The sequence below is a fragment of the Leiobunum rupestre genome, chromosome 11 (assembly GCF_980474605.1).
Source record: "Leiobunum rupestre chromosome 11, qqLeiRupe1.1.hap1, whole genome shotgun sequence".
In the NCBI taxonomy this organism is placed as follows: Eukaryota; Metazoa; Arthropoda; class Arachnida; order Opiliones; family Sclerosomatidae; genus Leiobunum; species Leiobunum rupestre.
This window is the reverse complement of record NC_143394.1, coordinates 36,243,735-36,387,913: the sequence shown is the minus strand read 5'-3', so window position 1 is coordinate 36,387,913 and position 144,179 is coordinate 36,243,735. Positions and strand designations below refer to the sequence as shown.

The 144,179-nt window shown below is 37.5% G+C and overlaps 5 protein-coding genes and 1 long non-coding RNA gene across 7 annotated transcripts; 4 read left to right on the top strand and 2 right to left on the bottom strand.

Annotated features, from left to right (window-relative positions):
• Positions 1–25,250: 25,250 nt before the first annotated feature.
• On the top strand, positions 25,251–36,234 carry LOC149922436 (cytochrome c oxidase associated subunit FA4L3-like). Its single transcript, XM_090163493.1, has 5 exons — positions 25,251–25,401; positions 28,011–28,085; positions 34,903–34,991; positions 35,196–35,253; positions 35,989–36,234. The coding sequence occupies exons 2-5, from the start codon at positions 28,029–28,031 to the stop codon at positions 36,076–36,078; spliced, it is 294 nt and encodes a 97-aa protein (XP_090019619.1). The 5' UTR covers positions 25,251–25,401; positions 28,011–28,028; the 3' UTR covers positions 36,079–36,234.
• A 2,157-nt stretch (positions 36,235–38,391) lies between these two features.
• LOC149922435 (uncharacterized) lies at positions 38,392–45,817 on the top strand. The gene is made up of 3 exons (XM_090163294.1): positions 38,392–38,763; positions 45,334–45,466; positions 45,528–45,817. The coding sequence occupies exons 1-3, from the start codon at positions 38,759–38,761 to the stop codon at positions 45,768–45,770; spliced, it is 381 nt and encodes a 126-aa protein (XP_090019420.1). The 5' UTR covers positions 38,392–38,758; the 3' UTR covers positions 45,771–45,817.
• Positions 45,818–46,931: 1,114 nt separating this feature from the next.
• LOC149922433 (ras suppressor protein 1-like) lies at positions 46,932–51,334 on the top strand. Its single transcript, XM_090163240.1, has 9 exons — positions 46,932–47,178; positions 47,778–47,828; positions 47,899–47,966; positions 48,040–48,092; positions 48,162–48,280; positions 48,358–48,440; positions 49,086–49,200; positions 49,271–49,403; positions 49,476–51,334. The coding sequence occupies exons 1-9, from the start codon at positions 47,022–47,024 to the stop codon at positions 49,552–49,554; spliced, it is 858 nt and encodes a 285-aa protein (XP_090019366.1). The 5' UTR covers positions 46,932–47,021; the 3' UTR covers positions 49,555–51,334.
• On the bottom strand, positions 48,280–49,322 carry LOC149922434 (uncharacterized). Its single transcript, XR_016477242.1, has 3 exons — positions 49,239–49,322; positions 48,697–48,797; positions 48,280–48,408 (listed from the first exon to the last, which is right to left on the bottom strand). It is a non-coding gene; the product is annotated as an uncharacterized LOC149922434 (long non-coding RNA).
• Positions 51,335–54,994: 3,660 nt separating the features above from the next.
• On the bottom strand, positions 54,995–126,536 carry LOC149922432 (uncharacterized). 2 transcript variants are annotated; one of them, XM_090162931.1, is made up of 7 exons: positions 126,029–126,536; positions 100,237–100,377; positions 62,220–62,366; positions 60,109–60,241; positions 59,841–60,022; positions 57,210–57,391; positions 54,995–55,447 (listed from the first exon to the last, which is right to left on the bottom strand). In XM_090162931.1, exons 1-7 carry the CDS (start codon positions 126,162–126,164, stop codon positions 55,292–55,294), a joined length of 1,077 nt encoding a protein of 358 aa, XP_090019057.1. In that variant the 5' UTR covers positions 126,165–126,536; the 3' UTR covers positions 54,995–55,291. The 2 variants fall into 2 exon arrangements, with proteins under 2 accessions (XP_090019057.1, XP_090019058.1); XM_090162932.1 differs by lacking the exon at positions 62,220–62,366.
• Positions 126,537–126,866: 330 nt separating this feature from the next.
• On the top strand, positions 126,867–129,971 carry LOC149922431 (fas apoptotic inhibitory molecule 1). The gene is made up of 5 exons (XM_090162933.1): positions 126,867–127,078; positions 127,159–127,270; positions 128,151–128,373; positions 128,437–128,486; positions 129,726–129,971. The coding sequence occupies exons 2-5, from the start codon at positions 127,160–127,162 to the stop codon at positions 129,873–129,875; spliced, it is 534 nt and encodes a 177-aa protein (XP_090019059.1). The 5' UTR covers positions 126,867–127,078; position 127,159; the 3' UTR covers positions 129,876–129,971.
• Positions 129,972–144,179: the final 14,208 nt, after the last annotated feature.

Below are 144,179 nucleotides of genomic sequence, written 5' to 3'. Positions count from 1 at the left end.
TATAAAATATTATAAAATTTATTTAAGCCTTTAAATTCAAAACTATATATCGAGGTATAAATATGGAATCGGTGGTTCTCAAATTTGCAATTTTATATTAGGAATCGGAAACCATCGGGCAAAAATTCTAATGGCATGATAATCGGCACTTTATCACGGAAACGTCCGAAGAAAGAAGCAAGCTCGCCTTCCATCCTCGCCATTAGATCCTGGGTTGACCATAAATAACTACCCCCTTTCTCCACCCCCCCCCCCCGCTTAAAAACGCCGCCGCGTGATTTAGACCTTTTTTCTCTTATTTCTTCCCGCCCCCCATCGCCCCCCCATCACTACCGTCGGTAGGGGCACTCGCCCCACCAAGAAAGTAAGAGACGGTGGATAAACCAAAAATATATGGAAATAACTTTTGAGATAGGAGAGAGAGCCAGATTTGGGGGTCGAATTCGGGGGCATTATCCCCACTCGATTTATTCGCAAATAAAAGCTAGCTTTCGGCCCAGACAAGAACAAATCCTCCCTGCCCAAAATTTCGCATCGCGTTGCGAGCTACTCCGTACGTAGACTAAATACTCAACGCATCACGGAGGGCGTGTTTACGTTATGGAGTCGGGAAAAACCACTAACTTAAGTCCACTGGAAATACACACACGCCGAACGGCTATCGTCTCTGAGCCATTTCCTCTGGCTCTCCCAACTTTTAAAATTTACGAGTTGAATCGCCAAAAAGCCACGATAAATTTTCGAAACCATAAATATAAGGAAGGGGGGCAAGTTCGCTTTCCCGATGTCTAGTCTCCCCCCTCCCTTGCCTTGCCTTTCGCTCTCTCTCTCTCCCAAACTCTCTCTCTCTCGCTCGGAAACTAGACTTTAAATTAGAGTTTCGAATGTCGATTTTAAAAGCCTTTTCCAGTTGCAAACGGAGGAACTCTGTGGCGAGACAAACGACGCTACTGGAGCAAATAGCTTTAAATAATAGAGGAGAGAGAAATCGAACGATCAAATTAATGAATGGACGCTTTTAATCGAGCTGTACTTTCAAATTACCAGTCATTTAATTTTTCACACTCTTTCTTCATTTTTATCTATAGCTAAGATATTGTTGAACAGACGGAAGCTTTGGCAAGTGTTAGACTAAATGCTATAAACATGTTTTGAACAAATGTTTAAAACGTGTTTTGAACAAAATGTTTAAAACGTATTTTGAAAAAAAAAAGTTTAAATCGAGTTTTGAACAAAAAGTTTAAAACGTGTTTTGAACAAAATTATTAAATCGAGTTTTGAACAAAAAGTGTAAAACGTGTTTTGAACAAAATGTTTAAAACGTGTTTTGAACAAAATGTTTAAAACGTGTTTTGAACAAAAAGTTTAAATCAAGTTTTGAACAAAATGTTTAAATCGAGTTTTGAACAAAATGTTTAAAACGTGTTTTGAACAAAAAACGTGTTTTGAACAAAAAGTTTGAAACGTGTTTTGAACCAAATTTTTAAACCTTGTTTTGAATAAAATGTTTAAAACATGTGCTAAGAAAAAAGTACTAAGCAAAAAGTGTAAGACATGTGCTAAGAAAAAGGCTTAAAAGATGTGCTAAGCCAATGAAATAAAACATGTTTGACCAAAAGGTTAAAACCTGTTTGAATAAAAGGTTTAAAACATGTTTGGAAAAAATGTTTAAGACATGTTTTGAACAAAAAATTTTTAAAATATGTTTTGAAGAAAACTTTTAAAAAGTTTTAAACATAATGTGAAAATAATGATTTAATATACATCTGAGTTGCCCGATATGTTTTAACTATTCAAAATAAGCAATTTGTTTAAAGCGCTATAAACTATTTTAAACGCATTATAAAAGTAAATTTTACATTGATTTTTGAAGGAGTTTTTTTTTAAATAATCAGCTAGGCTAATACCCAAGGCACCACCTTGTGACCTTAGGCCTAAGTCATCCAGCGACATTTGAAGCCATTAATTCAGGTGGCCGAGTTACGATGCGTAGGAGGGTGGTGGAAATATTCATAATATTAAGGAAAATAAAACCAAAGTGTCCAGGAGTACACTATAGGCCTACTTATTGGGTCAAAAAAGGTATAAGACCCTGATAATGAAAGGATTGATTCTAAGGCTCGCTAAGGGCGGTTGCAATGAGCCCTGGTTTATAGCCTTTAGTTGCAATTGAACACCGGAGATTGTGGTTTTTGCTTCTATAGAATTTCTGAAGTCAGGTCTTACATAATATTGTGTGCTATACGTTTGAAGGTAAGGCAATCTTGTTTATAAATATCATATCCAAAGTTATATTATAGAATTAGCCGATTTCAGATTGTAGACAAAACTAAAATAACTCCGAAAATAATATAACAAAAAAAACTTATTTAGAATTCTCGTTAGATTTCAAATGAAATTATGACTTGCTCCAACCTGAATTCAAAAATAAACTTCGAAAATTCAAAAGTTCAAAAAAATTCCTCCAACTGTACATTGGGCTTCAGTCCGAACAGCAAAGCGCCGAGGTTGAGATACTTCTACAGGCGCCAGTAGTCCAATTTGATCTATTTTCGTTAAAGAGCTTATTAAGAGCGGGGAATTAAAAGCTGACTCTATATAGTAATAGACTTATTGCCTTAACGGGACGAGCGGGAGAGGGATGAACAAAGACCCCTATTATTAGCGCGGGTTATCTCTCGCTTCTAAGCGTTTAAATAACGCTCGGTCAGCGATATTTCGGGAATCTGTCGCAAAATGAGAAAGCTTAAGGCCCGACTCGTTCCTGCATAGCAAACAGGCTTAAGCCAATATTACGCCCCAATTGCTAAAGGTAAAAGGCCACCCTATTTCGTCCGACTAAGTTGAAAGTTTCCACCCTCCTACGACAGGGGGCGCTAGCCAAGGCCGAACCCGAATGAACAGCATCGGAACAGTAGCGCAGCGTGTTTACCAAACTGATAAGACAGTTCGACAAAACTGCGCGGGGGTATAGCATTTCTGGAAACATCGACGGACGCGTTCGAGGTCCGTCGCCATTCCGTAAAACGTCCATAGCGATCGCCGTTACGAAGCGGCGATCAACGGCTGACGTTAACTCCGTTTGGAAACTCTCCGCGCGTCTCGTGACAGACTCTACAGCCTTATCTGGAGGACTCAACTTCTATTTGATACGGGCCGATGGACTAAACCCGAAGTCAAAGTCGTCGTCTTGCCTATAGGCGGCCTTCATTATGCGACGCCAGTTCATACGAGAAAAGAGGAGAATCCTTTGTTTAGCCGTCGTCAGCCGCCGTCGCACCAACTCCCCGGAATTCTTATCTGGAACAGCTAGCCCATCAGAGAGAGCGCGGTAATGCGGTATACCTAAATAACCGCATTATCCGTCCGGTAGAGGGCAGCGCCAACGCGAAATTGTCGGACGCGACTCTGGTCCTTTTAATAAGAGAGTACGCGTACTTAGCCGGAGCCAGTCCACCCGATATGAATAGTCTCCGATAAGGTCGAAAGACTGAAAAGGTCTCCCATGTCATTTCGAAGGAGACTTTATTAATGCTACCCGATTAAATATGGGACGCGATTGCTTGAGAAACGTCGTTACGCCGACCAAATCCGTCTTTCGGTAATTGCCTATTAAACAACGACGTATTTTACCATTTCTAAAGCTTGGTTTCCACCAAGCTGAAGAACATTTGCACGTTTCAAAGCTGAGTGTCTCTTTTTGACGCGCGCTGGTGGAAACCAAGCTTAAGAACATTTGCATGTTTCAAAGCTGAGTGTCGCTTTTTGACGCGCGCTGGTGGGAACCAAGCTTAAGAACATTTGTACGTTTCAAAGCTCAGTGTCGCTTTTTGACGCGGTCTGGTGAAAACCAAGCTTAAGAACATTTGCACGTTTCAAAGCTGAGTGTCGCTTTTTGACGCGCGCTGGTGGAAACCAAGCTTAAGAACATTTGCACGTTTCAAAGCTCAGTGTCGCTTTTTGACGCGCGCTGGTGGGAACCAAGCTTAAGAACATTTGCACGTTTCAAAGCTCAGTGTCGCTTTTTGACGCGCGCTGGTGAAAACCAAGCTTAAGAACATTTGCACGTTTCAAAGCTCAGTGTCGCTTTTTGACGCGCGCTGGTGGGAACCAAGCTTAAGAACATTTGTACGTTTCAAAGCTGAGTGTCGCTTTTTGACGCGTGCTGGGGAAAACCAAGCTTAAGGACATTTGCACGTTTCAAAGCTGAGTGTCGCTTTTTGACGCGCGCTGGTGGGAACCAAGCTTAAGAACATTTGCACGTTTCAAAGCTCAGTGTCGCTTTTTGACGCGCGCTGGTGAAAACCAAGCTTAAGAACATTTGCACGTTTTAAAGCTGAGTGTCGCTTTTTGACGCGCTCTGGTGGAAACCATGCTTAAGAACATTTGTACGTTTCAAAGCTCAGTGTCGCTTTTTGACGCGGTCTGGTGAAAACCAAGCTTAAGGACATTTGCACGTTTCAAAGCTGAGTGTCGCTTTTTGACGCGCGCTGGTGAAAACCAAGCTTAAGGACATTTGCACGTTTCAAAGCTGAGTGTCGCTTTTTGACGCGCGCTGGTGGGAACCAAGCTTAAGAACATTTGTACGTTTCAAAGCTCAGTGTCGCTTTTTGACGCGCGCTGGTGGGAACCAAGCTTAAGAACATTTGTACGTTTCAAAGCTCAGTGTCGCTTTTTGACGCGCGCTGGTGAAAACCAAGCTTAAGAACATTTGCACGTTTCAAAGCTGAGTGTCGCTTTTTGACGCGCGCTGGTGGAAACCAAGCTTAAGAACATTTGCACGTTTCAAAGCTCAGTGTCGCTTTTTGACGCGCGCTGGTGGGAACCAAGCTTAAGAATATTTGCACGTTTCAAAGCTCAGTGTCGCTTTTTGACGCGCGCTGGTGAAAACCAAGCTTAAGAACATTTGCACGTTTCAAAGCTCAGTGTCGCTTTTTGACGCACGCTGGTGGGAACCAAGCTTAAGAACATTTGCACGTTTCAAAGCTGAGTGTCGCTTTTTGACGCGCGCTGGTGGAAACCAAGCTTAAGATCATTTGCACGTTTCAAAGCTCAGTGTCGCTTTTTGACGCGCGCTGGTGGGAACCAAGCTTAAGAACATTTGCACGTTTCAAAGCTCAGTGTCGCTTTTTGACGCGCGCTGGTGAAAACCAAGCTTAAGAACATTTGCACGTTTCAAAGCTCAGTGTCGCTTTTTGACGCGCGCTGGTGGGAACCAAGCTTAAGAACATTTGCACGTTTCAAAGCTCAGTGTCGCTTTTTGACGCGCGCTGGTGGAAACCAAGCTTAAGAACATTTGTACGTTTCAAAGCTCAGTGTCGCTTTTTGACGCGCCCTGGTGGGAACCAAGCTTAAGAACATTTGTACGTTTCAAAGCTCAGTGTCGCTTTTTGACGCGCGCTGGTGAAAACCAAGCTTAAGAACATTTGCACGTTTCAAAGCTGAGTGTCGCTTTTTGACGCGCGCTGGTGGAAACCAAGCTTAAGAACATTTGCACGTTTCAAAGCTCAGTGTCGCTTTTTGACGCGCGCTGGTGGGAACCAAGCTTAAGAACATTTGCACGTTTCAAAGCTCAGTGTCGCTTTTTGACGCGCGCTGGTGAAAACCAAGCTTAAGAACATTTGCACGTTTTAAAGCTGAGTGTCGCTTTTTGACGCGCTCTGGTGGAAACCAAGCTGAAGAACATTTGCACGTTTCAAAGCTGAGTGTCGCCTTTTGACGCGCGCTGGTGGAAACCAAGCTTAAGAACATTTGCACGTTTCAAAGCTCAGTGTCGCTTTTTGAAGCGCGCTGGTGGAAACCAAGCTGAAGAACATTTGCACGTTTCAAAGCTGAGTGTCGCTTTTTGACGCGCTCTGGTGGAAACCATGCTTAAGAACATTTGTACGTTTCAAAGCTCAGTGTCGCTTTTTGACGCGCGCTGGTGGAATTCAAGCTTAAGAACATTTGCACGTTTCAAAGCTGAGTGTCGCTTTTTGACGTGCGCTGGTGGAAACCAAGCTTAAGAACATTTGCACGTTTCAAAGCTCAGTGTCGCTTTTTGACGCGCGCTGGTGGAATTCAAGCTTAAGAACATTTGCACGTTTCAAAGCTGAGTGTCGCTTTTTGACGTGCGCTGGTGGAAACCAAGCTTAAGAACATTTGCATGTTTCAAAGCTGAGTGTCGCTTTTTGAGGCGCGCTGGTGGAAACCAAGCTTAAGAACATTTGTACGTTTCAAAGCTCAGTGTCGCTTTTTGACGCGCGCTGGTGGGAACCAAGCTTAAGAACATTTGTACGTTTCAAAGCTCAGTGTCGCTTTTTGACGCGCGCTGGTGAAAACCAAGCTTAAGAACATTTGCACGTTTCAAAGCTCAGTGTCGCTTTTTGACGCGCGCTGGTGGAATTCAAGCTTAAGAACATTTGCACGTTTCAAAGCTGAGTGTCGCTTTTTGACGTGCGCTGGTGGAAACCAAGCTTAAGAACATTTGCATGTTTCAAAGCTGAGTGTCGCTTTTTGAGGCGCGCTGGTGGAAACCAAGCTTAAGAACATTTGTACGTTTCAAAGCTCAGTGTCGCTTTTTGACGCGCGCTGGTGGGAACCAAGCTTAAGAACATTTGTACGTTTCAAAGCTCAGTGTCGCTTTTTGACGCGCGCTGGTGGAATTCAAGCTTAAGAACATTTGCACGTTTCAAAGCTGAGTGTCGCTTTTTGACGTGCGCTGGTGGAAACCAAGCTTAAGAACATTTGCATGTTTCAAAGCTGAGTGTCGCTTTTTGAGGCGCGCTGGTGGAAACCAAGCTTAAGAACATTTGTACGTTTCAAAGCTCAGTGTCGCTTTTTGACGCGCGCTGGTGGGAACCAAGCTTAAGAACATTTGTACGTTTCAAAGCTCAGTGTCGCTTTTTGACGCGCGCTGGTGAAAACCAAGCTTAAGAACATTTGCACGTTTCAAAGCTCAGTGTCGCTTTTTGACGCGCGCTGGTGGAATTCAAGCTTAAGAACATTTGCACGTTTCAAAGCTGAGTGTCGCTTTTTGACGTGCGCTGGTGGAAACCAAGCTTAAGAACATTTGCATGTTTCAAAGCTGAGTGTCGCTTTTTGAGGCGCGCTGGTGGAAACCAAGCTTAAGAACATTTGTACGTTTCAAAGCTCAGTGTCGCTTTTTGACGCGCGCTGGTGGGAACCAAGCTTAAGAACATTTGTACGTTTCAAAGCTCAGTGTCGCTTTTTGACGCGCGCTGGTGAAAACCAAGCTTAAGAACATTTGCACGTTTCAAAGCTCAGTGTCGCTTTTTGACGCGCGCTGGTGGAATTCAAGCTTAAGAACATTTGCACGTTTCAAAGCTGAGTGTCGCTTTTTGACGTGCGCTGGTGGAAACCAAGCTTAAGAACATTTGCATGTTTCAAAGCTGAGTGTCGCTTTTTGAGGCGCGCTGGTGGAAACCAAGCTTAAGAACATTTGTACGTTTCAAAGCTCAGTGTCGCTTTTTGACGCGCGCTGGTGGGAACCAAGCTTAAGAACATTTGTACGTTTCAAAGCTCAGTGTCGCTTTTTGACGCGCGCTGGTGAAAACCAAGCTTAAGAACATTTGCACGTTTCAAAGCTCAGTGTCGCTTTTTGACGCGCGCTGGTGGAATTCAAGCTTAAGAACATTTGCACGTTTCAAAGCTGAGTGTCGCTTTTTAACGCGCGCTGGTGGAAACCAAGCTCTACAGCCGAAATAAGAAAAACTACACCAATGCTGAAGAATGATGTGGTTTGATTAATTAGATACTTTTTGCTTTAAATGATACCCACTAAAGTATATTATCATTTAATTGGCTTTCCATGACATGAAATTCCCAATATATACGAATTCACTGATTTCCATTGTCCTAATACCATTCGGATGATAAGGTTACTTGTTAAAATATTCAGGGTTGTTGATATTTTGATTTTTGTTAAATCGAAAAAAACAATTAATTTGATTTTTTTTTATTTAAATCGGATTTTTAATGATAAATAATTTGAATGCAGCGATAACGTAATGTATATTTTAAATTTATCTTTATTAAATTGAATTATCAATTAATAATGAAATTTAATGGCATTTTCTCTGAATTGAAATTTATTTCGTACATTTTCATAAATACATTGAAGTATAATCAATAATGTTTTTTTTTAATTTACTTGATTTAAATCAGACAATCCTGTCTGTAATCGAACGAAATGGTACACAAAACGCTAATAAATTAGTATTATAGACCAAGCCACGCAATAAACTGGACAATATTTCTGCAACACGAAGAATCCTTGGCCTTTGAACTTGAAGGAAGGTCATTCGGAAGTTTAGCGCGAACCCATAAAATCCGGAATTCTCCTCAAATAAAACTCAAGTATACGACACCATTTATTTAAACCTATAAAATATCTACTGCAACAGACCCTAAAAGAGCGTTATCTGTTGTTTCTCCTTTCGTATTCCGCAGTGGAATTTCCAGGGTAATTCATACAGCCTTAAGAAAGCAAAACGTGAAACGCGCCGGGAAAAAACAAGTTGCCAAAAGACAAAACAAAGTGTGGCGCTTTAAATTGGACCTACGTTAAGTATAAAATTAATTTATTGAACATAAAAAAACGTTTAAAATAAACTTATACTTAGAAGGAATGACTAGCACCAAAACAGGTGGCCGGGTTACAACGCGTAGGGAAGTGGTGGCATGCCCTTCATGCCACGCGAGCCAACAGGATGAAAAATTGGTGAATAAGTAGATAAGTCCATAATGAAAAGGGATAATAAAGCTAAACCCTAAACAAATTTGAAGAAATTTAAAAACTTACTAATAGCTCGTACCGATAGGTCTTCGAGCGGATGAAAACGCGAAACTCGGACCAAATAGATCTTCGAGTGAATAATTAAATTAAATAAAATAAAATAAAATAAAATAGCCAGAAAATCCAACGGTAGACCGGTTTCGTCCTATTTGGGACTCGTCAGTACCGTGCGGGAAATCTGGCTTGCGACTATAACACCGAATAGAGAAACTAAGCCTAAATATTAAAAATTTCAAAACGAGTTGCGTAGCAACGGAAAGCCGAATAGGGGGAGAGTGGTGGAGATTATTATATACGTAATGTTAAGTTAAAAGGAACCACCTATGGACTGCATTGTACAGGATGAAAAATTGGTGAATAAGTAGATAAGTCCATAATGAAAAGGGATAATAGCTAAACCCTAAACAAATTTGAAGAAATTTAAAAACTTACTAATAGCTCGTACCGATAGGTCTTCGAGCGGATGAAAACGCTTACTATTATACCCTTAACCTCTAAAAGTTTTAACTAAAGGGTAAACCGAACCTCCCGGAGGAACTCAACGCGGAAGAAGTAGTTCCAAGTCTTCACCCAGTGCCACAAACTGGTATCGAACCCGGCACCTACCACTACGTGGCTAGAGCGCTAACCACATCGCCACTCCACGTACAGAATTTAGCCTCTTCATCTAAAACGATTCCTTCATTATCAGTCTTGTATCATAGGTAAAATTTGGGTTTAAAAATAAACATTAAAGAAATGTTTTTCAAACGAAAAATGTTTGACAACACTGGTTTGACGAGGAAGGAAATAAACCCGAATAAACGAACGATTACGTTACTTCAGTTCTTAAGATTAAAGTTTTGAAGATACTGCTTAAAAAGGAAATGACATACTAAGCGTTTTTCTTTTCTAATAACAGATGGCGCTGCCATGTTTTTCTCAATCTGTAGGGTAGACTGTCATCGACTAATTCCTTTGCTAGCGTTATCAGGTAAACATTGAAATGAGCCTATGTAAACTCACAAAGGAGACTACCCGAAGTGTTTTTCTCCGATTTTGTTCAAACTCGGGTGGTAATTAAGTAGACCTTTGTCTAACTTGAAAATTCCTAAAAGGGTGGACAAGAATGGGCTTTTGTTTTGCCAATGCAACCGAAAATGTTTTTGACAACTAAAACCGGACTTTATCTATGTAAATTATCGAATTTAAAGCAATTTACTCATATTTAAACAAATTTACTCAATTTACTCATATTTAAACCAATTTACCCAATTTACTCATATTTAAACCAATTTACCCAATTTACTCATATTTAAACCAATTTACCCAATTTACTCATATTTAAACCAATTTACCCAATTTACTAATATTTAAACCAATTTACCCAATTTACTAATATTTAAACTTTTACTTACCTAATTTACTTTCGCCTCGCAGCAAGAGGAGCCGGGTTCGATCCCAACTTGTGGCACTGGGTGAAAGCTCGGAACAACTCCTTCCGCGTTGAGTTTGCAAGTTCTCTCCCCGCTGGTTTAAGGGGTTTTCCCCCGAGCTCTTCGGTTTCCCCTTCCATAAAAACTTGTTAAGGTTAACGGTAATAGTTAGTGTAGGGAGCTGTTGGCTCGGTCGCGTGGCATGCAGGGCTTGCCACCACCCTCCTACGCATTGTAACCCGGCCCCCTAAATTAAAAGGCTTCAAAAGTCGCTTGATGACTTAGGCCTAAGGTGGTGCCTTGGGTATTAGCCTAGCTGATTATTTATTATTATTATTATTATTACCCAAATTTACCCATAATTTATAAATATAAATTTTATAAGTTAAAACACAAAAATAAAACAGTTCAGCTTGAAATAGCGCGAAACTAGACAATGGCCACTGTAGTCTTCCCCCTTAATGTGTTTTTACCCAATTTACCCATTTAATATGTATTTACCCAATTTACCCATTTAATATGTATTTACCCAATTTACCCATTTAATATGTATTTACCCAATTTACCCATTTAATATGTATTTACCCAATTTACCCATTTAATATGTATTTACCCAATTTACCCATTTAATATGTATTTACCCAATTTACCCATTTAATATGTATTTACCCAATTTACCCATTTAATATGTATTTACCCAATTTACCCATTTAATATGTATTTACCCAATTTACCCATTTAATATGTATTTACCCAATTTACCCATTTAATATGTATTTACCCAATTTACCCATTTAATATGTATTTACCCAATTTACCCATTTAATATGTATTTACCCAATTTACCCATTTAATATGTATTTACCCAATTTACCCATTTAATATGTATTTACCCAATTTACCCATTTAATATGTATTTACCCAATTTTACACATGAGAATTTAGAGAAATATGTAACGGTGAACCCTCAAAATCTTCAATTTTCGCGTGTTAATTTCCGTAGAGAAAATCAGGTTTTAAGTTGTCCAAAACATTTTCAGTTGCCATGGAAAAACGAAAGGCGATTCTTGTCCACCCTTTTATGGATTTTCTAGTTACACGAAGGTCTACCTACCACCCGAATTTGAACGAAATCGGAGATAAACAACTCGGTGTATTAGTCCGACGCCATACCCAGATGGCGTTAAGCGGCGAACTAAAAAAAAGGGCCAAAGGAAACAAAAGTCAATCGCGGAAGAAAGATACAGCGAGGCCTTCTTTTCTTATCTCAATGCGTGGGCGATTTCTTTCCTCTATCTCTCATGTTTCATCAATCCCGCGAATGGCATATATCACCCCGAAATACATCTCGTGAAACCAGCGGAAACCAGAATTTGCACCACGAACAAGAAAAAGAAGAGTTTCGGACCACTCGCTACGTCGTATAAACGTTAAAAGCCACCGCGGTACTAGGTAACGCCGGGGGTACATTCTGTATATCCATCATTTACGAAAGGGTACCACTTGGTATTCGATGCCTAGTCGCAACAGGGTAATATTCTATAGTGATTTCTATAAATCGTTTTCTTTGTGGCAAACCCGGCGTATGAATACTACGAAGTATATCAAGCGAGGGTTTATTCCGAATACTGGATTGCGGGGAAGTACTGTAGTATGAAGTGGGGGCGGTTCGTAATATCGGTTGCTGGATGAGACGCGTATAATATCTAGAAGGGTAGGCGCCGACTGGGAGAGAGGGAGAAGAAAAGATGAATGATGCTTGGTAAGAAAAGCCGCGCCTATGATTTATTCTTTTGCCACCCCTTCGCCGATATTGAGACCCCCGCACTCGGAGCAGAAAACACAAATACAGTATACCCCTTGCCTGATGATGTAGAACTCGATATGCAAGGCTCAATGGATATATATCTCGCTTGATTTCGTAGGACTTGAATGCTACGTTTGCCACTGTTTCATTATGAAACGCAGAACCAAACTCAATATTAAGTAAGCGATATTTATTAGGGTTATACGTTTCTTATCAAATAAGTGTGTTCGTTCTCTATCTTCGGCGTGTTACATTTTTACTAAAAGCCATTCTTTGGCTTGTCGTCGTGGTGAGCGCATACCGGAAGCGATATCAAGGCGAAGAAGCGACTTACCGTACCAACGGTACCCAATTTCATTGGGTACGGATTACCAGGGTTGTCCAAAATGCCTTTTTTTTCCAAAATGCCAAATGTTGAAATACTTTCTCCATAACTAAAAATGCAAAATGCGAAATACTTTCTCCATTACAAAAAATGCAAATTGCAAAATACTTTCTCCATAACTAAAAATGCAAATTGCGAAATACTTTCTCCATTACAAAAAATGCAAATTGCAAAATACTTTCTCCATAACTAAAAATGCAAAATGCGAAATACTTTCTCCATTACAAAAAATGCAAAATGCGAAATACTTTCTCCATTACAAAAATTGCAAATCGCAAAATACTTTCTCCATAACTAAAAATGCAAAATGCGAAATACTTTCTCCATTACAAAAAATGCAAATCGCGAAATACTTTCTCCATTACAAAAAATTGCAAATCGCAAAATACTTTATCCATAACTAAAACTGAAAAATGCAAAATACTTTATCCATTACAAAAAATGCAAATTGCAAAATACTTTCTCCATAACTAAAAATGCAAAATGCAAAATTCTTTCTCCATGACAAAAAATGCAAATTGCAAAATACTTTCTCCATAACTAAAAATGGAAAATGCAAAATACTTTCTCCATAACTAAAAATGCAAAATGCAAAATGCATTTTGAAAATGTAAGATGTAAAATGGTTTTTGTAACTCAAAATAAAAATACAAAATACATTTTGAAGATGGTTTTTCAGAATCCAAAATTCCAAAAGTGGTGCCACTGTTCGTCTGCTTCTGAGTAAGTGAGTAATTGAGTATCGTCATCTATAATTATTTGGGAGTAAATAGCAGACAAACTTTCTCTACAATAGCTTCGATGATGGTACCAGAGTAAAAACATTTTTAAAAAGCATTTTGAAAATGTTTTTCCACATATCAAACCCACAAAATGTAAAATTCAAAACGTTTCCTAGAAACCTAAAATGCAAAATAATTTTTCAAAATGCATTTTGAACAACCCTGTGAATTTTTAAAAAAAACATGAACTTCGTTTAAGTTAAGGTTGAGTTAATTTATTTTACTTTATTAATACATGAAGTCATTTACTTAAAAAAGTACTGAGCATTTCTAGAGGAATTTTGAACCGTTGTAGTACAGGCGTGTTCTAAATTGGGAATTTTGTGGTTCATTTTCTTCGGGTGTAACGTCAATTCTGCGTAGCGATAGTTTTCGGTCGCGAATACGAATCCATACCCGAAATGTATTATTACCTCTTACAACTATCCAAGGCTAGAAGAACCTCTTATTCATCGCTCTTAGTCTCAGGTAATATTGATCTATGATATACAGGGTCGAGAAATGAAGCAGAAACGACGAGACTGTCGCCATCTATGATCATAATCGCGAACTATTCCACATGAAAAAAAAAACCGTACGTAATTTTTCATTCCTAGCTACAACGCCTACGTTTATATATTCAGATTCGTAATTTCCGAAACAAATTTGCTTCAATCGCTTTCCTATAAAATATTCCCTCTTTCCAAACGCATCTGAATGATCTGATCGAGAAAGGGACGAAATATAAGTAATTCCAGAAGCGTATATAGGTAAATTCGCATCGCATGCAAATAGAGAAGCTGAAAAATAGGCGTAAAAGGAGAGAGAACACTAACAAAAGTAAGGGCAAAAATAACGACGTCTGCAGTTTGTAAAAGCAAATAAAACGAAAAAAAAAGAATATATCTGCAGAAAGAAGAAGCAATTTTGGGGAAATCGTTCGGGGAAAAGGATTGGGAAGAGGGCTTTATCCAAACAAAGGAGTTACGGAATAAAAGATTAAGAAATCTCCCCTCTCTCCCCAGCAAGAAGAAGACGCGTTTCTGGCCTGAGGCCGCGACCTCGCCTCCATTAGACGAAGCGAAAGGGTTATTAGGGTTCGCCGCCTTCCTTGGCCCCTGCACGCGGCCCCTGCACGCGGCACCTACGCGCGGGGGCCGATCTGAAAAAGGGAAAATACTTTGCGAGGAAAGTGCCGGCAGCGCGGATCCACTTTGGCTCCGCTAATCTTTTAAACTTATTAAATGAACGCAATTTGCCAAAGCAGCCTCTCCGTTCCACGCGATCTTAGTTAATGGGCCAAACGTCGCGTCTTCATCTCCTCCAGCGAGTTTGGAGAAATTCCCAACGATGAAATGCTATCGCCGTAACCCTAATTCGCGCGTTTCTTAAAAAAAAATAAGGAAAAAATGGGCGGGGGGGGGGGGAGAAATAAATATCGAAAGACGATTTCCATCCACCAGGGCGCGCGCTTTTCCAATCAATCACGAGCGAGGATCCATTTTTCGCCTTTCTTCATAAACACGGTGCGCCAAGAATGAAAGGAGAAGCAATATTGAAGGGCCGGACCATGGACTAAAAGAGATTCCTCTCTCTGTCACTCCCTCTTTCGGTCAGTTTCGCGCGGGGAATCCCCGAGAGTGACCATGATGGATTACCTTCCCACTACTCCTAATACTTGAACGCGCAACCTCTATTCTTCATCAAGGTATATCGTCTTCCACCTCTTCGCCCAAAATTCTTATCTACACCCACTTGTGATTCTATATTATTCATTGAAACCTATTTGAGTGTGGAGTGTATCATAACGGTACTGTTTTTCAAAAATGGCGCCTTAAAGGTCAATCTTTACCATGATGTCCAGTACAGAAATTTTTCCTTTTTTCTTTTATCGTCAATTTCCGTGGAGCTTTTAAAAGCGGAAAACATAAAATACTGCTCGTGTGAACAAACCATTACGCGCGATAGATAAAAACCAGGAACATATTTAGGTTACTAAGAACGTAGGCGTTTACCTCTCTCAAACGAAAACTCCCAATTATACAACATTTACTTTCGTGAAAATATGTATAATCATAAATATCAAAACAATTCAGTTTTATTATTTAACAAACCCGGGTGTAGAAAACCTATTATGTATAATCATTTATGGAAATTTTTATTTAATAGTTGATTTTATAAAATGTCTTTACGCTTGCCCAACTTGTTGAAATGTTGCCCTGGAATAGTTCAGCCAATGCCTAAGAATGAGTTCATAAGCTCTTTAGTGGGACAGAAAACGGATCCACAGCTGAAGCGGGGAGGCAACATTTAAACAAGATGGCCAAGGTTATTTTATAAAAAGAACTATTCTTAAGTTAACGACAAATTTTATTGAAACTTAATTTAAAGATTGAATTAATTTAATTATCATAAATAGGATAATATTTCTTAGATTATCAATTATTGTGTATTATGAAAAATAAAAACGTCGTTACATTTGCATACATTTTTTTAAATAATATTATGATCGATAAATCATGTAAATATTATAAAGACATTTTTAAATATATATATATATATATGCCAATGTAACGACGTTTTTATTTTTCATAATACATACTAACAATGCATATAGTAACTGTACCATATCACTTAAGCCTTTATTATCAATTATTGTGCCAGCAAAATATTTTAAAACAAAAGTTCGACAGATGTCGGCACTGTTTCAATTTGAATTGTTATTTTCAGTCAGAGCTCGCTAGTACTCGCTTCCGTAACCGGGTCGACTCTTACGTTTTCCTTATCCATAAATGCGTTCTTCGTACAGGTTTCTGTAGCCTGCAGTAAGGAGTCGAAATGAGGTGGAAGTTTAGCGCTGTCAAGGCTACGATAGCGAGCCACTGACAGACTTATTTAGGGGGAGGGAGGGAGGCATGCCAAAATAGAAAAACAGAAGCGTATCGATCCGTTGGGATCTCGTCTATCACTTTAAGATAGTCAATAAAGAAAAGGGCTAATTTATGCCCGTCAAATATAATTTTCTATCGCGGTCCCCGACTTTTTTCGCCGGAGGAAAGTGACAACAAGTTGGTTTCAATCGATATAAATGTTCCGCAGCTGTAAATTACCAGGAACGTATTGAAATTGTAGAGAACGTACGCGTCAGCTAGATTTACATAAGCAAGAAGTACTATCATAAGTCAGAATCATTTTATTATTTAGTGAAAAAAGTTGTTACATTACGGTAATAATAATAAGCTAGGCTAATACCCTTTGCACCACCTTAGGCCCAAGTCATCAAGCGACTTTTAAAGAAATTAATTCAGGCCGGGTTACAATGCGTAGGTGGGTGGTGGCAAGCCCTTCATGCCACGCGAGTCAACAGATCCCTACACTTACCTTTAACCGCCACAAATTTCTATGGAAGGGGAAACAGAAGAACTCGGGGGAAAACCCCTTATACCAGTGGGGAGAGAACTCAACGCAGAAGGAGTTGTTCCGAGTTTTCACCCAGTGCCACAAGTTGGGATCGAACCCGGCTCCTCTTGCGGTGAGGCGAAAGTGCTAACAACTCCGCTACCCCACTATTCGGGCCAAGTCCAAAAATGACTTGTGAGCCCTTTACAAATTTGAAACATTGAGTTATACAGTAGTGAAGTAATCTTTATCAAAAACAGTATATTAAAAAATTTAATATATCACCAGAAAAAAAAATCTCCCACTAGCGAGACGCTGTCAAAGGCTACGTTTGACGCGTTAGCAAGCGGACGCAAAACGTTGACGAAGCCCGTAATGCAGTCTGTCTTGTGAATATCTCTCAGTAAAACTTTTGCATGTGAAGATTAAGAAGTGTCACGTTTATGTTCCAATATTATACACTTATGGTACTACGCAGGCCAAACTATCAATAGAAATTCAAATTGAAAAAATCACGCCATCTTTCGGAGACTCCTTTTTGAAATATTTTTTCCGGACACAATAATCAAAGATAATATAATCCTCGTACCCTAAATTCTAAATCACAGCCTGGCGCGTAGTCCAAATTATTTCCATAGTTACCATGGCAACTAACTATAGATAAGACTACGGTGAAATTTAATGACGAAATAGTGGGTAAACGCTTTGTTACAATACCGTCAATCAGAAAGCTCCCAGAATTCGAATCTAGTGTACGGAGTTCTATATCATATTTGCAATAATCCTTCAATCATTTTAATATTTATGATTAATTAAACTAATTAAATCGTTAAGCTAAGATTTTATTAAAGATGGAAGAACCAAATTAAGATTTAATTCGAACTTTTCAATATTTAATTATTCACATATATAAACGGAAAAAGTTCTTACGACCGTTACTAGATGGAGCTATACAATTGGGGAAAATAGAGTTCTTAGGTTTGAAAGAGGAATTTTGGTGGTAGATCATGTTTATTTATCATGAACAATTTATTTTGCAGAATAACAATATCATCTTAATGCCATATAGTTGCGTTGTCTAGAAAATGGATCTTAGGTAGTAGATCATGTTAGCGTACCTAGAGGGTAGTATAGCACGTTCTCAGTATCATAAATATGTTCTTGAAATTACCCACGGACGGCTAACGGTGGGAAAATTTCATCAGTTTCACGGTTTAATATCACGGTTGGAACTAGGAGCAAGAAAGTCTCGCAAATTGTGTCATTGAGACGATGCTACAGATGGCCTCTTTTCCTTGATACGTCGTCGCCCCCCCCCCCCTCACGGTCTGCCACAGCCTCTCCGAATCCTCCTCCTCCTGAATTTGGTCATTCTCTTCTCTTCCATCTTCTCCATTTCGATGCTACTCTTCAGAAATGTGGCGCCAACGAAATGTCCAGTCTTTTTTATATCTTGCCGTTCGCGATATTATATTGGAGAGCTAAATAACTATCGACTCTGGGGTCTCTGTTTTCTCGGTTCGTTTGGTTAGCATTTTCTTTGGAAGGTTGGATATTTAGGCTACATTAAATCGAGAGGTTAAGCTCGTTTAAAAAAACTCGTAAGGAGAAAGTGATGGAATTAATTTTGCATCAATTGGTGTTTAATGTGAATTGTTCCCTTAATTAGATTTTAATGGGTTTAGGGGTCAATATGGTCTATTTAAGATCAGGGGCGCCCGCAGAAGTTTTTCAAAGGGGGGCTATCTTCATACTTAGCCAAAAGGGGGAAGGAACTTCATACCTATATTAGTGCATTTATAGCTCATAAAAGGGGGTCATTTGCCCCGTTTGCCCCCCCCCCGCTGGTGCCCATGTTTAATATATATATATAATATGTTTAATATAAATGTTATTAATAAATTTTGAACTATATTTGAAAGATATGTGTAAAATAAGTCTTCAAAATATTCTGTATAAATGTTATTAATAAATTTTGAACTATATTTGAAAAATATGTGTAAAATAATTCTCCATAATATTCTGTATAAATGTTATTATGCACCGTTTGAATTATTACGTAATTATAACTTTTATGAAACTTATTTGGATGTATCAGTTTCACTTGAGCAGTGCTAATTTTGGTGATTTTGCGATATCTTACATAACAATGAAATGAATGAATTTATTTCATTAACGAATATTGAAATGGTGGTGGAATGCGAAATATATTAAAAACGTAAAACACTGTGATTGGCTGTTAAGAGATAATGAAAAGTATATTTCTTATTATTGTAATTGGCTGTTAAGGTATAATTAAAACTGTAAAGTTGTTAATTTTCCGGAAAAATAAAATGCAGAAAAATTTCCAAAAAATCGGAAAAATAAACAATTTAAACATAAATTACTTTTTAAGGGTTTTTAATGTTTTTTAAGATAAAACTAACTAGTCTGGATATTTAGTTTTACTTTTATATTCGAAAAATGAGGCGAAATTGCCGCTTTATTTAAATTTGCAAACAATATTAGACTAATTATGGAATTCAAACTTTTTTATATTATTTTTTTCGGAAAAATACGGAAAATATTCCGAGAAAAACGCATCGGTCATTTTCCGGAAACTTTTCCGACTTACAACTCTATTTAAAAGCCTGTAGAACCTATTTCTATCGATTTCTTATTTACGAATTAGAACGAAAATTATTCTTTATCAATTCAAATTTGAATTGAATTTGACAGTTATCAAGCTGATTTCCACCGTATTTAACCTTTCAATAAAATGCAGGACGGAAAAATTATCCATACTTTGAATGTGTTCATTTCACTGCCCAATATCAACCGATTTCACAAATTAGTATTTTATCAATTTTCCCTTTATTTTCTTGAAAATTATATTAATGGTTGTGCCTTGACAATTTTAAATTTCGTTTTTTTGCAAATATTAGCCCAGATATTTGTTCATTCAATATATTTCTATGTCGACCTGGAACTACATTACCCCTTTTTGTGATTTATCAATTTTCGCCTAGAAACATTTCTTAAGTTAATTTTAATTTTAGTTTTAATTTTTTTAACCAACGGACAGGGTTATTGATAAAGCTTTTTTATGTTAAAGGACTGCAAAATTGAAATATTATTCTTGGTGAACAGGGTGAATGAAAATGAGACCCCTTGAGTTCCAAAATAACTCTTAAACTGCTATAGTACGTTTATTTCGTTAATATACAGAGTTATTTAAAAAAAATCAAAATTTAACTTCAAATATGCGAAATAAATTTAACAATAAATATTAAAGACTTTAAGATGCATTTCAATAAAATAATTAAATACTTTAAAAGAAGTAGCACATCGATTGCCAAATTAAAATTTAGCCCTTGTCAATCTCAGAAATAAATTTTTAAATTCAAATCTTAAATAAATTTTAATTTGACAATACATGTACCATCTCATTTTAAAGTACTATATAAACCTAAGAAATCAGTGGTCTGTGTTCATTCAACTGATTTAGAATATTAAATTAACAAATTACCGAAGCCTTTTTTCTAGACAATTTTCCATATTTTTCCAAAAAAATTCAATTCAATTCAATTTATTTTTAGACATTTGTTTGTTTTACATCAATAGGTTTTGGGCTAAGTCATTAATGACTTGTAAAAGGTTTTTATTCCATGATTAGCCTAATATTGTTCGCGAGGGGTCGGACATTTGGCCAAATCCCGTACAAAATTTGTAAAAAAATCCACAAATCCAAAATCCAAGAATTTTGCTCCCATAGACTTTGTATGACAAATCCACAATAAAAAAATCCTGGATTTTTATAAAATCCAAAATCCCGTACACAAAACAGGCAAATGTCCGACCCCTCGATTGTTCGCCAATTTAAAATTCGCAGAATTTTCACCTCATTTTTTCGAATCCGAAAGAAAAACTAAACCTCTAGACAATAAAAACCCTTAAAAAGTAATTTATGTTTCAATTTTTTGTTTTTCCGATTTTCGGAAGATTATCCGGCAATTTTTCTGCATTATATTTTTCCGGGAAATAACAACTCTAGTTTGAAGTGAATCCCGAAGATCTCAAGGCTAATAGAGTCGTCCTTGCTAGAAGTACGAACATTCTTGGTAAGGCGTAATCGGATTATGGAAACAAGGAAAAGGGGGAAAAACGCTCAAAATCCAAAAATTGAAATTTCATCCGACAGAAAATTGTCGACTGCGCATATTCAGTTGATGAAACTTGACAGTATCCCCTTCCCCGAGCTTGTTCCAACGCAACACCCGCGTCTTTCGAAGTATGTCACTCCGATTTCACGGCCTGTTGTGTTTAAATTATTAGGAAGTTTGTCGTCTTGCTACAAAATCAAATTTTGCTCGATAAATCATATTTCGCCTTTAAAAAGTCAGAAAGCTCTTTGAAAGGTAGGAGACCCCCCAGGATTGGCAGTTAGGTATCGAACAGGCGAAGGGGAAGACCTTTGCTCTTTAAGCTCGCTCCAAGAAACTCTATTATATTCGATTACGCGGCTGCTTCCCCTCCCCCGTTTCTCCCCCCCCCCCCCTAGCAAGGACACTTTCTTACCAAAAGAAAATGGTTGGGTGGCCTTTATTCTACACAGCTAGCGAGGACTACTTTTATCCCGCACTAAAGACAAAGGAGGAAAGAGTGTTAAGTCGCTTTGGTGTAGTCGTGGGGTAAAGTGTCAGGTGACTGAGGTGGAAAGTAGCGCGGAAGAATTGGTCACCTGATGCGCCATCTTCCGACGTGTCTGTCCGAATTATGGATAACGTTTATCTCGGGGCAGAATGGAAAAGAGCAGAAAACGGTTCCGACTTTTTTGCACGCTGCGTTGTTTTTTCTTTTTCTTCCTTTTTTGTTTCACTTTTCAGGATTTGGTAAAGGTAAAACAAAATGTTCTCTCTCTTGAGAAGGTAAATTTTTTTTTTTAAAAATAAGGCGGATAGCCAGTGTTGCCATACGTACGATAATTATTCTACATGTCGGTAATTTTGTACGATACGATAATTTCGATATTTCAACTTGAGCGCATTACAATTAGTTTTTGAAATTAATTTTCCTTTTGATACAGTAAATATTTTTTAATATTCCGAACTTGATTTAAGCGATATTAAAGTTTTTTACTTGACATAATTATAACTTCGATGCAGATAAATATCAATATTTCAACAAAATTGAAATTAAAAAATATTTTGACTTGAAATTTACCGCCAATTTTCAGGTGTACATTTTTTTTTAAATCGATAATTTTCTGAAATTGGAACGAAATTTTTTTAAATCGATAATTTTCTGAAATTGGTACGATAATTTTTATTTAAATCGATAACTTTCTAAAATTCGTACGATCAATGTTTTTAATTCGATAATTTTCAGAAATTTGCCACGATATTTTTTAAATCGATAATTTTCTGAAATTAGTACGATAATTGTTTTTTAAATCGATAAATTTCTAAAATTCGTACGGTCAATGTTTTTAAATCGATAATTTTCAGAAATTTGCCACGATATTTTTTTAAATCGATAATTTTCTGAAATTGGTACGATAATTTTTTTTAATTGATAAATTTCTGAAATTGTTACGATCATATTTTAAATCGATAACTTTCTAAAATTCGTACGATAATGGTTTTTAAATCGATAATTTTCTGAAATTGGTACGATAATTTTTTTTAATTGATAAATTTCTGAAATTGTTACGATAATATTTTGAATCGATAACTTTCTAAAATTCGTACGATAATGGTTTTTAAATCGATAATTGGTATGACGGATTATTATCACCAGTGGCGGCGGAATAAGGGGTACATGGGTACATTGTACCCACCCCAGGTTTCACTCATAGGTAAAAGTTATGCATTTGTAACCCCCAAATTTGACACTTTTTTAAACCAGTCGTAGCTGGCAGCAAAGAAATTAATTTAAAATCATTTTTCACTACCAACGTGAAGTGGGAATAGCTTGTGAAAACAAATTAGTTAGATTCCGAATTACATTTACTATTTGCTCAAATGTACACTATTTTCGTGAAAATTATTAAAATATACCTACAATACAAATTTTTAAGAAAAAAACCTATAAATGACCAAAATCTTCAAAATTTTTGGCTTGTAAAAATACTCCATATGCACCTCATACTCCAAATGCACCCCATACTCCTAATGCACCTCATACTCCAAATGCACCTCATACTCCAAATGCACCTCATACTCCAAATGCACCTCATACTCCAAATGCACCTCATACTCCAAATGCACATCATACTCCAAATGCACCTCATACTCCAAATGCACCTCATACTCCAAATGCACCTCATACTGAAAATGCACCTCATACTCCAAATGCACCTCATACTCCAAATGCACCTCATACTCCAAATGCACCTCATACTCCAAATGCACCTCATACTCCAAATGCACCTCATACTCCAAATGCACCTCATACTGAAAATGCACCTCATACTCCAAATGCACCTCATACTCCAAATGCACATCATACTCCAAATGCACCTCATACTCCAAATGCACCTCATACTCCAAATGCACCTCATACTCCAAATGCACCTCATACTCCAAATGCACCTCATACTCCAAATGCACCTCATACTGAAAATGCACCTCATACTCCAAATGCACCTCATACCCCAAATGCACCTCATACTCCAAATGCACCTCATACTCCAAATGCACCTCATACTCCAAATGCACCTCATACTCCAAATGCACATAATACTCCAAATGCACCTCATACTCCAAATGCACCTCATACTCCAAATGCACCTCATACTGAAAATGCACCTCATACTCCAAATGCACCTCATACTCCAAATGCACCTCATACTCCAAATGCACCTCATACTCCAAATGCACCTCATACTCCAAATGCACCTCATACTCCAAATGCACCTCATACTCCAAATGCACCTCATACTCCAAATGCACCTCATACTGAAAATGCACCTCATACTCCAAATGCACCTCATACCCCAAATGCACCTCATACTCCAAATGCACCTCATACTCCAAATGCACCTCATACTCCAAATGCACCTCATACTCCAAATGTACCTCATACTCCAAATGCACATAATACTCCAAATGCACCTCATACTCCAAATGCACATCATACTCCAAATGCACCTCATACTCCAAATGCACATCATACTCCAAATGCACCTCATACTCCAAATGCACCTCATACTCCAAATGCACCTCATACTCCAAATGCACCTCATACTCCAAATGCACCCCATACTCCAAATGCACCTCATACTCCAAATGCACCTCATACTAATTACCCCTAAAATTAAATCAGTAGGGTATCTCATTGGTTCCCTGAAACCTGTCAACTATGAACTTTTGACCCTGGTTATTAATTCATTATTCCTAGTGTTCCCTTGAAAGTAATTTAAGCTCGTGAGATTTTTAGTACTTTATACGCGTATAAAACCTTTGTATTGTATTTTACTATTTCCCCTTCCCCCAGATTGTCCCTCTGGCCACGATTACAAGAACTGCTAGCGTGGGAGTCGTAGCCTACTGTGTTTATGGTTTCGTGCACAAATCGGAGGTAGTGATAATTATTTTTTTAAATCGATTAAATATATAATTAATTAATTTCACGATTAATTAATTGTTAAATTCAGAATCGTGCGGAAAAACGTCCGGAGGTAATTTTAAATTGGACGTAGGCGTGAGTCACGTGACCCGAATTTTTCAAATGATTATGTGAGCCTTTAAGAATAAAATGTCAACTCGAAGACTAAAACGAATGTTATCATTTATTATTAAAATATGCAAATCAATTTTGGAAAAACAAGCAAAAGACCAAAATATTCCGTGTTTTGAGCTTGAAAAAAATATTTTCCGAGGGAACTATTGTCTGAAATTTACATCTTCTTCAAGCCAAAACCGATTTAAACCAGGTCGCATTTAATACCCTAGGCTAAGAGGAATTGGCGCCCTTGGCGATAAGTAGCAGCATTTGAAGGATTAGAATAAGCGAAATTTTGGCGCCCCTTCGAAATTTGGCGCCCTAGGCCTGGGTCCGGTTGGCCTAATCGTTAAATTTAATTGGACGATGTTAGACTATTCGCAAAATGCTGTATTGCTAAATTGCAAGAAATACCTCTGAAATGTACGTAATGTACCATTCAATAATTGCATAATTTGTATTTTACATTTACAGTAATCTTTATGAATTTTTATTAAATTTTACAAAGAAATAAATATATTTTCAGATTTTAATTTACTCACTTAACTTTATTGTTGGATTTTCGTCTGCTAACCAGAAAGCTACGTGTTTTTAAAATCCAGCATATATTGAACTTTCCATGTTGTGGTTTCCATATTATTTGCAGCCACAGGCCAAATAGTAATAAAGTAAAGTAATTCGCCCGTGTATAAATCATCCTAGTAAGAATATCGAGCGATAGTCATTTTTAAGCTTTAGTGACTAAAGGGTCAACGATGTTGCGACATCTATGGTTTATTAAAGAATTTAAAATCATAAGGTTAATTCTAGTAATTACGCGCACAAATTAACCGGAGAATCCTGCGATAATAGTTAAATAATATCGTATACTATTTTAAAATGAAATGTCACCGTTATTTCTATTCCGAAATAAATACGGTGCCGCTATCTCGTGGCGGGAAATGGAAAGTAAACACAAAACGCGTCGATGGCTAGTGCGCATGCTCTCGCGATCCCGTTATAGCGCAGGGAATGAGAAATATCAACCTCCCAGGATCGTTTAGAGGGCAAGCCTAACCAAGTTACAAAATAGAGTTAAACTACTCTCGTTAAACCATCTTAAATTCAACTGAATTACTGCGAATTTCACCCAGGTAATTTCACAAATATTGCTTTATGTAAAAATATTAGAGTGTAGTGTTTTTAACGTATATTTAAAGAGCGCTACCAAATCGATAAAATCCGGCATAGGTACAAACGTAAGCTCCCATTGCACGGTACTAAAAATAGATTTTGTCTCACCAGCGCAGAAAACAGCTAATGTTTGACGAATAATTCTTAAAATAATCCTCGTACTTTAAACGTAAACAAATATCTTCAGAATAAACAATTCCTTGAAAATAACCATTTTGTTAATTTTAAAACAAATATGGCGGTTAAATTGAATCCCTTAAAGGTTATACAAAGGCTTACTCAACGTTATCAAAATGTATTCTTAATCCCCCTCTTACAATGTATCGATATCCAGCCGCTAAAAAGATGCTGTGTAATAATAGCAAAGGGAATGTATATAGAGATTAGGAGTGATAAAAATCGTACGCCTGATCTACTACGATATCGACTGATTTGTTTTTACGGGAATTCCAGATAATTACGTACAGCTGATTAGATTTAAAAAGTTACTACCCCCTCGAAGGCTCGAATTTGAGCTACAAAATACGGGGAATTTCCTGATTTTTAGTCGTATTGGAAATAAACTCACGTCGTCAGTGACCTAACAGAAATATTATTCCCAATTTTATCGGTTTTCCTTCCTATCTAATTTTTCCAATTTTTGGTTTATTTAGATTAGGTTCAGGTCAGGTTTGGTTAGGTTAGGATTAGGTTATTTTAAGGTTAGTCTAAGGCTAGGTTATTTAACTTATTTTAAAGTTAGCTTAGATTAAGTTTAAACTTAGTTAGTCTTAGGTTAGGTTATTTTAAGGTTAGCTTAGATTAAGTTTAAACTTAGGTTAGCTTAGATTAAGTTTAAACTTAGGTTAGCTTAGATTAAGTTTAAACTTAGCTTAGTCTTAGACTAGGTTATTTTAAGGTTAGCTTGGATTAAGTTTAAACTTAGGTTAGTCTTAGGCTAGGTTATTTTAAGGTTAGCTTGGATTAAGTTTAAACTTAGGTTAGTCTTAGGCTAGGTTATTTTTAGGTTAGCTTGGATTAAGTTTAAACTTAGGTTAGTCTTAGGCTAGGTTATTTTAAGGTTAGCTTGGATTAAGTTTAAACTTAGGTTAGTCTTAGGCTAGGTTATTTTAAGGTTAGCTTGGATTAAGTTTAAACCTAGGTTAGTCTTAGGCTAGGTTATTTTAAGGTTATCTTGGATTAAGTTTAAACTTAGGTTAGTCTTAGGCTAGGTTATTTTAAGGTTATCTTGGATTAAGTTTAAACTTAGGTTAGTCTTAGGCTAGGTTATTTTAAGGTTAGCTTAGATTAACTTTAGGCTTAGGTGAATTTTAGTTTAATTTAAGTTTAGCTTAGATTATATAGTTTAATTTTAACTTAGATTGAGTTAGTTGAAGGTTATCTTAGGTTAAGGTTAGTTTATTTTAAGTTTAGGCTTAGATCAAGCAAATGCTTAGGTTAGTCTTAGATTTGGTTGAGGCTAAGTTAGTTTAGGGTTAGTTTAATCTTAGGCTATGATAGGTTATATTAAATTAAGTAACGATAATACCAAAAGTAGCATAAGACCGAAAAGTGTGTCAGAACGGTGTAGTAGTTAATGAGAGTTTGTCGCATAGTAAAACAGGGAAACGAAGGGGGGTCAGAAATACGTCATCAAAATCGAAGTACTCCAGCGCCGCCGAGTGAGGCGTTTTAGAACGTATGTCTACGGGCGAGTAAATCGAAGAGAGATAAACGCGCCAGACTATAGATGAAATATAATGTTGCTAGTACTATTCCAAGTAGTAGGTTATGTAGTCTATAGTGCGACTAGGTCTCACTAAAAATGTTAATAGGCGCGAAGGTACAGCTGACACACTTTTGGGTTCTATGCTACTTTTGATAATACCGTTTGTTTTGGAAATTGATACGTTTAGTCACACGTTTAGACGATGCTTATAAAACACAGTTTAATTACCGTTTAGTTAAGCAAAGTTAAGTTTTTTAAAAAGAAAAAATTAACTTTGTTTTACTAAACCATAGACTTACAAGGAGACTACCCGAGGTGGTTATCACCGATTTTGTTGAAACTCGGGGGTTAGGTAGACCTTATGGTAGTATGAAAATTGCCAAAGGGAAAAGTTGCAATGGGCTTTTGTTTTCCTATGGCAACCGAAAATGTTTTGACCTCTTCATTTAAAAATGCATGGGATTTTCTCGGTTACCCAAATTTTGTTAAAATTTAACCAAAATTGATAAATTTTACCCAAAATCCTTGATCAATTTTACCCAAAATAGGTCAAATTCATCTTTTTGGGTAAGTTTCGAAAATTTAATTTTTTCAAATTTTTAACTAAGTAAGTACTCTGTGAAACCGAGAAAATCCCATGCTTTTTTAAATGGAGATTTTTTGGTTTTGAGAGATCAAAAACATTTTCGGTTGCCATGGGAAAACTAAAGCCCATTGCAACTTTTCCCTTTGGCAATTTTCATACTACCATATGGTCTACCTAACCCCTGAGTTTCAACAAAATCGGTGATAACCACCTCGGGTAGTCTCCTTGTTAGTCTGAAAAAGGTATCTTTCATTTTGATAATTTTTTTTAAATAGATTCAACGACAGTGCACCATGAATGAGCCTAAGTCCTTCGGATTTGGACTGCAGACGTTGAAGAAACGACCAGAGGTAACTAAATATAGCATTTTTTTGCCACTGTTTGAAACAATCGTGGTAGGCTTGACTACTATTTTTTTGTGTAAATTGGTGCTAACTGCTATTAATAATAATAATAATAATAATAATAATAATAATTAGGTGCAAATATTGCGGTAAAACCCACTATCTCAAAGAAGGCATTTTTATATCAAATACTCTGACTTATTTAGAGTTCAAAAGTTTGTTATATCTATGTAAACCTTTCTTAGGCAATTCTTATATCCATATTGTATATATTTATATTTATCCACTGACGTTTAATTAAAAATTTAAGAACACGCCAGTGATGCATGGTGATCACACTTATTATAATTTTCCCTACATTTCGATTGCCGTCCTATAAATTCCTATAATTGATCAATTTTCCTATTTTTCGTACTTCGCGCTTTGCTTTCAATATAGTTTTAAAGTTTGATAGAAGGCGCTCAAAAGCAACCAGCCTTGTACTAAAGCATTAATTTCATATGCTTTTGCTGCTGTTTTGAAATGGAAATGTAATATTACTTTAATACATTTATCTAGTCACAAAGTCTGTGATGTTTTCATATTAAATGTAGTATTACTATAGTCACAAAGTCTGTGATGTTTTCATATTAAATGTAGTATTACTTTAATACATTTATCTAGTCACAAAGTCTGTGATGTTTTCATATTAAATGTAATATTACTATAGTCACAAAGTCTGTGATGTTTTCATATTAAATGTAATATTACTATAGTCACAAAGTCTGTGATGTTTTCATATTAAATGTAGTATTACTATATTACATTTATCTAGTCACAAAGTCTGTGATGTTTTCATATTAAATGTAATATTACTTTAATTGTCACAAAGTCTGTGATGTTTTCATCTTAAATGTAATATTACTTTAATGGTCACAAAGTCTGTGATGTTTTCATATTAAATGTAATATTACTTTAATAGTCACAAAGTCTGTGATGTTTTCATCTTAAATGTAATATTACTTTAATAGTCACAAAGTCTGTGATGTTTTCATCTTAAATGTAATATTACTTTAATAGTCACAAAGTCTGTGATGTTTTCATCTTAAATGTAATTTTACTTTAATTGTCACAAAGTCTGTGATGTTTTCATATTAAATGTAATGTTACTTTAATACTAACAAAGTGTGATGTTTTCATATTAAATGTAATATTACTTTAATAGTCACAAAGTCTGTGATGTTTTCATATTAAATGTAATGTTACTTTAATACTAACAAAGTGTGATGTTTTCATATTAAATGTAATATTACTTTAATAGTCACAAAGTCTGTGATGTTTTTATATTAAACCAAAGTTCCTTTAAAAGCATTGGTTTTATCAAGAATGTATTTATTTATACATAAGGAGAATGTCTATGTCGAGACGGTTTTTAGCCTTTCTCTCTATCCACCCGTTGGTCCCCCCAGTACGCTCAGAGAGCTATTTTTGGGCTCGCCCTCTTGTACTAAAAGAGAAAAGCGCGAGCGCGGGCTAGCCCTCTTGTACTAAAAGAGATGAGCGCGAGCGTGGGCTCACCCTCTTGTACTAAAAGAGATGAGCGCGAGCGTGGGCTCACCCTCTTGTACTAAAAGAGATGAGCGCGAGCGTGAGCTCGCCCTCTTGTACTAAAAGAGATGAGCGCGAGCGTGAGCTCGCCCTCTTGTACTAAAAGAGATGAGCGCGAGCGTGGGCTCACCCTCTTGTACTAAAAGAGATGAGCGCGAGCGTGGGCTCACCCTCTTGTACTAAAAGAGATGAGCGCGAGCGTGGGCTCACCCTCTTGTACTAAAAGAGATGAGCGCGAGCGTGGGCTCGCTCTCTTGTACTAAAAGAGATGAGCGCGAGCGTGGGCTCGCTCTCTTGTACTAAAAGAGATGAGCGCGAGCGTGGGCTCACCCTCTTGTACTAAAAGAGATGAGCGTGAGCGTGGGCTCACCATCTTGTACTAAAAGAGATGAGCGCGAGCGTGGGCTCACCCGCTTGTACTAAAAGAGATGAGCGCGAGCGTGGGCTCGCTCTCTTGTACTAAAAGAGATGAGCGCGAGCGTGGGCTCACCCTCTTGTACTAAAAGAGATGAGCGCGAGCGTGGGCTCACCCTCTTGTACTAAAAGAGATGAGCGCGAGCGTGGGCTCGCTCTCTTGTACTAAAAGAGATGAGCGCGAGCGTGGGCTCGCTCTCTTGTACTAAAAGAGATGAGCGCGAGCGTGGGCTCGCTCTCTTGTACTAAAAGAGATGAGCGCGAGCGTGGGCTCACCCTCTTGTACTAAAAGAGATGAGCGTGAGCGTGGGCTCACCATCTTGTACTAAAAGAGATGAGCGCGAGCGTGGGCTCACCCTCTTGTACTAAAAGAGATGAGCGCGAGCGTGGGCTCACCTTCTTGTACTAAAAGAGATGAGCGCGAGCGTGGGCTCGCTCTCTTGTACTAAAAGAGATGAGCGCGAGCGTGGGCTCGCTCTCTTGTACTAAAAGAGATGAGCGCGAGCGTGGGCTCACCCTCTTGTACTAAAAGAGATGAGCGTGAGCGTGGGCTCACCATCTTGTACTAAAAGAGATGAGCGCGAGCGTGGGCTCACCCGCTTGTACTAAAAGAGATGAGCGCGAGCGTGGGCTCGCTCTCTTGTACTAAAAGAGATGAGCGCGAGCGTGGGCTCGCTCTCTTGTACTAAAAGAGATGAGCGCGAGCGTGGGCTCACCCTCTTGTACTAAAAGAGATGAGCGTGAGCGTGGGCTCACCATCTTGTACTAAAAGAGATGAGCGCGAGCGTGGGCTCACCCTCTTGTACTAAAAGAGATGAGCGCGAGCGTGGGCTCACCTTCTTGTACTAAAAGAGATGAGCGCGAGCGTGGGCTCGCTCTCTTGTACTAAAAGAGATGAGCGCGAGCGTGGGCTCGCTCTCTTGTACTAAAAGAGATGAGCGCGAGCGTGGGCTCACCCTCTTGTACTAAAAGAGATGAGCGCGAGCGTGGGCTCACCCTCTTGTACTAAAAGAGATGAGCGCGAGCGTGGGCTCACCCTCTTGTACTAAAAGAGATGAGCGCGAGCGTGGGCTCACCCTCTTGTACTAAAAGAGATGAGCGCGAGCGTGGGCTCACCCTCTTGTACTAAAAGAGATGAGCGCGAGCGTGGGCTCACCCTCTTGTACTAAAAGAGATGAGCGCGAGCGTGGGCTCACCCTCTTGTACTAAAAGAGATGAGCGCGAGCGTGGGCTCACCCTCTTGTACTAAAAGAGATGAGCGCGAGCGTGGGCTCACCCTCTTGTACTAAAAGAGATGAGCGCGAGCGTGGGCTCACCCTCTTGTACTAAAAGAGATGAGCGCGAGCGTGGGCTCACCCTCTTGTACTAAAAGAGATGAGCGCGAGCGTGGGCTCACCCTCTTGTACTAAAAGAGATGAGCGTGAGCGTGGGCTCACCCTCTTGTACTAAAAGAGATGAGCGTGAGCGTGGGCTCACCCTCTTGTACTAAAAGAGATGAGCGCGAGCGTGGGCTCACCCTCTTGTACTAAAAGAGATGAGCGCGAGCGTGGGCTCACCCTCTTGTACTAAAAGAGATGAGCGCGAGCGTGGGCTCACCCTCTTGTACTAAAAGAGATGAGCGTGAGCGTGGGCTCACCCTCTTGTACTAAAAGAGATGAGCGTGAGCGTGGGCTCACCCTCTTGTACTAAAAGAGATGAGCGTGAGCGTGGGCTCACCATCTTGTACTAAAAGAGATGAGCGCGAGCGTGGGCTCACCCGCTTGTACTAAAAGAGATGAGCGCGAGCGTGGGCTCACCCTCTTGTACTAAAAGAGATGAGCGCGAGCGTGGGCTCACCCTCTTGTACTAAAAGAGATGAGCGCGAGCGTGGGCTCACCCTCTTGTACTAAAAGAGATGAGCGCGAGCGTGGGCTCACCCTCTTGTACTAAAAGAGATGAGCGCGAGCGTGGGCTCACCCTCTTGTACTAAAAGAGATGAGCGCGAGCGTGGGCTCACCCTCTTGTACTAAAAGAGATGAGCGTGAGCGTGGGCTCACCCTCTTGTACTAAAAGAGATGAGCGTGAGCGTGGGCTCACCCTCTTGTACTAAAAGAGATGAGCGCGAGCGTGGGCTCACCCTCTTGTACTAAAAGAGATGAGCGCGAGCGTGGGCTCACCCTCTTGTACTAAAAGAGATGAGCGCGAGCGTGGGCTCACCCTCTTGTACTAAAAGAGATGAGCGTGAGCGTGGGCTCACCCTCTTGTACTAAAAGAGATGAGCGTGAGCGTGGGCTCACCCTCTTGTACTAAAAGAGATGAGCGTGAGCGTGGGCTCACCATCTTGTACTAAAAGAGATGAGCGCGAGCGTGGGCTCACCCGCTTGTACTAAAAGAGATGAGCGCGAGCGTGGGCTCACCCTCTTGTACTAAAAGAGATGAGCGCGAGCGTGGGCTCACCCTCTTGTACTAAAAGAGATGAGCGCGAGCGTGGGCTCACCCTCTTGTACTAAAAGAGATGAGCGCGAGCGTGGGCTCACCCTCTTGTACTAAAAGAGATGAGCGCGAGCGTGGGCTCACCCTCTTGTACTAAAAGAGATGAGCGCGAGCGTGGGCTCACCCTCTTGTACTAAAAGAGATGAGCGTGAGCGTGGGCTCACCCTCTTGTACTAAAAGAGATGAGCGTGAGCGTGGGCTCACCCTCTTGTACTAAAAGAGATGAGCGCGAGCGTGGGCTCACCCTCTTGTACTAAAAGAGATGAGCGCGAGCGTGGGCTCACCCTCTTGTACTAAAAGAGATGAGCGCGAGCGTGGGCTCACCCTCTTGTACTAAAAGAGATGAGCGTGAGCGTGGGCTCACCCTCTTGTACTAAAAGAGATGAGCGTGAGCGTGGGCTCACCCTCTTGTACTAAAAGAGATGAGCGCGAGCGTGGGCTCACCCTCTTGTACTAAAAGAGATGAGCGCGAGCGTGGGCTCACCCTCTTGTACTAAAAGAGATGAGCGTGAGCGTGGGCTCACCCTCTTGTACTAAAAGAGATGAGCGTGAGCGTGGGCTCACCCTCTTGTACTAAAAGAGATGAGCGCGAGCGTGGGCTCACCCTCTTGTACTAAAAGAGATGAGCGTGAGCGTGGGCTCACCCTCTTGTACTAAAAGAGATGAGCGTGAGCGTGGGCTCACCCTCTTGTACTAAAAGAGATGAGCGCGAGCGTGGGCTCACCCTCTTGTACTAAAAGAGATGAGCGCGAGCGTGGGCTCACCCTCTTGTACTAAAAGAGATGAGCGCGAGCGTGGGCTCACCCTCTTGTACTAAAAGAGATGAGCGCGAGCGTGGGCTCGAACTACTCACTGTGAAAGAGAAGAGCGCGAGCTCGGAAATTTGCTTTTTGCCTATCTCTGAGTACGCTCCTCCGCTTAAAATAAAACGAATAGTCCCGGTATTTCATTGGCTGCTTAAAATTTACGTCACCTAACGCGATGGAAATCAAACGCCGGTGACGTTTTGTCTTTCCCCCCGCGCGAGACGGGGGAAAGGCGTTCAACGTGCCCGGCGATTGTCGCAACATAATCATTCTTCCTAATAATAAATAAATACATTCTTGGTTTTATCGTTATTACAATTATTCCTATAATTTCTTATAAATTCACTTGAATGTTCCTATAATATCCTATATTTATCTAAAAATTACTTCTATAAATTCCTATATTTACCTAAACATTACTCCTATAATTTCCTATATTTACCTAAAAATTACTTCTATAATTTTCTATATTTACCTAAAAATTACTCATATAATTACCTATATTTACGTAAAATTACTCCTATAATTTCCTATATTTACCTAAAAATTACTCCTATATTTACCTAAAAATTACTCCTATAATTTCCTATATTTACCTATAAATTACTCCTATAATTTCCTATATTTACCTAAAAATTACTCCTATAATTTCTTATATTTTCCTAAAAATTACTTCTATAATTTCCTATATTTACCTAAAAATTACTTCTATAATTTTCTATATTTACCTAAAAATTACTCATATAATTTCCTATATTTACCTAAAAATTACTTCTATAATTTCCTATATTTACCTAAAAATTACTCATATAATTACCTATATTTACCTAAAAATTACTCCTATAATTTCCTATATTTACCTAAAAATTACTCCTATAATTTCCTATATTTACCTAAAAATTACTCCTATAATTTCCTATATTTACCTAAAAATTACTCATATAATTTCCTATATTTACCTAAAAATTACTCCTATAATTTCCTATATTTACCTAAAAATTACTCATATAATTTCCTATATTTACCTAAAAATTACTCATATAATTTCCTATATTTACCTAAAAATTACTCATATAATTTCCTATATTTACCTAAAAATTACTCCTATAATTTCCTATATTTACCTAAAAATTACTCATATAATTTCCTATATTTACCTAAAAATTACTCATATAATTTCCTATATTTACCTAAAAATTACTCCTATAATTTCCTATAAAATAACGCAAAATTTTCTATTTTTCGTACAACAAATTGGAGGGTTTATTGTGGTCACCCTGGTGATGTTTTCCTCCCCTCCCCTCTCATTCTACCTAAGCATAAATAAATGCGTTCATAAAAGAATAATATTTAGTCTAAATTCTTCAGATAGCGGGCCTTATATTGCATCCCATATTCAACTTACAGTATAATCTCCTAAGAATTATACTATAAACTTCTGAGTCTTGTTATTAATTTATTCTGTATAATGTTCCCTTGAAAATAATTTAAGCTCGTACGCGTATAAAACTTTTGTATTGAAATTTACTATTTTCCCCGCCCAGATTGTCCCTCTGGTGGCGATTATCGGAACTGCTTGCGTGGGAGTCGTAGCCTACTCTATTTACTGTTTCGTACACAAATCGGACGTAGTGTAAGTTACATTTTTGATAAAATCGCTTAAAATTAAATATATAATTAATTAATAATAAAGGAATTTTAGCGACTTGTACAAATATACTTATTTAAAAAAAAAGTGCACAAGAGTTTTTAAATTTCGTTGTTGTTTCCTTTTTCTTAAAATAAGTATAATTAATTCATTTCACGATTAATTAATTTAATTAATTGTTAATTTCAGAATCAACCGTTATATTTCTCCACCGTGGCAACGAATCGACCCGGAGAAACGTCAAAAGGTAATTTTAACTTGGACAACCAATTGTTGGAATTTTGAGGGTGTTTTGGGAAGCTACAAGCCTCTTTTTCGTTCAGCTGAACGTTTCTGTTTTAACAATTACATAATTGAAATATATTTTTCCTCTTAGGCTGAACCTTCCTCTAGTGCTTAAAATAATTATGATAATTATAATATTAATAGTTAACGAGATATAAAGTCCTAACTAAAGGGTAGTTTGGGCGCTTGCCCAACTTGTTTAGCTCCGGGGGTTCGAATTAAAAAGTAATAACTTAATTACTTTTAAATTCAAAATTGTAAAAATTATTTTAATCACTAAAAAAGAGGCTGTTCTACACTTAAATATTAATTTTATAAGTTTAAACACAAAATTAAAAGAGTCCAGCTTGAAATAGCGCGAAAGTAGACAACGGCCACTGTAGTCTTCCCCTCAAAGTGGAGCTCTGCGTAACAGGTAAATTAACTGACAAAATTTCGATTAATCGTAAATATTTTGGTTAACGTTTTATTTATGGATATTATCCATGGATAAACAACGATTTAACATGCAAAAAATAGTTTATATTTTCGGATAATTGTAGGTTATGGATAAAAATAATATATATTAATATTTATCCAAACGCCGAGCGGCCGAGCTCTATCTCAAAGGGGAGGACCGAATTTTTTAAATGATTATGTGAACCTTTAAGCGTAAAATACCATGCCAAACTGAAACGAATTTAACTATTTCCCGCAGCTGATAGTCGTAAACCAGGAATACAAAAAAATTCCGGAAGTGGAAGCCATGAAGAAGGATTTATCAGAGTACAATTTGTCGCAGAAATAAATATTGTAGATTTTTTTAATTTAAAAAGGCAGAAAATATTAATTTATGAATATTTGAAAAACATGAATAAAGGTTTATTTCGTACGCGATGTTAAAAAGCATCGCGAAATTACACAGTTATTTTGTAGATTACGTTATTAAATATTGAGTACAATATATGTAGGATATTATTAACAAAATGAAGTCTTATGAAGATGCTGTTGTTTCGGATAAAGGACTAAAAAAGCTTCATTTATTTGCCTAATAATTACATTCGCAATAGACCAATTTGGTTCCCGGAAAATGTTTAAAGCTCTTTAATTTTAAAACAATATTTCGAAATTTTCACCTCTCAATACGAACCCTTTAAAATTCTTTTCAATGTACCTTGTTAAACAAAAAGTGTATAGATTACACGGAAGCTTAACTTTACCGTTCGAAGCGATAGACGCGTACTGTCTGGTGAACCTTTGCCCGAGCATAAGTTGAAAGTTCTTTAAGAAGGCTCATGATTTAAGGAGAAGCTGTTGTAGATTTGCGATTCAATCTTTGTAGATCCAGCTGGAACCGGTGCCTTAACTATAAGAAGATTATTAGCTGTATGTCGCACGAGTCGAGAGGCGCTTTTTTCGACCGCCTCAAATCTGACTTGACGACAAGAATGCCCACGCGTTCCTTTGTATGTTAAACTCCCGCCAATTAATTAGCTCGTTACGGCGGCGATATCAAAGAACAGTCTGTATTTAATCTGAAAAATTAATTTGTCTACGCGTGGGTTCAAACACTCTTCGATTATTCGTTGTGACGATAACTGCGAAACATTTTCTATAGCAAGGTATGATGATGGAAATTATCATGTTTGTTAGGCTAATGAAGTTTACATTATTTCGTTGACTAGGCTAATGAATTTTACATTATTTCGTTGACTAGGCTAATGAATTTATCATTATTTCGTTGGCTAAGCTAATGAATTTAACATTATTTCGTTGGCTAAGCTAATGAATTTTACATTATTTCGTTGGCTAAGCTAATGAATTTTACATTATTTCGTTGGCTAAGCTAATTAATTTTACATTATTTCGTTGGCTAAGCTAATTAATTTTACATTATTTCGTTGGCTACGTTAACCAGACCAATGCATTTTACATTATTTCGTTGGCTAGGCTAATTAATTTTACATTATTTCGTTGGCTAGGCTAATCAATTTTACATTATTTCGTTGACTAGGCTAATGAATTTTACATTATTTCGTTGACTAGGCTAATGAATTTTACATTATTTCGTTGGCTAAGCTAATGAATTTTACATTATTTCGTTGGCTACGTTAACCAGAGCAATATGCATATTACGTTATTTCGTTGGCTACGTTAACCAGAGCAATATGCATATTACGTTATTTCGTTGGCTAGGCTAAAGAATTATAAATTATTTCGTTGCTTAGGCCAATTAAATTTACATTATTTAGTTGACTAGGCTAATGAAGTTTACATTATTTCGTTGACTAGGCTAATGAATTTTGCATTATTTAGTTGACTAGGCCAATGAATTTTACATTATTTCGTTGACTAGGCTAATGAATTTTGCATTATTTAGTTGACTAGGCCAATGAATTTTACATTATTTCGTTGACTAGGCTAATGCATTTTACATTATTTCAATTAAAATAAAGATACATATTAGATACATTTATCAAGAGGTTCTCATAGCAGAGTGTTTCCGATTCATAAATTAAAATATTCAATCTCGTAATTTTTGAATATTAATTTCGTAACGATAAAATCAAACGAAAGTTCGCTCTTCAGGCAATACTTCAGTTTTCGAGAGTCAGAACTGTTAGCTACGGCGGGTCATTTCGCAATACAAACGAAAGATACACTTAATTGGAGAAAAATCTAATCGCAATCGGCAACTTGTCTAGCAGAAGCGCGAAACCTCTTCGCTACCTGCTGGAAATTCTCACGAGTTACGTCTGCCCTACATTGCAAACACAATTTAAACATTCCTCGACTTTTAAAAAGAAAAACACTACCCTTGGTTTCTGTAAACCGAGCATCTGATTGGTCAACGGCGGGATGCGAACACGTGAAAGGATATGGACGATTTGTAGATATAAGGGGGGGTTGGGGGGGACTTATTCCGAGTAAAAAACCCGATGCTTATCACAATCTACATCTCCTGTAATCCGAATAAAACTCCGACTTGAAACATTCGTCAACCGTTTCTAGAGGGTACTCGAGACTCATACGTCATCTATCTGTCCACCCCCCTCCTATAGCCATCCCGTAGTATCACCATGGTCTCCGTCTAGTGATCGGCTCAGTCATCCCCGATGTGTTCAATTAGTATAAATATCCAAACGAAATCCAGGGTTCAGTCATTTCTCTTCGAGTTAAAAGGCGAGCTAGCCAGTGTCTTCAGTTCCCCCAAGAGGACACGAAACGTGACCACGGCCGAGCCGAAACCAGAAGGGACACCCGGCGGAGTATGACAGAGTACGGCAGGTTGAAAGGCACCACTGGAATCTATCACCACTTGCATCTTAAATAATAAGCGACACATCGTTGATACGTAAACTTTAATCGTGATAAAAAAGAACTGCTCTTGTTAAATATTGCAAACTCACCGAGATCTGCACTTCCAGACTACTCGTCAGACACGAAAGAACTTGAACGCTATCGCGAAATACCCGACCACGTTAAAAATGCGGTAAGCGATACATTTTTACAATAACATTAAGGCGACCGAGTAAAATTCACTGGTAAACCGAAACAATTGATTAATTGCACGCGCTAGGAATTTATATACGATACACTGGGAATGTCTAGGCCTGAAATGTGGATTAACTAGCACCGGAGGTTTGATCTTTAGAAGTGAATAAGAACCACCTATGAACTGTAATGAAAAACTGCTAAAACAAGCGAAAAGGTAGAAAAGTCCATAATGAAAAGGGGACAAAAAAGCTAAACCCTCAATAAATTTAAACTTTGAGTCAAAAACAAATTAAAAAGTAATAAAAATTTCCAGGGGATACGCTACACCCTGACCTTGTTCTCGCCTTGTCTCGAGCCTTCATACATTTAGGCAAGTTTCAGGGCCCCTAGGCTTAAGCCTACTCAGCCTATTCGTTAATCCACCACAAATCGAGTGAACGTAGCGAAACTTTCAATAACTTGTTGGGTACCGAGGCTTAGATGCAAAATTTAAATCTAATAATTTCCGTAAACATCCTTTTGACTGAACAAAACTAAATGAAAATATTAGACTCAACCACCTTTACTAATGTTAATTCGCATATTTTGTAGTAGTGTTGGTAGCATTTTTTTTTTAAAGAATTACAAGTATTTTGCTTTGGCCACTAAAGCCAGGTTCACAATTACCCCTAAATCGCTTCGTTTCGGATAACTAGTTTTCTTAACCAGCCTGAGAAATCGCTTCGTATTGGTTCGGGATGCAACTCGTCCAAGTCGGTTCGCTTACAATCGCTTTCAAACGATAAGGCGGGGAAGTAAAATTGTTCGAATTTTCAAAAATAATGGGAATAAAATTATAAATAATGTCAAATAATATTGCTGTATGTATAGTAAACATTATTAAGTAATTGTTTTGGGATATATTTTAGTATTTTCTAAATTCTAGTCATAATTTGAAATAAGGTTAAGTCTTGGCTATAAGCTAACAGGGGTAAAACCACGGTCACACTAGAGCTTAAAACCCAGTTTAAGTAGGTTTGAATGCCAGTTTTGACCGTCGACGATAATTCTTGGTTAAAGATAAAAATGGAATTCTACTCCGTCGTTAAATTTTTTGTCGTTAGGTAACTACCAGAATTTATCGTTCAGTGAACGACATGGTCTGATGGTGTAGTTAAGATCTCACCGACCAATATTCTCAATAAAATGGCGGAAGCAGTAATCGAATTGCAAATATTAAGATTAGCTGAAATAGCTGATAGGTAAGGTCGTCGAGATATAAGAAGACAAAGAGTGATAAGAGATGAATCACAAGCTTTCGAATTAAATGACACTTTTTTGTGGACCACTTCCATCACTGTTTAGGATGTTAGCTAATGTTTCCCACATTAAGCCTTTTTTTTGTTTGTGAACGTTTGCGATTGTTTTGATGATAAAAACTCCGGATTACTACTCATATTATTCACCATTATTTCTCTTTGTATATCCGATATTTCCCCCGACCGTTTCCCATTGTTAGTTGCCATTTTAATTTTAATTATGAAATTACCCTTACCAAAATGGGAGTCTTACTTTAGTCGCCAATTAGTCTCAATGTGGGATCAAGGATTTTTTAAGTATTATGTAAGCATAGAAAACTGAGACCCGAATTGTGGGTCCCAAATAAATTCTATTTTAGTCTCAATAAAAAAGTTTTATTATTATATATTTAAATGAAACTCATTTTAGTCCCAGTTAGGAAGACTCATTTCTGGAGACTTGAGAGAAGCTTAATTGAGAGTTGATTATGAGTTACAATATTAGATAAATATAAGAGTCATTTAAGACTTCACTTTAGTCTCATATGGGAGATTCATTTTTAAGGACTTGAAAGAGACTTAATTGAGAGTTGAATCTTGAAGCTTGATTACAAAATGGTCATACGGGATTGGCTGGCTATATTTGGTTAAGCTAAACTTACTGGAACCCCTCACACACTTAAAATTAAAATTTTTGTAATAAAATAAAAGTTTAAAAATATTCAGTCTATTTACTAAATAATACACTGGAAGATAGGATATTTCATTTCAAGTAAAATTAATTCTAAGTATGAGTGTGTAAAACAACTGAACTGGGTCAAAAATAGCAATCCAGCATGACAGCTGAACAAAGTAGTCATTTTTGATTCAGTATTTTTGTAGCCAGCTAGAGGGTCATTATAAAATTAGATATTTAGAATATAATTTTATTTTTTCAAAGGACGCCCGAGCGTAAAAACTACCCGCTATAAATTGCAGTGGACTGCTCACATATAGCGCACCCGGGATGTATATTAGTTTTACTGATATCGGCAGATTTCTAATTATAGCTAGAGTTCCCTTACCAACATCGTGACTGTCACTTTTAAACTTACAAAGGTTTTATTTAAAGCTGCTACAGTTCCAAATACAGTCTCAAATCAGATTTAATTCATACTTATTCTGAGACTAATGAGAGTCTTAATTACGGTTGCAAAAATCTTGTAAAATCAAGTTTTAAATAAGTATGCAAGAATCAACACATTTAAGACTTAATTTAAGCTGCTACAGTTCATAATACATCCTTATTTATTACTTATTTCATACTTGTTTTGAGTCTTAATCAAGTCTTTTATGACTTGATTTAAACTCAAAACAAATATGAAATAAGTAATAAGGCCACAGTTCCAAATACATCGATCCTTATTTATTACTTGTTTTAAGTTTAAATCAAGTCATAAAAGACTTGATTTAGACTCAAAACAAGTAATAAAAAAGGATGTATTTGGAACTGTAGCAGCTTAAATTAAGTCTTAAATGTGTTGATTCTTGCATACTTATTTAAAACTTGATTTCACAAGATTTTTGCAACCGTAATTAAGACTCTCATTAGTCTCAGAATAGGTATGAATTAAATATGATTTGAGACTGTATTTGGAACTGTGGCAGATTTAAATAAAACTTTTTTAAGTTTAAAAGTGACAGTCACGATTTTGGTAAGGGTAACCCTAAAACACGACAATATGAAGCCAACAATAACCACGTGTGACGCGGAGTGTGCTGTTTGGGTTTTTTCCCCAGCTGACCGGCAGCAGCTGATTGCAAAACCCTTTGCAACGGACGTCGTGATTGGCTAAATTCATAGGAGGAATTTTTGGTTTAAAATCTCCGTCGTTCCAAGGACAGTAGATACAGGGACGAGAAAGTGTATTGGCGGCCTCTGTTGGAATATATCACCTAAAAGGACCTAAACGCAAGGAGAGTTAGTTGTAAACAAAACAAAGGCGGTCACCTATAATTTTAGCGGTTCTTGACGAGGCTTAAGTGTTCAAAACAAATGGGCATTGTTTTATTTACGCTCGTAGTTTTATTTTTAATTTAACATCAAAATGGTAAAAACTAACTACAATAATACAATCCATGGTGAACCACGTCTTAACAATGGCCGCGGTTTGTTTACATCTAACTCCCCGTGAATATGAAGACGTTTAAAATCTAAATTTTTTTCCTGCTTTCTCGTCCCTGTATCTACTGTCCTTGGTCGTTCATACCATTGAACGACTGATCTAGTAACTACATCGCCGAATAAGAGGAGTAGAATACCCATTTCCAAAATTCAGAACGATTGTAGTTAGGGAGTGGTCGCTCAGTCCGTCGACAAAAAAATTATCGCTCGCTGACCGATTTCTGTAGAATAGGCCTCCTGGCTCTAATGGAGCTTCGGAACTAGAGTCGAAACCGTTCTCACCAACGAAGTTGGACAAAAATGCTGGCTCGTGTTAATAGACCCTAACTTCCCTAAGACGTAACATGTATTTTCAAATTCATTGATTGGCCTTTATCGGTCTTCGAAAATTGACTACAAATTGATTTAACAAATTTCAAATGATTATGTGGCCCTTTGACCTCGAATGGCCGTCGAGTCATAGAGGAAAAAGTAAGGACTTGTTTCGTAAAACCAATTCAACGCGTCACCGAGATGCTAGAGGGATTGATAAGAAAAATGTTGGACACCTCATCGCCTAATTTCCCAGCTGGCGTCCTAAAATAGACCCGCCGTTTTCCATTTCTTACCAGCTATATTTGAGTGGGTAGTCAATCGTAAATATTTCGTACACCTGATTTCTGATTTTTAATTGGTGATTTCCAGTTATTACTTACAATTGTAAATTTACCATGGGGTGGCGGAGTGGTTAGCAGTTTCGCCTCGCAGCAAGACGAGCCGGGTTCGATCCCAGCTTGTGGCACTCGGTGAAAACTCGGAACAACTCCTTCCGCGTAGAGTTTGCAAGTTATCTCCCCACTGGTTTAAGGGGTTTTCCCCCGAGATCTTCGGTTTCCCCTTCCACAAAAACTTGTTGAGGTTAACGGTAACAGTTAGCTGTTGGCTCGAACGCGTGGCATGCAGGGCTTGCCACCACCCTCCTACGCATTGTAACCCGGCCACCTGAATTAATGGCTTCATAAGTCGCATGATGACTTAGGCCTAAGGTGGTGCCTTGGGTATTAGCCTAGCTGATTATTATTTTTATTATTATATTATTAATTTTTCAGTGATTTCCGGTGATTATTTTAATTGAATTCCCGTGATTACCTATGATTTGTACACCTGATTACTAAAGTGCCTACCCCCTCGGCAATATTATCCGACTGGCACGAGTATGAAGCGATTAAATTATTTTACAGCACTCCTGATTTGATCTTGGTTGCAAAACCAACCCCGTTGTTAGGGTGTTTTTGGCTTGAGAGTCCTGAAACATTGCTGAAGCGACACCTAAAATTTCCGAAAAGCGCCTCCTAAAATTTCAGAATTTTTCCGATTCACTTGGCGAAAGGTTTTCTTCAATTGTTTTGGAAAAATGCTTCCTAAATTAAAAAATGGCATCAAAAACTTCATTTTGCCTAGTTGGCCTCGATGTTTCAACTTTCCAATTAGGAAATCACGGCGACGCCACTGGTTTCTACACGAATTATTGTGACATTCCAAATCACACATATAATACCAGAAGTAAATGAACCGAAGTTATCAGACTGCTAGCGTCAAAGGTGCGACCATCAGTAGTAGGGTACTACTACCCATGCTGGATTTGTCACCTGTCCGGGCTAGGTGGACGCTGGCGTAGGGCACTATGATGATAGGCCTCCGGTGGTTACTAGGTACACCGGGCTATAAATTCTGACACACTGCTATACTCCCCATGTTGGAGGCGTTTTCTTTATGAAGTTACATTTTGACCTCGAATTTGAAATTTTGCGCGCTCTTAGGCCGAAAAAAAAACGTTTTTGTTTTTATGTAACCATTTTTTATACATAGTAATAGCTTTACCCACAATTTCCAAGTTCAATTTTTCGCGTCAAAAGACGGGGATGGAAATTAGCTTTTATTTGACTCGATTTTCTCATCATTTTCATAAGGAAAACGCCCTCCAACTCTGAGCGCTTTTTCGATAACTTCGGTTCATTTACTTCTGATAATACTTCCTGATTGGAGCAGTTTATTTTTTAAGACACCTGGGGATCAGTGATATATTTATTCCAAATCGATACGTTTCGTACAGGTATTAAGATCAGCTTAACTGGTCTATCAAGGGTTCTTTTAAAATAATTACTATAGTGTTCAAAGTAAAAATATGGTGACGTCACCAACGTTATTTGACAATAGAGACAAATATTCCCCATTAATGGCGTTCACTATTAAAGCTACAGTTAAAAAAACGTAATAAAATTGGAGAAAAATCAAAACTGTACCATCGCTAGCTTGAGCTAATTCATAATGGGATAGAAGCATACACCGAACTATTTAAAATGTTTAATTAAAATTGCGAAGTTAAATTTACTTTATTTAGAGCATATTTTCCTTATAGTTTAATTAAGTCACTCATTTTGAAAAATGCGTTGGAGCCGGCCAACTATAAGAGCAACAAACGCAGCCCACCACACAAGGAGAACGCAACCCGTCGAAAGTCGTGCCTTTTCTTGCGTACAGTTTTCATTGGTTAGACGATTTAGCGCCTGCTGCCGTCGGAATGGGAAAATTCGGAAGTTGTCTTCCCCCCGCCCGTAAAACGTTCAGCGTAAAGAATCGTCCAATGCAATTTGTACACAACACAGCGTTAGCGTGTTTCAAGGCTAGCTGCGTTCTCCTGGTGTTTGTTGCTCCTAGTGCCAAGGTACTTCTTAGTTGCCTTAAGGTATTCATTTCGACTACTGCAGGGTGACCAGACTTCCTATATTTGGCTATAGTTTTAATGCTTTCCTATAAATTCCTTTATTTTCACCTATTTTCCTATAATTGCATGGTGTTTTGAAAATAAAGATTATGATCTTGAAATGTACGAGTCAAAGTATACCGATATGCAATAATCACCTTATTATTTTTCCAATATTTTCCTATTTAGTGTCCTATATTTTCCTATAATTCACCTATTTAGTTTCCTATATTTTCCTACAATTCGCCTATTTTATTTCCTATACACAGTTCGCCTGTAAAATTCCTATTTTTCCTATAAAAATTTCAAAGCCTTTTCCTGTTCACCCTGCTATTATAAATAGCTTAAACTATGGATACTAATAGAAAATTTCTAATTTAGATCACTCTTTTACGGAAATTCTCACGGCTTGAGTCCCAAGCATCGATTGAATCTGATGCTAGCAACCATTCTTTGTCTATTATGGATGGACATCGTTAGTGTCGATGGACACCCCATCAAGCAGAAACCGAAAGTAAGGAAAAAGTAACGATAACTATTTCAAGAAGAGGACTTACAACCGATTCTCATTTCAGAAGCTCTACGTCAATGTTCCTGGCAAAATTACGATTGCTTTACTAGCCGATCCCAACTTGGTTTCAGCAGGCGACCTCAAAGCCCAGCTGGCCCAAGTAATGACCGTTCGAAAGATGGAAACGTTGGACATGACGGACTACGTTCTGATCTACTTTCAAATGGTCATCACCAACGAGTCCAGGAGACTGTCTTACTATCACGTCCCCAAAGGCGCCACTCTCTATTTAGTCAAGGACATTTAGTCAAGGACATTTACTGAGATACCCTCTGCACCAGCACAATTTCTTACTTTTGTATACATAAACAAAAATCTGGTTTACATTTATTATACAGTATACACTGGCTTTTACATTGTTTATAAATTATAATAAATTTATTATTTTTTTGAATAATTTCATTGGAATCGGCAATCAGTTTCTTCAGAGAGTTTTACAAATATTATATACACCGACTTTTAACTTGTTCATAAATTATAATAAATTTATTATTTTTTGAATAATTTGATTGAAATAGGCATTTTTGGGGTTTCTTTGGTGGTGGGTATAATTAACTTGTAAACAAAATAAAAAAAGGAGCAATGACGCATTAAAGTAATTTCAAGCATTCGTAACTAAAATTTATTTGCGATACTAAATCCGAAGTATGACAGACATACACGTAATCGGCATAAGCCCACCAAAACCATGTTTTCTTAGACGTTTTGGGTGTATCCCTCGGCAACCAAAAGAAATATTGAATTTAGTGGAGCCATCGCCATCTTTCAGCAAAAATATTAACTTTATCTAGCTAAAATTACACTTATTCATAAAAATAGTGTAATAATTTATATTCTTCACCTTACTTTATTTTTGAACCAAAGTTCAAATCACGTTAAAATTTCAAATTAAATTTCTTTAATACGAAAGATAAGTTCAATTCGCATATTCAAGGCCGTTAAAATATATTTTACAAAAAGAACCTTTACGGTTAGCTCCCATTTCTCATTCAATAATGTTTCACGCATATTTTACGTTAGTCTGGAAAAGAAATTACTTCATGAATATATATATTTCGGGAGGGGGGGGGGGAGATAAAATTGTTAAGGAAATAGCTGAAGGAAAAAGGTTGAAGAGGACGAAACGGTGGTTAGGACATCCACGAAATAACGAGCCCACGAAAGTATACGTGACGTAGCTTACAAGTTGGGACGAACTCCATAAATGGCATATAAGCCAAAACGCCCAACATTAAAAGAGAGAAATCTTGTACAAAGTTAAAGGGATTGAAAAAGAAGGGGGGGGGAGCTAAGAAATTTGGTAGGAGGGGAATATATGACTACCCACGACGTTTTCTAAGTAAGAAAATAACGTAATAACGGCACTGGCAAAAACTCTTTTCGAACTGACGAAGACGCCGTCTACTGGTCGATCCAGACACTCGTCTTTCGCGCGGCTTCGCAGACGGCCGGAAGTTCTTGTGTCGCTCGCGAGTGTTTCGAATATTGTGCATGCGCAATGGAGACCAAAACAAGTAACACTTCCTGCAATTTCTTGGAATTCAATAAGATGTCGAAGATCAGGAAGGTTATAGAGGATGCTCGGACGCAAAATAACCCCGAAATTGATTTGGTGGACAAGGGGGTTACGACTTTTGAGGAGCTACACGGCCTCAGTAAGTTCTGTTTTCTTAAGGCACGCCCTTGCTTTTTTCGTGTACAATCGGGTCAGCTGCCAAATTTGGGATGGCAATATTTAGCTCAGGGAGAGCGTACGAACGGGCGAGGGAGAACCGGTTGACTAGGCTGGATGCGGAGCCCACTTCTCTTCAAAATCTCCTCCTCCTCCCATCGCCAATGTTTTCTGATGGGGATATACTGAGGCTGAAAATAGCCATGTGTTCCCATATCCCCAGCCCAGCAGTGTGTGAACTCCCTCAAATTATAGCCCCTTAACAAAACACAAAAAACCTGTCTTTCGTTATAACTGACATTTCTCAGGCTATTCTGTTTCAAATTCGCTAAATACAGTTCGAACTAGCTTGACAAATTGTGCGTGACACATTCTTCGTTAGGCCCGACTTGTAGTGTAGGTGTATTGCTAATTAGTAGAGTCCGTGTAAATTGAAAATAATCTAACATCCACCGGGCCTTTCGGTATAATGACGTAATTAAGATAACGCAATTACGGTACACCAGTACTCAAACCCTCTACATAGCATAAATTTAAATTATTAATAAGTGTATTAATTTTTCAAATTGTTAATATTTACAGTGGCCATGACAAACATTACGAGGCTAACTCTAACCCACAACAAAATCGCCAGTAAGACACGTAGTACATATTAATGTCTACCCACAATTTTGTGGTTAAAAGATTTTTTTTATTGTCACAGATTTACCACCCAGTATAGCGAATATGCCCAATTTAGAAATTTTAAATTTGTTCAATAATAATATTCAGGTACTAATATGATATAGATAATTATGTCTACACATTAAAGAAATTAACACTTTATAAAATACTTTTTTCTTAGGAATTACCCACATCCATATCATCCATGCCAAAATTAAAAATTTTGAATGTTGGGTAAAAACAAAATTGGTATAAACTTAGCTGCCATGTATATTTAAACTTATCAATCTTAATTTTCTATAGAATGAACAAATTAAGCACTTTGCCTCGGGGTTTCGGTGCTTTCTTGGCGTTGGAGGTGCTAGATTTGACTTACAATAACCTGAATGAGAAATCTCTGTCCGGAAACTTTTTCATCTTGGGTTTGTTCACTTGAAATGTTTATAATTTTTAATCATGTTCTAATTAAAATGACTAATTATATGGTTAAATTACGCAGAAACCCTCAGAGCTCTCTATTTAGGAGATAACGACTTTGAAACAATCCCACCTGAAATAGGACAGTTGAAAAACTTACAAATTGTAAGTAAAAAATTTATAAAAAGAGATTGGCATTAGTGTTCTTTCGCGGGACAGACACATTTAGAGAAATTGCGTAAGCTGTCTATTCAAATTCATTTATGACGTCATAAAAAGCCCCACTTTAGCTTGCTTCCGACTTAAGTTTTTTTATCAAACAAGTAGTCGCGTAGGAATTCGTAAAATTTGTAACCCGTCTTTGAAAACCTTTTTTGCCAGTTTCTTTTTAATAATAACAGAAGTATATATATTCACTTACAAGTGAAGTTTTCATCACCCTATACTGCTTATGTTGTTGGCTTGAACAAACTCCCGTTCATTTTCAAAATTTCAAAAAAATATTCCTCATTTCGTAACTATCTAAAAATATTACATCAAAAAATAAATTTTTATAAATAAATATCCCTGAGCGGAGTATTTTTAGATTAATTGAAGTAATACTGATGGGAAATTTTGAGGCATGGTGTGATGTTCGCATCAGTATTTTCTCGGGAAATTCAGTCTCATTGAAAAGTGTGTCGAGGCAAAAAAAATTCATTTTTCATTTAAATGGTTTCGTTTGATACTTCACTTTATTTCTCTCATATGAGATATATTCAAATCTTTTAGTAATAAGTAATAATATCACTAATGAAAATCCCGCTATAGCTCGGATTAAGAGAAAACGACTTAATTTCACTGCCAAAAGAGATTTCCCAATTAACTCGATTAAGGGAACTTCATATTCAGGGTAACCGATTAACCGTTCTACCACCCGAAATTGGTAAGATATGATAGACTGTTTGACAGCTATAACCTTACATCTAACATTGTAATTTCGTCTTTGATATTAGGTCAGTTAGATCTTCTAAGTCATCGTTGCGTTGTCAGAATGGATAACAATCCGTGGGTTCCACCCATCGCTGACCAACTACAACTTGGTATATCACACGTTATTGAATACATTAGATCTGAAACTTATAAATAGTAAGTAAATTTTAGTTTTCAGTGATCCTGCGTTTTATTTTTTCCAAAGCTAATCCACATTTTATACTTTAGTTTATATGGTCGACATTCGCAAGCGGGAGCCCCACCGCCACCAAAAAATAAAAAGAGCAAGAAAAGGGACCATAACTGAGACAAAAATTAATGCACCAAACTTTATATATTGATCACGAAGAAAAAAAAAATTATTTTTCATGAAAGTAGCCCTAACTGGTCAACTTCAAAGTCATAAAAACGCATATTAAGACTTCAAATTAGAATAAACGTTCTTCCATTTTGTGTGTGAACACGCAATATGTTTAACATTAAAAAAAAAGCGAAAAAGTATATTTTTGTCTCAAATTTTATTTGTAAAAAAACCCAATGGAATCAAAATGAAAATTTATCGCGAATGTTTTGTTAATGTGGAATATGAGCTTTTAAATTGGTAGGGCTGTGCGAATACTTGATCATCATCGAGTACCCATCACTCTTTTAGGTCGGGTACCCGAACTCGTAACTCGATTAAGAAAAATGCAATACTAGTCGATTATCGAGTATCAAAAATTGACATTATCGGGTAATCGAATACTCAAATAAGCTGCCTTGCGGAATTCGTCAAGTTATTATTTTTCCTTTTTTGTGTTTCTGACGCAATAATTTCAACGCGACGCTCTCTGATATTACTATATTAGAATAGGTTTGTAACTGAAAGATAGGGAAAAGGGAAGGGAGTGAAATAATGATTAAACGGTAAAAAACCAATCGTTCCGTAGTGTGGCTGCGCAATTTTGAAATTTCTCGTTTGATTTTGAGCGCCACTTTGACACTTTGGCTTTTCTTCTTGATTTCGGAAGGCGGTTACTTGGGTATCAATTTAGTAGTTAAAATGTTAAATACAGTTAATCAGTCAATGAATTATTAATTTTTAAATCGTTAATTCGTTATGAATAATAAGTAAATTCAGTCACCAACTTCTCAATTATCTGAAAAAAAAACTCGATTGAGTACCCGAACGTTTTTCTTAACTACTTGACTACTCAAATAAGGAATTTTTTGGCTTAATCGAGTACTTGATTACCCGACTAGATTGCTTAAAACCACTACTCGCACAGCCCTATTAATTGGGCATTGCTTAACGCGCTAATGAAAAACGTGTTCAATTAGACTGTGACGAGAATGAGTTTAAAATTATAAAGAGAAAAAACCGAGGGTTTAAAAAGTGTTATGTATGGAAAAAATACCTAGTTTTTAAACTGTATTTGTTTTTTAATGTTTTATCGCTAATAGTATTTAAAAGAAAACTTATTCCCCAAAAAATGTATGCTGTTGAATTTCTTTTAAATGTTTTTCAAAATGTGCCTTTGAAATTTTATGATAATGTATAGCAAAAATTAAATGTAGCTTAAATCGCTTATTTCGGAAATTTTAGAACTGAACATGCTAACTATAATTCCCATCTGCATTTGTTTTTAGTTTTAGAAGTCACTTAATGGATTTAATTTATTAAAAAAGAAATTAAATCGTGTCAAAGCTTTTTGTAATAAAAATGTATGGTTTTTAAGACGCCAGTTGGTTAACCTTATACGGCTTCCTCAAAATATTACAATAGAATTTAGTGCAATACTAAACTCTTATAAATAGTATATTACTTTTATCGGTTCAGAAATCATTTTTTTAACCATCACCGAGATTAAAAAACCATTTATTTACATTCTTAGCTAGAACGTTCATTAAAAGCAAGTGAATGCCAATGGAGCTGCCTTTTAAAAATGTATTTCCAGTATTTTATAAAAAGAAAAAAAAAACATATTTTACTAATGGATAATGAGTATTTTGAAAATAAAAATTTTAAATATAAAATATATTAAGTATATAGGTGTACTAAAACATTAAAACAAATTATGTAGTTTTGTCAGTTTTGGGGGGATTCTTAAAACGTATTAAAGATATGTTTATATTACAACCTGTGTTTTTATTTTCCATCGTAAATATTATTACAACTTACAGAAGAAAATTGAAATTAAATAAAAAAGAACATGTTTTATATGCAAATGTTTTACTACAGGAAATATTGAATTTGAATTTTTCAATGGAATTTGACATTTTGAAGTAATTTGAAGTTAAAAAATTTAAATTTTGGATTCTATCTCAGTATGATCAAATTTATCAAGATACCCCTCTAAATTTTAATTTTTTAAATAAGTTGGTTAAAACCACTATTCCATATCATTTCTCCTGACTACAAAATATCAATAACAATTTCCATGATTTTTATGTTAAATAAGCTTTCTTGAAAAATGCAAATAGCACCGAGGAAAATCTTTTTAAGCACCAACAATTAAAGCTCTTATTATTGTAGGTGATATCCCTATGACATAAACATATTAAGTATTTCTTAATCAATATTAGTTTGAATAAAAAATAAAAAATTGAGAAACAAATAATACCACTTTGAATCTAGTTTGACTACATTTGATTCATATTTTGTTTTGTAATGAAAATAGTAAAGTATCAGTACAGGTAAAATAAAAACAAAACATTATAAAAGAACGCTTGAAAAATAAAAAATAAATCAGAAGAATTTGTACAATAAATTTACGGTACAATTATAAGTACCGTATGTTACTAATTGGACTAATTCATGTTAAAAAGTGCTAAATGTATCACTAATTATGTCAAACGTGCTGCAAACCCCACCAACACATGTTGTGCTGTTTAAAAACTTTTGTTTCGCAAACTTTTAAGTATAATGGGTTCTTTAGTTTTAAGGCTTATTAATGTAATTGGAAAAGGTAGAAAATCCGTGTATCATACAATGTAGAGAAAAATTTTTCTTTTGGTTTTCATTATAGTGGAGAATATTCATTTTTTTTTTTAATAGTTAGTGCTACAGTGTTTAAAGATTATTATATTTATAATATTTATAGGTTGAGCAAAATTGAGGAACACTGTATAGCAGTGTCCCGATCAAACCAATTTACACGGGGAGATTTGAGTTTTGGATAAAAAATTGGGGAGGTTTACCTAATTTATTTAATTTACATTTGGGATGGGGATTTAGCTATGATAATACTTAAATTTTATCTTTTGTAGGTAATATTTTATATTGATATTTTTTAAGTTTGATATTTTCTTAACACTAACTCAAAATGTTCTCCTAGCCTTTAAGATCCTAACTCTTAAACTGGAAATATTTGGGCTTTGCAAGTGATGGCGATAGACAATTATAATCTTCTTTTAAGTGTAAACATTTTATGTTATGGAAAATAATTTAAATTAACACGTGGTCTAAGTAAGACCTTTGTTTTTCTTAATCACTCGCCAGCCCAACCCAATAAATTTCGGCCTATGCTAAAGATAACACGTTAAATTTTTAGCATCGTTATGCATTTTTTGGCAATTCAGTATACTAATAATTTATACAGCCCTACAACAAGTATTTATATATCTCTAAATAAATTTAATCTGCATTTTTTTTAAATTTAATGCCAGATTTTAATATTCCTATGGAAGTTTTTAGGCATAGCTGTAAGGTGGTTTATATTGCACTTGCATACAAAATTAAATGGTTTTAAAAATTTCTGTTCCTTGGAAAAACTACATATGTTCGTAGGTTTTTAAAATTTCCGCCATTTTTAGAGTGTACCTCAACCATTCGCTAATTCTGACCATAGATATTCTTACGTTTTGCCACCAAAAAGGCGGAAATTTAAATAAAAATTATGTAAGCTATTCAAAAGATACACTGCTCGCTCCTACAAAGAGCTACTTTTTCATATAAAGGTTAATTTCACTCGTAGGAAACCTATACACTAAAGGCTATAATCACATTCGGGTGATCGTAAAGGCTATATATATATTATTTTATTATGAGGAGTTTGATAAGAATATCCAAGGTTATTTTAAGAAAGACTTCAGCAGTGTGGGATGTCTCATTTTGTCTCGTATTATAATTGGCTAGTTCATTCTAAGCTTTCCAAACATCTTAGCTTGTTCGACGCGCACTATTTTTATATATTAATATTAATATACAGTGATGGTTGTATTTACATTGTACATATATTTTTTTAAAAGGACTACCCAAGTGATTATTCGAGGCTGACCCTTACAATTCCAATAGCGTGACTTGTACAAGAACGGTACTTTGAAATATTTTAGGTACCACAAGTCACTTTCGAGTTTTGTAAATTTAATTCGCGTTAATGTTTTAGGCTAATTCTCATTGAAAAATAATTACCCGAAATCACTTGGTAGTCATTTCAAATGTACATTTAAAAGTTACATTCCCCCCTTACCAAAACAAAAGATGGGCCCAAACATATCCCTATATTTTAACCCTAAGAAATGCACCTTAATTTTTGTACGATTTATCAATTTCAGATACAAATTGCAATTTTCTATGAATTTGATGAGTTAAGGGTATATGTTTGGTTTTTTTTTAAGATTTTTTTCAAAGCTATTGTTTTTTGTATTTACACGAATTGAAGTATGTAGAGCGGCTTATATACAATCAACCTATTATCTATTGAAATACAAAATTTCAACTATATTTTATATACTTCATTAAATTTTTTTGTTTCTCCGAAAGATATTATAATTGTTAATTACGTTAAATATAGCTTCGCTGGCATTAAAGCTAGATAATTGTATTATGTAACGGGTCCATTTTCACAATATGAGTTTTTGCAAAGGATGATGGATAAATGGTACCAGCAGTGAATAGGGCAAGTTCGATGCTCGTACTTATTACGCATCTGGTGCAACCTAAACTCTACAATCAAGGGCCCTCTTACGATCACGCTCGTTTTCTCAAATTTTACTGACGAAGATCAAAAAGACAAATTTTGATCGTTCCACGAAAGAAGAAATGTAAAGTTTTATGGTTATACAAAAATTGAAAATTGGGTACAAAATAACACTTTCGTCATTATTGGAAGGCATTTTCTCAGAAAGTGTGAGTGGTGTTTAGAAAAAGTGAGCTACGGCACATTATCGTGTGAATCAATATCAAAAAGAATCACTTATGGGAGCAGACTAATTTCAAAAAACACCAAATGTTTCCAAAAACCATATTCGCCCGGGATATGAAGATTAAGTTTCAACTTGAAACGAGAAAAGTTTAAAAATCTTTGACGATAAAAATCATAAACTTTTTCTTTTTTCAAATTTTAACTTATCAATACGTTATTTTTTTGGTCGAAACTATTTAAATTTCAGTTCGTGTCAGGCAGATATTAGTAGAAAATACCACGGAATCTAAATGACAAGAATTGTCCATTTAAAGTTTTCACCATCATTTAAGTACAGAGTTAAATTAAGTAGAGAAAATATGTCTTTTCTTCCAAAAAGTGAATTTAGAATAAATATCCAATTACTTTTAAAGGTGCATAGAAGTAGGATGATTTCTAAAAAGCTAGAGGATAGGCTTGGTGTTTTCGCAACATTGTTGAGTACATATTTTTATATAGGTTTTAAGTTAAATGGAATATCATATTCTCGTACATCTTTTTCCCAGACAAGTTCAATTACAATAATACATTACTCCCATTTACTTACATCTCATAATGTTAGATTTAAACGAATGGGTTTCAATCACATGTTAAGTTTAGAGTTTTGAAATAGACGCGCGTTTTTATTATTAAGAGTTCGAATCAGATCATAAGAATTGACTTCGAAATAGTTCCAATCCAAAAAGTTCGTCAAATTTTACACCGTTTCAAATGCACGTGTTCAATTTTTTTTACGGTTATCACTATGTGTTAATGGAATACGACGCAGGCCTTGTGTATTATATATATATAGAAAATAAAATTGATTTCATTTTGTTAGATTGTTAGTAAAGGAATTGGTTAAGCTGCTTATAAGAACATCCTTCCTGAACCAGATATTTAGACTCGAGTGGCAGAGCCTGGTGAGTGAGCCTCTGAACTAGATCTCGAGTTACTGATGTTAGTTACGATGATGGTGGGCGAATTTGGTCCGTTTTGGACCACAGATGCCTCTTTCACCACATCGGGACCAGGGTTGGATGGTTTCCAATTATCCTTTTATTGCGTTAGTAGTGAAAAGACAGGGATTGGGTAGAAAAAGAAACAAAAATTATAAGACACCTTAGTAGAATACACTAGTATCGTGCAAAGTAATATAGTAACATCCTCATATAATCAGAAGTAAATGAACCGAAGTTATCGAAATGGCGCTCAGAATCGGAGGGCGTTTTCCTTATGAAAATGATGAGAAAATCGAGTCGAATAAAAGCTAATTTCCATCCCCGTCTTTTGACGCGAAAAATTGCACTTGGAAATTGTGGGTATAGCTATTACTATGTATAAAAAATGGTTTCATAAAAACAAAAACGTTTTTTCGGCCTAGGAGCGCACAAAATTTCAATTTCGAGGTCATAAGGAAAACGTCTCCAACATGGGGAGTATAGCAGTCTGATAACTTCGGTTCATTTACTTTTGAGATAACCTAATCTATTTTGGAAGACAATGCAATTTGTCCCACGTTTCTCTCAGAGACGAATCGCTCATAAAATGGGGTTTAAATTTCGTCTATTTTAACGAAAAACTATTCATCAGCTACTGCTGACCACTTAAAAATTTATTATCTTCTTGTTGGAAAATCTGCGATTATGTTGAATAAGATCCAAAATTAATTTTTTAATTTTCCAAATTAGTACATTCAGAAAGGATATTAATTTTTTGTTCGATACACTACTTGAACCTTTCGGTTAAGTAAGTGTTTTTTTTACTTTGGGCGTCGATTTAATTTCCAATAATCCTTGGCCTCAAGTGATTAAGCACATCATCGTCGTTTCTTGTTGACACAGCGTCAAATTCGTTTACGGCGTATTTACCAACTTTATTATTGGGTAGCGTTATTTCGAAATGTTTCATTGACTTCCCAAAGTAAATATCTCTTGTTCATTAATGAGTAAAAATACAATGCACTTGCTTGTATTAGTCAGTAGTGCATCTATATTATCCATATAATGTAAGCAGAAGTAAATGAACCACAGTTATTGAAATTTGTCCCGAGAACTGGGGACATTTTCTTTTAGTACAGAATCTAGGGCTGTGCGATTTGTGGTTTTAGGCAATCGAGTCGGTTATCGAGTATCAATTTTTCATCGAGTATTCGAGTCGAGTAATATTGAAGTCGAGTCGAGTAATCGAGCACATGATTAAGGGGAAAATTTAACTTATTCGAGTCGAGTAACTAAAAAAACCCTCAAGTAATATTTTTAACGAGTCGGGTTATCGAGTACTTGATTGGGAGCTGGTTTTATTCAAGTAATTACGAAATAAAATTTAAAAAGAGTATAAAGTAACTTTCAATGCTGAAAAATATTCCTTTAATTTAAACGAACCAGTTTCCACAACTTTGTAGGCACCATTTATGGCCAACAAAAAGTTGTTAAAATGCCTCTTTGAACTTTGAAGCAACGAGGATTAGAAAAACAAATACTCGACGAGTTTGGAGAGCAACTTATTCGAGTAATCGGGTACCCGAATATGCACTTTTTTGGCACTCGGTAATTGACGAGTGCCAAAAAAAAGGCATAGTACTCGCACAGCCCTAACAGAATCCAGTCTTTTAGCTTTTCACGAAATTTAGGAAATTTAGGAGATGAAACCGTTAATCCACGACAGTAAATCATTAGCTTCAGCTCTCTTGTAACATGGATCCGAGGGGAGTCGTTTAACGATAATTATGTGGGGAAAAATCGTCTTGATAACATGCCTCATTTACTTCTGATGTAACGAATTACCATCGCATATGATAACGAAAAGTCTGTTTTACCTTTTTGGTATTATCAAACGTGGGCGTAGTACTTTCGTCCAGCTTGGCAATTGGTGCTCCCAATTTTTCCTGGACTCCCCTTTCCAAATCTTTTTGGAAACTTCGAACTGAGTTTGGACTGCCCTTGGGGCTTCCGGCGACACTTCCTACTCGACTGCCTCTTCGGCTACCCATTCGACTACCTGGAATTACACATTTAGTTTTCATATGACAATTTATCGATTTGACACTGAAAGGTACGTGACGCGTTAATTTTAGTTATAACGCCATAACCCTTAGCTCATTTTACACGTTTTTGGAACAGATCGACAGTAATGCATGAAAGCGGGTTTTCTTCTGGTACTACCACGAGAATGATTTTGGTTTAGGAATGAATGGGAAATGTAATTTGGAGTTCTGGAATGGTTGGGAATGGACCTTTCCTCTGGTCGCAATACTTTGAATGAGCAGAAATTATAAAATTCATGTCAAATCGAATGGGAATTGTTGAAAGACAAATATTTGAACGGAAATGGGATGGGAATGGATATTGCTTCAACGGGAATGACTGGGAATGGTAACATTTATGTTTCAAATGCTACTTTCTACCAGAAATCATATTTCAGAACTTCAACTAATAAAATTATGGAAGTTCTTTACTTCTGCTCGCAAAATAAATAGATATTTTATTCGTTGTTGTTTAAGACGACTTTTTGAAAAAATATTTTGTTCCGTCATTTAATTAAAATACGGAGCACTTTTTCAGAAAACACTTCACGTCTCTAATTAACATTTTCCCATTTCACCGCAGTGCGGTGGACTTTCGCTTGGTAACCCAATAATTATTCCCACTTGTACGAATTCCAAGGGGTTACAGGCGCGGTTCTAGAAAATGATTCTTGGATGGGCCCATACTTCAGGGAATAGTAGGGGGTGGGGGAGGAAATCAATTGGAAGTTTATATAAATCATAAACTTTTTGTTGGCACGGGCCCACTGGGAAACCCCCTAGAACCGCGCCTGAGTGATTAGCGATATGGAAACCAAATTTTTGAAATCTCAATTTGGGGGAATCCTTTTTGAGCTAAGGGCTTTCCACTGCCACCTGATCAGATTATTCAAGTTGTAACTGTCAGGTATCTGAAAATAATCAATTACTCAGCTCGAGTTAATCTTTTATATTTCCCTCACCCAGCAATCTGATTTCAAATTCTATTTAATTAATTATCTCAAGTAAGTGATCTGAACTAATCTGACTGCTACATTTAGTAAAGCGAATAAAAATAAACAGCAATTAAAATTTTGAAACATAATTTAATTGGGGAATGTGTTAAATTTATAACTGAAATCTGCTCACCCCTTCTATCTGTCGGTTTACTACGAATTCAGATTAGTTTCGGGCTTAAACTATTTGGTTTGAATTTTTACCCGTATCAACTGATCTGATAATATCTGAGCGTAAATGAAAATTATCTGATATCTAATCTATAAGCAAACGGTTAAATTTTTTAAAGGTTAATGTAATACGTAAATTTGAAAAATGAAAAGAAAGTTAATCTATAATCCGCTAGTCCATCTGTAAGGTACGTGTCTATAAAAATCTACGAAAGATGTTACTATAGATTTACTGTAATTCCATCCTGAATTAAAACATTCCCTTCAATTTATTTTAATTAGTGCTCTATTGGACGGTTTTTTAAACTAATTTGGTTGCAAGTCAAGATTTCCAAATGTGGTACCAAAATTAAAGGTGAATTCTCATGAATATTGGCAAATCATTGTTGATCAAGACGAATAGAAACCGAGTTGCTCTATGTGTATGGATTTAACTTTACGGCAAAGTGTTGAGCACACAAACGCTATTGTTGACCAAGTTTCAAAGATGGTTGGTCTTAGCTAATATTTAAATCTATCAGTTTTCGTAAGCAGCCTTCACGACAAACTTTTTTTGGAGCCACCTACTGACCGAAATTTAAACGTGAAAGCTTCCTGCTCGTTCAATATTCTCTACACAACATCCGAAAGTTTCAAACTATAAACATTTACTTCCAAATGTCGTCTGCTAATCTGATATTTCCTCATACATTCATTTGACGGGTGTTATAGCATATGTTGCTATATTGCCAAATCTCGAAGCGTACAGAGTTATTTCAGTTTTACAAGAGATAAAGTCCCCATAGAGCAAAAAAAAACAAAAAAAAAACCCCGGTTAAACACCTCACTTAATGGCAGCTAGGAGCAACAAACACAGCACCCTACACAAGGAGAACGCAACCCGTCAAAAGTCGTGGATTTTCTTGTGTACAATTTTCATTGGTTAGACGCTTTAGGGCCTGCTGACGTCGGAAGGGGAAAATCAGAAAATTGTCTTCCCCCTTTCCGTAAAACGTTCAGCGTAAAGGTTCGTCCAATGAAATTTGTAGGCAACACTGCCTTAGCGTATTTAGAGGCTAGCTGCGTTCTCCTTGTGTTTGTTGCTCCTAGATAGCAGCCATAGGTAAAGCTAAGCAGTGGTACTATTCTATTATGAAATTAGAACAGCATAATAACACGAAGATAGCTTTCTATAATCACAAAAGTGCAAAATTAGGTAAGGGTTAAGGGGCCAAGCATTGATCTACAGCTAACACCTTGACGGGGGTGGGTACTTTACCTGGTCTAGATCTGGGCGGCCCTCCGACGGACAGTTGCGAACAGATACTGGGGTGTCTTGACACCGGGACTTGCAAACTGGAGTGGCTGGTTCTCCTGCCCTTTTTGTCCTTTCCCAGTTTGATGTGCATCAAACGAGGATGAGGGGAGTTGAAAATGGTACGGTGGTTGCGGAATCGAGCCCTTCATAAAAAAAAGACACAGTTAAAATCGTAAGAAGTGGATTTGGGTACGTGGGTTTGAAGGTGTGCTGGGGATGGTCACAGTACCTGCTGAACAAATGCAAGGCCACGCATATCCCGACGAACATAATTGCCATGACTACTATGATAATGATCATGTTGGTTTCCATTTGGTACGGCTTTGGTCCATTGCGACGGATCGTATGGTCTCCTTGGTTGTCTGGAAAGTTCGTTAAAAAACATCAGTAGGTGCAAATATAACGAATTTGTCGGTTTGATGACTTTTAATACGCACATGGAAGTGTAAATGTCTAACTTTCAGCGTTATAAGTACACAGTGGCGTCGGAAGGGGGGGGGGATACAGAAGGGTTGGGAACCCTAAAATTTCTCGTCCGATTTTCAAATTGGTAAAGTTACTTTTCAGAAAGATTGAAACTAAAAGCTTTACCATTATTCTTAATTTAATTTAATTTAATATTTAAATTATTACCCGTTATTTATCTAGGGTTTAGTCAAATACGTTTAAGGACTATGTTGTATATATTATAACTATATAAAGAACAGAGAACTAGAGGTCGGGGATGGTTAATTTTTATTCAATAGATAAAGCTCTCAAAATTATTCGTAAAACGTTTTGATCAAGTAATTTATATTTCTGTATTATCTGATGAATTTTTTGATAAATTTGTAAAAATCATCGGAAAAACGACGTTTTTTTCGATAAAAAGCTCAAATTTTACGAATAATACATATTTTTTAATCATTTTCCGAAATATGAACCGGTAAATTTCTTTGTTTACATTTTTTCCCCAAAAAAAATCAATTTAATCATGGATAATGATTAACCGTTACCGACCTCTACAGAGAACCACTGATGTACAATAACACTTTATTTAAAGCTATGCTAAGGGTTTAGTTGATTTTAAAAGTCAGCTACTACCCTTTGGACCATCTCACGGTTCTCTGCAACAGGAGGGGGGGGGGGGTATATTAAGTATATTAAAAACCCTAGAAGAGTAACGGTAACTCCATACAGTTAAGAAATTTTTAGATATACTGCAGAGAAGCGATTTTTCATTACACCACTATTTTACCCTGTGGTTTCAACTAAATTGTATTAACTTTAAGTATTCTTAAGCCTCTCAATTCCAAAATACTTCGGACGCCACAGTAGGTACCTTTTTCGAAACCTTTTCGAACAGACATCTAGAGTTTTATTCTCATTTTAAGCGATTAGCTTCCATTCTCGGCTAAGCTCAAAATAACGTACGCAATTAGATTTCAGTAGAGTATAATCCAGCGGTTTCTAGAGTCTTTTGTGAAGTGTAGCTACCGGTTGGCCTAAGAATTTTAATACTCTCACCAATTTTGTCTTTTCACTTTAATACGCTTTACAGTTCTTTAATAAAGTTTACAAGGAAAGTTTACGAAGCGAAAACGCGACTTTTACCCTTAATTCGGAAGAGTTAAGATGGGTTTCTCCTAAGGGATCATCTACCTTATAAAAATGAGCCTTAATCTAAGGATAAAAAATTCGTCCAGGTTTCCTCTAAGGAAAAATTCGTTGTGACGTGAGGGGCGTACGGCTTTCGTGCTGAGTTTAGCACCTGTCATCCGAAGAAGATAAACTTTTACGCGTATAAAATATTACGTTAAAGTAAAAACGTTTCTGAGAGTATATAATGGCAGAGACGCCTCATCTTCGGGGACAAGTAGCCCGGGTTTCGATTATAGGTTTTCTTACGCTTTGATCCACCGGCTTCACCCCCGATTAGAGGAGAATCGAGTTTCTTTCTGCCTAACTGCTCAGAATTTGGAAGGTGGTCCGCTAAAATCGATATATAGTTTTTAAGCGGGTTTGCCTATCGGCCACGGATTCATTTATCAATAGTCTCTATTGGGCTGCCTAGCTAGTACATTGAGTTTGGGCTTTAGAGAATAGACTTACGAAGCTCGAGGGGAGTCAGATTCTAACGCGTTCCCTTTACTTACCACAAAATCGTTAAGCACATTTAGCGTGATCAATGCGTGAGAGTTTTAGGGCAAATTTACGTGTCTAACTGGTAAGGGATTGAATAAAGAGGATCATCCAACATCCACGTTATCGGTGGGAAAGAGTGATACGTAAAGAATAAAGATTAATTGAGAAAAAGAGAAAAGAGTGGAGACATAAAGGATTGAGTGAATTGATGTATACCGTGGATACAAGAGTTGTTTGCGTCTTGGTAGTGGATGAATCCGGGTTTGCAGGAGCAGCGACCCTGTATGCAATCTGTGGTGTTGGGATCCAACCCCGAAGAGCGACATTGCACCGCGAATTTGCAATCCTCGTGCAGTGAGCGGACTGACAGGAAAAGAGAGAGAGAGAGAGAGAGAAAGACAACATATCAGGCAAACACACGGGACATACAATCTAATGCACAGTTACGATAAGACAGCAAGGCCAGTGTCAGGTTTTGGGGCCCGCTGGAACCGGTATTGTTAGTGACCTCTAATCTCCCCCTAGCATAGACCAAATCTTACCCCATTGATAGTTACGCTCTGCATCAATAATAAAAGCAATTTCCTGATCGGGAAATAAGTTCAAAATCTTAATAAGTACGGAAATTACGGAAGCACTTTTAGACACTCGAAGATGGCGAATTTTAATAGTGAAACTTTGACAATACGAATTGAGACTGCTTAAATCTGTAACACTTTATAGAATCTAATACAAACTAAACAAAATTATATGAATTGCAATTTTTTTTCATTTGTTTCAAAGATTTTTCTTTAAGCGTAAGTGACATGATAACTACATTATATTAATATTTATTATTAATATAATTTATTGTACTTATTTATGATTATGTTATGATTATGGTCTAATTTATTCCCACGAAAAAGTCACCGGCGTACTCTTCAATGATAAGAAGATCGTGCATTTTGATTATGAATTAGTTAAAAACCATTTTTAATATAATTTTATAAATATTCCTAAAAGATATCAATGATCAAAGCAACAGTTAAAGCGTATACATTAAGGGGGAAGAATACAGTAAAAGCCTCTTTTTCGTTCAAGCTGAACGTTTCTGTTTTAACAATTACCGCATTGAATTATATTTTTCTTATTAGGCTAGTGCTTAAAATAATTTGGAGAATTCTAATATTAATAGTTGACGATATATAAGGTCCTAACTAAAGGGTAGTTTGGGCGCTTGCCCAACTTGTTTAGCTCCGGGGGTCCGAATTAAAACGTAATAACTTAATTACTTTAAAATTTAAAATTGACAAAATTATTTTAGTCACTAAACAAGAGGCTGGTCTACGCTTAAATATTAATTTTATAAGTTAAAATACAAAATTAAAAAAGTTCAGCTTGAAATAGCGCGAAAGTAGACAATGTTCACTGTAGTCTTCCCCCTTAAGACCTCCAAATAAAAGCGCCAAGGTGTCATGCATCGAGTTAGAAATCAAATAGTTTTCCTTAGCAAACCTTATCTTATATATATATGTATACCACTTCTGGTATAGGATCAAACCGCCAAAAAAAGGTTGAGATTCCTACGGCATCTCATATTCCACGGAATGCAATTCAAAGCATTGAATTCCATCATTTCGGTTGGGGGGGGAGATCGATCGGGGGAAAGAAAGTGAGCGAAAGAGGCTCTGGATAAACATGAACCATCTGTTGCCAATCTTTCGATCATCTAAGAATGCTATGGGCGGTCGTGGGTGGAATGACGAAAACAAGATGGTTCAGTTTATAAATAACAGTTGCTCTTCGAGGAGAATGCGCTCTTGGTTACACATAATGCGATTCGAAGAACAATTAGTAACATCTTGGAAATGGAACGGGAATAGTTTATTTCAATTATTTAACACAAACTGGAGTGATGTCTTTAAATAGTTATTTGTTTCAATAGGTGGTTTAATTTCGCCTGTTCTCGGACTAAAAGTGTACTCTTTTTTACCCTAAAACGTTTTATTCGCCTGTTCCGGGGATGATAATTACTCCGGCCCATAAACTATTCGCTGGTTCCGGAGTATTAGGGCTACTCTTTTTACTACTTCTGAAAAGGAGGTTTAAAGGTGTAAACCTGATTTGGTCGTTTCCTAGCCAGAATCTATCTGCTAAAAAGGACACAGGCAGCCATTTTGGAAAAACGTTTTTACTCCGACTCAAAGTATCTTTTTGTAGTGACTGTCGCACCATCTGGTTTATCCCATTTCTACAAAACTTAATTAATATATGCTTTCAAAAATCCACCGTAGATGGTGCCACCTAGGAGCAACAAACACCAGGAGAAAGCAGCTAGTCTTTAAACACGCTAACGCAGAGTTGTGTACAAATTTCATTGGACGAACCTTCACGCTGAACGTTTTACGGAAAGGGGGAAGACAACTTCCGAATTTTCCCCTTCCGACGGCAGCAGGCGCTAAAGCGTCTAACCAATGAAAAATGTACACAAGAAAATGCACAACTTTTGACGGGTTGCGTTCTCCTTGTATGGGGTGCTGTGTTTGTCGCCTAGTTCACACGGGCAGTGTTTTCCTGGTTTTCTATATTTTCTAGTTTTACCGCCTTTTCCCGTGGTTCTGGCGCGCAGGAACACAACTGTACACACGGACAAAATTTGCCGGATTTTATCACAGCGAGCGCTGCCGGGGAACGAGGAAACGGATTACCTTTTTTTGAGGGGCGTTGGGCTCGACCAGTCAGCGAGCGTTATGCCGTCACGTGGGAGACGCAAAAATTCTTAAGCCTACTTTTAAAGACTTTCAAAATCGCTCCTTATATCACGTGACAGCGAAACGCTCGCTGATTAGTCGAACTCAAAGAGCTTCAAAAACCGGGAAAATAAAGTAGAGATATTTCAACACTTTTTTCTCCGTTTTCTCGTTTACCGGCAGCGCTGACGGCGGAAAAATCCGTTAAATTTGGTCCGTGTGTACAGTCGTTTTCCCGTGCGCCAGAAAAACGGGAAAAGATGGTAAAACGAGAAAATAGAGAAAATCAGGAAAACACTGCCCGTGTGAACCAGCCTTAATACTGAAATAGCAGCCCAGGGAAAATAACTCTAAAAACCTCTAAATTACCTAACTAAAATGGTATCTAAATTTCTATAAGCAATTCTAGTACGGCATCAAACACATTTACGATTGCAATAGCTTCAACGTGGTTAACTGTCTAGGCGGAACTAAATGTTAGATAACTTGGGATAGCTAGGGGGGAGGGGTTCCTTTTCCGCTCACGCCACTGATAGTGGAAGAGTATTTGGTCCACCGTTTTCTCCTAGTCCTCCAGATACTCGCGAAGAAGGTAATTCCGAGGCTATGCTGGATATAAGTAAGCGAAGGGTCGAGTTTGGAGAGATAAGCGAATGGAGAAGGTGGTCTATCTCTCGAGCTCACGTTATTGTTTCTCCGAATGGGCTAATAAAAGAAAAGTCGGCCCAGCCTCGCTCGAGAAGGAGAATTTGATCGAAGGACCACGCGGAAAAAGCTACCGAAATCCGAATGAATAATTTATTCTCACCAACGAACTCACTCGCAGTTAGGCGAGCTGTCTCTAATTTATTGAAATTATAACGACTAGATTTTTTAGAACTCTAGCTACTTGTAAATAACTATTTGCAAAGTTTCGAAGCATGTCGTTCTGGGGTTTTGACTTTGGTCGGGTCATTGAGTTGGGAATATTAATCTAGAGATCCAATCAAATCTGCTCCCCGCGAAACAAATTTTTGAAAATTACGAATTTGCCGTCTCCTCTAAAATGACGAGAAAACGTTATCATATGACCCGTGGCGCCATCCATTATTTTTGAAAAACAAATATTTTTGCCGGAAAATGGGTCTTATTTGAACGAACCATTGAGAGATAGACGGCGCCACGGGTAGAATGATAAAGTTTTCTCGTCATTTGGGGGCAGATGAAAGTATGCTTATTTTTTAAAAACTTGTTTCGCGTAATACTGAAATCCGACGTTTTGATTGGACCTCTAGATTAATATTCCCAACTCAATGGGTCGGGTTATTGCTGTTTTTTTGTACCACTGTTTTATTGTTATTTTTCAACCGGATTTACGCCGTTGCCTGACATTATTTTAATTATATTATTTGTACATGCGGAATGCATAAACACATTGGCTATTTTTCAATGAGTTTTAGTGTTTTATTGCGAAATAAAATTTATCTAATGTGGTATGATCACATTTTTGAACAGGTGAAATTTTAACGATACGGTATATCAGAAAATTTTACCGCGTACGAAAATATTTATAACGTGGTATGATAGCGTATTTGAAGCTCTGGGAAAATATCTAGAACTTAATATATTTTTATTAAAATTCGATAGTATCAGAAATAAATGAACGGAAGTTATCGAAATAGTGCTCAGAATCGGAGGGCGTTTTTCTTATGAAAATGATGAGAAAATCGAGTCAAATAAAAGTAAATTTCCATCCCCGTCTTTTGACGCGATAAATTGCACTTGGGAATTGTGGGTATAGCTATTTCTATGTGTAAAAAATAGTTTCATAAAAACCAAAACGTTTTTTTTTTCAAATTCGAGGTCAAAATGTAACTCCATAAGGAAAACGCCTCCAACATGGGGAGTATAGCAGTCTGATAACTTCGGTTCATTTACTTCTGATACTATCTAATATGAAATGGAGGTGGCAACACCTAACTACATCATCTTAGGACGCTACTAAAGTTGTGAAGTCCTCCCCTTTAGACTACGTATGAAAAATGTCAGTCGGTGCATAGTTCTTATTACAGCAACTAGATGTCGGTCAAAACACTGAAATTCTTCAACGCATCCGTATAGATCTACTTTTCAATATCATTACGTCCCAAACTCAATATTCAGAATGCGAATTAAAGTAGATGACGCGAGTTTCCCCAATATGACCAAGGATGGCCTTTTCATCGAAGAAAAAAACACAATGTCTTTTCCTGACAATTTATCAAGAGATTCTGGTCTGTCAGATGAGGCAAAAGCCCCTCAGAAATTCCGTCAAGAAAGGGGACATCAAATTTAGAAGCGGCGTACGGTTCTTTTCGCCCAAAGGGACACGGGCGATCGAAAGGGGGCGCCAGCGTCGCTCTTTTCCGACGATATATTTCATCCTCGGAGTAAACGACATTGTCGTAAAAATGCCAAGTGTTCCACGTCCACTATAAATCGTCGATAGTTGATATTCCAGAGCTCGCTTTCAAAGGGACGCCTGCTATATTCCGATCTTCCTTCTTAAGCAGATTTTTACGAGCCGGCGATCTCGCCTGTTCCGAGAGGCTCAAGAGCCTAAAGAAGTCGCCAAAAAGTTTAATGTTCGGGGAATTAGGTAAAAGAGTGCATACGTTATAGTTCAACCCGAACAGTTTGTCAAAATACAGGGGGGATTTTAAGTGCTCAACGACACTGGCATTAAGAAGACGAATCAATACAAATGACTCTTAAATAGAAATCGAATTTTAAAATCGATTGATAAAAATTGTAATACCATACTGTTTCAGAATTTGTATGTTTCAATTTATCTAAAATGTCTTAATTTTGTAACCGCCTCGAAGGAGTTTTTTCTTATTAAAATTAACGTCCTATTACCATTGTTTTACTTTATTTATACTTCAATGACCGTTGGTTAAAGCTTTGGGCTTGCTAAATAAACTTGCAGAGGTTAACGGTAATAGTAAGTGTAGGGAGCTGTTGGCTCGCGGGGAATTAAGGGGTATCCAGTCACCTTCCTACCCGTGGTAGCCCGGCCACCTGGGATAAATCATATACATTGTGTAACATTTACCTTGTACCGAATAACGGAAAATTCTTATACTCTTTGTTCTGATGAGAAGTTTACCATGGAAACCAAATCACGTGATCGTGGAGCGCGAGTTAAATTGTAAATAAAGTATGGACCAAGAATCAAAAGGGACTCAAAGTTTATACACGGTTTACATATTTACACAGGTTAGAATGACTGGCAACTCAGTTTTCCAAATCACGCTGGCTGCGCCATCTAATTTATAGAAACAGCACTAATTGGATATATATATAAATTTGGTCAATAGTTTTACAATTTTGTCCGAGATGGCGCAGCGAACGCGATTTGGAAATTTCCGAATGCGGGAGTAGCGCTTAAGTGTCCCCTCCCGGAGCGAGACAAGTCTAACCTGTCTAAATATATAAACCGTGGTTTAGCCTTTAAAAATCACGCGTTAGTACTAGGAATAGGAAAATCACGGTTAATTTTAGTTCAATGTGGAAAAACTTGGCGTCGCTGAAGTCGATTTCCGGCGTAGTTTCGTGGAGATGCTAGAGCGTTCACGTTCAATTTTGACCAAATGGCGCTATTTTTTGTCGGTTAAATGATTAGGCTTAGTAAATTTTTAACCTCTTATTTTTGAAATCGGGTCTTTAAAAGTTTAAGTAATGGTAATTAACCATTGTGTTGAGTAAAAATAACCTAAACTTAAAAATTTTATAAACTAAGCTTAACCCGAGGGGCAGATCACTTTGTTACAAGGTGTCCTAATAATCACGGACAAAAATTTAATCATTTTTAATCTTTGTACAGCCAAAGCTACAGATTTAATTTTAATCTAATCTAATCATGATTTAATCATACGAGGGTGTTCTAATAATCATTGGAGTGAGCTGCCCCTCGGCTTAACCTAACTTTCTCGCACGTACTGTGTACTTAGCCCCAACTCGCAGTGATTGTTGAACAGAATTCTTGAGGCGCTTCAAAGCGGCTGATGTACCTCAGTAAGCCTTCCGACTTAGGCCACGCCTAGCGTGACAAAATATCGGGAAAAGTGATTCCCATTAAATTCTTGGTCCATGAATAAAGTTAGAAATGATCGAGGAATTCTGCGCGTTTTCAAAATTCGCTTCACTTATTTCGGTTACCCTTCAATAAATTAGATGACGCGTATTTCGTCACGGAGTTGTAAGTGACGTAATTTACGTCATGTCCCGTAAACATGATTTCATAAATAAAATGCTTTTATGGCGAACTTGTGCAGTGGTGGCGCCAGGTTTTTTTGGGAAAGTAGGCTAAGTATATAAATGGACCCCTTTAATAGTATACATTACCTTCAACAACCAAGCGAGTTTCAAATATTATGTATCGCGTATGGTAAGATCACTCTGACGGGCCTGGCTCCGCCTACGAGATAAAAAATCCCCTCTGCGCGCTCTCCCGTCTCACATAGTCGCTTTACAAAGAGTGATCAAATACGCAAATACGTAGATAAGTTCATAATTTAAAGGGACAAAAAGCTCAACCCTAAACAAATTTTAAGAAATTAAAAACCTCAAATGACTCGTACCAATGGGACTATTCTACCTATACCCGTATTTTAATAATTAGGCTAATACCCAAGGCACCACCTTAGGTCCAAGTTATCTAGCGACTTATTATGCCTTTAAACAGGTAGCCGGGTTACAATGCGTAGGAGGGTGGTAGCAAGCCCTACATGCCACGCGGGCCAACAGTTCCCTACACTAACTATTACCGTTAATCTCTACAAGTTTTTACCACTCTTAGGTGACAGTGACAGTAGAGGTATGGATTCCTGTGTATCATAATTTCGCTGAAGTAAGCGCTATTTTACTTTTGAAGGAGTTTTAATATTTAATAGGCCTTGGCCACTAGCTCTTGCCGTCGCGTCGTTACTAGGAAGTAACAAAAACGCCAAATTCTTTTGAAGCATACTCGTGAAATACGTAAATGTTTTTACGTGTAAACGGGGTTTATAGTCCCTTTAATCCAATTCAAGATTGAAGCCTTTGGTTAATTAATAGTGAAAGAAGGTAAATCTTCTTAACTCTTAATTTATAATTTTTTTTCTAGGGTTTTTGTTACCGGTATTATTTCTTGTATAAGAAAATAAAATAAAGTTATTTATTTCGAAAAATAAATAGTATGAAATTGGATTTTCTGTAATTACTTTGGTTATTGGATTGTCAAAGTGACATATTTAATATTTCGGTTTAATTATTCAGGAGTATTTGTTAGATGTTTTTGCGAAAACATATTTCACAAACTTACCTGATAATTAAAGAACGTAGATTTTGCCAATTTATAAAAATACACGGTGTTTCAAAAGGTTATGAAAAACTTTTAAGGAACTGTAGGGGCTGAGTTGAGAAGTATGGCGGTTTTTTTTTTTCCATTTTCCTAAGATGAGTTAAAAGAGCGCCAGAGAGCTTCAGAGTGTGGCCCCTGGAAGTAGGCTGCAACAAGCGCAAAACCAAGCAGCAGGGAAACGCGAACATAAAGGTTGGGGTTCATGTGATAGGTCAAAAGGGACTTTGTAAACAAATCGAGGTAACCAGCGTAAAAGAGTAAACTTAAACAGTATTTAAAGTCCCTGCCGCTTGGTTTTGCGCTTGTTGCAGCCTACTTCCAGGGGCTAGTAGGCCACACTTTGAAGCTTTCTGGCATACTTCTCAACTCACCCCCTACAACTCCTTAAAAAAATTTCATAACCTTTTGAAACACCCTGTGTATAAATAAAAAAAAATCATTGTTACATTGGCTACTCTTTGTAGAAAATGTTGAAGGCATGGTAGTGGACAACGACTAATATGCATTTTTAATTGGGATCTAATTTATTTCATATGGAGTGTGTCAGAATTTATAGCCCGGTGTACCTAGCAGGGGCCATACCACCGGAGGTCTATCATCATAGTGCCCTACGCCAGCGTCCCCAAACCCGAACAGGTGACAAATCCAGCATGGGTAGTAGTACCCTACTACTGATGGTCGCACCTTTGACGCAAGCCACCCAACCCAGCAGAAGGTGCAGCAATGGGTGGGTCAATTCCCACTTCGCACACAGCAGTGGGATTAAGAGTGGATACTGTAGCAACTCTCATATGGAGTATAGATTGGCTGTCTTTATGGATTGGTAAATATTGGCTTAGTTTCTTTCGCCCCCTATAGCCGATCGGCCCTACCACCTGGCGCCGCCTTATGAGCTATTATGTTACATATGATTAAAGGCATTAAAAGTCACTAGATGGTTCGGGCCTAAGGTGGTGCCTAAGGTGGTGCCTTGGGTATTAGCCCAGCTGATTATAATTATTAAACCATCCTTTTCAGCATCGCTTTAATATTATAAAATGACTAATTTTTGTTACAGAAACTATTAGATATATTTCCATAAATAAATTTAATTATGTAATAATGTTTCAATCAATATTTTGTTTTTAAGTATATTAATCTAAATTAGAAATTGAAATTGAAATCATTAAATATAAAAAAATTGCAAAAAATATAAAACAATGCTTTAAAGTTATTTCTTAAAATTGTTATTTGTTTCTATACACAAACTTTATGTAGTATTTATTAACTTAACTTATTTTCTTAACTTATTTTCTTAACTGATTTTCTTAACTTATGTTCTTAACTTATGTTCTTAACTTATTTTCTTAACTTATTTTCTTAACTTATTTTCTTAACTTATTTTCTTTAGAATGTGTATATACCCTTTACGTGACTTAATTTATATCTATAAAAGGTTTATATTAGAAATATTTATAGAATTATTTAAAGGATAGATATCCCCATAAAGTCTCTAAAAACTTTTAATGATTCTTTAGAACTTCTGTAGAAAAGGGTTTAATAGAGATAATTTGGTTCTTATGTAAAGATTGAAATAAGAAACTTTCTAGTTCACAATCTATACAAATAAACACATTTCGAGCTGTTTAAAGGCTACGACCAGTTTTGGACCTATCGAAGCTATCAAATTAGCAATCAAATAACCATTTATTAGGAATATAAATTGGCAAGTTCTCAAAGTCGGCTATAGGCACGTTATCTTCAGGGATTAGTCGTTAAATGCAAAATATAAGTGACGACATAAGCCTATCATAAGGTCCCCATAGGCAACGGTCTAACATAGGGGCCCATGGTTGTCCTGGAGATAAGAAAATGAACGTACGATTTATTCTCTCTTCTCATGCTCGGGTTGATAAATGCCACCAGGGCTGGACTGACTAGTAGTTGGCCCCACCGGCTATGCAATCGCACTGGCCCCATTTTCCATTAATGCCAAATTTTTCCTCTTTGGCCCCCAATTTGAGTTGGCCCCGATCTGACCGGCGATCGCCGGTTAGCCACCCGGGCCAGTCCGGGCCTGAATTTTCTCCCGCGTGGTTCTAAGTTTAAAAACGTTCGCGCAGGGCTTGTGGTTTTTTTCGCCTGTTCTGAGTTTTTTGAGGAGTTTAAAAAGTGTAGCCCTATGACGTCATTTTACTCCAATTCTGTCTTGGCGATAAAAACGAGTTGGAGAAAGAAGGGAGTACTTAAAAGGTTAAAGGTTATTTATTTGCCATAGCAGCCGTAGTTTTGTTTTAAGATGGCGGCCGGTGGTGAGGTCATCAATATGTGGCTAATTTTTATCATTTATTTTTAAATGGCATTTAACAATTGGATTTTCGTTATTAAAACCTGTCATGACGAATTTTCTATATAAGCCGCCGACTAAGCTAGATTATATACTCCCTCTACACCTCCTTTCGAGGAGGAGTAAAAAAAGTAACCTTTGAGCTCTGGAAAAAGCGAACGAAATTCGGGACAGGGTTAATCTTACCCCGAGAACAGGCGAATGAAACGTTTTAGTGTAAAAAGTTTACACTTTTTGCCCTCGGACAGGCGAAAAAAACCATAAATGCATAGTTGAGAACGTAGCCACTAGGAGTTGCAGATTTTGAATACCTACCTCTTAATAACGGGTATGTGCTCGTCAAAAATTTGGCCTAGACCTTTGCTTATGGGGACCTTGTGATAGGCTTACGGTGACGAGTATTGCATCCGAAATCGAAAAATGGTGAAATCGAAAACACTCAAATAATCTGACAATTCGAGAGTGTGGACAATCATGGAAAGTTTTCCCATCAAAAGAGACGACACTTGATCCCAATACGCAATTGGAAGGATCCGCCGAGTCGCTTATGTCTATGTTATTACTGCCCCTTTTCACCAGAGCGGGGCATCCCCGAAGATCGCCGCCGAGTGTGGTATCGATCAACTTCCGTTCGGTATAACTTCGTTCCGAATCGCCGCATTGTGGCGCTCCCGTCGTCGTCGAGGGTGAACCGTCCTCGCGAGACGTCGTCTGCTCGAACCAGCCGTAATGAAAGTTTCTTGACGCTCGAGAGAGGGCGCTCTTTACAAAGTTGACACGCCGTTAAGGGACTCCGATACGGCCGCTATCTCAAACTACCACTGACAAAATAACCCCTTCGTTTCGAATCCGACGTTAGCTGGTCGTTCGTCTATCCTTAGAAGAGAGGGTGAAGTCGATACGTTACGAACGACCTTCGCTATCTCCAGGGCCCGTCTCGTAATGGTACTCTGGAAACCCGTCCATCCATTACCATTATATCCGCGACATTCCCCTCGTCTTATAAAAAGTTAGGTGTTTGGAAAATTGAAAACAAGAAGGAAATAAAAAATTATCCCAGAGCAGCGTTTTCTTTAAGATCTCTTGAAGTGATATAAATAGCTCTCTTTGTCCCGCTATTCCCTGGACGTTTCGTAAATATTCAAGCTCGTTTTTAATGAGAAGATGCTACTTTCTAATTGTTAACATTTGCTACTTCCATTGTTTTTTCCCTCTGATTTGTACTTAGATAAGGGTAGCTAATGGAAGGAATGTAAATAGACCTTAAATTCTGGACCCTAATGAATACTAATGTGAAAGGGCAACGCTTACACTGAATTCAAAAAGTATCTCCATTTTTGTGAATTAAGGCGGAAGTAAGTGGTTTTGTGTTTCTGGGAAAATATAAGAGATGGTGCTGAAACACGTCTCTCACTGGTCGTTACCTGAGAGCAAAAGTCAAGTAAGTCGAGATACGTGACTATTGAATGAAATTCAAAATAAGAATCCTTGAGTGTTTTTAAATTAAGGTGCCTCAGTACAAAATTTTCCATCTTTATTTTCACTCTATTTTGATCAATTTTCATTATTAGATTATCATTGTTATTATGCTAGATTTCGAACTTAAAACTGGTTTTACACATAGGGGTTTTCAGACTTGCTTGACTCTTGCTCTAAGGTAGCGTGGTGTTGTCATAAAATATTTTTATTTCAATTTCACGTGATTAAGTTAAATTTCTTGTACTGTTAAAGGCTGCGTTCAACAACTATCAACGGAGAAAAACCGCTGAGTTATCGTTGAGTTCTTTTAATCAACGCTACGTCACAAAAATCTAAAAGTTGTTGGACGATTTCATAGTTCGCTGACTTAACGAACAAAATATCGTCTGCTACCCCTCCTTTAACTTTGTCGAATGACGTCACGACACCGATGAGCAACGGAAAAACCTGCTCCTCCGACCGCTGACTTCGTTGAGCAACATGACGTAGAAACCGGAAGTTCAAAAAAGCGTACAGTAAGCTCAACGCTCAGCGCTGACCTCAGCGCTGAGTCCGCTGAGTCCCGCTGAACGTAGCCAATATTGAAAGCAGCGCGCGCATTTAAAAAAGGTACTCGCGCTGAAATATTAGCTCGTGGAATAAAACGATACTTTAGCTCGTTACATTTGAATTTTACTATTTTTTAAGAAAGTCGCCCACCAAGAACTAGGCAACTTCTCACGTCAGTTAAGCTAACTACTCAAAAATACGGTTTTAATTTAATATAAAATTAGTTCATTTGGCTAGCGGTGCCATTTTTAATCGTAAACAAAGATTTATGTCAAACCTATGTTAAGATTTTTCAAGGCCGCCAGTTTCCCAATACTTTAGTTTGTAAAATATTTAAAATTAATCATCGACTAGTTAAGGTTTCTATCCAAATTATGCAAAAAACCGAGGTTTTATATCATAATTATTGTAGAATTAGGGAGTGTCGTAAGAATTTGACTTCCCCCGTACGTAGTAGTGCCATAAGTGTATAATTATGAGAATAGGCGAAACATATAAAGTCCAGGGGGGGGGGGGGGGCTGAAAAATGGTAGTCACGTGACTTTGCAGCGCCATCTATCTTAAGAAATACGAACTATTATTCATTTTATTTTTTGCTAATGGTGGTTTAAATTTTGATCGATTCGTCTAGATTATCGATTTATTATTATTATTTAAAACATTTTGTAATAGAAAAGTGTAAGTCAATTAGCTGTCTGCAGTATCTGGAAGGAATATTTTTTTCTTTAACGTCGCACGGCCAACTATTTACACGAGTTACCGAATCGAAGTTGGCTGTGAAAAGGTAGTCACGTGATTTGGTTTTCCCATTTTAACAATTTGGTTAAGACCAAATTTACTTTATAGTATCGCCTATTATACAGGGTCTTTTTTTTTGCTCGGAAAAGTGTTTTTTTTCAAAAACTATTTATAGTACCGATTTCAAATTTGGAAGGTCAATTCTCTATACCGGGGGACATCAGTTTGAGAAATTTGAGCGTTTTCGGTAATGTTTTTCACCAATTTTGAAAAATTATTTTTCGACCACTAGGTGCGAGATAAAAAATTTCTATTATAAAGTTGTAGGCCGTCATCGAAAACCCTTAAAAATTGTTCACTCGACGAAAAACAACTTATTTATCAGTGAAAATTCGAGCTTGAAAAATTTACAAGTTGGTGAAGCCAAATTACGATTATTTGAAACGATAATTGAAAAGGGAACAAGTCTAATACAAACGTAGTAGAGTTTTCACACTTGAAAAAATGTACACGTTTGGTTTTTAAATGCAGATATTTTATTCACATAAATTTTTACAAAACATTTTCAATAATATCACCATTGGCTGCAACACAGGTTTGTGCGCGGACAATTAAGTTCTCAAACGCTTTCTCTACCATTTCTGGTGTGACGTCTCGGCAAGCACTGATTATTCGTCTAATGAGTTCCTCCCTAGTTTCAATGGGCGTGGCGTATACCTTTGCTTTAACGAATCCCCAGAGAAAATAATCCAGCGGTGTTAGGTCAGGTGACCTTGCTGGCCAATGCACTGGACCATTTCTCCCTATCCACCTTTCAGGAAACTCGTTGTTGAGGTGCTCAGTTACTTGCCGGGAAAAATGCGGAGGGGCGCCATCTTGCTGAAACCACAACTGACGTCTTTCAGCCAATGGAAGGTCGTCGATTGCGTCACTCAGTTCGTTCTGTAGAAAATGTAAATAACTTTGGCCGTTGAGGTTCGTCGGCAGGAAAAAGGGACCAATCAAACGGTTTCCAACAAGTCCAACCCAAACATTGACCCGTTCAAATTGAACCTGGTGATGATATTCAAAACCCCAATGTGGGTTGATGTCAGACCAAAGATGGCTGTTTTGATGATTAAAGGGCCCATCTCTAGAAAATGACGCTTCGTCGGAGAACAAAACATGGCGCAAAAATTGTCTATCTTCTTGGACAGCATTTAGTAACCAGTTGCTAAATTCATAACGTCTTTGATGGTCTCCGTCAATTAGTCCTTGGTGGAGCGTAGCTCTGTATGGGTGATAGCGATTCTTACGAAGAATTTTCCACACACGATTTGCAGAACAACCCAAATCAGCAGCGGCGTTAGCGCAACTGTGACGAGGATATGCCACAAAGTACGCGAGAACATTGTTCTCGAAGTCTAAATCCGGTTGACCCAATCCGCGAAACCTAGGTTGCAAGTTACCAAATTGATTGAAATCGTGAACTGCTCGTCTTACTGTATTTACAGATGGTGCTCCATTTGGATGTCTTTCTGCGAAGATTTCAGTCACTCTTCTAAGGTTTTGCGCTGCTTCTCCATAGTAAATGGCAACTATCTCGGTACGCTCAGCTACTGAATAACGAGGCATTGTTCGAAATATTATCAAACACTGATAATAATCTCCCAAAGTTTTCCTTTAAATACCCAATGCATGTTTAGGATTGACCTATAGCCTCGTGTTTTTTAAATCCGGTCGTTTTTTTAACCAAAGTTTCAACTGGATTAGGTAATTCGGTTTCAATTATCGTTTCAAACAATCGTAATTTGGCTTCACCAACTTGTAAATTTTTCAAGCTCGAATTTTCACTGATAAATAAGTTGTTTTTCGTCGAGTGAATAATTTTTAAGGGTTTTCGATGACGGCCTACAACTTTATAATAGAAATTTTTTATCTCGCACCTAGTGGTCGAAAAATAATTTTTCAAAATTGGTGAAAAACATTACCGAAAACGCTCAAATTTCTCAAACTGATGTCCCCCGGTATAGAGAATTGACCTTCCAAATTTGAAATCGGTACTATAAATAGTTTTTGAAAAAAAAACACTTTTCCGAGCAAAAAAAAAGACCCTGTATATATATTCATGTTTTATTGCGCAGGAATTAATACATATTTATAAAAATTACTTTTTAATCAAGGAATAATTTTGAGCATGTTTCCATACCTGAGTTTCTGAAAAAAAAATCATATCACCTCGGGCAGGAATCGAACCTACAACCTTTGGGTTACCGTCCCAACTGCTACGCCACTGTCAATAACGGGTTAAATACATCCTGTCAAATCAGCGAACCTGATCGAGTCATTCATAAATTGCATGTCCGAGGCCTGAATATTCGTGGCGTCGATAGTCCAATTGAACGGGCGTTGGGAAGGTATTTCAAAGGTTGTTGGTCCGATTCCTGCCCGAGGTGATATTATTTTTTCTCAGAAACTCAGGTATGGAAACACGCGCGGAAGTATTCCTTGATTAAAAGAAACTTCTATAAATGTATAATTATGTTTGAGTTAACGACTGAAAGTTATCTTTTTATTAGCAACATCAAAGTTATTTTCCATACGGATAATTTGTAAACTTTTTTTTTTTTTTTATTCAAGGAAGAAAGGGCTGATTGAGTCTGAGAAGACCGCGAGCCCGGCGAAACACCATCTGATTAAACAGGGCGAGATATGTGTAACGGCCACGCCAACGGGGGGATACGTGGGGACAGGGGTGGGGACACCCGTGGCGGAAGTATTTCGACCACCCGTTGGGGAATTGGTAGTCGTCCTCACACGACCATCCACAAACTCTGCCTCCCGGACGCCTGGGATTACAGGAGTGAGCCACTACTCCCGGCAATTTGTAAACTTTGATCCGGCGTGTTAAAAATCTGGGTGCAACTTTAATAGCTCGTCCCTTTCCGTACCTCGTGATTGCAAATCCGGCCAACCGTAGAACCTGATTTCGTCGCCGTTAAAACAAAACCACGTAACTTGAGATACGTGGTTTTGTCAAAATTGACATATTTAGATTCTACACCCCAATTTACGTATATAGCATTAAAAACATTAATAGGTTGCAATTGGATTTATTCTTTTAAATCGAGAAAACATTTAAACGTATCTTTGATATTCACAACTTATTTCGCGCAAAAGCACGTATCTTGCTTATTTTCAGTTCCTATTTCACTTCATGACGCGAAACCACGTATCTATAAAAATTCCCCTTTAGCAAAATATTTTTAAATTAAAATCCTCATAAATTCAATATTGAAACGAAATTATTTAACTAGAAAATTAACTCACATGTAAAAACCTAACACGCGATTTCACAAGTCCCTGCCAAATTAAATATCCATTTTTCTCAAAAAGGCCCCCGAAAAGATACGTGGTTTTGTTTTAACGGCGACGATTTTTCAGTACTCATTCCGTGGGATCTAGGACAATTCGGTGTCTAGGTCGTTTCGGTGCCAGACTTTATTTAATATATTGGTTTTCATAATTTGTTTTTTTAGATAATGAAACATTGAAAGTCGTTTTTAAACGATTGGGCACGTCATTTCGGTAAGACGTATGAGTTAATACATTTTCTTGCGTTCATTTTTCATTGGTTAGACGCTTTAGCGCCTGCTGCCGTCGGAAGGGCAAAATTCGGAAATTGTCTTCCCCCCGCCCGTAAAACGTTCAGCGTAAAGGCTCGTCGAATGAAATTTGTACACAACACTACGTTAGCGTGTTTAAAGGCTAGCTGCGTTCTCCTTGTGGTTTTTGATCCTAGAAAAAAACTAACAATTTAGTTGAAGCTTGGCATAGGGGTTCCAACGGCCATGTCTCCGCTAAACATCTTACCATATGAAAATTCCAGATAGACTGAAAAACGTTTCTATCACCTTCGATCTAAGTTTAAGCTTAAATTAGGCAATAATAATAATAATAATAATAATAATAATAATCAGTTAGGCTAATACACCACCTTAGGCCTAAGTCATCTAGTGACTTTTAATGCAAGCCCTTCGTGCCACACGAGTGAATAGCTCCCTACATTTAATATTACCGTTAACCTCAACAAGTTAGGTTAAGCTTAAATTAGGTTTAGTCAAAGCTTAGTTTAGGGTTAGGTTAAGCTTAGGTTAGGTTAAGGTTTAGGTTAGGTTTATATGAATAGTAAGCTGTTTTCGTAGGAAAATTACTTTGGGTTGCTAGAGGAGTTTTGACCAATAAAAATTGGGAACCGTTGCTACATTCAGTCACACGTGTCCAGAGGCGTAGAGCCTTGGTGTACTAATTTGTTTATAAGTATAGTATTCTTCACGGTAGTGGTGCTTTTCGGTTTGGGTATGGTGTAAATTTTACGTACCTAAACCCATTTATTATTTAGGCTAACTGGCACACTTATAAATTATAATTATAGAATTATGGTACTTCGAACTATATTCTAATCAACCAATTTTATAGAGTCTTGTAGTCTGAAGGTTCAGCTGCTCCATTACACCATCTGGCGCTGCCTTTCTCAATAAATTAAAGCTCTACATAAATTAATTTGCCTTTCAAAGTATAATCTTTTAATGGGGTGTGAAAATCGAAAAAAGTTGGGCAAGCGGAATAAAGATATCCGTCCCTGGTTCGAGTTGATCTTCAAACACTCAACTCTCAATTAATTTTTGCAAAAATGTATTTAGGTTACCAGACGTAGTGCTTCCAACTTGGATGCATTACGTCTGTTTCAACCGATTCTTAGATAACAGAACTTGCGTATAATATTATACATAAGTGTGACACTTCCTATTCTTCTCATGCAAAAGTTTTACTGAGAGCTATTCACAAGACAGAGTGTGCATTACGGGCCTACGAATATAAATTTATTGAATTTCTCTGTTGTTTCGACTATACCACTGTTTACACGAATTCGAATCAAATGCTTAGTTCATTATTCAATTCCATTACTGGGCTGGCTCTGTTTCAATTTCACAATTAGGTCACTTCCTTTATTCAAAACCAAAATAAGGTACCTTTAAAGTTACTATTTAAGTATTTACATTATTACCTTCTAATTTAAATATAGAAATTTTGAATTTTTTAGTTAAGAAATGTCATTTGTATCACCAGAAATTAGAAATTTTATTTATATTAATGAAGAGGGTACCTATACCGTTAAGTTGTACTCTCCAAAGAAAATCTCATCACAAAACAATTAAACTTTCCACATTTATACAAATTTAAGATTATTTTTGCCTGTTTGTTTAGTCCTTTAATTTAATATTTAAAATTTAACTTCTTATTTTTTAAGGAAATTCTATTTAAGCATTTACAAATATACGAAAATATTCACATTAATAAGTATTACCATAAGCGTATAATAATAATAATAATAATAATAATCAGCTAGGCTAATACCCAAGGCACCACCTTAGGCATAAGTCATCAAGCGACTTTTGAAGCCTTTAATTCAGGTGGCCGGGTTACAATGCGTAGGAGGGTGGTGGCAAGCCCTGCATGCCACACGATCGAGCCAACAGCTCCCTACACTAACTATTACCGTTAACCTTGACACTTCCTATTCTTCTCATGCAAAAGTTTTACTGAGAGCTATTCACAAGACAGAGTGCATTACGGGCTTCGTCGCCGTTTTGCGTCCGCTTGCTAAGGCGTCACACGTAGCCTTTGACAGCGCCTCGCTAGGGGAAGATTTTCTTCTTGTGATGACGTCACTTCGTTACTAGCTCTCAGTAAAATGTTCCCCAAAGTGACAAACTTATGGAACAATATTATACACTTATGTTGAGACTTAAGGCATTCAGATTTTTCAGATCAGTTGGTTTGGAGTTAAAAGGCGAAAATAGATAGTTTAAACCCGAAACTAATCTAAATTCATCGTAAACTGATAGAAGGTAAACAGTTTTAAGTTATAGATTTTACAAAGTCCTTGATGAAATTCAATTCTTAAATTTAATTGCTGTTTATTATTATTTACTAAACTACTTGAATTTGATGAGATTAATTATAGCACTTCGGATCAGATCGGTTACTTGCTGGGTGATAGGAATATAGAAGACTAACTGATTATCTTCAGATATCCGAAATTTACAATTTGAATAACCTTATCAGTTGGCTGTTGGAAGAACTTAATTGGTAAGTTTATAATTTTCTTGGGATCAAAACGGTATCCCACATCTGCGACGAAATATTATCGGTTGTGACGGACGAAACAAAAAGTACAGTTTGAAGATTCGTCGAGCCGAGAGAAATGTTAACTGAGCAATTTGTAAAGGCTTTTGACACTGGCTTAATGGGATGGCACCGACCGCCATCGGACGAAGCCTTTCAACCGCGCGTCCACCTTGATCGATGGATAAATTTATCAAATGTCCCTAAGCGCTTGATAGAGCCCTCAAACTACGGCTCAACTCGGACAGTCATACCCAGTGACCTCTCGCGGGATATTAATCCGTTTTATTTTTGCCGGAACCCTGCTTAGCTTAAAACGAAGACTCTTACGTCGTAAAGAAATTGCAAATGAATATTTTTAAAATATCAAACAGTAAATTCACAGAGAGCGTTTTATTGAAGTATCTATTTATTGTTAACATTCGATCGCAGTCATAAGTGCTGACGCATTAAGGGCTTTAGGTGGGTCCACAAGTGGAACATTAACATAAATGTTTATTCTAATGCTAATATATGTTTGGCACCTTTTCACCCGTATTATATAGACTGGCCACTCCTCCACCTAGTGCTTTAAACCGAAATCGGATATTGGAATTGTGATCCTACGATAACAATTTTTTTTAAGTCAGTTCAGATGTCGGATTCGGATTTTGACATCAATATCTGCGCAGATCAGATTTCCTTTTAGGTTTGAAAGTCAGTTCAATATATATCCCTGATAAATGTAGATTTTTTATTTATCAGATGATTACCAAAGGTTTTCCAGATTTCTCAAGATTTCTCAAGATTTTCAATGATTTTTTTACTTCAAAAATAATCGAATAATGTAATTTTTTCTAAGTATACATCAAATTTCTCAAGTGGTTGGTACCTTATTTGAAGTACATTGGGAGTCCTTAAGAAGTTATTTTAAGGTACAATAGATTTTTAAAGTGTTTTGTCAGGGACTAAGCTATTATTTTTTTTACTCCACTTTTTTAGCCCTTTAATAAAGTATTTATAAAAGATAAAAAATAACTTAAGTTCCACTATTAAATTTTGAACCAAGGGAAATGCTTAAAATTCTTCTTCTACCATAAGTCTATAATGTCTATAAGGTGGGGTGGCGGAGTGGTTAGCATTTTCGCCTCGCAGCAAGAGGAGCCGAATTCGATCCCAGCTTTTGGCACCGGGTGAAAACTTGGAACTACCCCTGCGTTGAGTTGGCAAGTTCTCCCCCTACTTGTTTAAGGGGTTTTCCCCGAGCTCTTTGGTTTCCCCTTCCATAAAAACTTGTAGAGGTTAACGGTAATAGTTAGTGTAGGGAGCTGTTGGCTTGCCACCACCCTCCTACGCATTGTAACCCGGCCACCTGAATTAATGGCTTTAAAGGTCGCTTGATGACTTAGGCCTATGGTGGTGCCTTGGGTATTAGCCTAGCTGATTATTATTATTATTTTTTATTATTATAAGTGTGTTAGCTTAACGAAATAATTATAATAGTCACGTATGCAGTGACGTACAATTGAAGATAAACGTCACCTCTAGCGAGAAAAATCAGAAACTTAAAAACCTATCACCACACGCCTCCCTGGATACATGCACTCGTATTAGCATATGTAACATAATTACTCATAAGTATGCCTCTGTATAACATTTCCATTGAAAAAAAATTCAATGAGACCTTGTTTCACGCGGAACATACATTAAGCGGACCCAAAAATTCAAAAATTCTTATAATCCTTGCGCTATTGAAAAGGTTACCATGGAAATGAAATCACGTGATCGCGAGGCAAGAGCTAAACTTGACATGGGCAAAGCCAGAAACGCGCGAGGAATTCTCACTAACTTCCGTTTCCCATCAGTAAAGTTGATGACGCGTATTTCGTCACGGAATTGTAAGTGACGTAATTTACGTCATATCCCGTGAACAACGAAAATGCTTTTATGGCATACTTATGAGTGATTATGTTACATATGGTATTAGACATAATGAATTTGCCTTAAAGTATATCCAAAATGGCTGTTCATTCTAGAAATGACTCAAAGTAAAAATGCGCCACTCTGAAAATATGGAACCGACAAACTTATGTGAAACGTAATTATAAACTTACGCTATAAGGTAACGCTCTATGATGATTATTATGGTTGAAAGAAATTAATTTTTTACAGCTCCAAGCCTCCAGCTCACGATGCCCAGGTCGTAAAACCGTTGGAAAACCGTTTTCGTAGCCTAATTAGAAATCTAGAAAAGTTATCGGACGGTGTGAAAACGTGGAAACGATTATAGCCCTCAGTGATAAAACGAGAAATCTTTTCATAGTTTGACGCGATAAATCGCCCCCTGGCGAGGAACTGGCGAATAATAAAACGAATATTATCGCGCGGAGCAACCATATCAAAAGTAGTGATTTTCCGCTGTAAAAAAACAATTTGAGCGTTTAGGGAGACTGCTCTGTCATAAAGGAAGCCAAAATGGGATACTAACTCGACCAACCGCGCCAAATAGCGTAGCTTTGATAAGCGATAAAGAGTCGGCCGTCCTCCTTATCGGAGAACCAAGTCTGATTATATCGTACGTCCGAAGAATAAGTAGCTCACACTTGTATTAAACCGATGATTATTCCCGTAATAAACTCGCTTATATTTCGCGATAGTGTGCAGTTCGTGGGAAACCCAGGAGAAGGTAAAGGCAGCGTCAATATTGCGGATTGGGCAAAGTCGACTAGGCTTTGGGTTGTAGTTATCCGTTGCTATGACGACGGTATAGACTGGTTTTCATTAAGAAAATATAGAAGAGGAATAGAAACTGTAACTTACGGGCGACTATAAAAGCTAATTAATTTGCGTGATAAACTTACGGTTAATAATATTTAATTAGTAGAGGCTTCAGTCATTAGATTACCGGAAGTGACTAGCCCTTACGTATTCCGAGATGTAATTTCTATTCCTTTCTTTATTTTCTTTGGTTTTCACTAGGACCAAAATATGGTTAAAAATTAAAAATATTATCTTAAATATATAATCGTAATTATTTTTAATTTGGTAATTGCTATTGGAGATTGTCACCGTAACTACTTTTGGTATTTTTCTATTTACTACCAATAACTGATTTAAATCAAATTAATTTACTTTAAATCGTGGTTTTAAGTAAGATAACCTTCCTATTTATAATCTAGGTAAATTTATTTTTAAATGAGCCTAAGAATTGTGGAAATGTTTCTTATATTACTTAAAATATAAATACATTTAATTCATGATTAATTACGTAGATATTTTTAAATATCTAAAGATGGAAAATTAGTAAAAATATATCAATTTTTAATTTAAAAATAATTATTAAAAAATAATATTGTTGGTAAAAGTAAATTAAGGGTAAAAAAATCAATATTTCCAACAAATTTTGAAAAAATTAACTACATAAGAAACCCAGATTGAATAGCATTTTACGTCAGTGAAATTCAACAGAAACTAATCCCGAGGTGTTTATTGCCAATTTTGTTCAAAGTCGGGCGCAATGTAGACCTATATGAGATATGAAATTTCCCAAAAGGAGACGTTGCACTACCCATTCGATTTGCCATGGCAACCAAAAATGTAGATTTTTTCTTGTTTTAACCCAAAAAGTGTTACAATGTTACCACAAAAATGTTCCAATTTACCCAAACTTGATGAAATTTACCTAAATGTGGTCCAAATTACCAATTTCGTGATTTTCAAATTAAAAAAAAAATTCGTAGGAACCATGAAAATCCCATGCTTTTTTAATGGAGATTTTTTTGGTTTTAAGGCAGTGGCCATTTTCTACTTTTGCGCTATTTCAAGCTGAACTCTTTTAATTTTGTATTTTAACTTATAAAATTATTATTTAAGTGTAGAACAGCCTCTTGTTTAGTGCTTAAAATAATTTTGACAATTTTAAATTTTAAAGTAATTAAGTTATTACGTTTTAATTAGGACCCCCGGAGCTAAACAAGTTGGGCAAGCACCCAAAATACCCTTTAGTTAGGACCCTATATCTCGTTAACTATTAATATTAGAATTATCAAAATTATTTCAAGCATTAGAGGAAGGTTCAGTCTAATAAGAAAAATATAATTAAATTATGTAATTGTTAAAACAAAAACGTTCAGCTTGAACGAAAAAGAGACTTTTACTGTATTCTTCCCCCTTAAGTGGTTAAAAACATTTTCGGTTGCCATGGCAAATCAAATGGGTAGTGCGACGTCTCCTTTTGGGAAATTTCATATCTCAAATAGGTCTACATTACGCCCAACTTTGACAAAATATGAAAAAACGTAAAATATCGAATATTTGAACATCGACCGAAATAGCAAAGGGTGAAACCGGAGTATATACGAGCCGAGTGACCAGAGTCTAAGCGGCGCCAAGCACAAAGTGAATTACGGTAAATACAATAACAAAGTCGCACGAAAGGAAAACAATTTGGGGATAAAAGTGGAAGGAAAAGTCGAAAAAAGTCACACGCGAAGTTGCGAGTTCGAAAGAGAGTGTGCACTGTAGTCTTTCATCGAAATGAAAGACGCTTTCACTCGGTCAAATTGAATTCCCTGAAAGGCCACCAGGGCCGAAGGTAGCGCTGCTCTCGATCGGAGCGTCGTTTGACCAGACCTTCCTGGAGGATACTAATAAAACATTGATCTCGCCGGACTAGAGTCGGCCACTTTAGGGGGTCTTCGAAATATAATCACCGCTCCGAGAGAGATAAAGTTCACCTTGGGTCTCTTCGGTGGACCAGTTGGAGTCGTTTAGCATCGCGTTTACCAAATATTGGGACGAACTCCTCATATCTCTCGTAACTAAAATTCAGTCATCAATCAATTTTACAATACTGCTTCAAATTCGCGCCTTTTTCTGGGTAAAATCAAAAGTATTTAACATATTGATCTTCATTTATTATAATTAATAATACCGCTATTAGAATTTTACCGCGAATTTTCAATTACGAAGTTAAATTCCAAACCCGCAAATGAAAAAATTATTTCACGTGCAATACCATAAATCTATAATAATGCATCTTAAGTTTTTCACTTTGGGGAATATTTTACTGAGAGCTACTAACGAAGTGACGTCATCGCAAGAAGAAAATATTCCCCTAGCGAGGCTCTGTCAAAGGCTTCGTGTGACGCGGGAGCGATCGGACGCAAAACGACGACTAAGCCCGTAATGCAGTCTGTCTTGTGAGTAGCTCTCAGTAAAACTTTTGCGTGTTAAGAATAGGAAGTGTGAGAATATTATACGCTTATGGTAATACTTATTTATGTGAATATTTTCGTATTTTTGTAAATGCTTAAATAGAATTTCCTTAAAAAATAAGAAGTTAAATTTTAAATATTAAATTAAAGGCAAAAATAATCTTAAATTTGTATAAATGTGGAAAGTTTAATTGTTTTATGATGATATTTTCTTTGGAGAGTACAACTTAACGGTATACCCTCTTCATGAATATAAATAAAATTTATAATTTCTGGTGATAGAAATGACATTTCTAAACTAAAAAATTTAAAAATTCTATATTTATATTAGAAGGTAATAATGTAAATACTTAAATAGTAACTTTAAAGGTACCTTATTTTGGTTTTGAATAAAGGAAGTGACCTAATTGTGAAATTGAAACAGAGCCAGCCCAGTAATGGAATTGAATAATGAACGAAGCATTTGATTCGAATTCGTGTAAACAGTGGTATAGTCGAAACAACAGAGAAATTCAATAAATTTATATTCGTAGGCCTTCATTATTGAGGTACGTTCGCGGCGATACGAATGGCAGAGAATCATCCTCAATCGATCAAATTAAATGGAGGCGAAGATTGAAAGAAAATGGTCCCGGAATAATTGGGCCAAGAGCCCAATCGATGAATCCGCTATACTCGAGGGTTAGTTGCTCTTAAATTGGACGGGGTAAGGACTAATTTATCCCTTCAACCGACCGTAGGAACGGTCGGCCATCCTACGCTTTCTCTAGTTCTATCTCGCTAACGAGTTACCTAGTTGCAAATTAGATTACCCCTGCAAGTCCACCAACCGGAATAAGTTGAAGCGTAAACTAAAAACAATAGAAAATTTTTCTGCGAAGACGCCTCGAATAGATTTTGTTACGATGGCCAGCGCGTATTATAAGGAGAAATTGCCCGGAGTAACTAAAAGGTTTCTTTTTCAAATCTTACAAACTTTGTCAGGAAAACATCACCAATTTCTCAGTAGGATATTCTTTCTACTTTTATAAGAATTAAGTCGAAAATCTAAGCTTCTTAGAAAAGATTTATTAATGGAAATCAGCGAAGCGTATGTTTGAATAAAACGTTTTCGTATGTACCTAGTAAGAGAAAATGAATGCTTAAAAGGTCTTTTCGGTATAATGAGATCATTAGTTTGGGTCGTCGAAGGGTATAACGACCAAGTTTTGAAGGGTCTCCGCTAGTTGGACCAATATCCTAATTACTCTTGCCGGAGTGCCGTACCTACAGGATGTTTCAAAAGGTTATGCAAAAATTTGAAGGAGCTGTAGGGGGTGAGTTGAGAAGTATGCCTGTTTTTCCCCATTTTCCTACGATAAGTTAAGAGCGCTAGACAGCTTCAAAGTGTGGCATACTAGCCCCTGGAAGTAGGCTGCGACAAGCGCAAAACCAAGCAGCATGGATATGCGAACGTGTGATCGTTAAAAAAGGACTTTGTAAAAAAATCGAGGTAACCAGCGTAAAAAAGTAAACTTAAACAGAATTTAAAGTCGTGATGGACCACGATTTCTTATCACTTTCAAACTTCATTAATGGGGTTCACTTCGGAAGAACTGGCGGATATTCATTTCGTGTATGGACAGCGGATTGAAATGCTTTGGCTGCTCAACGTCTCTACCAGGAAAGGTACCCGAACTGGCGCATCCCCGTCACACGGACTTTTACCAATGTCCATCGTCGATTACGTGAGACAGGCACATTCTGGGTACATTACTTAATTGTTTTCTTGAACTTCTCCACGACTGGTTCGTTACAAACGTATTATTCGTTTTACAGAACAGGAACGAAGTTACTCGACCACGGGTTGCCCGCAATTACCAGTGGGTTTTGCGCTTGTCACAGCCTACTTCTAGGGGCTAGTAGGCCACACTTTGAAGCTCTCTGGCGCTCTTTTCACTTATCGTAGGAAAATGGGAAAAAAACAGGCAAACTTCTCACTTCACCCCCTACAACTCCTTAAAAGTTTTGCATGACCTATTAAAACACCCTGTTTAGGTTCCATATTGATTTTAGCTTCAGCCCTCTGTGTTGTGGCTTCCCCTACAAACACCTATGTCTACGAGTCTACATGTATAGACCCAAAATATTAAAATCTATTAAATAGGAATACATTTCCAGTAACAGCCTTAATTACAATGCTTGAACATTTTGTTTTAAATTTAGAAGTCTAAGGTCCGAATCGTAAGAGCACTCAATTTAAATGATAATCAGGTATAATAATTTTAGCTCATCCTTCGATTAGTGGAAATAGTGGAAATGATAGGGTACTCTATTGTTACACTTTTACAAAACGTTTGGCCTTTAGTTCTGTATTAACAATTCTACACTAGAAACGATTCGCCAGTGTTTTTAAATAGTGTAACACGAGTGCTACACTTTCTTCCCTGAATAAAGAAAAGGGAAAAATCCTACGCTAAGAAAAATAAGCAAAATGGCGACTGTTGAAAAAACTGATATTGTTTTAAAGATAGTTTAAGGTGAAAATTTGATAAAAGTTCTCTTACTTCATGGAAATTAATAAGTAGCAGAACTTTTATAAAATTTTTACCTTAATTATAATTTACCATGTAACGAAATTTCATTATTTATAATTTTGATAGTTTAATAAATTGAATTATTTAAAAATGGAATACAGTTAATTGTATTATTAAAGATAAGTGGTTTTGTTGTGAAAACGCACATATGTAACATTTAAGCCTTGGAACGTGGAACTACCACACTGGGAAACCAGGTGTAACAGACATTTAAATACCACAATCCCCTATGCATTAAATATATTTTTAATATTAAATTTAAATTTAAATTTTTCAATCATCTTGTACATTAACTTAATAAATGTACTTCAATAACCCGAGATAGGTTTTGTCGAATAGAAGCGTTTTCTCAATAACAAATATCAAAAACAATATGTCAATTACCCTGTCGTTTAACATAACGAAAGCGCTAAGCATTAACAATCTACACTTCATTAATTCCCCTGTTCATTAAAAAATTAACCAAAATTCATTAAGACTACCAAGGGCATGATATATCCTAATTATTGGAGAGCTATGTAGAATACAGCGGCGTCGGCATCGGCTACACTGTACGTGAAACTATTAGGAATTGTGTGTAGAAACGAGTATCCACCGCAACTACAATGCATTCCTCGAGTGCATTGTTGTTTTTTTTAAAGATTTTATTCATTAAATTTGTCGGCTGTTGATCGAATTTTAATATACGGACAACCTTATCATAATCATAATCAGCTATAGGCTAATACTCAAGGCACCACCTTAGGACCAATTAAGTCATCTAGCGACTTTTAATAAACAGGTGGCAAGCCCATCATGCCACACGAGCTAACAGTTAGTTAATTCCCGTGAGGTCATACAAATATTACAGAACCAATGACAAGGTTTAAAATGGAAGGCTCTATTCTAGCTTTAACAATTACAGCTATATTTAGCATACCAACGATGGGTTATATACAGTTAATATGCTAATAACTATATTTAAATGTAAATAAAATGCAGGGTTGGCAAGAGCCGGCCATACTGGTTTAATCCACCCTGGTTTTATTAAAAAATATTGAGAAATGAATTATAAATATTTAAAAAATTAAAACTTAACCTTCATTTTTTGCCGCAAGTAATGAGAGCTGGATATAAGCAATTAGGGGATCTTCAAATTCATTTTGCGCGTGAAAATACGCCGCCATGTTAGGGTATAAAAGCGGGTAAATAAGCCTGCTATATCTCACAATGTAAAGGTACTGTCACGCGCAAAAACGTAATTTTGAAACCGGCAATTTGAGCATTTTCGAAGTAATGAGGGCTATATATAAGCAATTTGAGCATTTTTATATTAATAGCTTTAACTGGTTTAAACCACCGGTTACAACCACCTTTAACCATACTGGATTTTTAAATAAAAAAAGCCTGTTTTTTACCAACCCTATTAAAATTAAATTGGTCTAACTATAAACGCCAGTATGGGCTGTGGCCAAACCGAGTGTACAATTTTCAATTAGTCGTGCCTAAGACGGCAATACCATGTAACTCAATAAAATTAGCTCGTGAAAACTATGTACCGTTCATGGACAACCTTCAACAAGACAATTTTATTGTCACCTGCCGGTTGGCATCGCAGGACGACTATTTGAAGAATTGTACGTAACATAAAATTGTAGATAAGATTTCGAGGTATAAATAGAGATCAAGACGTCACCAAAATGGGTAAATGCCCAATTTCCAAATCCTCGATTACCGAAAGTAATTTTGATCTTTTTTCTGTAGATTGATGTGTTATTGACCTCTCCAGCCTTAACAATTCGATGAATAAATGAAGTATGGCTTTATATCAGACGTATATATATATATATATCTTACGAGGTAAGTATGCTTAATGAAACATGATCCTTCGCAGGCTCTCGTTGATTTTTCGGAATACGTTCCGAAGAGCAAAATAGCACGTACCAAAATTCGAAATTTTATGAATTTCTAACTACTAAATCGGGTTAATATGGTTTATATATAAGTAAATAGTTAATGACACAGTATATTTTACATTTTACATTAGTACGTGGAGTAATAAACTTGCTAAATTTTCAACCGTGATTCGATATACATGTACGTTTCCGTAGTTCACATTCAACACTCCATCGAGCTTATAATTTTAAATTTATATCACTTACACGTCTACTTCTTCCTTTAGTTATACATTATATACAAGTTACTGGTGAAACTATTACGTTCATTTTGTACGTAAAAGTTTTAAAATCGCGTATTTCTAACAAAGGTCTCTAAATAGCGGTAAAAATAGACCAGAAGCCTGTAAAAGTGTTCCACACGCGCGACTCATGTGCTCAGGGTGAAGTTAATCTAGAGTATTTGTCCTACTAACGCCATCTATACGAAAGGGCAACGGTAGAGCGAAATATTTAACGCTTATTTCTATACATAAAATCCTATTTACATAATTATTCTTCAAATAAATGGCCTCTGTATAAGGTGGTGTACCTTATTTCGGAGAGTATCTAAAGCGCGCCAGGTTTGGGATAATAAAGTCGTCCGCATAGTCAACACGGAGCCTCGGCTCGTATTATGGAAACTGAATTATGACGGGACGGCGAAACTGGTTTGCCAAATCGCGGCTTACGTACAAATCAAGGGGCGGCCAACCCAGTTAAGACTTTACCCTAGTTCGTATAGTAATCAAAACTGTCGACTACCGCGGTTGCACTCCGGTATGAAAGGAAGAATTAATTAACGGAAGAGAAAAGATATAGACTCGACTGCTGTACGCTGGGAAAAACCTTTATTTATCGGACCGAGGTTAGTAGGAAAAGTGAGCGGATATATATATAATAGTCTTATGTTATTGTAATCGCGGGCGAAGAGAGGATACGCCCAGGCTGGGAAAACGACAAATGTATTTAAAAAGAGACCCAACCATTCTCTCCGATATATATACGGTTCTAGCATTCTCCGATAAAAATGCTATTCTTCGAGGCACCTTGGGTATTTCTATAGCCTAGGAGGGAATATACGAAATACATTACGAAAGAAGCGCGCGCTTCTTTGTATAAGAAAGGTATAGCGAGAGAAGGAATTTTGCCTTCCGAAAATGTGGACAGTGATGGATGGGTCCACGCTTGCAAAAGTGGGATGAGACGAGATACAGACCACTCTGCCATCTTGGAAACTGTACGTATAAGGGTGGGATATATGTAAACGTAAAAGCTGTTGGTATACTTAAGGGCCTAAACGGAAGCTGTCTGACTGGTCGTTACAGAACGAATCCATCCAAGAAGGTACGTAATATGGAAGGGTTAGACTAACGGGAACAATACATGGGCAATGTTTGATCTATATTTGATTAAAGGGTGTATAAAATTACATATTTGTGGTAGACCAGACAATTTTACAATTCTTGCTCTAGATTTATCAGAAGCTTAGGTAAATGGCGCTAGTTAGGTTAAAAATATCGAGAATATGTTCATGTACCTAAGAAGATACTAAACCGCACGCTCTCCTACGTCGTATAGCGAAGGTGCGTCTGATTTCAATTTTTTTGACACCTTTCCGTCAGACAATCGCCATCTATATTTGGGTTTTGACAATCTTTCCCTCAGACAATCGCCATCTATATTTGCGTTTTGACAATCTTTCCCTCAGACAATCGCCATCTATATTTGCGTTTTGACAATCTTTCCCTCAGACAATCGCCATCTATATTTGCGTTTTGACACTCTTTCACACAGACAATCGCCATCTATATTTGCGTTTTAATAACAATTTCACACAGACAATCGCCATCTATATTTGCGTTTTGACACTCTTTCACACAGACAATCGCCATCTATATTTGCGTTTTGACAATCTTTCCCTCAGACAATCGCCATCTATATTTGCGTTTTGACAATCTTTCCCTCAGACAATCGCCATCTATATTTGCGTTTTGACACTCTTTCACACAGACAATCGCCATCTATATTTGCGTTTTAATAACAATTTCACACAGACAATCGCCATCTATATTTGCGTTTTGACACTCTTTCACACAGACAATCGCCATCTATATTTGCGTTTTGATATCTAAATGCATTCTTGATTTAATAAATGAAACCTAGAAAATTATTCTTTATCATATCAGCTATTCGTGAATTTCAAACGCGTTTCGATTTCGGAGTCAATTTAATCAGATACTATTCCAATGTTGTATGTCATTTAAAATGCACGCTATCGTAGTGTTTATTTAGTCTTTGTAAAGGCATTAAAATGTCCGGAATTTCTATATTTGGCGCGAAATATTCAAATGAGGTCGGTGTTGGAGAGATAACGAATTCCGACGTTATATTAGAGACTATAAAGGAATTCTACCGTAATAAAAATGGTTGCCAAAAACCGACATTTTTCTACGCAATTCGGCAAACCTTAATAGAACGCCTCCAATTATCAGATCGCCTCGAAATTAAGAGTGCAAAATTCTCGGAATTTCGTACAATTTGCTTTTAATTAGTGCTAGTGGTTCTCCCGATTCTAGTGAAAAACGAAATGAATTGGGAGCGAGCTCGGATGCTGGCGAATCTAAAGAGTTGTTGGGACCAAGATTACGTATAAGCGAAAGTTATGGAATTCGAGGTATTTCTTATTAAAACAGACCCAAGATGGATTGTACCAAAGCAATACCATATGGTGTCGCGCGCTTTCCTCGGAATGACCTCCAAGGCCCTAAAGATCACCCTTCCTTTAAAAGCGCCGCGCATAACGAGATATAAACCTATAATATTATTTTTAAGAATTATGGGCGCCGAAGTGTAATGGCTATAGTGGGACTCTGCTAACTTTGCTCTAAAGTACTTTCTGTCCCATATAACTATTTACAGGGTGTTTCTAAGGTTATGCAAAAATTTTAAGGAGTTGTAGGGTGTAAGTTGTTAAGTATGCCTGTTTTTTCCCCATTTTCCAAATCGAGGTAACCAGCGTAAAAAAGTAAACTTGTACAAAATATACATTTTCCTACTTTGTTCTTCTGTGTTTAATTAAACTCATTGAAAATTTCTTATTTACTCATTTGTTTCGTTAATTATCTCAATTTCCACGAATTCTCAAATTCATCGTACCCCTGAAATGGAAATTCCCTGCTGCTTCGTTTTGCGCTTGTTGCAGCCTACTAAAGGCCTTTCACACGAGGCAACTTTTTGACCCAACTAGGTCAGTCAACTTGAGTTGAGTCAACTAGTTGGTTCGTTTGAATAAAAGTTTGATCCACCAAAAAAGTACGAGAGAAAAAAATGGATCACTGATCCATTTTTGCATTTTGATTTGAAATGTTGGCTAGTAGGCCACACTTTGAAGCTCCTGGCATACTTCTCAACTCCTTAAAATTTTTGCATCACCTTTTACAACACCCTGTATATCCGTAGAGCTGCTTAAATTTTCTTTTATTAACGGGCGCATCATATTTAAATCGAAAGCTAGAATTAAATTTAGAAATTTCTAAAAAAATATGTATTAAATTTTTTTAAATTATTTTTGCCGATTCGCGCAATTAGGTCAAAAGTTTTATGAATCAACCACGCTTACGAAAACCAAGCCCCTCACCCAACTGAGATGACGTCAGGCGCAATTAACCTACGAAATGTGGAGATTTTTGGAGGTCACGTTCAACAAAGCCATCTCGTCAGAAAGCAATTTCCGATTTAATTACTCATCAAGATTGTCTAACTTTATAAACTTAGGAAAGTGGGCTGCAAAAAAATCCTTTTCGATCATTACAGTTAAAAAGAAACTCTGGATATTTTGGGAGAGACACTTAAAAAACCTTCAAAGTGTAAATGAGAGCGCTTTTTGCAATTTTTTTAAAGCCCATCTAAGTCCCTTCGCCAAATCGACTTTTTAAAATGACGTCCCGAACGTTTTTTTTTAGCTAACGCAGCGTTTGACGGCGAAAAACGCGCGAGATCCGGGTCCGTATAAAAAGTGAAAACGTTTTGTTTGAGTTCTCTCTAACGCGTCGATTAAGTCAGGGAAACAAAGAAGTTATCGAGCTTGGCCGGGCCCTCTCCTCTTTCGTTTCGCTGGGACCTACATTACCGGTTCAAATAAAGGTTGAGCGCTGTCCTTTCCAAGCAGGATGCGAGACACAAACTTGTAAAAGCACGCTTCGTTTAATAGTCGCTCCCCGGCCGGAATACGGCTGGCGACCCGACGCGTACACTCACTCTGTATCGGCCGTTCGCGGCACGCTTCGAGGGAGACAAGTCGTATGGAAGTGGCAGGCTCCACGGCGCCACTCAGCTCAACCCTTTTTTGGAAGCGGCCCGAGCGACCGTTACCTAGAACCGACGGTAAAGGCGCGGAATACCCGCCATTTTACGCGAATGTACTTAGAGGTAACGACGAATCTAAGACAGCCTCGAGCGATAGCCATCTATACAGTCATAAGGTTTGTATTGGTCCGCAAACCTAACCCGCGTTGTACGTTTAACCGTACTGTTAGATAAGCGTTTCCTGGCGTACTCGGCGGGATCAATACCGTTTGGGGCTGATAGGAACGACTTTGGTTGAAAGCGAGACCTGCCTAGCGCGGTTTTTGCGAATACACTCCCCAATTATGTACGTTTCGCGTGAAGGTTCCCGAATCTGGAGCGCCGGAGTATCGCCCATTTATATTCCCGTTGTCCCTTACAAATAGGTCGCGATTTACGTTTAAGGGCGCGTAAGGGTCAGGGTGATTGCCGAAAGAAAAAGGTTTCTTTCTATTAGCGTGACGCCCTTTGGCAGATTTGTGTCGCGATGGTTCGCGACTATTTAGCAGCCGCTCGCTTGTCAAGTTTCAGTTTGAGTAATGGACAACATTGATTATTCATGTCTGAAAGGAAGTTCGGTTTCTAAGGTATTTCTTTGGATTTATTGACATCATTTCAATAGCCGCGAATCGATTTTATGTTAAAGAGAACCGCTATGACTAAATTTCGAAAGATTTATTGATAGTGGTTGGGTTTATTTTGTAAATGTATCCAGTTGAATGCAATTAGTTTGAACTGGGTTCATTTATTTGATTGATAAGTATTTTTAAGGGCTCGAACCAATTTACGCGGAAGTTTAACCGGTATCTAACACCCCTTTAAATAATCTCAAGTACGCCGCTGATAGACTATTAACACGAGCCGCTATTTTGTTCATATTTTTTCTGTGACATCGCAGTAGAAACACTCTACAATAAAAAAATATAACGCCAGTTTGACCTAGAAGCAACAAACTATTTTTGGTTCTAAACTTGACCAACTTTTAATATAAATTATTTCAAGTATATCACCATTTAAAATTAAAACACTTCATTTTACCTACTTACACCCAGATCGTGCGTAGGTAAGTAATCTAAACAAATATTAAGATTGAAACAGCTGGTGGAACCAAAATTCAATCGAAAACGGTATATCGCGCGGAAAGTTTAAAATCTGACCATTTATAAAATATGTTCTAAGGAGAGTCTGAATAGGTTAAAGCTAAGGCTAGGCGCCCACTGACTCTCAGTTTCGTATCCGTCTTGCCTTCCACAAGACATTGTCTCCGTTACGAAGCAAAGGCTTGTGAAAGGTAGGACGGAGACGTTACGAAGAGCAGTGAGCGACTGGCCTAAGGCGGGTCCTCCTGGAAAGGAGCTATCGGCTAAGCCTTTGCGTAGAATGTTATTTGAAAAGGCATAAATTATATACCTTTACGATATAGCGTTTTTCGCCATAACGCGTTTAAGGAGCTACAAGGAGAAGTGTCATTAACATGGGTTGCGGGGAAGGCGACTCGCGGGGTTCGGGCGACTGGTTTGGAAAATATTTCTTCTGCCGACCCGCTGAAATAATTATACAGGTGCCGTAGTTGAGTCAATACGCTATATATAACCTTTCCACCGCTCTCAACGCAACGGGGTGGAAGGGGGGGGGGGTCGAGATTTACCTTAAACGGAGCCTGTATGAGTGATTAATTAGTGCAAAGGGAGGTAGAGCTAGTTATTTTTTTGGGCGCTTTATTATAGCTGTATATCCAAGTTAATTAAGACCGACTACGCTTTTGAATATTTAAAATTTCATATGCCATTAGTTTTCATAGCTCCCTAAATGTTACAAAGGTATAAATGTTGTAAAGGTGTAGCCCTTTATACAGTCTGCTCTAATCAACCGTTGTTTCCAGACAACCTGACGTTTTGTCTATATGTTTACTCTATTGCCGAATTTCAAGGGGCTACCTCCAACTGTGGAGTACCCCAAGACAAAAGATATCAATGCAATATTTGCTAACGAATAATCTTAAATAATCTTAAATAATATTGCAAATAATCTTTTGCAAATGATCTTTTGCAAATGATCTTTTGCAAATGATCTTCAGTAAATAATCTTCAGTAAATAATCTTCAGTAAATAATCTTCAGTAAATAATCTTCAGTAAATAATCTTCAGTAAATAATCTTCAGTAAATAATCTTCAGTAAATAATCTTCAGTAAATAATCTTCAGTAAATAATCTTCAGTAAATAATCTTCAGTAAATAATCTTCAGTAAATAATCTTCAGTAAATAATCTTCAGTAAATAATCTTCAGTAAATAATCTTCAGTAAATAATCTTCAGTAAATAATCTTCAGTAAATAATCTTCAGTAAATAATCTTCAGTAAATAATCTTCAGTAAATAATCTTCAGTAAAAAATCTTCAGTAAATAATCTTCAGTAAATAATCTTCAGTAAATAATCTTCAGTAAATAATCTTCAGTAAATAATCTTCAGTAAATAATCTTCAGCAAATAATCTTCAGCAAATAATCTTCAGCAAGTAATCTTCAGCAAGTAATCTTTAGCAAGTAATCTTTAGCAAGTAATCTTTAGCAAGTAATCTTTAGCAAGTAATCTTTAGCAAGTAATCTTTAGCAAGTAATCTTTAGCAAGTAATCTTTACCAAGTAATCTTTACCAAGTAATCTTTACCAAGTAATCTTTAGCAAGTAATCTTTAGCAAGTAATCTTTAGCAAGCAATCTTTAGCGAGTAATCTTTAGCGAGTAATCTTCAACAAGTAATCTTCAGCAAGTAATCTTTAGCAAGTAATCTTTAGCAAGTAATCTTTAGCAAATAATCTTTAGCAAGTAATCTTTAGCAAATAATCTTTAGCAAATAATCTTTGGCAAATAATCTTTGGCAAATAATCTTTGGCAAATAATCTTTAGCAATTAATCTTTGGCAAGTAATCTTTAGCAAATAATCTTTGGCAAGTAATCTTTGGCAAATAATATTTTGTAAATAATCTTTTTCAAATAATCTATTTAAAGTTAAGTTTCTCAGCACTGTATTATTTAACTCTGAAGATAGAAGTATCCATTAAGGTTGTAAACGGGAAACATGTTATTTCGCAAGCTCGAGGGAGTTCACAATAGCGCGTAAGCATAAACCCCGTCACGGTTATAATGTTTTCGCCTGTATTAATCGCATAAAGATGTAGACTGTCGGAATTACCCCCCGTAAAGATAATTACCTATCTATAAACCATATTTTTCTAGTGAAATAGCTTTAGAAAATAACTTAAATAACGAATTTCAGCTCGCACTATTTTTATTCTGAAAAACATATTTTGATAAATCAGTTCGAGCCTGCGATGGTACATGTTTCAAGAGCTGATAAGCCCAAAAGGTTGGATTTCCCGCCTAGTAACTTTCACGTCGAGTGATGAGGGAAAAAGTTCGATGCCCCATTTACGTTCTTTTTGTCGTTATTTGTAGTCCAAAAAGTTTTAATAACTTTTGAAAATATTAAAATTGGATATTTCTACAGATATTCGACCAACAAATAAACACCTTTAAATATTTTCGTCTATCAGTGTAAACGTTGGAAAGCCTTAGCTCGTGTTTGCTTACATGGAAACAAACATTTAGAACCCAGCCATTAGAGGTATGATTTTCCCGCTTTTAAGTTACACTAGATGGCGGTTTTTTATTTATATGACAAAATATTTATTGACAAACAATTTCTAACACTCTTTTACTCAATGTTTTATGTAAGAAATATAAACGAAAGATCAAGTCAGGAAAAATTCGGCATCAAAATAGATAATTTTAAATTTATACGTCTGGTACGACTTCGCGTATTGAAAAATTGGTCTATTTAGTCACTGGTAGGCACTCGGCATCAACTTTGGAAGTGGATTTTTCAATTTCTGTTAATGTAATGATAATTATGAAATAAATACATTGAAAAGTAAAAAAATATAGTACAATGTTTGCTCAAAATTTATATTTATAATGAACTCATTAAAGTTTTATAATTATGTATATTGGTTTTTGTTGTGAGATGTACAAGTGGCCCAAGCTTAGTGGTAATCCCTTTTAATGCGGTCTTGTTATTGTGCACGCATTTAACTAATTAAGGAACGATTGCCTATTCTCTATAGGAGAAAAATAGTCGTTTCCCTCACCACCTAACGAGTAAAAAATGTACTAACGTAAATCCCATCCCTGGCTTACAGGGTTGGAAACAATGTAGTAGAATTTTGAAAAAACGCTAGTTTGAAATTAGAAATATGATTTTTTGTTTTTTTTTTTAGAAAATTAAGTGAACCAAATAACTTATGTCTCTATAAACCCCTCGATATAGCTACTGAAAGCAAGGTACTAGTTGTTTTCACAATGTTGACATTTTTTTCTCAAATTTCAAAATAAGTACATTCAGAACCGAAGAGTGTGCTTAAAATAGATAATTTTATGTAACAATTTAATAGTTTATCGATTTTCGTTATGAAAACGTGTACATTTTCATTAAGCCTTGGCCTCAAGAAAGAAATTAACTGTAGAAGGAGACAGTATGAACGAAATCAAATTGTACGACTGGTTTTAGCTCCTGTTAAACCTGGTGACCTAAATGTGAAATTTCTTGAACCACCATAAACATTAAAGTTCATACTCCCTTTAAGATATAATCTTGACTTAGATGAGCACATGTTTCCTTCACTTCTAATGGGGTAATGAAGAATAATATCATTCATCGTAAGTCAAAATTATTATATTTAATACGTTAATGATAACTAGAAAAAAGTAGTTAAAACCCCTGATATTTTATTCTGATCACACGACCCTCTGTTGATAAAATAGATTACGACAAAAAGTAGCAAAAAAAAATACTTACTCGGAACACATTTTCCATCGGGAGAAATGACTTTGGTGTCGTCGTGACAAATACATTTTTGAGTGGAGAGGTCACACAAGAGACCAGTGTCGCTGACGCAGTCTTCGTTCTTCGTACAAATGTCACCCACGGGCACCAGCGCTGAGGAGGGAAAAATAAAATCTGGGTTATTATTTGCAGAGCGCAGTCGGCTTTACGCGCCGGGAAAAACGAGCCATTATGGCTTTGCTGCTTAGCTTATAGGAAAGTGCGGTTCCTTATTAGGCTAAGGCGATTTCGTTTTCTTATGCCTACGAAATATCGAGGGAGCGTCATACGACAATGGTTGATAAGACCGGAAATGAGGTTCTAGTTAGGAGTTCCTGGGCATGACATTGGAACGAAGACGCGTTTTTTGGGGAAATACCGCATCTGGGTGACGTCAACAGGAGACAGAATATTTCTTACGCTATAACATGTCGATTTCTAAAATTTCCTTCCCCTTTCTTGCGAAGACAATCCCATTACCCTACACTCTTAAAAAAAAGGGTTTCTTTTCAAACCTTTAAGGGTGTTTTCTAGTCCCATATTTAACACCTTAACAGGTTTATAAAGGATGTTATTCTACACCTTGAAAAGCAGTTTTCCTGCTAGGGTGTTTATTTACACTGTTTGGGGTGCTTATGTCCTCCGTTTTGGTTCTTTTGTTAACAGTTTGTGGTATAAAACTATTCCCTTCAGGGTTATTATCTACTCCCTCTAGGGTACAAGACTACTCATTTTAGGGTACCAAACGACTCCCTTCAGGGTGTTACACTACCCCCTTCAGGGTTCTACAATACTCCCTTAATGGTTCTATAATACTCCCTTTTTAAGTTTTATAACTACTCCCTTTAGTGTTCTAAACTACTGCCTTAAGGGTGCTACAATACTCCCTTTAAAGTGTTAAAATACTCCTTTTAGGGTACTAAACTACTGCCTTAAGGGAGCTACACCCTTACCAGGTGTTAAATCACTCAATTTACGGGTTAATATAACACCCTTTATACACCTTTTCAGGTTTTTATTTTGGGACAGTTAAAATCCCTTTATGGCGTTTAAATTAACATTAAAGAGTGTTTTTTTTATAGATATTACACCCTTAATATACCATTAAAACACCCTTTTTTTAAGAGTGTAAGATGACGGAATAGACCATGTTATGCCCTACACTCTTAAAAAAAAGGTTTATTTTCAAAAGTTGAAGGGTTTTTTCTTGTCTCGAATTGAACACCTTAACACGTTTATAAAGGATATTTCCTTCTAGGGTGTTTATTTACACTGTTTGGGGTGCTTTGGTCCTCCGTTTTGGTTCCTTCATTACACCGTTTGTGGTGTTACACTACTTCCTTTAAAGTGATAAACTACTCCCTTTAGGATACTAAACTATTGTCTTAAGGGTTCTACAATACTCCCTTTAAAGTGTTAAACTACTCCCTTTAAAGTGTTAAACTACTCCCTTTAAAGTGTTAAACTACTCCCTTTAAAGTGTTAAACTACTCCCTTTAAAGTGTTAAACTACTCCTTATGGGGTAGTAAACTACTCTCTTAAGGAAGATACTCCCTTTAGGGTACTAAACTACTGCCTTAAGGGTTCTACAATACTCCCTTTAAAGTGATAAACTACTCCCTTTAGGATACAAATCTATTGCCTTAAGGGTTCTACAATACTCCCTTTAAAGCGTTAAACTACTCCCTTTAGGATACTAATCTATTGCTTTAAGGGTTCTACAATACTCCCTTTAAAGTGTTAAACTACTCCCTTTGGAGTACTAAACTACTGCCTTAAGGGAACTACTCCCTTCAGGGTGTTACACTACTGCCTTAAGGGTTCTACAATACTCCCTTTAAAGTGTTAAACTACTCCCTTTGGGGTACTAAACTACTGCCTTAAGGGAACTACTCCCTTCAGGGTGTTACACTACTGCCTTAAGGGTTCTACAATACTCCCTTTAAAGTGTTAAACTACTCCCTTTGGGGTACTTAATTACTGCCTTAAGGGAACTACTCCCCTCAGGGTGTTACACTACTGCCTTAAGGGTTCTACAATACTCCCTTTAAAGTGTTAAACTACTCCCTTTGTTGTACTTTATTACTGCCTTAAGGGAACTACTCCCTTCAGGGCGTTACACTACTTCCTTAAGGGTTCTACAATACTCCCTTTAAAGTGTTAAACTACTCCCTTTGTTGTACTTTATTACTGCCTTAAGGGAACTACTCCCTTCAGGGCGTTACACTACTTCCTTAAGGGTTCTACAATACTCCCTTTAAAGTGTTAAACTACTCCCTTTGTTGTACTTTATTACTGCCTTAAGGGAACTACTCCCTTCAGGGCGTTACACTACTTCCTTAAGGGTTCTACAATACTCCCTTTAAAGTGTTAAACTACTCCCTTTGTTGTACTTTATTACTGCCTTAAGGGAACTACTCCCTTCAGGGCGTTACACTACTTCCTTAAGGGTTCTACAATACTCCCTATAAAGTGTTAAACTACTCCCTTTAAAGTGTTAAACTACTCCTTATGGGGTAGTAAACTACTCTCTTAAGGAAGCTACTCCCTTTAGGATACAAATCTATTGCCTTAAGGGTTCTATAATACTCCCTTTAAAGCGTTAAACTACTCCCTTTAGGATACTAATCTATTGCTTTAAGGGTTCTACAATACTCCCTTTAAAGTGTTAAACTACTCCCTTTGGAGTACTAAACTACTGCCTAAGGGAACTACTCCCTTCAGGGTGTTACACTACTGCCTTAAGGGTTCTACAATACTCCCTTTAAAGTGTTAAACTACTCCCTTTGGGGTACTTAATTACTGCCTTAAGGGAACTACTCCCCTCAGGGTGTTACACTACTGCCTTAAGGGTTCTACAATACTCCCTTTAAAGTGTTAAACTACTCCATTTGCTGTACTTTATTACTGCCTTAAGGGAACTACTCCCTTCAGGGCGTTACACTACTTCCTTAAGGGTTCTACAATACTCCCTTTAAAGTGTTAAACTACTCCCTTTGTTGTACTTTATTACTGCCTTAAGGGAACTACTCCCTTCAGGGCGTTACACTACTTCCTTAAGGGTTCTACAATACTCCCTTTAAAGCGTTAAACTACTCCCTTTAGGGTACTAAACTACTGCCTTTAAGGAACTACACCCTACCGGGTAATATAACACCGTTTATACACCTTTCCCAGTTTTAATATTTGGGACAAAAACCCTTAAGAGCGTATATATTAACCCTATATTTTCTTAGACCCTTAACATACAATTAAAAAACCTTTTTTTATAAGAGCGTAGGGAAAGTGATACTTCACAAGATAAGGGTGGAAGATTATTTTAAACCGCTGATTTTTGGAATCGATCCCCATAGTTTCAAAAAACCAGTTGACTTTATTTTACAGTTCTCAATATATTTTTTAGTATATAGCTTATGTTCAGCCGATGCTATTTGGTTTGACCCGATAAATAAATTTTATTCATTTTTAAAAGCATTACAGTGCTGGCTCGAAATAAAATGCTTTTATTGGCATTCTATAGGACGTGGAATATTGACTTTAAGGTAGATTCGCGAGGGTAGCTTGTTTTCTTGGCAAGTTTCCTCCGTTTCCGGAAATGCTTTTATAAGAATTTAGCCCTCTCCCCGCCATGATTTTTTTCACCGATTTCCGTTTTTACGACGTGGACTCCGACAGGACACCGTGAGTGGCCAAATCCAGCATTTGCCCAAATAAGGAGGGGAAGCGATACTGATGGTCGCGCCTAAAGACCCTCAGCGTCTAGATACCTTTTCCAGGCTAAAATGACCCTCTACGTCAAAGGTAAAGAGTGGTTTATTTAGCTAGCGCCTACTTTACCTATACCCCGGCCTTTGAGCGCGCTGTCCACCGATATTGGGTATTTTCCTTATAACTAGGGTTCTTTTCCAAAGATAGCCTATGTATGTAGTGTCCTTCTTTTCATCCGATCAATATAGAGAAAGAACGTTAAAACCTTTCTTGTTTCTTATTTTTATACCGAGTGTCTACGGCAAACTTTACTCTACAACCGAACTACTCCAGGAAAAATCGTCATTCTTAAAATAGCGGTTTGTAGGGAAAGCAAATATCTTATGGCAATCGTGAATTGCCGATTTTGTATATGCTCTCTCTAGTGGACGCGTTTAAAGGATGCTTTATCGAGTTAAAATGCATAAAGTTTAAAATGTTTCATGACCCCTTGTTTTAATATTTGAAAATATTAAAAAAAAATCGATATTTTCATAATTTTGTAGTTAGGGATGCACCGATATGGGTACAGCCGATATATCGGCCGGCCGAAATATCGGCTATCCGTGACCGATATTAACAAAGTCATCGATCATAACTAGAGATCGGCGTTTGAATAAGAAATTATCCAATTATTTATTTTTATTCATAACCGATAATTATCCAAAAAATATCAGAAAAAAACGATTATTTTTGCATGTTAAATCGTTGTTTATTCGTATAAAATGTTCATAAATAAACAGTTAACCAAAGTTTTTATGATTAATCAAAATTTTGCCGGTTAATTTATTTGTTCCGCCGTACTCTAATCATAACAGTATAGTGTATATGATAAAATCATTGTAAAAGACGGTTAAGTGCACTGTCTTACCATTTTATTTTAATTTTTTTAAGAATGTTTGCAAGAGCATATCCGAATATGTTCCTATTCATTTAACGTGATACATATTTTCAATCACAAATCGTATATTTTAATTGGTTTACAATCCAAACACCCCTGTCTAATAAAATGGTCTAGCTTCTGAAGTCTGGCGTACGTGGCGCTGTCAATCATTCTTTGATGAACCTCTCATCCCCAAGACAAGCAATGTTTTCGAATAGAGAACGATTACCAATTCTTGCCAGCCTTGCTAGAATATATCTGCCGGCACCTGCATCCAGTTTTGACAGTGAAAGACTATTTAGTACGACCGGAAAGCTTCTAAAAAAATTAAGAAATAGACTAAAGCCAAGCATTGTCGAAGAACTTGCCTTTTTAAAAGGAAATGTAAGGTTGTGGCAATAAAATATTCTCATAAGGTAGTCATTTTAAAATGTTTTTCCTGCAAATATTTTTCGAATACAGGTATCGGCCAATATCGGCTTCGTTTAAGCCGATATTGGCCGATACCGATTTTAGAAAAATAGGCCGATATATCGGTGCATCTTTATTTAGTAGAAAAGTGTATCGACCCGCGTAGCTTTTTTCTTGTGTTTTTTTGGTGTAGTGATAACTTACCTCTAAACTTATTTATTTTCATTTTAGACCTTACCTAAGATATTTGTGCTATTCGGTTGTTATACACGACACTAAAGCGAATACTTTACGAATTATGTAATTATAGCCAATGCTTAAGTTTAAATTTGGTTTAACATCTGTTAAAAATACTGTACATAACAAAAGTTGGTCTTTAATTATATTTCCTTAATTACCTTTTCTGCTTCATTAATAACCAAGACATATATTAAATTGATAAAAACACTAAGATATAGTTTCCAAAGCAGATATTTTCATAGTTTGATTTCTTGCTACAAAGACTGCAAGTGTAATGAATAATTCCCATTGTTTATTATTTTATTCTTCATTTTACTGGTTTATAGGAACGGAAATGTTTTCAATTTAACTGAAATTTATTTATAATTAGGGTTAAGTTGAATCTATGATATCAGCTTCTGACACTATATTGTTAATTAAGTTCAATTAAATTAATTTTTTTATACAAAGTCATCTATTTTGTACAAACAAAATATTTTATTATATATAATTATTTTATATACACATGTTTTATTTATGTTCTTCTCAAAGGTCGGTTACAGCTAGGAGCAACAAACTCAAGGAGAACGCAGCTAGCCTTTAAAAACGCTAACGAAGGGTTGTGTACGAATTTCATTGGAGGAAACTGAACGTTTTACGGGCGGGGGGGGGGGCAAAAATTCCGAATTTTCCCCTTCCGACGGCAGCAGGCGCTAAGTAAAGCGTCTAACCAATGAAAATTGTACAGAAGAAAATCCACGACTTTTGACGGGTTGCGTTCTCCTTGTGTGGGGTGTTGTGTTTGTTGCTCCTAGTTTACAGATGTCCACCAAACCCTATACAGCCAAGAAGGGTCTATCAACGTTAGTAATCGCGTCAGGTCAAAACACACAAAGATTTTGACTCTTCCTTTAATAATAATAATAATAATAATAATAATAATCAGTTAAGCTAATACCCAAGGAGCCACACAGGCCTAAGTCAACTATAGTGACTTGTGAAACAATTACTGGTGGCCGGGTTAAACTTCGTAGAAGGCTGGCGGCAAGCCCTTCAAACCACGCGAGCTAACGGCTCCCTACTCTTACTATTACCATAAGCTTATGCTATTACCGCATCACTCGGCCAAATAGTCTAAGGTTTACAAGTTTGCAGTGCAACTTTCATAAACAATTCTTCTAATACTACTTAGTAAGTAGTGTCTATTTTATTTTGCTTTGAGTGCCAGAGTGAATTCATCGCTTGGCATAGCTTTAACCAAAGCTAAAACCATTATATTTGAAATAAGGGACGTAATTCAAAGGGAAAATATGGGTAGCGATTCCGAGGGCTATTTCGACTGCTATTAACGAAGAAAATAGCCCCAATTTGACCTTAGAGGGATCGAGCAACATATCACTATCTACTTTGGGGCAAGCGCGAAGGATACGAGGTTTGGCGTTACGCTGAGTTATGACGAAAGCGACCGAGAGGTTTTTCCTTTCCATCCGATGGGGCTATTTCCGTTTGCTTTCTTCTATCCGCCGGTTTTGAGTGACTAAATTCCGATCGGGGTTGTGGAAGTGCGAGATGACGTTGGCGGATGATGCAATTTCGAACCGCGCTCATAAGTGGATCACTGGTTAAATGAAAAGGAATCTCCTGGCTGACTCGAACTTTCCCAGCTCGTAAATCAACCCTGTTTTTGGCGTTTGTTTTGACCCAGCTTTTTTTTCGCGCAAATAATATTTACGAGTATAATACAGTGGCGACGCCGGGAATTTTCGCGAGGGTAGGCAAACCAAATAAATGGGACCCCCTTTTCTCAACGAAATGTTTCAATAAAATAAAGCAGTGATGTACATGACGAACAAAAAAGTTCTAACAACAGTAAAACGAGCCTAAATATAACAGAACTGGTTTTATTTACTAGGAGATACCTCAAAAATTTCTAAATACATTATCGACAATTGTTTCATTGTTATTTATAAATAATTTTATCTCTTGGGACAATTTTGAAACCCTTTCTAGATCAATTTGGGGTCATTTATAGGATGATTTTGGGGCCCCTCAAAATTTTAAGGTAGGCAGTGAACTACCTGGCCTACCCTCTAGCGCCGCCACTGGTATAATACCCTTACGTTTATGAGATAATATGGTCTGTCTAGGAGGTGGTTTTTGGTGTGTTTTAAGCGCGTATGGTTATGCGCGTTTCAAAAGGTAATGCTAAAATTGTAAGGAGTTGTAGGGGGTGAGTTGAGAAGTATGCCTGTTTTTTCCCCATTTTCCTACCATGAGTTAAAAGAGTGCCACAGAACTTCAAAGTGTGGCCTACTAGCCCCTGGAAGTAGGCCTCAACAAGCGCAAAACCGAGCAGCAGGGACTTTAAATACTGTTTAAGTATACTTTTCTACGCTGGTTACCTCGATTTGTTTACCCATCACACCCAATCCTTAGTGTTCGCGTTTCCCTGCTGCTTGGTTTTGCGCTCGTTGCAGCCTACTTCCAGAGGCCACACTTTGAAGCTCTCTGGCGCTCTTTCAAGTCATCGCAGGGAAATGGGGGAAAACAGGCATATTTCTTAACTTACTCCCTACAACTCCTTAAAAATTTTGCATAACCCTTTGAAAAACCCTGTATAATATAATAACAAAAATTAATTAACACCCCACACAAGGAGAACGCAACCCGTCAAAAGTCGTGGATTTTCTTGTGTACGTTTTTCATTGTCTAGACGCTTTAGCGCCTGCTGCCGTCGGAAGGGGAAAATTCGGAAATTGTCTACCCCCCCCCCGCCCGTAAAACGTTCAGCGTCCAATGAAATTCGTACACAACCCTTCGTTAGCGCGTTTAAAGGCTAGCTGCGTTCTCCTTGTGTTTGTTGCTCCTAGGTAGCCCTAGCTGAAAATATGATTACCACTTCTTTCACGTTAAGTTTGCAGGATTTCTCCACGTTTGTTAAAGGCTGATACCCACGGCACCACCTTATAATGCCTTTAAATCTGCTGGCTGGGTTTCAACGCGTAGGAGGGTGGTGGCAAGCCAACAGCTTCCTACAATAACTATTAACACAAACCCCAAAATTTTATGGAAAGGGAAACCCAAGACTTCGAGTTTTCATCCTAGTACTTCGCTTTCTCCTTTCCATATAAAATAATGGAGGTTATAAAGCGGTAATTTGTCTAGGCACGCTAGTGGATAACCACAAGCATCCCACGCGATTTAAATCCCCCAGTATCTCCACGGATTACAAAATTGCTTATTTATTAATGTATTAGACCTTTCGGGGCTGTTAAAAATGATTCTTCTAGCCGTTCGAAGCGTACGCTGCAACGTATAAGACTAATATGTACCGACAGCGAAAATGGAGAAAGTTGAAGTTACCATTCATTCCCGAGGGTATAAACCCTTCTTCGGCTGCCGAGAGAGCTAATTTGTTTTCATATAACGCCAGAGTAACTCTTTCTCCTCTTTCTCACTTCGTTATTTATTCAAAAACTGTATTCCTTATTTCCTGAGCCGTTGGCTGAGCTTGCCACTGGCTGCTGGGTTGGGCTAATCAATACTTCTCATTCTCGAACCTCTTTTTCGCGAAGGTTTCGTAAAATATACGTCAGCGTACATCGAAAGAGCCTAGCGTGACTGATTCTGACGCTTCCTTCGTCTCAGACCAGCGCGCAAAAACAAAATTTATCTTCCCTCCTGATAGCTGTTTGCTCGGATTTAAAATACCGGAACGCTACTGTACGACAATCATCAACAACCGACGAACATTCATTGTTCTTTTCGTTCCTTTTTTTTAGACCTTTTTGGGTGCGGGTTTAATAAGAAGTTAAAAATTGAACCGTGGTCTTGGAAACGAGAGTGGTTCAAATCTTCCATCTCGAGAAATCATGAAATCTAGAGTATCTGAAAGTCGCCATCTCAACTTCTTAAATATTGAAACCTTGAGCTTTTGAAAATCGATGATTTGATCGACAATGGAAATTGTCCATTTCAATTTCTCAAGCAATCCTGGAGCTGTTGAAAATCACCCATTCCCAAGAGATCATGGAGCTGTTGAAAATCACCCATTCCCAAGAGATCATGGAGCTGTGGAAAATCACCCATTCCCAAGAGATCATGGATCTGTTGAAAATCACCCATTCCCAAGAGATCATGGAGCTGTTGAAAATCATCCATTCCCAAGAGATCATGGAGCTGTTGAAAATCACCCATTCCCAAGAGATTATGGAGCTGTTGAAAATCACCCATTCCCAAGTGGTCATGGAGCTGTTGAAAATCATCCAATCCCAAGAGATCATGGAGCTATTGAAATTCATCCATTCCCAAGAGATCATGGATCTGTTGAAAATCACCCATTCCCAAGTGGTCATGGAGCTGTTGAAAATCATCCATTCCATAGAGATCATGGAGCTATTGAAATTCATCCATTCCCAAGAGATCATGGATCTGTTGAAATTCATCCATTCCCCAGAGATCATGGAGCTATTGAAATTCATCCATTCCCAAGAGATCATGGAGCTGTTGAAAATCATCCATTAACAAGAGATCTCCAATTCCCAAGCGATAAGGAGATCAATAGTAGTTACAAAATCATTGATATCTATCGACCCTGAAATCAATTGCCGCCATCTGAATCAATCGCGAAATGGAGAAAATTTTAAAATGTCTGAACACGAAGATAATTTTACGATCGTCATCAATTCAAAATAGCCGAGTCAAAGGTCTTAAATATACAAATGCAAATTTAGTCTAAAAACTATTGAACTTTATTGAACGATGCACACAGTGGCCGCCGCGTGGCTAGGAGACTTTATATCACCCGGGACTACCAGAAAAATATATTCCCAAGGAGTAATATATATTTACAAATATCACAAATAGTGATTTTTTATTCATGCAGATCGGATTTCCTTGGAGCTAGTCTGGTGACATTTGAGAGTAGTATTTGCTTCTCATTTACTATTCCTCAATCGAGACGGAAGAAAATCGGTTTCGAGATATTCATTACTTATAGTCAGCTGGCGACCAAATGTCGCTGAGAGCATATCAGTTCTAAGACGAGAATCCGTATAATTTTGAAGATGAAATTTTCTTTCGGGAGATTAAAAAAGAAACTTTATATCGAAAAATAAAAAATCGCGAAACCCGCCAAAGAACGCGGTCGAATGAGTTCGACCGAGAGATCGATTCGAAGAAAGGGCTTAGCGTTGAAGGTATTTCCCATAGCGCCACTACGGATGGAGTATGGTATTTTTTCAGACTACGGACTGCTATAGGGTAGTAAAGAAATAACGGAATGTCTTTTAGATGTAGATGGAAGAAAAGAGGGATGAACAAATGATCCAGAAAATCGATTTATTCGCCGAAAAGCGGAATGAGCCCGGCTGGGTGCCCTCGCGGAACCGCGAATTGAGTAAATATAGGTCCCGCAGCTCCGTCGAAAGTAAATGTTCATTTTGCGGAGAAAAACCCGCCGGAGCGGAAGGTTACATCGATCATAAGTCGAACAAACTCTTCAAAGATTAATTTTTCAAGTTTCCCTTATTCCCTTTTCATTTATTAATAGTTTTTACCAGAAATTCGCCGCGGGCCTTTTCTCTTTGGGGATAACATTTGTTTCGTACCCGTCGTCCAACTATTTATTCGCCCCCGCTTGCCTATTAAATAATTGCTTTTTCTTCGTTTCGATTATTTTCCAAGTTCGGACAAGCTATTTCAAATTTTTATAACAAACGCGGTAATTATTAAAAAAGGTATTAGACCGGAATGTTTTAATTAATTCGTACGCAGAGAATTTTCTTTTTTGGTCTAGTTCGCACGGTCGGGCTCCTAAGCCTCACCTTTATTAGGGCCCATGCTAGCCGGTTAGCTCTAGACAAAGAAACCTCAACCCTCCACCTGCGCAACACAAAATCAATTCTGAAGGAATGGTGGTCAGATAAATTCGCGCGGAAAATGAACTCAAACTTAAACTTAAACTAAGGTTTTTGAACTAATCTTTTGTAAATATTTTCTACATATTTCTTTTATTATTCATCTTATTTTATTCCATTTTGATATTTATTTGTTATAAAACGTAATTAATCCTGTGAGCTTAGCTCCTCCCTTATGTAAAAGGCACTCCAAATTGGGGTGGGAAAATAAAGATTCATCCTATTGGTTAATCTTGACTGCAAATTAAAAATTTTCGGGCAGCTAAACAATCAGGATTTCTAATTAAAAGCATATTTGGACTCTGCCCCCCCATTCCGTGAAACTCATTGTAGACTCTTAAAATCAGTGGTGTTTATAGGGGAAGTGGGGTATTGTAGAGACCAGCTAGTGGCGTAGCTAAAGGGGAACAATGGGCACGTGCCCCATTGAAAAGTATGAATGCGTAAAATTTTGCGTGCCCCCCTCTCCCCCAAAACAAAATCCTCGCTACGATACTGATACCACCCAACCATTAATTGTACATCGATAGGAATTTAGGGGCCGTATTTACGCCACGGTTTTTGGTGAAAAGTTATTATATTAGTCAAGATGTGGGCATAAGTTTATAATTACAATTCCCATAAGTGTAACAGTCCCTTCAGACTAAGTCATTAGGCGTAGGGCCGACGCTTTATAATTTGTTTTTAAGTTGTTTATTGTACTCGCTAGATGCGTTTCTCTTTCGCCTTAATTGACACACTTGAGCAACGTAATTATAGATTGATGGTAATGGTACGCGCAATCTTGGAAACGGACGCTGGTATACTTTTAATCCATATCATTACTTAAAAGAATTAGAACACGTATTTGGCCGTTAATTTTTTTGAAAAAAGGAAATAAATAGACCCGAATTTCGAATGTCGAAAACTGATACGAGAGACCACGTATTGGCGATTCCGTGGAATATTTGAAGAGGCTGAACGAAAAATTACAAAAGAGGAAAACGGTATGAATAAGAAGGGTTTTTTGTGGACTCTGCAGTTTAGTTAACTATATATTTCTCGCGGCCATTCTTACATCGCATTACAATAAACTGTTTATAGATTTTGGAGACTTCGAAAGTCTTGAGAAAGAGGGGGGAGAAGCGGTGTCCCACTCGGGAAGAGTCACGAAGGTCTTAAAAGAGGATTATTCAAAGTTCCCGGGGAATTTTACAGTCGACTGGTTTCAAACTGCGGCAGTCGGGGCTTGAAAACGAAGGCTCAATTGCCGCAACAAAGGCATTAAATTCTCAAGTTACTCTAAATTATAAAAGGGGTCTTTCTCTATTTTTAGAATTTATCCTCGCGGGAATTTAGGGTCCTCGTATACTGGAGGATTCAAATTAAAGGTGAATGCTAAAGTTTAAAGTCTATAAACAAAGGAAGTTCTTGTTTTTGAAAGTATCGGTATTTTAAATTAAGAAATTCTTGTTCCTTTTAAAAATTTATTCACCCAAAAGTTAGTTTAGCCTTTTTGGAGGGAGGCTTTAGTGTGTGAGAGTAACGCGATACCCTTTGGTCGAAATTTATCAACAATTGACAACTCATCAGTTAGAATCCGATTGAATTATTTAAAGAGCAAGTTGCAGATTATTCGTTACCGCCTCAATTTTGTTATTAAAGGAAGCACGTACGTTTAAAATATCCAAATATAAAGTTTCGTTGCTTTCCGTTTCGTAGTTAATTACTAGTAATTAGTAGAACGGCCAAACAATTTGAATTTTAGCGTGCTGATTTTCGTCATTGACTACACTTTATTTCTCATTGGCCGCTATCTCCAACATAGACTTGGTTACAAAATGTAGATGCTACTGATTCAGTGGCCAAATCCGAAAAATTTCCTATAGAACCATGAGATTCTACTACTGAATTTTGTACGTGAGTGCTTACATGGTTTTAAAAACGCGCGCTCAATTAGCATCGCCATATCTACCAAGGCAAGAATCCATACTTCTACTTGGAATTCTTATCCCGGCAGATTTTCGTCTCGATGTGGCTGACGGTTGTTTTGACGTCACTATGTTAACTTAACAAACAACTGCGTGAGAGGGGAGAGCTCGCAAAGGGGATTTTTTATATCGTAGGTGGGGCCAAAGCCGTCAGAGTGATCTTACCATACGCGATACGGCAGAAGCATTCCAAGCAGAGGTATGGATTCCCAAACAAGGATATTACAAGAATGATCTTGCTAGGTTAGTGAAAACTAAGTAATCTACCAGATGGAGTGGGAAAAATTATGAAAAAACCGTAGTCAATGACGTCACAAATTAGGCGCGATAAAATTATCGTTCAAAATAAAAGCCGCAGCGGGGCGCTACACGTAAATTCCATTTTAATATTAAATAAATTTAACGACGGCAATTCATCAAGTGAGTTACATTTTCGGAAAGCTCACACTCTTTAAAAAAAAGGGTGTTTTAATGGTATATTAAGGGTGTAATATCTGTAAAAAAACACTATTTAATGTTAATTTAAACGCCCTAAAGGGATTTTTATTTCCCAAATTAAAAACCTGAAAAGGTGTATAAAGGGTGTTATATTAACCCGTAAATTGAGTGATTTAACACCTGGTAAGGTTGTAGCTCCCTTAAGGCAGTAGTTTAGTACCCTAAAAGGAGTATTTTAACACTTTAAAGGGAGTACTATAGCACCCTTAAGGCAGTAGTTTAGAACCTTAAAGGGAGTATTTTGAAAATAAACCGTTTTTTTAAGAGTGCATGATCAAACGAACCAGAAAAATGTAAAGTAGTTAAGTTTCTATTCCGAAAATCAAATATGCATTTTACTATTTATGAAAAGTTCTTAATAAATTTTAAATCCATTAGGCAGTTTCTAGTCCGAAAGAATTATTACGACTTTTTTAAACGGTACAGAATTCCTATCCACTGACTCCTACGCAGTTAAATTAGACTAATCCGCGATTCCGCGACCCATTTTTCAACTGTAAATGACCCTTTTTTAAAAATGGAATATGATACGTACTAATTAAATTAATTCTGTACTTCACCTTTACGGAGATCTAATGATACTATTATTTTTCAATTTTAGCAACCAAAGACACGAATCAAAACCTGGGAATGCTCCCAAAATTCTAATCTGTAAGAATCTCCGAATAAAAGGCCTTTTAGGAGGCATCAATCAGCCTATTATCAGATTGTAAAGACACCGCGATAAGACCTCATTTCTTATTCGCATCACAATAGTTTACGATCTAATTCGAGGTAATTACGACGTATAAATCGATTTTACCCCAACAAAGCCAAATTTTAAACAGATACTCGATATTAGCCCATTAAACAAATTGGCGTCGCTATGATCGAGATAGAGCGCCGAAGAATCCCAGGGATACAAACCCGCGAAGGATCGGGAAAAAATGTTTGTTGGGCGGTTTTTTTTCCACAAGGCGACTACGTGACGACCAATTTTTTCCCAGTAATCGAAGAAAATACGCTAACCTGCCCTTTCCTTTATTAACGCGAGGATAAAAAGACTTGTATTAGCGGTTTTCCAAGCGTACATTGTTCCAGCTCATACCGCAGGCTGACCACGAAGACGATAAATTCCGGTAGGCCTAGGCGTATATTAGATAACCGAGGCTTAGCGGAAAGAAGACCCGCAAATCCGTGAGAAGACAGAGAAAAAAGCCCCAAGGTCTCCCCCTCCACCCGCTAATAAGGCCTTCGACCATCGCCTCTTCTTGATGGGCGAAATGAAACGTTACGGCGGCTTCCTCTTTTATGCTCTTTTGTGATTAGCTATTGGCCATCAAATTAATTAAACTTTATGTAAACATCGTGGATGTGCTGACGAGATGAAATTGACGTTAAATTCACCGAATTTTCCTAGAAGGTTTGATGATTATGTTTCTATTTAGACAAGAAGAGTAACCGTGGGATTGAAAGCAACGCCAAAGCCCGTCACAATATATTTAAATTATCCCTAATTATAAATAAAAACCGAGGAGCAGATCACTAGCATGATTATTAGGCCACCTTCAAATTATTAAATCGGATTTAATCATGATTGCCATGATTAAAACGGATTAAATCGTGATTGCAATGATTAAATCGGATTTAATCATGTTTGAAACGATTAAATCTCGATTAAAATGATTAGAATGATTATATCAAGATTAAAGTGAGTTAGATTAAATCGGATTTTATCATGATTGAAAGGATTAAATTGGATTAAATCATGATTGAAACAATTAAATCTCGGTAAAATGATTAGAATGCTTATATCAAGATTAAAGTGATTTAGATTAAATCAGATTTTATCATGATTCAAAGGATTAAAACGGATTAAATCATGATTGAAAGAATTAAATCTCGATTAAAATGATTAGAATGATTATATCAAGATTAAAGTGATTTAATCTTGTTTAAAATGATTAAATCGTGATTAAAATGATTGTAGTATTTTACGAGGTATTTTATTAAGTTCATTGATATTATTATTTCGGTACAAAATTTGTCATTAAGCTGTGATTGTATATTTACTCGATATTTACCTGAAAAATTATTATTAAACCCTATGTTAAACACTATTTAAAAATTAGACTACTAATTAATTTAAATATGAAATCGAGATTGAAAAGATTAAATCGTGATTAAACCGTGATTATATTGACTAAACCGTGATTATATTGACTAAATCGTGATTATATTGACTAAATCGTGATTATATTGACTAAATCGTGATTATATTGACTAAATCGTGATTATATTGACTAAATCGTGATTATATTGACTAAATCGTGATTATATTGACTAAATCGTGATTATATTGACTAAATCGTGATTATATTGACTAAATCGTGATTATATTGACTAAATCGTGATTATATTGACTAAATCGTGATTATATTGACTAAATCGTGATTATATTGACTAAATCGTGATTATATTGACTAAATCGTGATTATATTGACTAAATCGTGATTATATTGACTAAATCGTGATTATATTGACTAAATCGTGATTATATTGACTAAATCGTGATTATATTGACTAAATCGTGATTATATTGACTAAATCGTGATTATATTGACTAAATCGTGATTATATTGACTAAATCGTGATTATATTGACTAAATCGTGATTATATTGACTAAATCGTGATTATATTGACTAAATCGTGATTATATTGACTAAATCGTGATTATATTGACTAAATCGTGATTATATTGACTAAATCGTGATTATATTGACTAAATCGTGATTATATTGACTAAATCGTGATTATATTGACTAAATCGTGATTATATTGACTAAATCGTGATTATATTGACTAAATCGTTATTATATTGACTAAATCGTTATTATATTGACTAAATCGTGATTATATTGACTAAATCGTGATTATATTGACTAAATCGTGATTATATTGACTAAATCGGGATTATATTGACTAAATCGTGATTATATTGACTAAATCGTGATTATATTGACTAAATCGTGATTATATTGACTAAATCGTTATTATATTGACTAAATCGTGATTATATTGATTAAATCGTGATTAAATCGTGAATAAAACGATTAAATCGTGATTAAAATGATTAAATGATTAAAAATTTAATCATGATTAAATTATTAGGCCACTCTAAAGCTTAGTGATCTGCTCCTCGATAAATGCATCCTTGGTAATAATATACAGTACATAAATCCCTGAAATGTACAGAAGAAAGATAATGAAAATCCCAGAAACATTTGGATAAATCACTAGCAATCACAAAAATTCTGTGTACAAAATTTTACGACTAGCCACCTCTCAATTAAGCGACTTCGTAGTTTATCTAATGGAGACTATCACTTTGCGGAGCGAGTTAAAAATTTACAGAAAGTAAATACAATTTGATCTACTTTTGACCTACTGGCGCCTGTAAAAGTATTCTACACGCTACACACCAGTGTACAAGAAGAAATAATAGCGCACATTTTAATGGAAGGCCTACCTCAACGATACCAAGTCAATTCTTAAAGCCTGGTGGGTGAAACGCTGTGAGTGGACAAACATGAGGTCAAACACCAACTAACTTTATAATATCTAAATTCAATTTTGGTAAATACTTTTGTAAATATTGTTCTTTAGTTTTAATGTGTATTTTTAAAATATTACTATTTGTAAATATTTAAAATTAATCCTTTGAGCTTAGCTCCTCCCTGATGTAAAAGGGACCTCAAGCTGGCCAGTGGGAAAATAAAGATTCATTCACATAACGACTACCAGGGTTTATAGTACGAATAATTCCAACAATATTAATTGAAAATTTAATTAGAATTTGGAATGGAGTAGCATTTATCAGAACGGAATCGCGTGGGAATTTTCCGGCTCTATATATATTTATTGAATATTTAACTAATTGCGTTTGTCAGACTGACTAGAGCCTCGAACCGATTTCCCTTGATAAATTACTACAGATTGGTACTGCGAGAAAACGCGCAAACCTTTATGATTTTCGTATAAAAATAACTATTTTATCGAAAGAGTGTACATACCGCGACGAAAGGTCTACAGACTGCTAACCCAGATATTCAAATATTCCGGGAAAACACAGAAGGAACATTAACAATCTAAAATAACGCCTTCTGAAACGGGAAGTTAGCGTGATGCCGAGTATTATCTTAGAGAAGGGGGGTCTCCACGGGTCCAAGGGGGGCGGCAGGTGAGTTGATTAGGTCGAGGACGGGAGACCAGGGGGGGGGGGGCTACAAAGTCGAGCACTGTCAAAGAAAGTGACTGCCCCTACCTTCCGTGCTGAACTATAAAATAAAACCAATTCAGAAATCCAATCCGCAAAATTCTGTTTTAGACGTGTTACCATAGAGACCGTACCCCGTTCGACTGAGTATTAAGTTTACGGTTATTTTCGAAGACGGAATTTATGAAATGTAACGGATTTTGTCCATTTTCCAACCATTTCACTTACAACTTTATTGATCCGCAGCTAGGGTCGTGGGAAAAATGGGAAAAACACGGAAAGAAGACAAACAAAGAATACACTTTATTAGCGAAAAGACGAAGCTTTCCAGGGAAGCGACTCGAAGGTCTATTTTGGACGAAGTAGCCCGTATTTTCTCACTAAACTTTATTTTTTTTATCCCTTATTCATGGGTCTTTTTTTCATATTCGTCTCATAACGTCTTCACGTTCGAGACCAACTTTGACTGTACTTTTTTGGTTCTATAAAACGTTATCTAAAATAAAATTTCATAATTTTACATAATTAGTGGGGTGGCGGAGTGGTTATAGCGCTTTCGCCGCGCAACAAGAGGAGCCGGGTTCGATCCCAGTTTGTGGCACTGGGTGAAAACTCGGAACAACTCCTTCCACGTTGAATTTTTAAATTAAAACCCCACTGGTTTAAGGGGTTTTTCCCCGAATTCTTCGGTTTCCCCTTCCATAAAAACTTGTTGAGTTTAACGGTAACGGGTAATAGTTAGTGTAAGGAGCTGTTGGCTCGCGTGGCATGCACGGCTTGCCACCACCCTCCTACGCATAATAACCGGCCATCTGAATTAATGGCTTTAAAAGTCGCTTGATGACTTAAGCCTAGCTGATTATTATTAAAACATTTTAATTATGAATGGAATTTTGAATATTATCTTATTACATGGATATTAGAGGGATGAAATAATTTAAAAAATCGTCTATACTGTAAGTAATAATCAGGGTTGTAGAGAGATGGTTCGATCACTTTGCAATTCTACGATAGGAGAGTTTGGCTAAAGAAAAAGTGGCAAATAGATGGCGCACCCGACACTGTGTAGCCCCTTTAGATACTTATGGCCTTTCCCCCAATACATAGAAGTACTGAGGTGCAGCCTAATTTATAAGAGATAGCGGAAAATTAAATTTTAAAAGCGAACTGGGATTTTGTTTGGTTTTTACACGTGCGAATTTTAAAGAAATCAATTTATAAATATTTATAATTAATCAGTGAACATTTAATTTTGGTTTCTCAAATATTATTTGAACTGAAATACAAAATTTGTCCCAGAATTGATAAAGGAATATCACTGATAATAGTTTTGCCTTTTGGCTTTTAATTAGTTTAGGTTTGCTTCGATTGTTTGAAATTTAAAAAAAATTAATTGTTAATTTAGAGATCATAATGAACAGATTTCGATCGACACGAAAACTTGGTAGTGTCCCCTTTCCCTAGGTACTCCAGTGTTATGAGGTAATATCTGTAGAGGCTACGTAGCGTCACTAGCGCCATCCGTTGTAGAAAAATATTTCACCAAATAAAAAATCTAAGTGATCGAACCATCCCTCTACAACCCTAATAAGTCTACATGTTACACGTTTTCGTAATAGGTTTAATTGTACAGATTAATCTCTATCAATTTAAATGTGCAATTTTAATAACTTGGGTCTTAGAAAGTCCAAGTTTAGAATATCTAATTCTGTTTAATACGATCAGTGTCATTGAATTTAAAAAATAAATCCTATTCCTTGAAAGGAAGCATATTTTACATTTAAAATAAATACAATTTAGCCTATTTTTGACTAGCCCCAATGGAAATTTATTTTCTTTTTGTATACACAAATATATTTTATAACAGAGAGGAACCCTATAATTAGGTTCACGAGAGCATTAAAATTAGCATTAAACTAAGTAAGAAAAGTCTGCAATGCATTAGTTCATTGCCGAAATGAAAATACTGTATACATGGTCAAAAATATTTACAAAAAACTACAAATATTCTTTACACTTATTTTCAACCTTAAAGCACCCCAACGGCCATGAATCCTTTTTGATATAATTATACCCGGCCAATCGGCACTCCCAGGCCCTAAGACCAGCAAGAAAGATAGGCAATCGTCCGAATTGTCCAATTCCTCGGACAGTGAACTATTATGTGGCGTATGTCCTCGACTCCCGCACCACACAGAGGATTCCCCCAGTTTTCACCGAAGATGTCAGCAAACCTGTCAGCGGTAGGAAGGACCGACTGAGAAGGGTTCTAATCCGACTTTCTTACTATAAACAAAAGGGTTTGGTGTTTCGCGACCTCTTCACGCCATTTGACCCTCGCATTTTCCTTGACCACTTTTCCGCTATATTTGTCCATCCGTCCAACGAATTTGCATCAACCAACGATAAATCTTCGAGTCAATTCGCAACATTGGCATCAAAAATAGTGCGCCCAAGGTCACCAATTTACTTCTGGCTTCCTACTCGATGAAGTTGGACCACGACCATTGTCCTTCAACGGTCAGGAAGTTTCCTCCAATCACCGCATTCCCCACCGAAAATTGAGCCTGTTCAAGCTGACGCCCTAAGGCCTCGGATAGGTATAGGACTTCGTTGGAGTAGGTTAGACTCGGAATCGCGACAGATTTCCAGAGCGTGCGTGTGACGGTGTATGGGTTGTGGGAACTTGGATAAATAATAGTAGTTCCTACCTGGATATATCACTCTATAGTTCCGCGGGCATTTACTAAGTTTTTGTTACGGGTTCTGCGTTGTAGAAGGCAACGTGTTACGGGAGTTTCGGAGATTCTCCATTAACTTCGCCAAAGAGGCGCTGCTGTCGCAAAAGCCATTTGCTGGTCAGGTTTTTTTCAAGTGATATATCCAGGTAGGAACCACTATTATTAATGCAAGCTGCGAATGAGTGCCTTTGCACTTTATCGCCTTTTGAAGAGGTCCCGTTTTTGTACGTAACGTCGCTTCGTGAGGTTCCAAGTAGTCTGCTCCAATACACAAAGACACTTAAAGATACTGTACTCGCGAAGAAAATTTAATTGGAGAGCCTTGAAGGCTTAAGGCATGGCTAATTTCACGTGCGGTTCCGCTGAACTGAAAACCTCTAGTCCATGACCCGTAGAGAAGCGACCACAAATATTCAAAAGGCGTTGTAGATCTTCAAGAAGATCCGTAGCCACTTAAATGCAAAGCCCAAGTTAGACTCCGTGAGGGCTCGATTGAGAGGTTGTAAATATAGAGCGAATAGCGCGGGAGATAGTGGGCACCCTCGCTTCAAGGCTACCGTAGATTGGATCCAACTCGCGGAGATATCCCCGAACCAATAGCTATACGCCGTGTCCGAGCCTGTAAATGGCCCACAAAATTTGCAGGAATTCCCATAGACCCGCTGACGCTATCGTACGCTTTACGTAGGTCAAGAAAAGCTCCCGTTTCTCAAGTCGCGTTATTTCGATCATCTGAGTTAGATAATCCGTTCCTCTACGCCCCTTACGGAATCCATTCAGCAGTTCGCCCAATATTCCCTCTGCCTCCACAAAGCGCACCAAATGATTTTTCAGTATAGTGAGGTATAATTTAGATAGACATGGCGATAAGGTGATTTGTCAATAGGCGTTTAGATCTTCAAAGTCCTTGTTCCCTCCTTTAAATATAAGACGGATTTCAGACGTCCGTGTCTAGAATGTCGTTGAATGCTTGCGTAAGACGAGACGCTAGGCCATAGGAAGCCTGCGGATTAATTCGTTCAAAATTTGGTCTTCCCCCGCTGCTTTTCAACTCTTCGATGGTGATGGATTCGGTAAGAGATTCACATTTTCGATCTGATCTACCAAAGTAGCGACGACAAGAGGAGCGTGTCGGCTAGAACAGCTCTTCTCTTGATCCACACTCTAAAACAAGAGCATGCCATCGAGAGGTGAAAATACACAATGCGGTCATAAAGGGCGCTGTGTGGTTCGATTGCCAATCGTAGGTCTAAGCGTAGTCATAAAAAGCGTATTTACGTCAAGTCAACCTGTAGATAGACGTGAGTGGAAATGGACGTTAAGTTTTCGGCCGGACCGTGAAATATTGGGAAGAAAGTAATGATAATTTGTTTTTGAAAAGTTTAACGCAGTTACGGAGTAAGTCGTCAATCGTACAGTTGCACGCTAATATACCGGACGGATAATATCTCAACAAGCCAATATTTAAATTAGAATATAAAATGTTTAATAATAATAATAATCAGCTAGGCACCACCTTATGCCTAAGTTATCAAGTGCGTTTATATAGTGATTCAGTGAAACGGTTTTAGTGTAGTATATGTCCACCTCGAAATATAAGAAAATGAGATGCAGTAGATTTGATGAGGAAATCATATTATTTTTGAAACTTGAGTAAAGAGATAAAATATTATGTTATAGCAGTATAATTTTAATTCAAAATCTAACGGGATCAGAGTGGAAAAAATGGGTTTTTGGGTGGGGTAAAAACATTGCCACTACGTTAAAACAAAATAGATGATAATCGAAAATTAAGTATATTTTATAGCGGTCACAGGACTATAAATTGCATTGCAAACTCTTGATATATCGTTTCTTCTTATACTTTGAACACTACGAATTCTCCTTTCACGCGAGTTTACCTATTGCTTCTCGGTCTTCCAATTGAGAATGAATACTTGCTGGTAACGGCATATTCATTCGTCCCGGCGAACCATTAGACTAGGCCTATCTTATTACCTATTTTTACTCAATTATCTGGTTTTAATGTTATCGGATATAATCAGCTTACATAAGGGTAGGTCGAGCTTGTTTTCGAATAGGCTACAAATGGTTATAAAAACCTTTTATTTCCCACTGGTGGACCTAACTTTATCGTTATTTAAGGAATCAAAGTATATCGATCAATTATGAATATTTAATTGCGTTTTTGTAAAGCCATCAAATATGAGTACTAAACCATTCTGATTTGCAAGCGAAACTCTAAATTCGAATTTAAACGCTAAAGCGTTCAAATTTTAATGTTTTAGCCACATTTTACAAACAAATCAATAACGAATACTTCACCTTTCAATTGTGAACGAAAATTCAACTTTCAATTTTGAACGCCTTAAAAATATTCGGCCATGTGAACGCTAAAGCATTCAATTTTGAGTGTAATGTTTTTAGAGTGCACAACCAGCTCTTCGATACGCTTGGTGATGGCCGTTTTGTCCGTGAGACCAATTTCAGTACAGTCCTTTAACAACCCATAGTAGGGCTACATTTATTGACCCGAAAAAGCTTCCAGAATTTCTTCACCGCTAAATGCCTGAAGATTTAATATCCATCTCAGTCCGAGATTTAATTTCGGTTTACTAGAAAGAAAAACTTTCCAAAGGCGCCTCTTCTTCTCTACTTCCAGAGAATTAATATTCTTTCTCCTCGCAATTCTACGGTTATTCCTGTCAGCCATTTTACGCTCTCTGATTACAGCATTAACTTCAGGTTTGAACCAGTGACTATGAAGACGTTGAAGAGAATCGGTCTTTGTTGAGCGAAGTTCGCTAAAAGCGATTTGCGTTATAGTCTCTTGGAATTCGTGGTATGATATCTTTGGGATACTCCGAACCCTTTTCTCCACCTCTTGACTAAATGCCTCCATCTTCGCAGGATCACTAGTACACCATCGTGATTGACTCTGGACCACGGGAGTATGGAAATAACTGCGCAAGCTCCAGAAATTGTAATGAAAAGTGCGTTATGATCGCTGCCAAACCCCAAGATACCATCTTCGTCAATAATTACCTCCTTCACTCTATTTCTCATTGACTCATTGCATAAGGCAAAATCGATACTCGAACACGAGCCTCTCGCTGACCAGGTAACCAGGTGCGCAGCTGGGGATCCAAGTTGAGAATAGACATATCGTGTCTGGAAGAACAATTCTTGGTGTTTCAAACTGTAGAATCTTCACATCCATCAAATTCGTGAAAATGGTCATTGGAGTCCCCAACCAGGAGAAGTATTACCAGGATTAAATAAGGCAAAATCTTCCGAGAGACAGCGAAAATTCGAATCATTGATTCCATGGCTTTACGTTTTTACCAGTAGCCATACAGACCACAGTTGGTTTGAATAGTAACCCAAAGGTGTTCCTCACAACGTCGAACCTCTCGGCACGAAACTGTCTCACGAAATAAAACACTGATCCCTTTCGATTTACGGCATTCCAATGGAAACTTGGGAGAAGGTCTGGGCTCTACCAATTTCTGAGGTGTGATTCAGCGATACAATAGATCGGAATATAATATTCCATCATCAGTTTCTGCATCTCTATCCACGATTCTCTCAGACGTCCTCCTTGAATATTTAATCGCCCAAATCCAAGTCAACAGTATCTATTTCACCGCTACGCTGTCTTCTCGCCCACTTAGCCACTCTGAGCTCTCCTACTCATCTTTCCATTTCTAAGTCACTGTGAGTTTCAATTTGAAATTGCCGGCCCATTCTGGCTACCGGATTCTCCATTACCTTACATAGCGTATAGCCGACTACCTGGGTTTGTGGTATAAATAATTAAAACGATATCAGGAATCCATACCTCTACTTGGAATGCTTATCGGGCCGTATCGCGTATGGTAAGATAACTCTGACGGCTTTGGCCCCGCCTACGAGATACAAAATCCCCTTTGCGAGCGCTCCCCTCTCACGTTGTTGTTTGTTAAGTTAACATAGTGACGTCAAAACAACCGTCAGCCATATCGAGACGGAAATCTGCCGTGATAAGCATTCCAAGTAGAGGTATGGATTCCTGGCGATATTTATTAAAAATATAACTAGAATTTAAAAAGGGTTAGCAGTGAAAAATCAACCAGTTACACACTCTATACGACCTGTATCTAACGTAACAAACGCCAGTTATTCTGGTGAAACAAATGAGAGGTGATAATGATGCTCTTTTGCAAACTAGAATTGGTATTGGTAATAGCCTATTGCATAAAACAATAATGCCTTCTATACATATTGTTAAAAGCTTCACATAGGAAATAAGAAATCCGATTTCGCTTTTAGCTTTTTCTTGGTATACGCTCTGAACAAATACGAGTCGAAACTGAGACTAGTATAAGCCGCGGGGGTTCTTCAAGCTTGATTTAAGCCCTTTTACGCTTTTATTGAGAGAACTAGAGAAAGTATATTATTATCGTTATAAAGACTTTTTATACAAACGTATCTTTGCTTGCATATTCAAATCAAGGCCGATTTTCGCTCAAACGTCCTTACAATATTGATTGAATAAACTATAACTTAACCACGCCTAATAAGGCGAAATTAACGTACCTTAACGTAACTGGATAATTACAACACAATGAAGAATTAATTTATTTTATTGAAAAATATTCTAAGTCGCGATTAACGGTAACAAACCACCTGATAATTCGTCATTTCGACCACGCCTAATATTAAATTCGAACCGCCAAAATTTCTGATAATACTTCTACCGTAAAAAATAATCAGTCGAAACTTGGGAAGTGGAAACTGTAACGTGGTATGAAACCGAAGGAAAAAAGTAGGAAAAGTAATAAATGCAATAGAGAATTTCCTTGGAAGGCATACGAATGAAACTCAGCGGGAACAGAGTGTAATAGGGGCCTTTCGGAAATCGGGGTTGCCTAGCAACGTTAGTTCTCTCTTTTTCTAACGCTCCTCTTTTTGACACTCACACGTGCAAAATGGAAAATGGAATTTCAGAACGTTTTTGAATATAAAGGAAAAAAACTATTAGGTTTTTCTTTATCGCGGAATTGGAAACCCCAAAAAATGTGCCCAGTAAAAAGGGGGTGACAATTTTTTTTTGAGCGTTTTAGAAGCTGTAGTACTTACTGGTAGTTTCCAAATCTCCGGCGGGTACCGCTAGCGTGCTTTGCTCGGGCGTAGGCAAGGCGCAAACCAGCCTTAGTGTCCATAGCGACCAACCGGCGACCAGCGCCCCCCACGTCGGGTGCTTCAAGTATACCATCCCGAAGGTGCAATGTCGACGTAGCGAAAGATACGCGTATCCGCACAGAAATATATAAAACTGTCGAAAATAAATCACTATTATATCTTTAACCGCCAAAAAACTAAATCGCGAAATGAACAAATCTTAGTTAGAAAGCGTTCATCCAATACGCGTCCACATAAAGCGCGTCCCTGCACGAAAACTCCGCTTAAAAGTAGAGAAACTTCTTGGCGCTTATCGTCAGCGGCAAATCCATGGGAAATGGGAAACTCGTTCCCGCAGTGCGGCTATCAGCGAGAACCCAAACCTGAGTCGGGAATGGAAGGCTGCGCTGCTAGATTGCAGGAGGGCTTTCGATACTAGGGGGGAAACAACCCAGTGACCGTCGCGTTCCACGCGGTCGGAAATATATCTACGCTAACTTTGGAAGAACCGGTGGAAAATCGAAATCATACGATCGCGACGCCATCTACGTTCACGATATATTAAATAACGGAGAAAAAATGTGTTTTTTACTATAAACTCGGGTCTATAAATTACTATAAAAGTGTATGTGTAAATATTTATACGTCTACATCGCGTCGTTAAAGGACCGTTGGGGGGGGGGGGGGGTGATATAGCCCTGACATGTACGAGCGGTTGCTATGACGACCTTATGTTTTCCTCTTTCACTTCCTCTTCGTTCTCTTTACCGAGTATGAAAACCAAGTTGTAGGGGTGGTATAAACAAAGCGAATCGCCGTTTAAGATTTTGAGGATAAAGAGTAGGTATATCCAGGTACAACCTGAAAGAGTGATTATGAAAAAGAAATGCTCTGGTGAAAAAGGTAAACTATCGTCGGACCTAGTCGCACCTAGGCCCTGAAAAGAACAAAAGTGCACGAGGGATTTAGAAAGAATATAAAGTTGAAAAACAACGTTGGCATCTCGAAGTGAGTGTGTTGGGATAATTTATTAAGTTTCCGAGTTCGTTGCAATTTCGTAGCGAGTGTAATATTTATAAACGCTTTAGAATGTCCGAATCTGTCGCGGTTTGGGAGGTGCCTATGAGCGACAAAGTTTACAAAGTTGAGTTTGAACACGGAACCACCACTGGAAGACGAGTTATCAAAGTAGACGGCCAGGTGAGAGATTTTACGTATTTTAAATTGTAGATCATTAAGTATTACCAGAACAATACAGGGTGTTTCAAAAGGTTATGCACAAATTTGAAGGAGTTGTAGGGGGTGAGTTGAGAAATATGCCTGTTTTTTTTTTCATTTTCCTACGATGAGTTAAAAGTGCGCAAAACCAAGCAGCAGGGACTTTAAATACTGTTTAAGTTTACCTTTTTACGCTGGTTAACTCAATTTGTTTAAAAAAAACTTTTTCACCTATCACACGAACCACAACCTTAATGTTCGCATTTCCCTCCTGCTTGGTTTTGCGCTTGTTACAGCCTATTTCCAGGGGCTAGTAGGCCTTACTTTGAAGCTCTCTGGCGCTCTTTTAACTCATCGTAGGAAAATGAGAAAAAAAAACAGGCATACTTCTCAACTCCCCCCCTACAACCTCTTCAAATTTTTGCATAACCCATTGAAACACCCTGTATAATACTTTTCTTAGAGAGAGAAGATATTTTAACTCGCTTGAAACATGTTATTATAATGATTTTATAAAATTATTTCACCGGGAAAATTTTACGATACTAACAGAAGCTAGAGGTGATTTGCGCTAGTTAATTTTAAAACCAGTTAGAAAACGATTTAGTTCATACTCCGTTTAAGCTTAGAGGCACGAAACAAGGATAAAGCAAGGTCACGTGGGCCCAAATGAAGCTTAGTGGCCCGGGTGGTAGTTAATCCTTACGCTGCATCTTCGATGGATACTCTCCCGTAAGATATATAATATATACTTGTGGGATTAGCAATCTAAATTTCCAATAACTCTATCGCGACGAAAGCGATTATCAGATTTCGAAGCCTTGATTACTCGATGCTAAGTTATGTGTTATTGAACGTACAGGAGCTGGTACGGAAGGACTATATGTTTAAGCTGGTGGGATCGGAACACTTCGAAATGGGACGTCACAAATGCGCAATACACATCAGAGCCGTCAGCGGATTCACCTATCAGTACAGCTTGAGCGTCAACGGAAAACAATTGCAAAAATTCCGGGAGAAGCAGTCCAAAATCATGAAGACGTGGACATTGTTTGTGGAGGAAGTCGCAACCAGAATAGTTCTGGGTAAGTGGTTTTGTCGCGGTTAATGAAGTTTTCTTTTAAAATATCTGTTGTTTTGTTCTAAAGAGAAGGACACCCTTGACGTTTGGGTCAATGGGAAAGTTGTCGAAACGGCGGTGAGTAAAGCATTGAAGCTGGTTTTGACTGTGACAAAAAAGCTACGATAGTGACCGTCGACGCCAAAATAAATATTATCCAAACGGGTTTTTTTTTTGCATCGACGCTCGCCATCGTAAAGTTTTTGACCTAGTAAATACTAGCCCTTAGTCTATAAGTCCATAAGTGTGTCAGTTAGTCGAAATTATTATTGATAACTTTATGTGAAGTGACGTAGTATTCAAATTTTACCCGAAATTATCACCCGTTGGTCCTAGGACTTGGCACTTTCTCCCTGTACAAGCACACTATAACCATGGGTTAATTGACGCACAAAGACATGCCGGCTCTAAAGAATTTTACTGGCTTGGTGCAAAAGCCTTAGAAATTAGTCCTCTATCGGGATTCATAGGCGTAACAACGTCTGCGCATGCCCATATATAATTTAGCATTTTCTTGCCACTAGAGCACCATTTTCTAACAATTTGTTTTGCGTTTTAGCCAGTGGCAGCGTAAGGGGGGGAGGGGTGGTCCGCCCCGGGTACCAGGATAGCCAGGGGTGCCATCGGAGAAGCTCGAGGGGGGGTGTGTGCAAATCAGAACGATTAAACTTGAAGAAGACGGACGTGAAAACTTTGTTTTGTCCTGGGGGGTGTCACAAAACACGACCACCACCCCGGGGACCCAGTCTTCTTAAGCCACCACTGGTTTTAGCTAAGCCGGAATATCCCTGCGCGTTAAGTAATCCACGCTATGCTCGTATTTCGTGTGGTCATTCTAGAAATGACTGACAGTAAAAATGTATAGGTAGGGTGACGGAGTAGAACCAGCGAAGCCACAATGAGATCTCGAACCACCTAAGAACTTGCTAGGGCCGCTACTGAGTTGAAGGAATGGTTAGAAATTTCACCTCGCAGCAAGAGAAGCCGGGTTCGATCCGAGCGTGTGTTTGAAAGTTTTCTCCCCACTGGTTAAAGGGGTTTAATCCCCGATTTCTTCAGCTTCCCCTACCATAAAAACTTGCCGAGATTAACGGTAATAGTAAGTGTAGGGGGGCTGTTGGCTCGCGTGGCATGAAGGGATGAAGGGCTTTCCACCTGAATTAATGGCATTAAAAGTCGCTAGAAGACTTGGGCCTAAAGTATTAGGATAGCGGATTATTAGAGTGTGGACTGACACACTTATATAAACTTATGATAACCAACCTTTAAGTATAATTCTGACGTTATCCGTATTTTCAACGACCGTTTCTAATGTAGGGTGAGTTTGTGGACGATGGCTCGGAGACGCACTTCGCGCTGGGACCCCATCAAGCGTACATCAGGTCCATCAGTAGCGGGAACAAAAGGGAGGGACTCATCTACGCTTTGGTCGTCGACAATCAGGAAATCCCGGAAAGCGCCGAGTGATTTGATAGACTTCGCCTTCGTAGAATTCAACGAGAATGAACCACCGTTTAATTTCGCGTTGCTAGTTCGCTTTCTTTCATTTTCATCGAGATGTAAAGTACAAAATCGAATTCTATTTCGTTTAAACGAAAACCACATTAGAAATAAACGATTTTCGAGTTTTTGCGTTGTTCTTTGGAGTTATTATCAGGGGTGGTGTACTAAGGTGGTGCGTTGGGTATTAGCCTAGCTGATTATTATTATTAATAGGTCAGTGGTTTCCAAACGTTTTGAATGGCGGAACACTTTTGTATCTATTGGGGGTAGGAGGCGCAAATCTGTGTTTTGCTTTTTTATAGCGAAAAAACCCCTGGATTTAATTTTTTAAATAAAGTTTCAACTATTTATTAGGGTGCGGTTTTATTTATCCCGTTTTTTTATTTAAATAAACAGCATACGTTTTACGTGCTACAAATTTAAGCTTTATGGGTTATTAGCACTTTATATTTTTTCCCAAATATTTCCGAGGAACCCCTGGAACCAGCCGGGAGTAGTGGCGTACTCCTGTAATCCCAGGCGTCCGGGAGGCAGAGTTTGTGGATGGTCGTGTGAGGACGACCACCAATCCCCCAACGTGTAGTCGGAATACTTCCGCCACGGGTGTCCCTACCCCTGTCCCCACGTATCCCCTGTTGGCGTATCCGTTACCCATATCTCGCCCTGATTAATCAGGTGGACGGGCGGACTGAATTGTCCCACACGTTTAAAAACCCCTGGAACCATGACTCGTAGTGATGGGCACTCTCCTCTCACCGTGAGATCAGTGAGAGCAATTGAAAGGAGTAGAAATGCTCTAAGCTTCCAATCGAGAGGAGCGTGAGATGAGTTTCCAAGCTATGAATTTAAATGAGAGGAGAGCGAGTGGAAATAAGATTTTTCCAAAAATGTATTTGGAGTGTGATCGAGGTAAATTTAATTAGTGAAACGCGATGAGAGGAGATCAGCTAAAAAGTTAGTTTGCGGTGGGGAGAGGAGGTGAGTTTGAGTTTAGATGTATGAAAACCAAAACAAAAGAAATATAACAACGTGACCTTCTTGGAAATAACTATGTAACTTTGGCCAAACGTACAATAACATAATATGCTGACGTTAGAAGGCTATAAAGAAGTTAAAGACAGTAAATCTACTGTGGCCATAGGCCAGTGATGGTCGTTGTTCTACCACTGTGAGAGCAATGTGAGAATCTGAGAGGAGGTGAGATGCGCAAAACTTTAAAAGGAGAGGAGCGTGAGAGGAGTTTCACAAAGTATGCATTTCAGAGAGAGGAGATTGAAAGGAGATATTTTTCAACAAAACTAACAGAAGTGTGCGCGAGGTTAGATTAATTAGCGAAATTCAATGAGAGGAGAGGAGATAAAAAGTTAGTTTACGGTGATGAGAGAAGATGAGTTTGAGTTTAAAATTTTAGAAACGGGAATGAGGTGGAGTGAGAGTTATCAGAATTGTTTTAAAAATGCCCATAATGGTGCGTAACCCCATGGACAGTAAATTAAGGACAGGATTTCGAAACCCTTCCACAGTGCATTTTATTTCTCCCCGCGTATCAATCAGCTCGAGAGACTCCGAGGGAGTCTTGCAAGGTCGTTTGTACCACGTGATCTTAAAATTTCAAAATGGCAATCTAATGCGGTTGATATTGTTACGTAATTTTTCGCGTTTTATATTTTAGTAATTTTTAATTTTGGTTTTTTAATTCAATAAAAACTATCAACTGATATTTAGTATATCATATTTAATCTATAAAAACGTGAAAAAATACCTTTTTGCGTAAAAATGTACTTCGTGTTTATCTTTTTTCTTTTTTCGAACAGTATTGTCCACTCTTAGCGACACTTGTTTTTTTTTCAAATAACCTTGGACGACTCCCTTAGTGTGATTGGTTTACGGGGGCTAAAAATCGGGCTTTTTAACGATCCTCTAAAATCTACTATCCATGGTAACCCTAATACACTGATATAGGTCATATTCATATCCAAAGGGCTCCGTACCGTAGATTATAATTTTGCCCGTTTTTTGACGAAGCAATTACCCACTTTTGGCACGTGACCTCCGAAAATTCGGTTGCTGTAGGACGCTTTTATAGTTGGTTTCCATGGTAACTATGCAGCTAATGTTTTCGGATAATATAACTACGTACCCTAGATTCGAAATCAAGCTCCTTTCACGTAACGCAGGCTCTTACTGAGTTACCGGCGGAAGTCGGAAAAAACTGCCTCCATGGAGCTGGCAGGGCTACCGACATATAGCTAAAACGTAAAGTTTTAGTGAAAATTGCGCCGTGGTTTTTGACTCGCGGTTTTCAAGATACAAGATATTTTTGCGTTATATTGTTTTAAAACAATAATGGAACCTGCCTGTAGCTCTAAAAATGTTTCTAAACGAAAGAAAACTAAAGGTGAGTAATATAATCTTGGGTTATCTATTGAAATTCCTTATTTCTCACCCTGCTATGGAGCCCGATTTTTCCGACTTCCGGCGCGAACTCAGTAAAAGCCTCACGAGAAAACGCGCTATCGAGAAATGACGTGATTTCGAATCTAGAGTACGTAATTATATTATCTTTGCTATGAGTAAGGCATTGATTTAAAATCTTGGGTACTAGGCCTATATTACCTTTGGGCGAATTCAGTTACTGTCTGCTTTCCTCTATTCATTCCCTTTTTGATTAATTTCGAGTTTTCGCACCTCCCACGATAGATAGATGGCGACGTGTTTCCCATAACTGAGAGGAAAACATGGATCTGCCATGGAAAATCATCCATATATTGTTAAGTTTAGGTAATTTAGCTTTTACGTTTAAATAATTGTTATTTGTCCGCGAGTAGTCTTTTTCGATAAAAAACAAAACTAGTATCAAAAGTACGCTATTAAAATGAAAGAAGTAAGTAACAATAACAAGTGACTACGCCTATTAAACAAGACGTACGACGGTCAGAATACACACAATCCATCTAATGTGTTAAGTTTGTTAGAGCTATTCACAGCAACCTGCAACGCCGGTATCACAACCAATATATATCCCCGGTCACACATATTTGTATTTACACTTATTTGTTACTTCTAGTAATACTTTGAAAGCATCGAAAATTCCTTCGATCAGTGTCATACTTAACTGTTACTAGAGGCCTGCGCCGCCGCTAAACGCCGCCGCCGCCGATAATTTTAAACGCGCCGATCGCGCCTCCGCCGATTGTCCACATTCGGAGCAAGCCGCCGCCGCCACCGCCGAGTCATTAAACGGCGCGCCGACGTTTTTATTTTCTTCCTGGGGCTCGATTCTGAGGCTATCGTTAAGCTAGCGATAAAAATTCTGGCGATAGGCGAAACGACAATCTGTAAGCGACAATTTCTTAACGGGAATGAAATTGGTATTCTAAAGCTTGTTTTCCACTGGCGCGCGTCATAATGTTATTTTCTTTACGCGCGTAAAAACGTTTGAACGTTTCAAAGCTGAAAAACGCGTCGTTGCGCGCGCCAGTGGAAAACAAGCTTGACGCGTTTCTCAGCTTTGAAACGTTCAAACGTTTTTACGCGCGTAAAGAAAATAACATTATGACGCGCGCTAGTGGAAAACAAGCTTAAGACGTGTCTCGTTACGGCAGTGTTATGAGAGAGAGGCTAACGACAGAAATTTTTAGTCAAGTGCTTTCGCTCTAGCTAGAGCCTAGAGCCAATAGCGGCGCGTCGTTTTATCAGTTGTTTCGTTCATCCTTCATAGCAGCAGACGGTACTAATGTTTTATTCTACAGAGGTTAGGCTTAATCTGTTAAGCCCCATTTTCATGCTCGCTGGTACTACCTGGTAGCGGGTAAAATTCGTCAAAATCCGCTTCAGCTATACGCTTTTTCACTTTCCGCTTCGATCTGTTTCAAACAGATATTTTAGCTTTATTTTCACGCTTGCGAGTGGCGGAAGCGAATTTTGACGATTTTTATCCGCTACCAGCGAGCATGAAAATGGGGCTTAAGCCTTGGTTACCACTAGCGCGCGCGACGCGACGACGCGTTTCTCGGCTTTGACACAAACATAACGTAAACCAAGCTTTAGACGTAGAAGAAGAAGAACAAGTTTTTATTGTGAATAATAAAAGAATAACTTGAGTTAATAAACGTACAAAAAATTCCTAGTTTGGTAAATATTTTCATCTTACTTCACCAAAATTCATTGGAACCGATGCTTTTAAAAACATAATCAATTGGTAAAAGTAACTGTTTGTTGTTATTACACCCGAGGGGAATAATTTATTAGGGTTATAATTTACTTAACTATGGTATTTTTAGATATATTAATCTAGTAAGTTAATAATAGTTTTTAATATTCATCACTGGTATTGCCAGTGTATTGGTTTCTGATAAACTCACCAAGCCTATCACAATGAGTATACGTGAATTCTTTTTTACCGTAAATAAACGCTTAAATATATACTCATCATATTCAAATGCTTGAGCTCGATATCGTATTACTTTTTGATGTTATAAATTACGATTATTTTAAATTTCCTGTGCTAAATCTTAAATTTCATGTCTCAAAAATATGGACATCTTTAAAAAAAAATTGTCGCCCGTGGCTCTAACTACAACTTTTTTTGTCGTTAGAATTAACGACAATTTTAGGTTTCTTCTGACGACAATTTTAGGTTTCTTCTGACGACAATTTTAGGTTTCTTCTGACGACAATTTTAGGTTTCTTCTGACGACAATTTTAGGTTTCTTCTGACGAAAATTTTAGGTTTCTTCTGACGAAAATTTTAGGTTTCTTCTGACGACAATTTTCCTAACGAGAGCCTTAGAATTGCATTTTTTCTCGCTAGCGACAATTTTCAAAGTTAACGAGGATTTTCTCCCGTTAACTTCCTTACCGATAATCTCAGAATCGAGCCCCTGGTCGGTCATCGTTCCGTATTAACTGTGCTTTGCCTTTAAAACTGTTGTTTCTGATTTCTACCTCGAACGATCGTACGGTGGCGTAGCTGAGAACTCAGAGCCCCCCCCCACAAAAATCTCTATGAGGCCCTCCTTTTTATTTTTTTATGGTTAGCGGGGCCCCCCATGAAGCTCGAGGCCCCCCTTGAAGTTCGAGGCCCCCCTCACCACGGGCTCTGCGGACCATCAGCTACGCCACTGCGGTCACTCCGGTGTACGAGTACGACTCGTACGAGTTGGTATTTAGTCTTGTTGGTGTTTTTTTAACTGCCGTTGGCGTTACGGCGTACGCTAAATATGACTTGTTCGCCGGGAGTAGTGGCTCACTCCGGTAATCGCAAGCGTCCGGGAGGCAGAGTTTGTGGATGGCCGTGTAAGGACGACCACCAATCCCCCAACGGGTGGTCGGACTATAATTTAATGTTATTTTCTATACAGAGCTGAAATACTCAGTATTTTAGAAATTGAAGAAGATGATAGCTTAATAGGTAAAGATCTTAAAGAGTCTTTGAAATCAGCAATGGAAAATCGATATCCTATTTCAGATATTTACGTCTGTTTGTCTTTGTTAGATCCTTCATTGAGGGAATTAGGCAGAATTGACGAGTATCTTATTGAAAGTAATAAGTCTAAAGTCGAATTTCTTAGCGAAAAATGTGAAGAATATGGAATAAAAGTTACAAATATCACTTTCTACTAATTTTGTTGTCATCTTAATTCGTATGTTCAAAATAATTATTATAAAATGCATAAAATTAAGAACAAATTTATATTAACGCTGGCGTAGGCCGCCGCCGCCGCCGATCATTTTGGCCGAATGTCTAACGCCGGCGTATGTTTTTAGTCAAACGCCGCCGCCGACCCATATCTAATCGGCGCAGGCCTCTAATTGTTACTTCTGATCACACCTAATTGTTACTTCTGATCACACTTAATTGTTACTTCTGATCACACTTAATTGTTACTTCTGATCACACTTAATTGTTACTTCTGATCACACTTAATTGTTACTTCTGATCACACCTAATTGTTACTTCTGATCACACCTAATTGTTACTTCTGATCACACCTAATTGTTACTTCTGATCACACCTAATTGTTACTTCTGATCACACCTAATTGTTACTTCTGATCACACCTAATTGTTACTTCTGATCACACTTAATTGTTACTTCTGATCACACCTAATTGTTAGGTTGAGTGTCACACTTATTTCTTCTGGTCATACGCCTAAGACTAGGTCAAACAGAGTCATACTTAATTGTTACTTCTGGTCGTATGTTGAAAGCGCGGCGCACTCTGAACGGCCTTGAAAAACGCTAGAGGGAAACGGGCGCGTAGACCTCTATACACACCGGGATTTACAATGTTGGAAATTGCGGGGGTCCGTATACGCTGCCCAAAAAACCTTACTTAGAATTAAAACAAGTTGGCAAGCCAAAATATACCTCTCCTCGGAAGAATTGTCCCTAGTGGTATTAATTTCTCGAGATAACCCTTAAAGATATATCTCCGCAATTTAGAGTTATTTGTTAAAAATATTAACCCATTTCTATCCCGCCCGGTATAAAATTTTAATTATAATTAAAATAATTGAGACGAAACGACCAATTTTAATTTATTCAGAATATCATAAGTTAAGTAGTTACAACAGTAAGTTATACGTACTATAACAATGCACAATTGAATTAAACCCTTTTACAGAACAAGTTTATCAGTTAAATATAATACGAAGCAAATTTTAATGAAAGAAATATCTACAGAGGCTTTTTGGAATTACTCGCTTACGAAATACTTGCCGCATCTTTAACGCTCATTTTATTTCAACACTCGCCCATGATGAAGATACCGTAGATATCTGGTAGTGGACGACTCGTTCACTTCCTGTTGACGTTGTGACGCATACCACATGAAAAAGACCAATTCCGTCCAATTTCCAATATCATATAATGACTCGCACACCCAAGAAATCATTGACTGCGTTAGAAATCGTAGATATCCAAATATCCACACCAAATGTATTTACAAGAAGCAAAAACCTTACCATCAACAAAGCACAGAGAGCCACTTGACTAACCGCCAGCTTTTAAAGCAATTAACGTTAAATTGTCTCCTTTGAATTAACAGAACTATATATAGGTCGTTAAGAAAGTGGACCACCCACAGGGTCTACCCTTTAACCCTCTAATCTCGGCTGACTGCGCTAAAACAAGATTTAACCTTTAAAAAATATCAGATTAGGCCTTCATAAATTCATTAATAAAAAAAGACTTTATTACCTATTATGCTTACGATGCCTGTCTTAATTTCCGTGAATCTAAGCAGCTATCGGTGGTTCTGTGGTAGAGCGCTCGACTGCCAAGCCGAATGGTCTGGGTTCGAAACCTGGTGGCGCATTTGTTTTTAATCAATAGAGAAACGCTAAATTAGAATTTCTTCGATGCAATAATTTCAATTTCAATTCTATTTCAATTAAACCAAAATTTCCTACTTTATTAAATACGCTTCCGATAAAGCTGAAGGTCTAATTTTCAATAAGGCGTAACAAGTGTCGGTGGTTCTGTGGTAGAACGTCCGCCTGTCAATCAGGAGGTCTCGGGTTCAAATCCCGCCCGATGCGATCGCAAATTGATACTAAGACGAATACCGTGTACAACTGGTGGAAACCCTGCCATTGGACGTTGAGAGGTAGCATTACACTCAGCACTCGGTCCGTCCCAAAGTCATTAATAAGAAGTTGGAGAGAAAACGCCCATATAAACACAACAGACTCAACATGCACATCCATCAGAACACAAACACAACAAATTCAACACTCACAACCTACGCATAAACATTACAAAAACGTAATACACCAAACCGTCACGACGGTGAGCGAAAAAACACCATCCAAACCAAACCGCAAATGCATCCGTTAACGCTCACCGTCACACGGTGGTTTTGCCAACCCTTTGAGAAACTGCGTACGCAGTGATTACACTTTGCACCAAAAATGCGAACGCGTTCGCAGTCCTGACAGACAGACAGACCCACCCACAGACCTACCCACAGACCCACCCACAGACCCACCCACAGACCCACCCACAGACCCACCCACAGACCCACCCACAGACCCACCCACAGACCCACAGACAGACACGGTCGTTGTATAACCCCTCCTAGGGGACTTTGTCCCCTCGGAGAGGTAATTAAGGATCGTATTTGCAACTATAGGTTATATGTAAACCACAGCTAATCAAAAATATAACTTTCATGAAAATCGGACTTAAATTAAGGAACTGTATGTAGATTTTTAGGCGAAAATATAAAACCACAAAAATTGGGGTCCCGTAAATTACCCTGAAAACCTTACTTAAATCAAAGATAATTTAAACTCGTACCCTAGATTCGAAATCACTCTCTCGCGCGTTGCTGATAGCGTTTACCCACTTCCCGCCGGAACTCAGAAAAAATTCGCTCCATGGTTTGCGCCTTACCGCAACCACGGCCAACTTCGATCACGCGTTGCCACGCTATATAGCGCGGCAGCGCATGATCGAAGTTGGCCGTGCCGCAACCGATGGAGCCCGATTTTTCTGAGGTCAATTGCCGGAAAAGGGTAAACGCTTCGTAACAAAACCGTCAATGGGAAAGCTCTCAGTATTCGAATCTAGGGTACGAGTTTAAATTATCTTTGCTTAAATGTAATATTTACTGACATAACCTATCCAATAATATTTTTTTAACGTTATCGGACTTAATTTTAAATAAAATATCTACCACATAAAGCGAAACCACCGAAAATAGTAAATTGGGCAAATGCCCAACTTCCAGGGCTCCGATTTGAAAACTTTATGAAAGGCTATCAATGGCGATATATGTACACTCGAACGAGATATCATAGACTCTTCTAGCCCTAAACGTTGAAGATATATGCGCGACATAGCGGCATCGGCATCGGCAACGGCTACACTGTACGTGAAACTAATACGCACAAATCCTTAGGATTGTGTGTAAAAACGGGAATTATTGAATTTCGTTTTTTTATTCTTCTAATGCCATAAGTAAGTACAAATTTAACAACTTGTGAGGCGTTGTGGAACGTATTAAGCTCATTTCCGTGCTAGTACACTGAATGTAGTTGGCTTGTGTAATTAATGGTCTCATTAAATAGTCACCCACAAAAAAGGTTTTAGTCTACAACACAATTGTTCTAATAGTTTTTTTGGATGGGTACGAGGCTCGAATTGGCAATGAATTGAGGGGCCTCAATAATTAATTTCGCATTTCGTGTCTTAAACCTACTATGCTATGGCGTACGTCACGAATGCAGAATATTCCAATATGCAAGTTATGTATGGACTCACTCAGGAAAATGAGGTGGAAGCGCAGTGCTTGTATCAGGGGAACTTTCCTGAAAGACAGCTTCCAAATCGACAAACGTTCACGGCGGTTGACTGACGCTTAAGCGAAACTGTAAAATACAACAGACGGGACTTGCTACTGCAAAAGGAGACTTTCCAGAAGACGTGGAGGAACATGGGATGAATGATCCTACGACAAGTAAGAGCCAAGTAGGACGTCAATTGCGAGTTAACGTGTACTTGTCTGGCGTATCCTTCGAGGACACCAGTACCACCCATTCCATTTTACAAAAGGTTCAACCTTTAAATGAGGCCGATTATCCAAAATTATTTGAGTTTTGTCAGTGGTTTCCGGAGCAGACTAACGACGTCAATTGGTTAAGTACGCTCCTAGGTTCTGGTGAGGCTAATTTTTCTCGTGACGGAATCTTCAATTTACATAATCGTCATGAGTGGTAGCAAGAAAATCCGCACGCGACTACCGTTAGGTCACATATAAAGTGCAATTTAGTCTCAACGTCTGGCGTGGAATTGTTGACGACCATTCAATTAGACCCTATTTTCTACCACCAAGACTAACTGGTGAGTCGAACTTCAACTTTCTACAAAACACTTTACCAAAGCTACTTGAAGACCTAGGAGCAACAAACACAAGGAGAACGCAGCTAGCCTTTAAATACGCTAACGAAGGGTTGTGTACGAATTTCATTGGACGAGCGTCACGAGCCTTTACGATGAACGTTTTACGGGTGGGCGGGAAGACAATTTCCGAATTTTCCCCTTCCGACGGCAGCAGGCGCTAAAGCGTCTAGCCAATGAAAAATGTACACAAGAAAATCCACGACTTTTGACGGGTTGCGTTCTCCTTGTGTGGGGTGTTGTGTTTGTTGCTCCTAGTTGAAGACTTACCGCTAGCAGTTAGACAACCAATGTGGTTTATGCACGTAGGAGCACCCCCTCATTTTAGTCTTCGGGTTAAAGTTTCCTCAGAGGTGGATAGGTCGAGGCGGAACTTTTGCATGGCCAGCCAGATCTACTGATTGGATCCCATTTGATTTCTATCTTTGGGGCCATATCAAGGACTTGGTATACAAGACTGAAGTTTGAGACGTTGAAGACCTACGTCAACGCATAATTGACGTTAGCGACACAATCCGAAACACGCCAGAAATCTTTCGCCGTGTTCGAGAATCTTTCCGAAGACGCGTCCAAGCTCTGAGAAACCATAAAGGAAAGAAATACATTATTTACTGGGTCTCTTGGTAATTTAAATCACCTGGTCATTATTTTAAATCGTAACGATAGCATACTTCTAGATGCGAATGCTTAATTAACTTTTGCTAGTAGAAATTTTGATTCACTTATTTCAGAATACGTTTTTACTCCTTGTTAAGCAAATAACTCGAATTTCTACCCATACCCAAATTTTAGTTCAGGGGACATCTTGAAAAATTGGTACACAAGACATTGACGACCTACGACAAGGCATTATTGATCGTTGTCAAACTATTCGCAACCGAAACGGGTCTAGATGACGCAACGGTGCCGAACCGTAAAAGGGGTCTAATTAATGTCAAGCATCTGCTTAATTTTCTAACATGCATTTTTTACAGTGCAATAAATTTGATCTCCGCCAACCGCCGTTAAGGTGGCAACCACAGAGTTCGTAACACGCCTTAAATCTTCAAACGGGTTCAAGAATGATTTGCGTGTGCCCCAGGTGATCATTTTGTAAATTTTTTGTAATTCAGTTAAAGGAAAAGTTCAGGTTGGGTAAGATTTGGATTTATTTGAAAGATCATGTTTAAATATACTCAAAAATATCAGTCGTAGAATTGTATCTTTTTTTAATGACGGGAAATTAATTTTTAAACGAGCCAAATTTACGCGCCAAGCGATCTGCCATTTTGTTTCGCGGTGACGTTTTAGGACTCAAATCACGCGCAGTTCGCGCTATAACAGCGCTCTGTTCCCTGCGCGCGCTTGCTATCAACCATAAACAAAACCAATGTTACCACTGTTGTAATAGTTATTGTTCAGATTAAATTACAATTATTTTAGTTAGGAGTAACAGTTTCTTTGTTAACATTTTCTACATGCAGCCACTAGCGGGTGGTACACTTCTTTTTCTGTCTTTCCAACTACCCTCACGCCATCTCTTGGGCGTGGTTACAATTATAGTCTATGACAGTATACAAAAACTTTTTTTAACAACAAAATTAGTGTGACGGGATACACCGGTGGGCAAACAACTTCAGCATAGTATGGAGAAGGATAAGGGTTAGAGATGAGCATTGTCATAGGGCCTGGAGAATTTCCTGGAAGTACCGGATGGTGTGGCTGTGGTGCTATCTGTGGTACGCCATCTCTTGGGCGTGGTTACAATTATAGTCTATGACAGTATACAAAAACTTTTTTTAACAATAAAATTAGTGTGACGGGATACACCGGTGGGCGAACAACTTCAGCATAGTATGGAGAAGGATAAGGGTTAGAGATGAGCATTGTCATAGGGCCTGGAGAATTTCCAGGAAGCACCGGATGGTGTGGCTGTGGTGCTATCTGTGGTATATGTACCAAACGGTGGAAATCAACACGAGTGGGATCACGGTCATGGATGTGAAATTCCTTAGGCGATGTGGGTTGGGGAGTGTGTCGAGGTGACTCGTCCTGGGCGAGATGGTTCGGATCGTGTAAAGGTCGACGATTTTCACGGCGAATGAGAACAACATTACTGACTTGTGAGTGAGAAAAGGTACAGGAAATGGTGGAGGCGGTGGTACTGTCGATGGATAATTTTTTGTGATAGAGCGATGGTGAGAAACTGTTTGGTCGGTAGGTGAAGTGTTCGGAGCGGTTGTAGTAGGGATTTGTACTTTGCGCCGTGAGGGTCCTGTATAACATACGAGTGAGGTTCTGGACATATGCGTGTAACAACTGCGGGAAGCCAAGAGCGGTTAGATACTTGATAATATATTCGCTGACCCAAAGTGAGAGGAGAAAGTGGTTTAACATGTGAGAACGTGTCATAGTGTCGCTTTATTAGAGTTATTTTTATGGTGCAGTGTCTCGCGTATGGAAGTGGTTGGAAATTGTGGGGTGAGAGCCTCTTTAGTGGTTTATGCCCCATGAGAAGTGGTGGAAGATCAGTTAGTTGAGTGCTCCGGTATCCCATAATTACATAGCTTAGCCCTTTGCCGGACGCTTTTGCTTTAATGAGCACGTTGTTTATAGTCTGAATGGTGCGTTCCGTCAAACCGTTGGACCGGGGAAAATAGGGACTCGATATGTGACATGTCATATGCACCATTCTTCAAGAAATTCTGGAAACTTACGTGAGTTAAAAGGCGGTCAGTTGTAAGAGATGAGTGTTTCGGGAGCACCATGTCGAGCAAAATGTGGATTCATAAAAGCTATGACATCATCGGCTGTAGTGTTGCGTAACTCTTGAGCCTCGACGAATTTAGAGTAGTATTCGCTACCTCCCATGGATGTGGGGCTGTGGGGAGTTCGAGGGTTCCCGAGCCTGTCAAGTAGCACATGTGCGTATAAAATTATTAACGTCTTGGGTCATGTTGGGCCAGAATACATGTAGTTTGGCTTTTGCTAAGCAAGCGGTGATTCCCTGGTGCGTGGAGAGTAGTTGTAGTAACATTGCCTTTCGTGTTGTCGCGTGGTACGTTGAAACATTTTCGAGGCTGTACAAATGCCATATGGGAGCTTGATAAATTCGAATAGTTCAAAAGGGGTGGCGAAAGTACATAAAGTGGAGCTCTTTTCCGTGAGTTTAACTGGCCAAAACGCACTCTTGTCGTCAAGTACTGTGAATACTGTGCAGCCATGAAGTTGAGCGTGAATCTCTTGATTGGTTGGTATGTGAAAATATTCGTGAAGTATATTAGGGTTAAGTTTCCGTGGGTCTAGACAAATTTGTATTGATCCGTCAGGTTTGATTACAGTTACTATAGGATGTACCCATTCAGAGGGAGTTTTTGCAAGTTCATCAGCCTGGCATAGTTGCATAGCTGCCTGAAGTGTCAAAGTAGGTTTAGCCAATAAGTATTTGCGAAGAGTGCCATTGCTGAGGCCACACACGATCATGAGACATGTTAGTGAGTCTGTTAATGCAACAAAATTACAGTCGAATGCTTTGGTTTATAGGTCGTGTAGGAAATCACTAAATGATTGAGACTCACTTTGACGCGTGGTTAAAAAAAATAGAAGGTATAGTAAGTTCCTGAGAGGTGCGTAATAGGCATCAAAAGCGTTGTATATAGCGTCTAATGTGAGGTTTTCACCAGTTTGTGTTATTCCAAGTGAATGTAGAAATATTGCATTTTGTACTTCCGTAGGTTGGGTACTCAATTTTGTGGCTGTAGCATAGATTTTAAAACTCTTTTTATCAGTGAACATGATGTGGTTGCATCTTTGCCTTCGTCGAAGATATCAAGTCCTTTAATCGCGGTCGTTGTGGAGTTGTTTGTCATTGGAGATGTATTACTTATGAATAAAAGAGAGATCACGTGGAGGGAAGCAAGGCTTTGAAGAAGATGAACGGTGGTTTGGTTTTGCAGAAAGAGTTCCAAAATAGGATTATAGTGTACCAATAAGTTCGATGAAACTAAAGCTGCTTTAGCCCCTTTAAATGCTTCGGCTTGTTCCTTCCCCCAGTTCCACTTACAAGGAGAGTGTTTATTGTCAATTTTGTTCAAAATCGGGCGTAATGTAGACCTATATGAGATATGAAATTTTCCAAAAGGAGACCCATTCAATTTGCCATGGCAACCGAAAATGTTTTTGACCACCAAAATCTCCATTTAAAAAAGCATGGGATTTTTTCGGTTTAACAGGATCCTACCTACGATTTTTTTTTAAATATAAAATTCACGAAATGGGTAATTTTGACCACATTTAGGTAATTTTCATAAAGTTTGGTAAATTGGAACAATTTTGGGCCAAAATTGTAACAATTTTTGGGTAAAATAAGGAAAAATTCTTAT

Excerpts from the sequence above, each read along its gene's own strand:
- LOC149922431 (XM_090162933.1), top strand. The coding sequence starts at position 127,160 with ATGTCCGAATCTGTCGCGGTTTGGGAGGTGCCTATGAGCGACAAAGTT. Across the intron at positions 127,271-128,150 it reads TTATCAAAGTAGACGGCCAG|GAGCTGGTACGGAAGGACTA; the intron begins GTGAGAGATTTT and ends TTGAACGTACAG. Across the intron at positions 128,374-128,436 it reads CGCAACCAGAATAGTTCTGG|AGAAGGACACCCTTGACGTT; the intron begins GTAAGTGGTTTT and ends TTTGTTCTAAAG.
- LOC149922433 (XM_090163240.1), top strand. The coding sequence starts at position 47,022 with ATGGAGACCAAAACAAGTAACACTTCCTGCAATTTCTTGGAATTCAAT. Across the intron at positions 47,829-47,898 it reads AACCCACAACAAAATCGCCA|ATTTACCACCCAGTATAGCG; the intron begins GTAAGACACGTA and ends TTATTGTCACAG. Across the intron at positions 49,404-49,475 it reads AGATCTGAAACTTATAAATA|TTTATATGGTCGACATTCGC; the intron begins GTAAGTAAATTT and ends TTTATACTTTAG.
- LOC149922436 (XM_090163493.1), top strand. The coding sequence starts at position 28,029 with ATGAATGAGCCTAAGTCCTTCGGATTTGGACTGCAGACGTTGAAGAAA. Across the intron at positions 28,086-34,902 it reads CGTTGAAGAAACGACCAGAG|ATTGTCCCTCTGGTGGCGAT; the intron begins GTAACTAAATAT and ends TTCCCCGCCCAG. Across the intron at positions 35,254-35,988 it reads ACCCGGAGAAACGTCAAAAG|CTGATAGTCGTAAACCAGGA; the intron begins GTAATTTTAACT and ends TATTTCCCGCAG.
- LOC149922435 (XM_090163294.1), top strand. Across the intron at positions 45,467-45,527 it reads CCATCAAGCAGAAACCGAAA|AAGCTCTACGTCAATGTTCC; the intron begins GTAAGGAAAAAG and ends TTCTCATTTCAG.
- LOC149922432 (XM_090162931.1), bottom strand. The coding sequence starts at position 126,164 with ATGGTATACTTGAAGCACCCGACGTGGGGGGCGCTGGTCGCCGGTTGG. Across the intron at positions 62,367-100,236 it reads CGATGGAAAATGTGTTCCGA|TCCGCTCACTGCACGAGGAT; the intron begins GTAAGTATTTTT and ends TTTTCCTGTCAG. Across the intron at positions 55,448-57,209 it reads CGTTTGATAATACCAAAAAG|GATAATTGGAAACCATCCAA; the intron begins GTAAAACAGACT and ends ACGCAATAAAAG.